General features: G+C 43.4%; 3 protein-coding genes across 16 annotated transcripts; 1 reads left to right on the top strand and 2 right to left on the bottom strand.

Moving 5' to 3' along the window:
* Positions 1–15,342: 15,342 nt before the first annotated feature.
* LOC104149273 (astacin-like metalloendopeptidase) lies at positions 15,343–28,236 on the bottom strand. Of its 5 annotated transcripts, none has more exons than XM_009682837.2 (13): positions 28,071–28,174; positions 27,807–27,831; positions 24,374–24,390; positions 23,627–23,651; positions 22,639–22,713; positions 21,525–21,665; positions 20,755–20,872; positions 19,827–20,005; positions 19,621–19,705; positions 18,454–18,581; positions 17,307–17,422; positions 16,660–16,885; positions 15,352–15,628 (listed from the first exon to the last, which is right to left on the bottom strand). In XM_009682837.2, the coding sequence occupies exons 1-13, from the start codon at positions 28,137–28,139 to the stop codon at positions 15,594–15,596; spliced, it is 1,239 nt and encodes a 412-aa protein (XP_009681132.2). In that variant the 5' UTR covers positions 28,140–28,174; the 3' UTR covers positions 15,352–15,593. The 5 variants fall into 5 exon arrangements, 3 of the variants coding, with proteins under 3 accessions (XP_068801700.1, XP_009681132.2, XP_068801701.1); XR_011141449.1 differs by lacking the exon at positions 24,374–24,390 and adding an exon at positions 17,002–17,167 and having other exon boundaries at positions 15,354–15,628; positions 23,627–23,665; positions 27,803–27,831; positions 28,071–28,200; XR_011141450.1 differs by lacking the exon at positions 24,374–24,390 and adding an exon at positions 17,002–17,167 and having other exon boundaries at positions 15,354–15,628; positions 28,071–28,180.
* A 20,071-nt stretch (positions 28,237–48,307) lies between these two features.
* SYT13 (synaptotagmin 13) lies at positions 48,308–68,403 on the top strand. Of its 3 annotated transcripts, none has more exons than XM_009682801.2 (7): positions 48,308–48,460; positions 48,660–48,851; positions 54,026–54,248; positions 56,155–56,295; positions 57,936–58,249; positions 62,230–62,359; positions 62,661–68,403. In XM_009682801.2, exons 2-7 carry the CDS (start codon positions 48,669–48,671, stop codon positions 62,963–62,965), a joined length of 1,296 nt encoding a protein of 431 aa, XP_009681096.1. In that variant the 5' UTR covers positions 48,308–48,460; positions 48,660–48,668; the 3' UTR covers positions 62,966–68,403. The 3 variants fall into 3 exon arrangements, with proteins under 3 accessions (XP_009681096.1, XP_009681095.1, XP_068801698.1); XM_009682800.2 differs by having other exon boundaries at positions 48,336–48,482; XM_068945597.1 differs by having other exon boundaries at positions 48,365–48,460; positions 56,161–56,295; positions 62,661–65,359.
* Positions 68,404–73,420: 5,017 nt separating this feature from the next.
* Positions 73,421–126,605, bottom strand: PRDM11 (PR/SET domain 11). Of its 8 annotated transcripts, none has more exons than XM_068945591.1 (8): positions 126,375–126,605; positions 107,237–107,355; positions 106,581–106,684; positions 105,205–105,467; positions 104,179–104,246; positions 87,639–87,826; positions 83,908–84,558; positions 73,421–83,096 (listed from the first exon to the last, which is right to left on the bottom strand). In XM_068945591.1, the coding sequence occupies exons 2-8, from the start codon at positions 107,350–107,352 to the stop codon at positions 80,932–80,934; spliced, it is 3,555 nt and encodes a 1,184-aa protein (XP_068801692.1). In that variant the 5' UTR covers positions 107,353–107,355; positions 126,375–126,605; the 3' UTR covers positions 73,421–80,931. The 8 variants fall into 8 exon arrangements, with proteins under 8 accessions (XP_068801692.1, XP_068801694.1, XP_009681098.1 ...); XM_068945593.1 differs by lacking the exon at positions 126,375–126,605 and adding an exon at positions 125,685–125,781; XM_009682803.2 differs by lacking the exon at positions 126,375–126,605 and adding an exon at positions 125,241–125,654.
* Between the last annotated feature and the right edge of the window lie 17,096 nt (positions 126,606–143,701).

Genomic DNA, 143,701 nt, shown 5'->3' with positions numbered 1-143,701 from the left:
TACATAACAGATCATCTGGAACAGTTATCCGACACCACAGCCCTCCAGTATTTGGTCCAGTACAACCACATGGAGATGAAGAGGCAAGGTCTGCGAATCCTGGGGTTAAAGAGTCTGGGGAAGCCCATTCGGAAGTTTGATGTCCAGGAGTACTGCTGGCATATCTGTTGGTGTCTAGAGCACTGAATACATCTGAAATCTGACAGCTGGGAAATTCAAAAAGACTCAGTGTTTCCATTGGGTTGTAACAAAAAGCTTTGCTTCCCTTAATATAACTGTAAGTCATCAGGAACTTGTGAAGTGGGAAAGACCTTTGTACTAGGTTCTCTGGCAATTAACATCAGCAACAACCTTTCTCTGTCACTTGGGCTGGCCTCTACAGTCTACATACTCAACAGAGATTCATGAATGTACAATATAGAACCATCTGAATCCGTAGATGACCATGCAAAAATAAAACTGATTTCTATAATATTCTTTCTCTTGGCAAGGTTCATAAAATAGACTTCCCATTAATATTGCTAGAGCAGATTTGCACTGAAATCACGCCCTGTTTCTGCCAATCTGCTAATTTAAGCTGCTGCTGCTACTGCTGAGTCGTCACTGACTTTCCCCTAACCTCGGGAAAACAACTGCCAGCTGGAAGGCAGCAAGCTTATCCACCACTATCTCATTATAGGTTTTCTTTAATCCTTGGCAGCCCCACATAGTTGCTTGCTGCTTTTAATGAATTGCTCCCAAGCATACTGTTAAAAGGAGTTGGAAGGAACTGAAAGGTCTCATTGCTTCAGCTGATATTATGGCGGAGGAATATTTTCAGTAGTTTACCACAATTAACAATGTCTAGAACATATACCATTTTTCAGATATTTTTGAGGCCAGACTTAAAGTAGAAACACTGTAAACATAGATCCTGATTCCAAATTTCAGTCACAGAATCACAGAATCGTTTAGGTTGGAAGGGACCTCTGGAGATCATCTAGTCCAACCTCCCTGCTCAAGCAGGGTCACCTAGAGCAGATTGCCCAGGATCACGTCCAGACGGGTTTTGAATATCTCCAGGGAAGGAGACTCCATCCACTACCTCTCTGGGCAACCTGTTCCAATGCTCTGTCACCCTCACAGTGAAGAAGTTTTTCCTCAGGTTTAGGTGGAACTTCCTGTGGTTCAGTTTCTGCCCATTGCCTCTTGTCCTGTTGCTGGGCACCATGGAGAAGAGGCTGGCCTCATCCTCTTGACACTCCCCCTTCAGATACTTATACACGTTTATGAGATCACCTCTCAATCTTCTCTTCTCCAGGCTCAACAGGCCCAGCTCTTGCAGCCTTTCCTCATAGGAGAGGTGCTCCAGCCCTCTAATCATCTTTGTAGCCCTAATTAGGGCTTAGTTAGTAATTCTTTCACTAGCAATTATCTTCTAGACCACAGTGTAAAGCAGTGCCTCCATCAGAGGATTTTCATCATAAATATATTTCATGCAAAATATAATTTTTACAAATTTTAAGGTTCTAAATATCTTTTTTTCAGTTTTCCTCAGGTCTAATCATCCTGGAGCAAAAGATTTCTGTTTAACAAACATTTTCTTCAGATCGGTAGCACAGTTGCAGCCAAACTCCCTCCTTCTGTCAACTTCTGTTTCTCTGTCTAAGGTGAGAACTGTCCAATGTGAGAACTGTCCAGTGTGAGAATTAACTTTTACTGAGTACTGATGATATATGGACTAATATAGTACTATACATTTCTAAACTATGTTTTAATGGTATTGCAACTCCACTGGGTCGTATCCATGCAGCTTTTTAAATAAATGGATTTTGTTTGTATTCTTTTCAGAAAGCCTAGATAGATAACAAACACATTTATTATTCTTTTAGCATACTTATACCATATCTGAGATACTGGTTCTGGAGATATCAGTCAGTCAAGACTGGCCTCTTCCAAGAACTAGAATATAGAAAGTTGCATTAAGTCCATGTTACTACTACTTATTTTGGTTTTAAAATAAAATATATTTTACTGTTGGTGAAAACTGAAACTAAGTAGACAGAAAGGAATATTTTAAGCTGTCTTGTACTTCTGCTTTCTAATAAACAGCTCTTTTAGTTGTGAATGTTTAAAAAGATTATATTTAAAAGCTTAAATGTAAACTGTAGCATCCATTCTTTCCCACTGTGGGACATTCCATATTGTCCTTTCTGTTAATGAATCTTAAAACAAACTTGAAGTAACTTCCACTCTTCCAATCCTAAGCTCCTGAAGCCCCTTGCAACTGTGCTACTACTTCAGTACTCTTCCTTGTGTATATCTGCCACAGTGCTTGAGTCCTCAACTGTTGCCCTTCTGCTAGCAAAGTTCTGATCTCTCCTTTCTTGCTTGCCAGTGCTCTTCTGTTTCCTCTATCCCTATTTATTGCAAAATAGTTATTTCAGTCATATTACAGAATCTAATAACATATCTGAATCCTAACTTGTAAAACCTTACGTTATTCAAGTCTGGGGGTCCCATGCAGCTTTGCTAATTCATGTAAACAGCTTTTTCCTTTTACTCCTGCTACATAATACAATCCTCAGTTTCCAGTCAAAATACAGTGTTGAATTGGAGTTTCTACAGATCAAGTCTATCACTTATCCCCAACTTAACACTTTCACTCCATGGGCCTATGTCCTCATTAGTTTTTACCTTAAGTCGCAATTTGCAGCCATGCTAAATGTACATCTACGTATGTTAGGAAGTCTAATTACCAACATATATACATTTCACTGGTGGATCTATTCAAGCTAGTCAAGTATTATACAAGGCAATGAAGAACTCATTTTGTCAAATTTGGAAGATTTGAAGGGTTTGAAGCAGTTTTGCACTATTGTCTGCTAGAAAATTATTTATGAATTTCCATAATAAGATGTTAACGCATCTTCCTAAAATGCATAAGATTCATAGCTGCTTTTGGCTAAACCCATGATATAAACTTCTGCAAAACTGCTGCACACAAGAACAATTAAGTATATTGCAAATGGAAACTTAAAAGTCAACAGAAAATAATTACAAACATGAATCTCCCTGCATGCATTTTCTCTCCCTGATGGCAACCTAAAAGACTGTGTACAGGTGAATATGTCTGGATTCAATCATTAAAAAGCCATACCACTATGGTATACAGCAATAATCCAAGCTGCAATGTAATACAGGTCATATGAAATAGCTACAGATTAAGAACAGCAGGACAGACTAAACTCTGGAAGACAGCTGTATAATAGAAGGAGACAGCATGCACAGACAGATCAAGACAAAGGACTAGAAAGAAAAGCAAAAGCTTCTGCCATCAACTGGCTGGACATAGGAGAGTCAAAAGAAGTAAGGCTGATAGCACAAACTGCTAGCAGGAGAAGAAGACAGCAAAACCACAGAAGCAAATCCCCAATTAACAGCAACTATACAAATGGGAGATTGGTTCCAAAAAATCAGCATATCCAAAGAAGTGCTTCAAGAGTGATGTATGTATTAGTAACTTCTCAATCCAACACAGAAAAGATTTGCAGAAAGGACACAAAAAATATGGAATGATGTCACAGTTTACATTAAATGTAGAGTGGGAAGTATGGGTTGCAAGAAGAGATGGTCTGGAGCAGAAGCCACAAAGCATGTGTGAAGATGGGTCAAATGCAGCTGCGTCATCCTTGCAAATAATTTTTTTTTAATAAAGCACCTATTTGGTTTTAGGAAGAGGGAACATTACTGAATGAAATACTCATGCTACACTGCCTCTCCAAGACCCTCATGTCTTCAGCAAAGTCAGAAGGTTTAAACTGACATACACACACCTATTACTGAAGTGAGAAAGAGCCGTTATACTGCCCTTTTATTGAAGGAATACAGTAAGATGAAAAGAAAAGAAAAGAAAAGAAAAGAAAAGAAAAGAAAAGAAAAGAAAAGAAAAGAGAAGAAAAGAAAAGAAAAGAAAAGAAAAGAAAAGAAAAGAAAAGAAAAGAAAAGAAAAGAGAAAAGAAAAGAGAAAAGAAAAGAGAAAAGAAAAGAAAAGAAAAGAGAAAAGAAAAGAAAGAAAAAGCATCATGAGAAAATCAAGAGATATTGCTAAAAGAGCTTTCTGGTTAATGACTGTAATTCTAAGAAAGGAAAAGAGGATTTATAGTATGGAAAGGAATATGAGAGCAATCACAAAGCAGAAACAACTGCTTGCAGCATAACCCTCCCTGCTGTCAGACACCCTTACATTTGCTTAGATAGCACACAGAACATTAGCCCAATCTAATCCCAATGTTGAATCTGCAACAGCAATAATTGATTTTTAATTTAAGATTTTTAGTTGTGTTTTGCTTCGAGGAGAGAAAGAAAGAGGAAGAAAAACGAGGAAGAAATAGAACAGGTTATAGAAAAAGACATGTAAAAATAACAGAGAAAAATCTATGGGGAAGGGCGGGGAAACTGTTGTGAACATGTTCAGCGGCCACCTCTACCTCTATACAAGAGGCTACCTTTAAGGCAAACCACGCACCAGGTTCTTTACATCCACTCTATTAGCTGCTGAGAAGAACGACTATGAACAGAGAGTGCAGGAGCTGTATGACAAAAGATTGTTCCTCATAGTTTGTGTTCCCTCTGACACAGACTACTAACTCCTTATTGAGCTGAACTTAATCCTTTCATCACAGGCTGCTGAGATACATGTAGCTGTTGACTCTGCAACCACCATTTGCTGCTAGTGAGACTTTTTCTTCAGAGGTATTTGGAGGAAAGTACAGGACTGCCACTCCCTGGCTCTGAGCAGCTCAGGAGCCACTCCTCCATTCCCAGTGCTTTAGGGAACTGAAGCAGGCAGGGCATGGTGAAGCTCTCATGTTAACTCTCAAGACAGGGTACATGGTTTAGCAGTCTTAAAAATTAACTATCTCCTTTTCTGATTAAAACAAACGTTAAAGTGCTGGTCTGAGATTCACACTGAGGTTCAAGAGAAATGGAAAGAATTGTAATTATTCATACTGTTACTTAAGCATTCTCCTAAGTTTTAATAGGAGTCTCCTAAGTTGTCTGCAGATGAGTTAGCAGTTCCCTACTAGTGACTCTCTGTGATACTTGTTGCCTGGTTACCTTGGGACACAGTTGCAGGGCCATCCTAAGCCACCCTACAACCCAAGGGGCACCAGCATCCCCAGGACCATTCATTCCCTGTTATCAGGCTCTTGAGGCTTTAGTTAAACTGATCAGTGTCACCTGGGGCCTACACCCAAGCCCTCTGCTGACAGGCCCAGAAGCCCTATTTAAGCTCAGGCCTGGGCCTTCACTCCCTGTTTAGCTACATGGTAGGTATATTTGTTTCTAGTACTGTTATAGCTTGCCTGTGCTTTGCTATGACCCTGTTTATCCTGGCCTGTGGGTTGAGTTCCTGGCTTGACCTAGGATTTGCCTCATTACTGTGGACTTGCCTGGTGATTGCTGGACTGTCTTTGACCATGGTTATGGCCAGTTTACCTGTCTTAGTTTTCTGATTTGCATTCCCGGCTTGATCTTAGACCTCCCTCATGACTGTGATGATCATTATGCCTTATGATCTGGGCTTTCTATTGAGCCTGACTATCCCCAGGTCTGCTCTGTTCACCTTGCTCAGGTACTAAGGGGCTGGGCCCTGAGTGGTGAGGCCGTTATCCTACCAGCTTTGATATCGCTGCTGGCTCCCTGTCCTTTAGGAAGCAGCCAATCCTTGTTGCTCCCTGACACCCATCTCTTCCATTCAGCAGCACAGCACTGTGCCCTGCTGCCTCCACAGCAGCTGCCTCAGAGAGCACTCTCTGCTGCCTCAGAGAGCTGATCCATTGTAAACATTTCTCTTCTCTATGCAGACAGAGGCTCAGGACCTTAAGTAATCTATGAGTTATTTAGTAACAAAAACAATTGGAGGGAAAAGGAGCCTTAAGCGACATCTCAGATACTATAGCCTCAAGTAAACGCATTTAGTAGTTAAATATGAAAGTCTAGGGTTAAAGTTTATTGGTATATATTCCTTCTTGTGCTATCTTCATAGCGTATAAACTTGAGTAAGACAAAGCACCAGAAGAGAATTTTCCAGTAGAGGAGCTGGGCATTTTCTGCAAGGCAGAGGAACGTTGTTTCTATGGCACTGACCAGGATATATGTTTTTAGCTAGGATTTAGAGAGCAGCTTTAAAAGTTCTCACTTGAAGGTGCCTTTTCTAACTATTTGAGCATGAAAGCGCTGCTATGTGCGGTGCTGATGTACTGGAGAGAGGAATCAGCCAAAACAGCTGGCTCCAGTTACAGCTATCAAGGCACTATACATTTGTATTTCAAAGGCTGAATTCTGTAAACGGTGGCAAAAGTTTTTAAGAAGTGGGAGTAGCAGTTTGAAGATGAGGTTTCTTTGAAGCGTGGCCCTTCACTTGAAGACCTGAAGTTTCCTGAAGACCTTAAGTCTTCAAGTGAAAGGAAAGACCTAAGGAAACTAGGAAACGGACCTAAGGGAGGTTTAACAGCTGGACAGGAACTTGGCTGTAAAACTGAAGCTCTCGCTGAAATTCCCAGCTCGTTTTACCTTGAAACTTTTGGTCCACGAACTTGGAAGAGCTGCTCTCCCTCTCCCCCTCCCTCCTGCTGCCGGGGGGCTTGCCCTGTGCCCCTCCTGACAACATGGTGCCGGCAGAGGGGGAGACTTTAACAGCCCGCGGCCACCGACCGCGCGTGGCAGGGCCCTCGCGGGTAACGGTCGGCGAGGGGGGCGGGGCAGGGGGCGGCCGCGCTGTCAGGCGGCTCCCACATCGCAAAGGGCGGCAGGAAGCTGCGGTTGCCCCAACTGCCGCCTCCCGCGCGTGGCTCGGCCGCCGCGGTTTGGGCGTTTGAGCGGGGCCAGGTGGCAGCCGGCGGCCTCGCAGCGTGCCGGTGTGAGAGAAAACGGAGGTGGGACAACGGCTGCAGGTCCGTCCTGAAACGCAGCTGAGTGGGCCCCCCCCACTCTTCGATCTAACTGGCGGGCACCTGTGGGAAGGAGGGCTGATATGAGGAAGGCCGGCGGCGCGGTGGGAGTGAGAGATACAAGGAGAGAAGGAAAAAGGAGGAGAGAGTAAACGAGAGCGTGAAAGGGACTGGAATAATTTTGTTATAGGGTTGCTGGGGGAAGAGTGAAGTGAGGGCAGCAAGTGAAGGTGGGTGCAGCGAGGCCCGGCGCTTCCTCAGCGGCAGAGCAAGAGTGACGCGGGGCTGCGGTGCAGGAGTTGTCAGCAGCCTTTTGAGGTGGTATTATCCTTCTGGAAAAAGGATTTAAATCTGCTTACGACATATCAGGTCATCGCTGATATTTTTATAAAGTTCTGTAACTCCCGAAATGACTCATTTAGACAGAAGGTTAAAATTGTTTGCTTGTACAGTTAACATTATAGCAGATATGAGTGAGAAGCTCAGTCAGAATTGAAATTACATTGATCTCAAGATAGATTTTACCTTGTAAGTGTAACATGTGGAGGGAAGAAGGAGCTACCTTCTACCTAAGTGCAGGGATGTCAATTTGAAAAGTCATGCTGTTACGGAGGAAAGTATATCATTTGTAGAGGACAGAAATCTGGGAGGGAGATCCAGTGTGTCATCAGTCTCATTAGGTCTATCCTAAAATCCAGCAGAATGTGTTTTGTTTTCTTCAGTTTTACATGCAGAGGAGTCCATCAGTCTGGAAATCTCATTCAGTTATTGATTTGTATGTCTATAGCCAATTAATTTTTATTTGGCTCTTTTAAAGCAAATATATGTGTATATAAGTGACACTTTATTAAACCTTATATTTTGAAGATGACATCTTTAATGTATGCATTACTCCATATTCCATCTATTATCATCTCCACAGAAAAAGAATTTCACATTTTATCCACTGGTGTGTTAATATCCAGACAGTCAAACTTTCAAGTTTGAAAAAAAAAAAGTTCTTCAAAATAATGTATTCTATATAGAAAGGCTCCTTCTTATATACAGCTTTTTTTTTTTTTTTGAGAACTCTTGAAGGAAGTAAGAATTATTACTATTGTCATTGTTTTTCACTGGAATTGCCATTTGAGTATTGGGCCGCAGTAAGCCACAGTAGCAGTCAAGATATGCTATAATTACCGTATATAGTAAATATAATATATGCTAAAATATAATGATAATTAAAGTAGGTCAGTTACTTGAAAAAGTTTTTTTTTTCCCCCCATGCTTGTTCCAGGAGGTTATAAATTAATATGAAGTTTACCCTAGTGTAATACATTTCAACTGTGATCTGTGGATTGTTTGTGGATTAGTGCACTTGCTAGTCACATAGTACTAGTTGTTGTTTCTAGATGCTAAATGGCCTTAATAGGCAGGAAAAAATACAGAAAATACTTACTCTATGCCTAATCAGGAACAGTAGTCACTGAAAAATTGTGACTACAGTTAATAGAAGAACTTCCCATGGTGACCAAGTCTGATAAAAGCTAAAATTCTTTCAGATATATCACCAACACATGCACCAGTATGTAAAAACAGGAAGAATTCAAGGGGAAGAACACAGAGAAAGTGGAGTATAACCTCAAAAGAATATATAATCTATATATTAAGAATTGACTTTCATTTTTGCTATGAAATCCATATTGTTCGCGTTCTATTTGTGTTTAGCACCCCTGCTAGAGTTGTTTACATAACTCTGTTATCCCTTGGGCAATTAGATTGTTGGTGCTTGTTCTCTTTTAGTTCACTTAACATTTCAGTAAACCTTTTAAAGTTTGATCTACAATACAAAACTTCATTTTTTCCCCCATAAAAATAGTCTGTTTTCATGCGTACTGATTGCATAGCATATTGATGTTGAAGTATAGAGCGTTGCATGCACTTCATTTGCACAGTCATATTAATTTTTCTCAGTCTCCCCCTTGAAGCATAGTGTCATAACCCAAGTGGCAGCTGGTTAAGAATCATTGGTTTTCAGTATAGTAACTCTTTCCACAGAAGCTAGTTGTCTGAAAGCAAAACTTCTTCTTCAGTGAAGACATCGGCTTACAGAACTAAATTGAAATCAAAGTTGCAAGTAAAACTTGTGCTGATATACTCCAGCTGTCATTTTAGAGAGATTGCCCCCCCCTGCTTTTTGCAGGGGGCATCTGGTTGTGGCTGGTGCCTATCTGCTTTGGAGAGTCCTGCCTGTGATCAAGGCCTGATCTGAATGCAGCTCTGGGGCCTTTGGCCACCTGAGCTCAAGGGAGCTTTTGCTGTTCCTATCAGCCCTGGCACTTTTGCCAGCCTGGTCTTGACCAGCTCCACCTATGTCTCTCCCCTCACTTGGGGCGCTAGCTCCCCTGCCTGAATGTGCATGGGGGCTGTGCTTGCTGCACACAGCGCAAGGGAGCCAGGAGCTATCTGCTTGCATCCCCCTCACTCCATGGAGACCCCACTCTGAGCTCAGCAGGGGCACAGGGGTCTGGGTCAGGGTGTGAGATGGGCAAAGAGCTGCTGGACAGAAAGGAACAGAGGACACAGGTATGGGATCCCATGCTCCCTGGGTGATCACTGCTGGCAGGATGCTGCATAGCCAAGGCAGTGTGCATGTGTCCCAGGATGCTGAACACAAAGACCCCAAAGGGAGGGTCTGGGGTTCAAGGGTGGCGGTATAATTATCCCATGCCTGCACAGTGCCTAGGGAAAAAGAGTTCAGACCAGCATGGGAAACCACCATTGAAACAAGCGTGGGAGGTACAGCCCTGTGCCTCTCCATAGAAGAGTCCCTAGTGTTCAAAGAGGTCTGTTTGTCATTGCTTGTTGGAAGGCTATGTCTGCTTTCCTGTTGGGGTAACCCAAGTGGTATGCTGTGAACTTGCTGGCATGAGAGTGCAGAATCTTCCACTGATGAGTGGAGTGATGAGTCATCTGTGCTGTGGCCTGAGCAGAGTGCAGGCCCTGTGGTCATGCCATAAACGGTGCAATCTTCCAAGTTCGTCCTAGGTGCAGTGTCATGGGAATGGTGTCCTTTGTTATCAGTACAGGCTGTTCTTGTTCTGCTGCTTCTTCCAGGCCTCTCACACATGCGCACATTTCCATTCCTACTACATTCCTACCAATCTTTGTATTTCTGTTAAGAATCTCTCCACAAGGACTGGCCAAGCCGGATTGCTACGGATGTAGTTTGGGAAGGAGCTGGTATCCGAAAGGAGCTGCCCTGCCCCATCCCTGGTATGCTTTGTGTATGTGAAAAAGTAGCTTTGATCCAAGACCACTACCAGAAGCAGAAGCCCCAGTTTCATCCTGCAAGGCAGGACCCCTGAAATAGAGACTTCCAGGGGAGCCCACAGCCTCTCTGCTGCTCTATCCTGCTGAGATGGCCTCTAGGCTGGGGCTGCTCAAGGGAGACACCTTGCGGCTGGCTGTCCCAGGGTAGAATGTGCACGTAGAAGGTGTTCCCAGGCAGACAGACAAGCTGCCCAATTGTGCTGTCCCTGTACCCACCAACCTATGGCTTGCAACCCATACCAGCTGGAACCAGTGGCTGTCCTGGGTGTTCACAACAGCCGAAGCAGCTGTGCTGCTGCGATCTCCAGAGAGTTACCCTGTGGGAAGCAAGCATCTCCGTGTTCAGGTTGAATCTTGACTGAGTCTTTGGGAACAGCTTTCCCCCTGCCTTGTGCAACAGGACTCAGACTAACCCCCCAGGGACCTGGACTCTGCTGGCTGCCCCTTGACAAGGAAGTGAGAAGAGAACGAGTGAGTTTCATCCTATGAAATGAGAAGGGGGAACCCCAGGGTCTTAAAGTCCACTAGCTTTTGCTTCCACTAACGGTATTCACTTTAATTTCCCTAAAAGCCTTAATTATATTGTTTTATCAGTTCAAAGATGCTCACAGGGAATTATTAAATTCTCAGTCACTGCCGATAGTATTTCAGAGCTTTCTTTCCCCCAGAACTGGTCGAAATCACTATTCCTCCTTGCTTCAAATGTTTGAACCTAAATCACATGAAACTGCCATTTCATCACCCCATGGACACATCTAAGTCAACTTCAGCGTACAGGAGCAAACAGGTTATTCCCACACTTGAGTCCAGGCAGTTACTATGTGATTAATGCTCTGGTGGTTGTCCCAAGCAAATTAGAGTTTGAGTCCCAAGTGGAGCTAGGTAGTTGCTGATTGACAGAGAGCTTGCATTCAGCCAGCTCACGGTGGACAGCTCAAGTTTACACCTGTATAAACAGCATAGATGTACCCTGTATGAGTGACGAAGACATGCACCTTCAATGTCTTGTTTCATACCAGCCATATCTCTACAGTATTCACAGGGAGAAGCTGCATCTCCTTGATTTGCTGCATATAATACCACAATCCCACCAGAAATTCCTCTCAAAAGCAAGAACTGGGATGTCTTCTCAGAGAATCATTTTCCTTATGGCAGCTTTTAGGGCAATTCAGTTACTATTTTGCAGACTTAGGTCACAAGCTCAGAGTTACACAAATTATTTTCCTTTCTTCATCAGGCGTTCAGCTCCAGGCAAAGGATGTCGGGTTTTTTTTTTAATTTGGAGATTAGCATCACCCTTCTTGAAAAGTATCTGGATTTAGCTTAGGAAACCATTGTTAAGATTGCTGTAATAGATTCCCAAGAATAGACTGGAATGGATTGCAGCTATTGGGTACTGGGTGGCAGATATCGAAGAGCATGCCACTTTTGCCAGAGGACGACTTACCATTCCCCAAAACAATTCCCAGGAGATTCTCAATTTGCAGTGGACCGCCTGAAGACACTGCACCACGCAGCATCTCAAGTGTTGCAAGTTCAAACAACAGCTAGTTGCTGCCTTTTAAGGTGGGGAGGGGGGGAGACGTTTGTTGCCAGCCTTGAGAAAATTACAAACACTGTGTAGTTTGATTATCACTCTTATGAAGGCAAAACTATTGAGCTGATCTCCTGGGGCACCCTTTCTCTAATTTTATGAGAATTTAATATCACATTCTCAGAGGATAAGATTGAATATAGGAATTCCACTAGGTTTAGCCTGGTGAAATACAACGTGCTTTAGGGGCTCTTCACAAATCCATTAATATAGGCTAGGTAAGCTACCAACCCTTCAGGTTGTGCAATTCAGCAGAACAGACTGAAATCCTATGAAGTTCTGAGAAAAGCTGTTTCTAGCAGCTTTATATGCAAGTGGTTTTTCTGAGAATAGTCTGAAGCATCTGTGCTTCTAGTGATTAGTGTATTGTTACACTAGGAGGAGGAAATGCATGCTGGTTTCCTCTTTAAAGCCAAGAAAAACTCCCATTCAGATCTCAGAGCTGTGCATTGTGAATGTCCTCCATCAATGTAGTTATGATACTGTGGTGAGATATTAATTTCTTTATAAAGACCGTGGCTGGTAACTGCATTTCACTCCGCATTGCTACACATACCCAAGATTATGGCAGGGTGTATCAGTTATGATTCCTTACATGCTTATTACTTCTTCGAGTCAAAGTCTGTCCAGTCAAAGGCTGGATTTCTGGACTCTGGAGGAGATGTGAAAAAGCCTAAATTGTCCGTTGGCCTCACCTGTGAAATGCACAGTTTTCAATTTCAGTGAATACTGCATGAGCTAGCATCAAGTGTCTCCAAGCAGAAGACTGGAGGGGGTATCCAGCGTGAGCTTCTTGAGAGCGCCAAGTATTATTCTCGCTCAGTACAAATTTTTCCATCTCTGGGGTCAATGCAATAAATACATGGTATTTGCAAATGAACAACTTGGAACCTGAAGATGCTGATATCTATTATTGCAGTGATGCATGTGCACAAATGTGAACCCAAGTTAAGGAAAGAAACCCTTGGTTTTCATCATAAAAATCAAACTGTTGATTTTAGGTTCCTGAAGAAAGGCAAATAGGCTTTTGGCCAGATTTTCAAAGAAATCTGGTTGCCTACTATAGCTCTGAATTCTTAACATACCAGTAATGAATTCTTAATGAATTCTTAATGAATTCTTAATACTACTAGTATTTTCCAGTGGGAAGACAAACAACAAGTGAACAGTTATTTACTTGTGAACCTCTTCAACAAATGTCAACTTGGAAAGTTTTTAATTTGTCAAACAAGTGAGAATATTTGGGGAGCGTTTCCTTGTGCTCTGGATCTTCAGTGTAGGCCGCATGAACATATCTTTGCCTCCTTGTGAACACCTCCGTTAGCAAGCCAGATCTCTTTATGTGCCATTGAAATTCTGCCACCCTAAAATCTTGAGGGGTAAGTAACATACTACCTGCTTTAAAGTCACAGATGCCTATGCTAGGCAAAGTCTGAGGTTATTCCTGACTCCAGAGAGAGAAATATTTGCTCCATGAAGCCTGCACAAAAGCTGACGAGCCAATGAACAGGCATGTTTCATTGGAAACTCTCCAAATTCCTTCATATATATATATATTTTTTTAAGCAGTTGTTGTTTTTTCTGGCATCCATTTCTCAGAAGTTTGGTGCCAGACTCTGTTCAAGCCACAGAGGATTTCTGTAAAGTCATTTGTAAAGGTATCTGTGGGGATATCGCTGGGGAAAAAAGCATTATGGAAGCCTCTGCAAAACCTCCTGGAGAGAAACTCAGAACCGAAAAGGCATCTAGGTCAAGTCTAAAAAACATTTTGATAGAGAAATAAGAGACTTTAATTTTTAAACTGTTTTAAAATGCTGTCCTCCTAATGGAAATAAATAAAAATTGCCTATCTTGAGAGCTTCATACAAATCAAAGATTTTTTCCATTTTGTATTTCCATAAGGAGTTTTCTAAGCTCTTCAGGGAGAGAGTCCTCATCAGTTAGATGATAAGAAGTTAGATAATAAGAAATTAGCCCTTCCCAACCCACCAGTAGATTCTGGGTTCGTAGTATTATCTCCTCCGTTCTGTTTTGGAGGGGCTCAGGAACCTCAGTTGTTAAATATGTGTCTCTAGAACTACATTTTTAACACTATTTCAGAAAGACAACTCTTCATATGATGTGTGGATAGCAACACCTGAGTAATACTTAGAGTATCTGAAGAACTGAAGAAATGTCAGTTATAAAGCAGACTCAAAATTGCTTTCTTCAGAAGCATTTGGACAGCTGTTTATCACTGTGTATGAAGAAGTAATCTACAATGGAATTAAAGTTTCTCTAATTGCATTGAAGAATAGGCAGATACCTATTCTCCCAATTGCCTTGGGAAAAGGCAGTTTTAAGTGTGTATTTGTTTAAGAAAAATCTCATCTGGAAGATGTGATTAGAAATAAGCATAGGAGTCTGTTGGTATTTATACTTATATATTTATATATATATATACACATTAGCTGTGTAATAGTAGTAGTTTACCCCAGGAGCGTACTTGGATGTAGAGATAGCTTTGAGCAAATGCTTGCAAGTTGAGTCTTACTTTTTGGTGCCTCCTTCAACAAAAGGAAGGAGGCTAATAATTCGTTCTTTACTATATCAATTTTACTCTGGGTTTAAATTCATTTCCCACAGCTCTCTTTTTGAAATGTATTTCTATGAGAAAGGTTCCGAGGTTCCTAGTATTACAAAGCAAAACCAGGGAAAGCATTTCCATTTTTCTGATCTAAACGTACAAGTATTAAATACTAGTGTTAGTAGTACTAACTGTAGTTAGTATGGTTAACTGTTGACTTATGCTAACAAGGATAAAGTATCAGCCTATTTGGCTCTCCAATCTATTAGAAAAAATAGACTTGTGACCAGAAGGGTGCTATTTTAAAAGTGTAATTACATGCAAAGGCTATGAAATGAACTTCCTAGGAGCTCAGCCGCTCTCCCAACTTTGTCTCACTCATCAGATTAGAAGAGGAGTGTTTAGCTTCTGGCCTGGCAAAAGATTTCTTCCCTGGAGAGCTGATGATGAACATGAACTCTGGCAGCAGTCTCTAGTCCACCTCGTGTGCTGTGATAGATTTAACCATACCTGTGGACTAAAAAATGGCTTGTGGATAAAAAAGCACCCTTAGCTGGCCCTTGCCTACCAGAACTGTACATGGAAAACTAAAGTAGGAAGTACCAGTCCTTTATGGCAATATTTTTGTCATGTCCCTCTTTCTTGTGATTTAATGATATAATAGGTTCATTAAGGGAGATGTCATCTCTGAAAGCTTAAAAGTTAGGCTGGGAAGGGAGTATGTATCTAAGACCTCCTTTTCATTCTTAGGACTGTGAAGAACGTAAAATGAGTTTGTGAAGTTTGGAGCTGGTCTCTTCAGACAACTAACTAAACCCGTGACAAGATACATGATATGCTTAAGAGATACCCTTATGGCTGCCTGAAGGGGGCTAAAAAGTAAGGTGACATAATGTGTATGGCTGGAAGGGACTATCGGAAAAGAGAAATGGAAACACTCTTTTTATGAAGCTTTTATTAAATTGTTAAATAGAAAGAGGTAATAACTTAATTGTGCAGGTGAAAGGGGGGCACACAGGTTGTACAGAATTCATATATTTATATGGCTTGGGGAATAAACTTTCTCTGGAAGTTGAAGATTTTGATTCAAAATAGAATTGATTTTCATACCGATCCAAGCCAGGAAAGGAACAAAGTAGGAAAAGCATAATTTCAATATTCACAGAATAGGCTCTTCTCCATTAAGTCAGTTGTGGGTACTAGGTTTTCTTTGGGCCCTTACTGTAAGAAAAATGAGAGAATATTTAGCTTGCAGTGCTCTTTGAACAGTGTCATCTCTGAAGTATGCAAACATTAAATCACACATTAACTGACAACCAGGATCTTTTTACAGTAGATGACCAATTAGTGCCATGGGGAGTTTTCTTATTTTTCTTTCCTTCATAGCTCCATTTACAGAAATAGGTATTACGTTGACACAGTGCAATATTGCTGTTACGGTTTGTTTCTACCATTAAGTTACTGCATTTCAATAGATCTGCGCAAATTCTCCATGTGCATGTTTTTAGCCCATGGCAAATACAAGGTAATATGACTTAGCTGAGCTTTTCCATACTAACTGAGCCAAGCACACTTCCTTTAGGCTTCAGATATGCACACAGTCATTGTTGTAGTTCAGCTGATACATACTAACTTGGCAGCCTGCAGTAACTTAATTGCATGGTTTTGGCCTTAGTTATTAATTAATGGAATTTATCCACCTAAAACACATTTTCGTCAATCTCAAGGATCCTGACCATGAAAATACTGCCTCTTCTCTTGTCATGTGGCTGTGTGATCTGCTTGCAGAGTGACCCTTGTCCTCTGAACTGTCTGATTTAAAAACTGCATCTTTTACAGAAGAGTAATATATTTAAATGTTACATTATGATTTATTCTCTTTCATAATACAAAAATGTCTAATCTACTGTGCTACTAACACTAGCAATAATATTAAATTGATCGCACCCTTGATTGCACGTATTTTGGAATGGCATGCATCTGAGAAGCAAGGCAAACTGTGGAATCTGGGCAATCACCTGGCTGATACTATTTGCGGTGAGCATGGCCCCATCTTCTGGAAGGTATAAATGGTGTCAATGCAAGACTGACCCGTTATATCAAAAGCAAAGCAGAAAGTGATGTCTCTTCTTCTAGAAGTCACCTCCTCAAACAGTTTTTTTTTCCCAAATCACATGCAAAGAGGAAGGTAGAACACATTTTGATTTGATATAGTTTTATTTCTCTGACATTCTCCCTTTTCTCAGACCTACCGGAAGTAAAGGTGGCTTGGAAACCAGAAGCTGTATCAACTCCATCTGTGACAAACTCTATGAGCATAAGATTGCTAGAAGCAACTATGTCATTGGGTATCTTTGATCCACAGGTTCTGTCCATTAGAACTGGAGAAGATTTGCTGCCTCCATCATAAACTTTAACATAATCACTCTGGCAGCCTCTGGTTGTCTGCAGCTCAAAGGCCTGAAAGTGCAGGGAAATCTGGAAGGGAAGAGGAAACCAGCCTTCAAAATACACATATATGACTTCTTTCATGGAGCGTCCTTTAAAACAGACAGAGTCTAAGCTTTAACTAAGTCAGAATTGGAACTGCTTACCCAGCCTTGCCTCTCATCCCCTGAATTTGCAGGGTTCAGATATAATGGGCCTGTGACTGAATGCTCCCATGCTCACACTGCTTTGTGTTGATTTTGCAAACCTGAAGCTCAATGTATGGAGGTTTTTCAAAATCGCAACTGTGCAGTTGTCTTTGCCCATACCTGGCTTAAGGACATGAAGAAGAAATAGAGACTAGTCTAAAATCTCTCTCATGAAAAAGATCTTATAAGGTAACTGGTGTGCAGATATAGTGCAAATCGCTTAGCACAGAAAGACATCAGTTCAGCCGTAGTCCTGTGATTACCTTTCTGGATCGGGTTCGGATGAGCCAGACACAGTTGGTGTTATCTGAGTAATTTCTAGGGTGGTTGGCAGATTTCAGTGACCCAGATGCTGCATCAAGAATAGTGCTGCAACGACCTGAGAGAGAAACAATGTTTGCCTCAGCACCAAACTTAAAAGAAACTTCTACTCATCTACAATTACACTCTCCTCAGAACGTAATGGTCATGATTTTCTGATTTGCCAGCATTCATTTCAGGGTACTTGTACATCCTGGTTAAAATGAAGAAGGATATTATCCTAATTTTCACATAGTCATAAGCATCTGGATCAAAATGGAAAGTAAAGTAGCACATGGAAAAAGCATTAGTTTTTTATTGCACAGTGCAGCTAAGGATTTCAGGATGAAATACCCTTCCTACACCTCTAAAAAGTGTGTGAGAGTTTTCACTTTGGAAAACCATATGCTAACTGACCAGTGGCAGCATTGGGATAGAGGAATCAAGTTATGCTAGAGGAGTCAAACAAAAATATGATATCTCTGCAATATTTAAATTCTGCGCTTAGGAAAAGGACTTGGCCTCTCCTCTGTGCAAGGGAAAATAATTTCTCATGTTTTTTCCCTGTGACTGAACAAATCTCTTTGTTTATACGGGAGAATTTCTTCTAGCAGAAGTTAAAATTAAGGAGTGGAAAATGTATACACATTTAGAACGACAGCTTAAACATTTGAAAACTATTAGGCTAGCACTGGACAAGGCATCTTGAAACTGTTCCCGTTCGGAGGAACCTGTAGCTATTTTGGTTTAGCTCTGTCCTTAAACACAAACTGCAATGAGGGACCAAGATGTCTGAAGCTTTGTAGGTTTTATAGCTGTCTCTTAAGCTCTAAGAAACCCAATGACTCCAGGGAAGCATACACAGTAACCAGTTAGGCCAGTGGAATTGCACCCAGTTACACCAACAGTGAATGTTGGATTTAACTCGGACATAGGAAGCATTTTCTCACTAATCACAGTTTACACCAGCTTCACCTCTGCATTACCTCCCAGAGTGACCCTAATGAGTACCATAGACTTAGAAGAGTAGTCTCACAATCTTTAGAGCTGCCTAAACACCTCCATGTAAGATCTAAATACAAGACGAAGGGATAGCTTTGAAGCACTTACTGCAATTGTAGAGCTTGTTGATTTTGGCCACATCCAAGTTACTCAGTCCTTGCCTCTGTCCAATAGGTACTGATTCATCAGGAATTGGAACAATAGTTGCTTTCCCAGTGGTATTAGTGAATGTGTGACTGCAAAAACATGGAAAATTTATGTCCTTTAAGGAAAATGACTTTTTCCAAGATTTAACTGCATAATTTACCTGCCTTACAGTGAGAAGAGCAATTGTTTAAGTTGTTTAGATTCTGTCTGACAGCTGTGTTGTTCTTCTGGCCAATTCTTAATGTATATTCCAGCAAACTGTCTGCTTGCTACCCCATGATACAAACCATGCTGTTTGGAGTGCTAAGTTTAAAACCCAGCTCTTCAGTCATGTTTGCTGTTGTTCTTGAGAATTTGTTAAAGACAGAACCAAAACTCAATCTTAAAGAAAAGCCAAGCAACCCCCCAAGCCCTACACAAGCCCAAAGGTGGCTGGGTAGTAATAGCCCTGTTGTCACAGAAGTTATGGAGATGTGTTTAAGGTGATGAAGTCCTGGAAAGGTCTGCAGAAATTACTGGAGGGGTAGGTCAGTTTTGTAGAACACTTTTAATAGAAAAGCCTTTGACCACCTGTAAATCAATTTATTTCTTTTTGTGCATGGATTCACCTGCTCTTAGACTGACAATACTAAATGCATAAAGCTAATTATTATGCTGGAGACACAATATGTAGTGTTAATTCTACGTTGGAAAACTAGTTCTAGCCCAGGGCCCCATTATATTAGGTGACAGAGAAACAGAAGAAAAAAAAGACAGCTCTCCCTCACACAACTATCTATGGTTGAAAATTGTCTTGGTTTAGGAGTTCCTTGGGAGGAACTCTACTTTGAAGCTGCTTCCTTGGGATTTTGGTTGTTGGCCTGACATAACAGTGCTGTTTAAATAGGTTTGATCAAGATGTCCAGTAGACATACTCCTTCCCCTCTCCCTGCTCTACTGGGAATGACCCCTTAATGGAAAGCTAAAGAATAATGAAGTAATCTTGGGGAATGCCTTGTCTGAACTGACTCACAGTGTTTTTCTCAGAGAGGGAAACGGGGAAGCTGATGGTTAGAAGAGATTTATTATGGAAGCTAACTCTAATACAATATTTGAGTTACACAGAGGCAGTGCCATGCTGCTACTTACGGGCCATAGTGCATTACTGAGGAATAGTCATATGGAAGACCCAGGTTGTTGGAGTTTTCAAATTTCCTGAAGTCTGCTCTGTCAGCTGTAATATATGATACCATATTTAAAGCATGTTTCTTATCCACTTCCTCTCAAAGAAGGAATTGCTGGGAAGAGTAGAACATATTTACTGTAGTGTCTACATTGAGTTCAAAGGTACTTACCCAGGCTAATGTACTCCCACATGATCTTTACATATTTATCCCTGTCACTTCGAGAATGTTCATGCAAAAACCCCAGGGCATGGTCCAGTTCATGCTGAATTATTCCTTTCCACATGCAGCCTCCTTTCATCACAGAGACAGTCTGTCCACCTCCTACTTTTCCATAGTTGGACCAGCAGCTGGGAAAGGCATTGAACATCGACAAGAAAAGACACATGAATTTTTCTTGTCAGGCAGGTATGGGGAGAGTATAGAGAACCTTACTGCAAACATCTATTTTTTAGGAATGGAAGATTCCTTACAGTCTGTTGTGATCAGAGTCCACAGAAGGGCAAAACTGAACATGGTGCAGAAAATCAGCAAACAGCATGGGCATCACTAATGCCTCCTAGAAGCCCTTCAATAGCATGGAGGCTCCTGCATGCTAGCCTTCTGTACACAGTGATGTTAACTCCTTAGAATTAACCATTTTTCTCAAATGAGTGAATCCTGTATCAGAGAGAGAGCTAACCTGAATGGCACTTTTAAGCTAAGGGATTTTGATTCTGTCGAAGGCTCTAATTCTGACCTTGACAGGCAGTGCTATGTCTGTTTCTTTCCTAAGTTGGAATTGATGTCTCCTGAGCAAATTAAAGCTGCAATAGCCTGTTATATGTTGTGCTAAGTGTGTATTATACCATGCAGCAAACATGAGCTAAGGATATTCCTTCTGCCTTACTGCTGGTTTCTCATGATCTGTGAGTCACTTCAGTGTCTTTGGCGAGTCCCTGATGTAACTGCTGGATGTTCAGCAGAATACCTCACACCCTGATAAAGCATAAAGTTACTTCTTTAAATCCACTTCTCTCCTCTCTAGGGTCACACAAGATGAGAGTAGTGAAGGCATGAAAAGCAATATAGAAAAAACATATTCACTTATTCGACTCACCCATCGGCAGATTTAATGCTGAGATAGTCACGTTCTGTCTTGCGCTTCACAAAATTAATGCAAGTCAGTGTTTCGAATTCTGCCATGGCATCATGAATCCCCTTTATGTGATTCTCCTCTGCAGAAGAAAGAGGGTTAGTTTGAGGGTCACATAAGAGCAATGACTTGTGCCATTAAAATCTCACGTATGCTCAAAAACAGTGTAAGTGAGGAACAGAAACATTAGCCTAGTCTCTTTATGGCTCTTTGCTAAGTAATGAATTTCATCTGAGATATGAATAGCCTGGCACAAGGCTCTCTTTATCCAAGACTTTGTCCAGGACAGATTCAGATGGGAGTCAGTTTTCTGAACTACTTGTCTTAAATTATAGCAATGACTGTTGATATATCTGCAGATTGTCTAGTTGGTGACAGCTATGGGAAGCTCTTTTACTAATGAATATTAGCCCATTCAAACCATATGCAATAGGCATGAACTTCATAAAGGCAGGTATTCTAGCAGATACCATTAGAGGGAGTGATCATTGCTGTCTCCCAAAAAACAGACCCAAAGTATTATGGATCCAAACCTCTCAAGGAAATTTAATCTTTTTTTTTTTTCCCCTCTTCCGACCTTTGTAATTTACAGTTCATCGGTGCTTGCACAATACAAATAAATCCTTAGAACAGATTTCATCAACTGTTTGTACAGCCACTGGAAGTAGGTTTCTATGTAAAGTTTATTGGAAAAATCCATGACAAAAAAAAAAAAAAACAAAATATACACCTACCATAAGTAGGATCCAAAACATAGGGAACACGGACAATCCCATCACTGGACTGGGGCCAGTTGCAGTGGCGATTTCGACAGTTGATGGCACTGCGGCTCCTTTGTGGAACTATGTCACCTTCCTGCAAGAGCTGAGAGCTGTCTATGTGAGAAAGAAAGGGCAGAAATCTATAAGCCATGGATTGTTGGAGGCTGCTAGGCACACTTGGAAAAGTGTCACCCTCTACTTGTCCTGCTTTTATATTTTTCCCTAAGCATCTGCTGCTGGCCAGAGTCAGAAACAGTCTGTTGGGTTAAATGGACATCAACTGCTCCCCTACCTTCTTCGCTGCTGCGTCCTTATCTAAGAGAAGAGTTAGGAAGCTCCACCTCTATTGGTAGGGTTTAGGCAAGACAAGGAAGGTTGAGTTGCTTTACTCATCATGCAGCACTGAGTAAATGCCATTGAATATTTGCTCGGAAAGGGTATTGGGCAAAGTGGGAAATGCCAGTGAGGAAAATCAGGAGGCAAGAGTGCAGAGGGCCAGAAGTAAAAGGGGGTTCAGTGCTATCTATAGGAAAGAGTAGGAATGTTCGGTATCTGTTTCTACAGACAGGAGTAAGGCTTCTGTGACTGCTGAAAGGGAAAAGGTGACAAAGACAAGTTGGCAGGGGATATATGGAAGAATCAAGGAGAGGTCTGAAACAGGAAGCATGGTACTAACCATAGCTTATCTAAGGGTCCATATCACAAAGCCATATGATGACTGCTGCAGTGATACTTGCATTCAAGAAAAAGGTGAATAATAAAATATTCAAATATCTCAAGGTCTCTTTTTGCGTCCAAAGAAGGAAAAAGACCCCTAAAGTTAATGCTGAAGAAGCTGCCTGCATAGTTCAGTTGCCTCCACAACCAGTATCATCTTTAGTATTAACACAATTGATCTGAGATGGCATGGGGTTTCAGTAGAAAAGCTAGACAAAGTAGTTCCTGTGGCCTGTCTCTAAGTGGGTCTTATGTGTAGATGCATGACAGATAGGAAAAATATTTTCATAGATTGTGGTAAGACATTGGTCCTCCCCCCAAGAAGGCACAAAAGATAGGCCCAATATAAGTAGGGCTTTGATGATGTTACCTTTGTTAACTTTCAGAATTCTGTTAAAAATAACTTCCTCCTCGGAGTCTGTAGTCTCTGTAGGCGGATGTGATTCTACACAGAGATGCAAGAATGTCACCTTCTCATTCCAAAGAAAATACGAATCCTGATTTTTTAACCCCAATGAGCTTGCAGCAGCCCCCTTAAATCCGGTTTTGATTACGGTGGTGCACGTGAAAATTGCAAAGCATATTTATGGATTGGCATGGCATTAAGTCATATATATGTTTGCTCAGGGACACAGTCTTGTGAACCTCCCAACAGCTGTGATTATTTTAGCATTAATCGAATCCCAAGAGCCTTTCTCTTCTTCACCCTCTCTCTTTTTTTATCATTACATTTTAAAGACTGGACCTTTGGCTCTTGTAGGACTGGTTTGTCTGGCTCAAGTGGCCAGCTGGCAATTCCTCTTGTCTACAGGGCTCCCCCTGTGCCCTCAGATAGCATGGAATCCTTTCTCCGTGCACATTTCACACTTGAACCCCCAACATAAGACACCTGGAACAAAAACAGATGGATAGTTGTCCTGGTGCTTACTGCTGGACACCCTTGAAACCAAGGAAATCAGAGCTGCAGTCTTATTCCATGGGCCAGACTGGTCCCCAGCTAATCCCAGCATCCGCGACTCCTGGGCCCTACACTACGTAGAACTCAGCTGAATCCGAGCATCATGCCATGAGTTTTGACATCAAAAAATGCGCTTGGCCTTTGCACTTACTGTAACCTTCAGAGGTGACTTAAATAAGGCCATTATCTAAGTGGATCTATTTTTAGCAAAAATAGCAGCTGAGATTTTTAGCAAGATCAATACTCTACTTTTCATGAAATGTTAGAGTGGGTGTATTTATTTAAAATTCCTTCTCTGAGATTAATTTATGTTAAGCATATGTTATTTTCTGGAATAACTGGGCAGATAAAAGTTGCTATATCTTATCAAATACTTAAATTTAGTTGGAATAATACATACCATAGATATCCTCTTGTATAGTAACCTGCAAGAAGGATGCTTTATTTTAATCTAGTGATTTATGTTATAACATAAATATCAAATAATACAACATGCAAAGGGTGTATCATAGGATCATAAGTGTGCAGGCTGCCATAGTAAATATCTTTAACCATTGCAGTCCTGAGCTCTTGTTTACTGTACCATGTGTAAAAAAGTACCATGGTGTGGTGGATACTTTCCTTTGAAAACTGCTGGCAAATAGGGATATTATAAAGGCAGTTAGAAGACCCAGGAAATGCAATTTGAAGCATACTCTAGGTTTCAATCTTCCAGCTGTATTTATATGCTGCTAGTATGAATGCAAGGTTGCTGAAATAGCTAAGGAAATCCTCCCAGTATCACCTCACAATACAGCTGTGAAAGTCTGTGGCATGTATTGCCATATAGGGAATAGGGGGCTAGGGGGATACCCATTTATGGGGGTCATGTCTGTAACAAAACAAGATGCTGCTCTTGCCTTTCATCAAGCAAAGGCAGTTTAAAGTTTCTGTATGACTCCGAAGAAGGCAAAATTTTCCCAAGGCGTTGATTGAACAACGTGGGGTGATAAATGGAATAAGAATGGAAACCACACACTCTGTTACACCTTTGGTCTGAGAAAACTTTCCTCCATAGATGGAGCTAAGGGTGGAGTAGAAGGCCCTGACCTCACTTTTCACAATGCTGAACCCCAAAGTGAAAAGAGCTGACTTGAGTTGTCCTTACCTGAGTAGGTTCTGTTGCTGCAAAAAGCAAGGAAGAAAAAGACAAGCAAGAAGGGCAAATTAGATTCTGAAATGCAGCTTCACAGTGTTCAACAATGCAGGCCTCCTCAACTATGGGGATGCCTTTGGCAGGTTCCCTTGCTTGGAGGTGGAGCAGGGTGCACTAACTGATGCCTAGGTGCAGAGGTTGAATTCACAATTGACAAACAGCTATAAGAATTCCTGGTAGTTTGAGTTCAGGGACAGAATCCCGGTTGTTTACTGTCTAATAATCAGCAAAGCATTTTATCAGCTTCAGTATGGAAAGTATCAAAGGAAGCTAGGGATAAAAATATTTTTTTTTCCTGGATTTCACTGGCACACATGCAGGCTAACCAGCTCAACAATCCTCTCTGGTTTCACAGTGCCAAAGAGTAAAGTTAAAAATGGGATGAAGGCTATAATTCAGCGTAAGACAAAAAAATCTCAAGTTCAATCTACCCTGCACTACCTTTGAACAATTCCAAATCCTAAGATGTCTTTCTAGTGTGGCATCTTCTGATTTCTGGCAAATGTCAGTTCTGGGTTACTTACATAGAAGTGAAAATCTAATCTGATATATACATTTCCAAGCAGAAATCTAATAATATAGAAGTTCCATTTTTTAATGAACTGAATGTTTTGTGAAAGGTATCGGAACATTTGGAGGAAGAAGGCATTTGCTCGCAGGACACATTGGTGCATATTTAAAGATTTTGTGAATATTTTCATGTTTTGGTTCCTAACTTCACTATTATAGCATCATAAAAGTATAGGCTTGGAAAAGGCCTCAGGCGGTCATCTAATTTGTCTCCTTTCCCTAAGGCAGAAACAGTTTTATCTGTGTTATTCCTGATCACAGTGTGTTTAACCTGTTCTTAAGTATGATGGAGATGCCGCAAGCCTTTCTGGCAGTCTCTTCCAGTTTATCAATAAGTACAATCTTTCAGGTTAAAATTTAAACCCTTTATTTCTTTTTCTATCCAATACAGAGAACGCTTATGCAAAATAGTTCTGATATTTCTAAGACTATCCAGGTTCCTCATCTTTTGTTTCATATGTTTTCAATAGATGGAGGCTGCCAACCACTGTCACAGCTTGTAGTACCTTTCCCTTTTTACAGCTTCCACAGACCCAAGTGGTTTTTGCCTAAACGTACTGAGGGGACTTCCTCATATTCAGAAAGTATCAAGGACCTGCAATAAAACTGCTTTTACTGAGCCAAAGAGGCTTCAGGTCTACCTTTCCAGACTATTACTTCAGTTACATGGTAATGAAACTCCATTGTAAGGACAGTTTATTATAGCAAAGTTAAGTCAATTCCCAGCAGCTGCATCAGAGAGGCCCATGCTATCTGAAAAATTCTTCAGGGAAGCACGTTTTTGAGATGGCTTGACTGAATTCAGAATTATGTATGTACGAGGCTCTGGATTAATTGATTGGTCAAATCCGTGAAAATCAGACTCCAGAAACATAAAGCCCCCTGACACCTTTTTAAAGCTCACGTGAGACATCACAGAAAGCATCTGCCATGTGCCTGATTATGTGAGTGTCCGGCATGGTACGTCTTTCAAAATAATACAGATCAAGTTTTCCTTGCACTGTAAATACTGAAAGATGTCTCAAAAGGCATAAAAAATGGTTAAAAAGGTAAATTAAAGCTCACTATATGTGTTTATCTCAGTAACCCCGTAAATTTGAGTTCTAGCAACCACAACTCTGAGCTCAAGAAAGCATGTATCTCTGCTTTCTTTAAATGTGCCAAGCAGTAATTTTCTCCCTTTGCTTCCGTGTCATAAAGGGCAGCACTAAAGAACTAGTCAGTTTTCACTAGCCCCTTGCTTGTTCTGAAAATGTCAACCAAATCCTTCTAATGCCTCATCCTTTCACAATATCTTACCCCTGACCTGACAGTTTCTTGCTGCAGTTAAGGTCTGCCTACAGATTTATTTCCGTTGACGTTCTCTAGAGGTCTCCGATGACCTCCTTCTGTTTTGTGATTTGACAAAGCTGTTCTGTTACTGTTTCTGCCTGTACTATTAGTTTTCTATCTCAGCACATTACAAAGCTTTCTCTGATACCAGATATCCCTTTCAGGTACTGCTGTATCAAGGTGAGACAAGGGAGCAAATGAGTAGCAAAGTATTTTGGTAACATCCACAGTTTAGTGGAAGGGTGTCAAAATGTCATAATAAAATCTGATTTTTAAGCCTGTGCAAGCACATCTAAGTCTTACGAACCATGGCCAAAAAGTACGAAGCACATCTACACTCAGCCCAACAACAGTTAGGAAACATGGCCTCCTTCAAAAGGCCTGAGAGTCAGTGTCTTCACATGCTCTAAAGCCCAGTCACTCACACTTTAACATCATGGTCTATGTTTACCATCCATTGATGAAATTCAATTCTGTATATCTTCATCACCTTCTGACAACTCTTCCATTTTTCTATCTATCGTGACAGAGTGAGATCAAAGCATCTTTTTGACATTCTACATCCCAGTGCTACAGAAGGATGCATCCTTAAATACATAGCTCTTAGTCTTCTGTGACTCAGATCTCTCATCTGTCTCTACCATCCCAAAAATTCGCCTGTCAAAAATTTTGTCTATCACAAAGCATATACCGCTGATTACATGCAACTGCTTTTATTGCTGGAGCTCTGCTTTCAGTCGTCTTTCCTGTCGTCTCTTTACCAGCCCCATTATCAGTTATGCAGCTCACAGCGGTACAATTATGTGTGACCACATGATGAATGTCACACCATGCACCACCTCTTCATTAATTTCAGGAACTGCTATACGGCACTCTTTGCAGAACATGGGAATCTCTCCATAGTAGATACATCACCTCTATTTCTCTGCTCCTTATTACGTATAAATAACAGACAGCTTATTTCTTAATTTCTTTTATTCTGCTGCTGCTATTCGCAGTATATTCTCTCAGACAGTCCCTTCCTTCTGGGCACCACTACTAGGATCCTTTCAGTCCTGGCAACCCAAAGTTTTTCTGTCCTCAGCTGAAAACGGAAGCACTGCTTTGAGCACCTCTTAATTTCTCCTTCTTTCAGATGATAACGTGTTTGTTCACCCAGTAAAGACTTTGGGAAATTAAGCACTTAATAAAACTCTAGAAAATAAATGCCTCGGTAAGTAGCTGGTGCATTAGAAATGCAAGCAGAAATCCTAATTTCACTAAACCCCCCATATGTGCAATTTTATGGCATATTTATTCCTGGTAATCAATTGTCTATAGTTGCACTTTCAGTTGTTAAGAAACATATTGTTGAAAACATCACTGGAGTTACAGTACTTGCCTCAGATAATCACCAGGCTCCAAGATTCTTGCTACATAATTAATTTGATACACAGTCAACAACTATCAGTTCTTTTTAAAATTTAGTATTAATGTTACTTACTTGTTGTGCTATTCCCATAGTTTTCCTGCAAAATCAATAAGCATAAGGTGTTATTTTTCCATAGCTCTTAAATGCAGAAGCAATAACAGCAAAATTAGGCCAAAAGGAGGCACTAAATTGTTAGATAGGCATTATAGCATGCAGCATTACTTTGCTAATATTTGTCTTGCAGGAAATTCATATTAAAATGGGGCCCCACAGCTGCGCTCCAGGAAGGATAGGTTAACTAGAGGAAGGAGCATAGTTACATGGAACTGCTCTCACCTGAATAGGGAAGCCCAGGGTAGTGTGTAGCAGAAATGCAGTGAAGACTAGGAATGTCTTCAGATCCATTCTCCAGTTCCAACAGAGGATCAGTGCTTGTCGTTGTCTTTGCTAGTCCAGGAGCAGTGTCGCTAAATATACCAGCAGAGCCTGCTCTGCTAGGGTTGAAAAACTTGACCAGCCAATGGGAATCCAAGCAAGAAGCAAACTTTTTTTTGTAGCCTGAACCGTCACTTTAGCCTCTGGGCATCCCCCAGTGCTGTGCTGTGGCTGTCACTGTGATCTATAGCATCTCTTGCCTTCTTACTGCCATTCATGCTGCTCCCCATACCTGGATTAGCCTCACATTTCTGCTGCCATGCACTTTCTCTTTTTCTTAGCAGATCTTTCATTAAGTGTTCAGTGTTCAGCTGATGCCAGCTGGGATGCCCTTGTGCCTGGGTAGCTTTCCAGAGTACTGTATTGGTGGGATTTCAGATGGTAGGGTATCTCTTTCCTTTACGTCACAGAGAGCACAGAAAGCTATGACTGTATTGTTTCATTCTGGAACATATAGTAGATCATATGTATAGATCATAGCTTGGCGAGGCCATGTCTGTATTTCCCCTTCTTAGCCTAGAGAAGAAATCCTTCATCATCTCTGCTTATGGATCTAAAAGCAGAATTTTTGTTTCTTCCTTTGTGTTTGTTGATGTTATTGGAACCCAATAGCTTCTGGCAGGCCAACCTTTGTGGATGCCCTGACAGGCTTAGTGACCAGAAGGCAGAGAGGAGAAGAAGGATATAGCAACCTAAGTAGCACTTACTCATTTTGGAAACGATTAACAGGTCCACTGCTCAATGAACTCACCGCTCCAAGAAGTGGACATAGGAAGCGGTGTGCAGACATAGCAAAAAATGCTTGTAGGTAATAAACTGGCAGCCACTGAATCTTAGCCTCTCAGTAAAGCAACGCACTGCCTGGTGAACCATTTGCTGAATGTGCTGTAGCTGGGGAGCTGCCTGATCTCTGATAAATACTTGTTTTGTGCTAGAGTCAATTTTCCATTCATGGAGAAGGAAACTGAATTGCAAAAGATATAGATTCTACCTCTAGACCATGCAAGTGCTCAGATACCCTCAGAGAAAATTTAAAATCTGCACAATAATAACTCACACTTTTACTATGTCTTTCTGTAGCAAATAAGATGTTTTACAATGATCTGGCATTAGAAGTTACACATCGTAGTTGGTGAATGATTCAAGGATCAGTAGAGGGGTGGAAAGCTTTCCATCTGTTTGTCACCAAGTGAAGCCCAGTCGAGGGCAGGAGCTACATGGAAATGTAATCTGAATTGCATTGGTGGGGATTACTCTTAATTTTAGTGGATGGAAGTTCAGAACCACACGCTATTTTAGGCTATTGAGTTTGGACTGGCAGAGACCAGGGACTAACTTTAATTACCCCTGCAGGGGGCAGCATAGGTGAATCTTACTTTCTCCTTTTCTGTCCCTGCATTTTGTGGCTGAAGTGCCCTGAACAGCAGATAATAAAAAGAAAGGTAGCGCATGAAAGAACACTATGCGCACTATGAAAGAACAAAGATCGGGTGGGCACTGACAGTATGCTGATCTTGCTGCAGAGGCTGTGTCCTCTGTGCATGCAAATTTTTACACTAAGCAATGCTAGGCACCTTTCTTCGTTTTCGAGTTTCATAAGGATGAAAATCTACCTTATGCTAAAGCAAAGTTGTGCAGCTCTGATCTGTGGTCCTATGACGGATCCCCAAGCTCCTCATTCAACGCAAGGGCAAAATGGATGTCTGATTCCAGATGCCTTTGTATGCCAAAACACACCAAAAAGACACCACTGAATGGAACCTGTGTGCAATGTACTTGCATTAGAGTTAAGGGGAAGAAAGGAAAGGTCAGATAATTGTCTTGGACAAAGCACAAGACCATGTCAGGTTTATATATGGAATTACGAGCAAAACTACCCAAAGGGTAAGACAGTCCAGGAGCAAAAGGAGGGATCAGAGATAGTTAGGGAGTCAAACAAGGAGTTAAACAGCAAGTTAGGAAGGTGGATATCCTTAGCATCTTTGTAGCAGCTTGTTGGGAAGATACTACAGCCTCCTGAGTGACCAATTAACTCCTGTGCTCACTAAAGAGTAAGGCAACTGGGCTTGCAAAAAGGATGGTGCTCATTTTATGCTGGACATATTCAGTGGTTCACGAGTGAGATTGGTGCATGCTGCCTTCTCCATATACTAACACTAGTGATGACAGAGGAGCTTGCTGTTCTGATCAGGAACATACTGTAAATGTTACAGCTGGCAAACTAGGTGCAGCAGAGCAAGGGTGTGTGTGTGCACATACATCAGTGCTACTGCCAGTCCTGAAATTCAGCACTAACTTTGTTTTGTGACTGATTTAGATTCAACATCTGTTTGTTTTCCTAAGTGTGGTATTCAGTGGGGGAGGGATTGTCAGTACTCCTGTTCTCATTAATGAAAAATGTACCTAATTTTCCCAGATATTGCAAGAATAGGACATGGATAATACAGCTGGTACCTCTAGCAGAAAAAGTGCCACAGAAATTGTCTTTGAATCTGTGTGAACCAAGCTAGAGCTTAGCAATGAGGAGATGCCTTAACGTGTGTAGAAAAAAAGCATATGGGGAATTTTGTCAAGACTCAAGTTATCCTATCCATATCCCAGTTTCTGGAGGACAGTAGGGACCCACATACTTTGCAAAAGTGAGAAAAGATTGACGAGTGGCCAAAACCAACAATAAAATGTCAAGGAATGCTTGGATAGTGTCTTAATTGCAGGAAGTCTGTCAGCAAAAAGAGCATTACTCCTAAAAGACCGTTACAAAACTTGGAGTTGTGCATGAGATCATATGTTGATTTGGAGAAACCTGTGTGCATAACCAAGAAAAGACCTTATAGACATAACAATAAAAGAGAGCATTTTATATTCTGTTGCATATGGGAATTTATTGTAAAGTATCTGTACCCAAAATCAAAACAGCAGATATATAGAAGTTGCAACACTGCTATAGCCATCTTTCAGATTTTGCTCGATAGTATATAATTTAGGCATATGTTATATAATTATTATGAAATAAATGTGTTCTTGTTGGAGTGTTTAGTTGTAAACAGCTCCCAGAAATATAATGTATATTATCAAGACTTAGTTACAAAAAAGAAATATGGTGTTTATACCAAGTCACTACTAATTTCTGTTTAGTAAACATAGGGGAAAAATAACTCCAAAAAATAAGAAAATAGTCACATTATGTTTGCTAAAAATATATACATTCATACAGCTTATGGAAGCTATGTACCCATTTCATGGTAAATAATTAAAAAGTCTTAAAGTGTTAAAATCATCTGCTTTTATCAGAACCAGCCAGTTGAATCAATGGTATATCCACAACACATAACTGAAATTGCTTTGGTTTGACATTATGTAAATAAGCAACGTGCAATTACATTTACAATTTGGGGTTAAAGACAACATGTCTGAACCAAGAATATATTGTTTTAAACAGAACTGTTCAATATCATTTCTCAGGAATGTCTATTTTGTGGGGCATTTTAGTATTTTAGCTCACTTTTATTTGGAACAGGAATTCTGGTTTCAGTTCAGCCATGTGGTTGATTTATTCCGAACCTAAGTCTTCTGGCCAGGAAGTCTGCTCCTCTACAGTGCTTCTGTTTTGATGCTTTTTAGTTTCCTTCTCACTAGTTCAGCTGCTGTAAAAAGCTATTGCACACAATTAACTTTCTTTTCTTTGGTGTCTTTATTGATCTGATAGATAGTTTTCAGATATAAATCAGTCCTCCCAGAGGTTTTTTTCTAGGCTAGCTTAAAGGATTTTCAGACCTTTAGTCTTTCTTATAATTCACCTCTTCTAGTTCTACAATCACATTCGATGGTCTTTGAATTCCTTCCAAATTGCCCATACCTCTCTTTGGTAATGGAGTGATTGGGAGTGAATAAATTGAGCTGAATTAGTGTCAGTCTTTACTGCATTTTGCTAGTAAACGCTATTGTTGGAGCCCTGGCAGCTTCTGAGGGTGTCCTAGGTAGCTAGCGTAGATTTCAAGTCGTTGTGTAGAAGACTGAAATGTGTTATGAAGGACAAAGTTTAGATAAGGCAAAGTGCCATTAAAAGCAGTTTTCACACACCCAAGAACATATGCGATGAATCAAAAGATTTAGCTGTTCTTTCATGTCCCACTCTGCACTCCTTTGGATTCTATCTCCCAGAAAAGACCTGGAATTCCTCAACCTAATTCCGATTGTTTCCTGTCTTTATTTACAATTTTTGAAGGGCTTCTGAAGTATTTCCATATCCTTGTTAACACCATCTGCAGCGATTCCCAATGCCTGCAGATTTCGTAGCAAGGCACTTACTCATCATCCATAATAATAACGACTAGCTCCAACAGTAGTCCTAGCGCTGCTTTTGTGAGAGAACGTCAGCCTAAATGATAAATCTTTGCTTGTCATTGGTTAGATGCTTTTCTATTCAGTGACAATGGCAGTGAACCAAACCTAGAAACTTAGATCTTCAGTCTGTCATCAAAACTGAACAACAATGAAAAAAAGGATATTTTTGGTGATGAATTATTCTTTACAAAAAAATAAGTGTTAGCTGAACAACTAGAAAAGAAACAAATTGAAAAAGTCAAAGCATAACTTTTAAAGTGAATGTCTAAATAAGATAAATTTTCATTTCAAAACCAGATTTCAAGGCCGAATTTAGTTGAACATAATTTAGCAATTAAACTAGCACTTCAAATGACTTACTGTATGATCCAAAGATTATTTAGTGGTGGGGGGGAGGGAATGGAGGTGCTCAAATTGGGACTTTAATTTGGACAACTCTAGTAATGAACTTCTGATCATCTTGAAAGAAACAAAAAATTCCTGTCTGCTATCAGGAGAAGCCATCTGATTTGTCTGTTGCCCTTAGGTGGAGAAAGGACTGATCAAAGGTTTTACATGATGTTTTCAGCCTACAGAACAATGTTAGGCTGATTGCAAAGGAATCCATGTGATGGGTTAAGGTGAGAGCTGTTAGAGTGGTGCCTGAGGTTATCTTTGGTCTCTCTGCCCTCTGAAGGGAGACATGCCATCACACAGTGTTACCCGAGCTGCACACGTATAACACTGGGGAAGTCTTCTGTCTGGTCTCCTTGCGACAGATTGTGCAATGTCAGCCAGCTCCCCTGCTTGTTTTCATTTTCTGGGAAAAGTTTCTTACAAACTGGTAGCTTTTGGTCACATTAACTGTGCCACCAAAGTTGCCTCTGTGAATACTTCTTTGATTTTTTAACTATGGGAGTTGAAACATGGTCTCATGTTTGCTTCTCAGATGAATGCATGGGAGCTGACCATGTGTGCCATCAGTGAAAAGCGCCTATCTCTGACTTTACTATACACAGATCTGCCAGATAGAGGCCGTTGTTACTCCTGATGATTGTGTCTTGCCCTTGGACAAGTATCCTCCTATACGCTATCATCAGCATCAGCTGGTCACGCTTTACCCATTTTTTCTTTGTGCCTCAGCAGAAAGACTGTCTAATACTGTCTAATACTTTTGCTTTTGCCTCACTGGCTTCCTGAATGTTCTTTGCTTTTGCCTCACTTACTGGCTTCCTGAATGTTCTCTCTCCAAAATTTTTCTTTTTCAATGGGAATCTTAAGATGAGAAGGTGGTTTCAGTCTTACTGTGTTTTTCTCAATGCAGATTCCCTTAGCAATGTGAGCCTCAGTGTGTTACACCCATTTATGAGGTTAGCGTATTGCATTGCTTCCTCTTTGGGAGGATAATCTGTAGTTCCTTCATGCCTCCTGGGTAGGTGAGTTTGGACACCTTACCCTACTACTTCTGACTTCGTTTGGATCCACAGAGAAGTACCTGGCTTTCCCCGCAGCAGGGCTTCACATCCTAGCGGTGTCCTCCCCAGTCTTGCAGGCAGGCAGGAAGATGAGCTCAGATATGAAAGTAGCAGGAGCTCTGGTAAAGTGCACGGAATCTAGATGAAACATGGAGTCAAACACACAATATTTGAGGAAAGTTAAAATCTAGCTTTCACAGTCCCTATCTCATGAGAGGGCTGCTATCCAGACAGATAATAGTGACTAAATACCTACATTTGAAAGACTGGCTGATAATAAATGTTAAACTATTAAATGCCATAGAATCTGCTTATTGCTCCCTGAGTCTTTAGCCAAAGAGAATATTCGCCCAAAGACAAGAAATAGTAGGTCTTTGACAGCTTTTGATGGCTTTGACCATCATAACTAATGTAGAGTGGATTCCTGGAAATGGCAGGACAGCCAGGAAATCTGTTTTGCTCATTGTCTATCATAGACACTTTAGTAAAAACAAGTGGGTCTTAGATAGCTGGACCAGGGGGCCACTGGTCAGGCCTGAGGGCCTGGGGGGCCCAGACAGGAACAACAGGGCCTGCCAGCCCCTAGGACGGAGGTGCCACAGCAGAGCTGGCGAGAACAGGACAAGTAACTGGAATAGCAGGTTTGCTGCAAATGAGGATGGAGGTGCATGGACAAAGCTGTAGCACGTAGGGGAAAAAAGGTGGGAATCCAAAGGCTTTCACTGCCCAGTGCTGGCAGAGAAGCCCTGAGGTGGTTTGCACAGCTCTGCCTCAGTCTGGACTAATCATTGTTATTACCTCTCATTACTGAAGTTTTGCTTTTACAAGAAAATAATGCATATTTTAAAACCTACAATTAAAAACTCGATATTCAACCATGTCATTTGTCACAGGAAAATCCCTTCCTCCTATTTCAATTACTGATGGCTGTCCATTCCACAAGGAGTGAAAGATTGCCTCCCTCTATTGTTCAGTGCTAAGGCTCCTACATTATCATGTTCAAATGCTCCATAAACCTTTATGGATCTATCCTTACAGCACTCCTAACTGGCAAAGAAATAAGATTTTTTTTTGTCATTTCACAGGAGAAGGAGCTGAATGTGCATACACACGTGCTTGCATCCCTCTCTCCCCCAACTAATGGTTTGCTCAAGGTCATCCAAGAATTACAGGTTTTTTCCACCGTGGAGCCTGTAACAATCCCAAAACAGGTGAATGCCAATCCACTGTGTTCATTGTTCCCTCAAGGAAGACGGGACTTAGTCAGGGGCAGAGGATGACTGTTACCTGAACTGTGATCAAAAATATATTTGTGATGCTTCCTAGGGAAATTGTAACCTTAGCTTATATCTGTGATTACACTAAAAAAAGGCTTCCAGTATGGCCTCTCTTTTCTACTCATGTGCAGTGATTCTGTCATTAGTTCCTGAACACATTAAAGGGACATTGCCAAATTACCTGAGATTACCATTTTTCAAGCACTTACCAACTCTGCCATTGATATGTTGATAAACATGTCAAGAAGGTGCTTGCCTTAAAAAAGCTGCAGTTGAATTAGAGATGCTGCCATGAGATCTTGAGCTAGAGGGAAAAGCCTATGTATGTTTTTTATGTGTAGTCTATTTTAGATTTATGTAATTAGCTGATAGAGGTCTGTGTGGCCAAACTTTAATTTTAAGGCTTTCAAATCTACCTTTTGGCTTCAAATTCACCTTTCCTGTACTTTCCGTTCCCCTTGGTGGACTAAGCTTTGGCTCTCAGTTCACAGGCTTTCTTGCAGGAAAATCATCTGTTTGTACTGGAAGATTTGAACTGCAAATCTGGTTTCTTATGCAGATGGATGTGTTGCAGATCTTTAAATGGTATGGCGTGAGTTCAGCAAGAAATCAAGGTCAAGGCATTCTAAGAAAGCTTCTACTTAGAAGTCCCATTATTTACATATGTATCTGTCCTCTATCTCTGATAAGGACTGCCATAAACAGAGTCTGTGAGGATATTTGTATTCCTCCTTTAAATAAGTAAATTCTTTTTGTAGGAAACTGAAGAAGTGGGTGATGTGGAATATTCAAAGTGGTTGGTTTCTGGCTAAAGAGAGAGGAGTGGAGTATTTATCACTTTCTTTATCATGATAAACTTTCTTTTCTGTGCTGAAAGAGAGAGTGGCCCTGTGTTACTCATTTTGAACCATCATAAAAAGCAGAAAAGAATGCTAGACTTGATCTCTCCAATAATTTATTAAGGCCATAGAGTTTGTCTGTGTGGTCTGCCATTAAATGGATTGTGGCTTACCCTGGGACCTTTGCAGTTCTGATATCTAAGGTCTGAATTAAAAATGCCATGCTGCTAGGGTGCTATCATAGCTAAAACATGTCATAACTAAAAATTTAATAAATAAAGTCGAATGCAAATAGAATCCTCCCAATGTGTATCAAATGATCAAGTCAGCCTAGCTACCCACTTAACTAAATTATCCAGAGATCCAAGAGTTTTTTTTGTTGTTTTTTGCCTAATGATGCCACTAAAGTGTGCAGCAGTCTTCATGACCTACCAGTCCCCTCAGGAGAATGACTGGATGCATCTCTGCTAATGGGTGTCCTTGACTGAATTACCCACAGGCTGAAACTAATGGGGTTATTCTCTGCTGTCAGTGAAGGCAGCTAGACCAAATTATGAGCGGCTGTGGGACAATGATATCTTTTCCACACTCCAGCGTAGGGTTACTGTGGCAGATGGTTTGACTGCTAGCCTAGGGTGATTTAGAGAAGCCTTTCATTAAGCACTATTTTCACTTACATTCCCTACACACTGCTGCTTACACGTATATGTTTGCTACCAGCCATTTGCTAAGGGCAAAAGAACAAGTCTAGGAATACGGAAGCACTGATATTTCTCCAGAATGACAGATAGGCTGCTGCTTTGTGGGCATTTACCTTAGGAACCCATCAGAATGGCCTCCTTCTCCCTCAGGCAGCTCTCTTGCCTCAACCTGGACTCCTGTTGGTGTTCAAGGGGCTCCCATGCCTCCCTCAACGGCTTCCCCTGCCCCATGCTGGTGAAGATGCCAAGGACTTGGTTGCACTTCTTGGCTGCAAGAATTGCAGCAGAGAATGAAGGTTTGAACACATCTGGAGCCCATACAATGGTTCTATGTCCTTCCGCTAGGTAAAATGGTGGTGGTGGGGAAATAGCAAGTTGTTCCTTATATTGGATGACTATCTGGGTTAGCAGCCCTCAACTCATGTCTAAATATGCTCACCTGACTGGGTCTGGAGAAAAGTTGGGGAGAAAGTGGCCCAGTGCCATCTCTTTACCTTCAGCTTGTGAGTACTGCTGCTCCTCTTCTCCTTTCCAGTGCCTCTCACCTTTCCTTGTGTTGCAGGGCATGGGAAAGGAAGCCCACTTACTTACCGAGGTCTGGGCTATGCATCCTGTCCTACCCATCACTAGTGCTACCAGACAGAGGCAGTGGACATAGGATCCCATGTGTTGGTGATGCAGCCTGAGAAAGGGCTGGCAATATCCATTGCCTGGTTGGTGTAACCTCATTTGGTCTCCTGCTCATCCTAGTAGCTGAATTTCTGATTGTGCCAGAGACAAAGCTCATTGCCAGGTTTGGAAGAGATCCTGTTCTCTGGCAACACAGGCAAAAGGTTTATCTCCTTTCTCATAACATGCAGGGGATCTGGTTTAGGAGCTCAAGCTACAAATTTTGCAGATTCAGGTGAACAAAGTTCATCCTACCTAGTAGACCAGTTGGGCATTGCTCCAGAAAACAGCCTCGTAAGGTGGGTGCACCACATTTTGCAGAGATCGAGGTCTCCTTGCCATGAATTTTCTCTGCCTGTGGCATGAGAAGAAAGGGATTTGGGAGCTTGCTCGCAGGGTCCGTCAGTATGGCACAGAAGGCACTGTCTGTTCCACTGTGGCCTGGAACAATCCTACTAAGATTTTGGGGACTGTTGTTTTAAATAAAGTAGTAGCCTCTGAATCTAGTCGTAGCATGATTTCTATGCCCCATCATTTTTGTGTCCTGATCTGTACAGAGCTAGTCAAACTGGGAAGGGAAGTTGTAGGCAGCAGTCTCTATCCACCTTGCCATGCAACTGTTTAAGATTACACAACTGTTCCTGTTCTACAGACAAGAACTGACCTTTCCCTCTTGCTGTCTGGTACCAACTGTGTCTCAACTTTGAACAGAAATTTTGACACAGAATTCATGTATTTTGACACAGTTTAGGTGAAAGGGAAAATGTAAAACTTTGTTGTAACCAAAAGTCTTTCTCTCCTAAATCATAGCTTTGGAGTGATTTCAACTTACTCACAAATTTTAGTCTGATAATCTCATGAAATATCTTCAGTGGAGTTGGCACTTCAGAGGAGTCAGGCTGTATGTGCAGCAAGAAAAGCCTGGCACTGGCCAAGGAAGAAGCAAATTGTTATTGGTATGACAGGCATTGCTAGGGGAATCAAAGATGTATGGACTTGAGTGACAAGAGTTATTGGTATATAAGTGTGACAGAAGATGTGGGATGGTGAAGGCAACTTGGATGGGAAAATTAGGAGTTTTAGTATGGCTATGTTAAATTTAAACTCACATGAAGCCTTCTGGGAGAAGACATCAGTGTTAACCTGAGATTTTGCTTTGTAAGAAGGCAGATTAATCAGAAGTTGGCATGGGATCTGTAAACTATGAAATATGACAGTGGGAATGGATCAGGAAAAGATCAGGTAGAGAGAGGGTATAGAAGAAAAAGACTTCTGTCTTCATAGATAGTGGATTCTCATATGGTGAGGGCAAAAGGATAAGAGATACAAAATGAATAGAAGAAGTAAGAGAAGAAAGAGGAGGGAGCTTTCATAAAAGCAGAGGGAGAACACACATGAAAGGGAGGATATAACTGAGTGTCAAAAGTCACAAATGTGTTCAGGAGAAAAAGATAAGAGTAGGCTGGCCAGTAAAAGCAAAGCAATGGAGTAGAGACTATGGAAACCAGAGTGGAAAAGATCTGTGATGAAGTCAAGTAAGGGAATTTGCAATAACGGTTTTACTCTTTGCCAGGACTGTGTCAGATTTCCTCCTCTGTTACCCAGGGAAGAGCCGCTGACCCACTATGGAGTTTTGGAGCTGGAAGACAATTTACTCAGAAATTTTATGAGGGACTAGAGAGCAGCTGAGGACACAAGGCTGCAGGTTGGGGAACTCACTGAGGAAAGAACTGCCCTCTCTCTGTGAAGTAAAATCTGGGCAATTGTCAATATATGAAGAATGCTCAAAATCATTGGCAAGAACTCACATCACAGGCCTTGTTTCAAATCTGAATGGAACTTTTTTGGTCTTGTGTTAGAGGAAGGCTCTGCCATGACTTTTTTGGAGATTGAAAGTCATATACAAAACAAATACAGCCCTCTGGAACAATCACAGGCAATGCCCCCATGCTTTCCACCACAGAAGTGCCTACATCCTAAAGCTGGTGGCTGTGTCAAGACCCTTCAGATTAGGCCTGTCTGCAAAGGCTGTCAATAATGGTGCTGGCTGGAGTGTTTAATGTTCTGAGATGTGGACAGCAAAGATCTATTGCCCTATTTCACACTAGACGACAGTGATTTGAGTAGCAATTACCTGTCAAACTTGACCGGGACAAGGTCAGATCTGCACTTATGATCTCAAACTGAAAGGCTAAAAATAGCATATATTTCTGCAAAAGCAATTCGCAGTCTCAGCTGTTTCAGAGGAAGACACAGGGGTCAGGTGGTTCATAGTAGTGGAGCAGCAAGGATGTCATGAGCAATGAACCTATGCCACTCTGCACTTAATTCATTGTCAATGAACTCAATAGGAGGCGTCTATCCTGATAGCTGGAGGCTGGCTTCTGAAAAGGCTGTTTTTGTAGAGAGCGTTTATAACGTCTGTTTGTTCCTTGACTGGAATGTCTGAGTGCATTATTGTGTGCATCAGCTCTTTTTATCAGACTATTGACTGAAATGTGTACAATCTCAGTGTTATAGAAAATGTTCAAAAAATTGAAGAATTCTTGTAGGTCACATGCAATTACTAGAGGTGAACATGCATAGAAACATCATTTCTGAACTCCAGAACTAGAAACTGTGAGCCTCTCTTACCTGTAATAATTTCCTTTGCTCTTTATCTCTGTATCAAGCAACAGGATCAAGCAATTTTGTCTTAGGGAAAACAGTTCCTGTGGAGTTCCTGATATTAATAATAGTACACAAATCACTGCAAAGTGATTAGCCATTTGGCACAGACCTAGGAAATACCACTGCTGAGGTACTTGCAACTTCTGCTGATGGGAGTACCTAGCGAAAGCCCCTAATAAACACATTGAGCAACCGGACGGAGCAGTCTGGCTTGCAATCTGTTCAGTGCAATTTCCTATCAGTGCTGCTCTGACAGGGGAAAGCATGATATACATGATAATTCTGACCATGAGTCAAAGGAAAGGTGGAAAGAAAGAATAAGAGGCTAACATTGCTGCCAAACTGGCACTTGGCATGTGTCAGTGACTCAGCATAACATTTTGAGAAAATAAGCTGACTTTTTTCAGGGTTTTACCTAAAAGATGTAGGAAACAAAATTTATACAGCATGTGGCATCTGTCAGAACAGCCATCCAGGATCAGACCACAAACCCTCCAACAGAGGCCAAAAGTGGCTGCCTAGAAAAGTTTATAAGAACAGAGTGAACATATATGATACTTCCTTCTTGTTTGTTTTGAACCCAGCTCCTACTTTAATCTTCCTCTTTGTTCTTTTACTGGAATTGGAAAGCTAATCCCTAGCCACTTTCCCCAGGATACTCAGTAGTTCAGAGACCTCTCTTCTCCCTTTTCCAGGCTGCAAAGTGCTAGCTTGTTTGTTCATTCCTTACTCAGAAGCTGTTCCATAGCTTTGATCATCCTTTTTCATCCCTCTGTGATTTTTTTTTCAGTTTGATCAGAGTTGTTTTGCGATCGGACGGCCAAAAACTGCACATAACATGTAAGGTAAAGGCAACCTAAGCTCCCCAGACAGAACCAGCTCACGTAACAGCAGATGCTGCATTGGCCACTATGCTTTTTGAACTGCAGTGAAAAACATAGTAGCCTTTTTCTTAAGTTTTCCAGCTTTCCATGAAAGATTCTTATGCAGTGACAGTGGTATCTGTCGTCTGGGAGGCAGTGGGATGAAGAACCCAGTAAGGTGGAAGACACACCCTCCAAGCCCTGCTCTGAACACAGGAGGACTGGTTGCCTCCCTGGGCTTTGCCCAGTCCTCCTGTACTGAACTTTTGCAGACATCACTTTAGTTATTTTCCAAACAACTCTGAGATCAGTTAATATAATTATGCCTCTTTCATGGGGACCTGAGTTGTGAAGCAATTAGGCAGTAAAATCTGCCTGCTCAATTTAGGGTCTCAGGGTCTTCCCAAAAACCTGTTGCTGGTTGATTTTTTTTTTTCAGAATGTGTGGCTTAATGACACACGATGCTGTACATGCTGGGGCACAGCTCCCATGGACTGCTGCTGCAGGTGGGAGCGCTTGGCTCATATGTAAATTACAGCACAAGGAATCAGGTTGCATGTACAGAAAACAAGAAAGAAACACTTAATAGCTGTGTGTATTTTCAGCTGCTTAAACCATAAGGTCAGCCTGCAATCTGGAATCTTATTTTTCTAAATCTACTTCTTTACTGAGAAGGAGGGGGGTATAGAAAACAACTGCTTTCACTACATAACTCTCATTTCCAGAAAGGGGGCATCTCAGCAGGAAATTATCAAGAGATCTTTTGGAAATAAAATAGTATGTGATCCTGTACTTACACGTTTAAAGACGATGCTAATTCAGAAGTGGATAGAACTAAGGTTTTATAGGCAACCTTCATTCTTTAATTTGCTGACTTTGTAACCCTAACATAGATATGGATGTAATTTTAGCTATGAGATCCCCACGCTTTTCTCTGCAAAATATCCTGTACAGCAATGGCAGTGTAGAAAGTGATCATATTCACTCTTAGAAGAAACTGTAAGAAAAACATTGTAACCTCTAGGAGGCAGCATTTTATTGCAAAAGCACTTAATGTGTAAATTACAGTGTCTGATATTTCAGTGTCTTTTCAGGCTTTTCAAATCTCCTGTAATTTAAAAAAATGTAGTAGAAAAGAAAAAAACATTTACACTTGCAGTGGAGCTATCTGTGGAAAAATGAGCTCTGCTTCTCCAACCAGTAAAAGGCAGTTCTCAAATGAAATGGAGATAGTCAGGCATAAAATGTATTCCCTATTCCAAGATTTTCAATAGCAAGTTATCAGAGTTTGATGGAAAAGCAGAATACCTGGGTCGTTCATCTGCTGTCCGTGAGACACCCTCCACTTAGGAAAATATTCCTTTGCTTAACTTCACCTCCTAATTGGAACTGTGCTTTGGCTTGCACTTGCTGCTTTCCTAAATCAGACTGTCAGCTGCATTCGCAGCTATGTATTTTCCTTACTTTCATTCAGCTCTCTCCTGAGCTGGAGGTGACATTTTCTTTTTGGGTCACTGTTATTGAGTTGCTATGACTTCATCCTAAAGCAGTTCACCTGGTGAAGCAAAGATGTTATTTTTCTGCTGGACTTTGTGGTGTGATGTGGCTTTCTAAAGCACAGCTGCCTTCCCATCTGCAAATACAGAAGGCCCTTGGCCTCATAGGAGTTGAGATTTTTGAAAAACTACCTCACACATTAATACTTTTATAACATCCCAAGGAGGACCTATATAAACATGAAACAACTGAGGACACCACGGCTTGAAGCTTTGGCAGACCTCAGAAACACTAAGCTGTTCTCATGCCAGTAAGGTCCCCACAAGCTCTACTTCAGTGCTACCTGTGCTTGACATACAAAGCTTTTAATTCCTAATTTATCCTCTGATCAACTCAGCAACATGAATTGCTCTAACTTCATAGGTTAGTAACCTGGGGAAAAAGAAGATCCTGTCAAGTACTTTAGTCAGTTTTCAAGGGAATTATTACAACAACCAGCTAGAGTCTTTTTAAATGTAGGAATTAGATGGCTGAGGTGGGAATTGGAAGATCCTTAGTGGAGGTAGTAGGAAGCAGATGGATAAATGCATAAGCTAAAAGTGCAGGAGGGCTCACTGTGATCCTCTAGTCTGACACCCTCTCCCCCCCCACCCCCACCATATCACACAGGCCATTGATCTTCTTCAGTTGCTTAATTCTTGATTGAATGAAAATAGTTCCCTTAACAACAGGTTACACAAAACCAGTTTTGATTTAAAAACTGCCCATGATGGAGAACATTCCACAATCTCTGGAATATTGCTCCCAGGAAAGTTATGCTCATTATTATTAGGAATTTGGAGCATGTTTCTAGCCTGAGTTTGTCTGGCATCAGTTTTTGGCCATTAGCTCTTACTAACGCTTTGTCCACTACACAGAAGAGGATCTCTGTTATCAAAGGTTTATTCCCCAGATGGGTACCTATGGATTCTGATTGAGTCACCCCTTAGACTTTTTACTGATAAATAGTTTGACACCTTGAGTCATACTCTGATCCAGTGCCTTCCAGTCCTTTATGTCTTTATGTGGCTTTTTCCTGAACTCCCTCTAATTTGTCCAGTGAGTTGGAGGTCTGCCCAGCAGAGTGGGGTGCAGCATTGTTCCACAGCGGTCAAACCAGTACCAAATGCAGATGTTACAGGCCCTTCCTATTTCTACCCAATGTTTTTCTTCTCATCCTTTTATGGATCACACTGCCCTTTCTGACCACTCTCAGTATTCATTGTCTCCTTGAATCCAGGTTTTTCTGAGTCCCTGCTTCCTAGCTTCGTGAGTCCCACCTGTGAGCATAGCTTGTATTTTTTGTTCCACGATGTCTGACTTTACATTTGGCCACCAGATAGTCACTGCTCTTTGCTTCTGTACAAATGACTCCTTTGTGTCATCCCATCTCACCCCCACGCCTGCAATCTTGGTGTCACTCACAGGACTTATCAATGATTTAGACTTCCTCCCAATCTGCCAGTAAGGATATATACAAGAGGGGCAGACTCCTTGATGGTGTTTAGTATTACAATTGTGTTTGTAAACCTGCTGACTCATCAGCCTTGAATCCACAGAGCATATGCCAGGCTATTCTGGTATCGTCTAGTTTCATAATCAAAACAGAGAGAAGTATGAAAATCTGCTTCCGAAGTATTCATCCTGCGTTGCCTTGAGGGATGCAAAAGTTGCACTGCAGCCAGACTTACAGTGGATTCTAGTGATATGAGCCTCATGGTTGCCTCCTGAAATAGGTGTGCAACCAGATTTTTTTCAGAGATCTCCTGAATCCCACAGATTTTGGTGTCAGGACAGTATAGTGACACACTAAAGGATCATTTACAATGAGCTCTAAACTGTATGCTTACAACCAACTCTGTCCTTTTGCATGCCAAATTCTTATCATCATCCTAAGGAAATTAAGGTTTCAGGAGTTTTACATCCCTTTACGTCAGCTGAGGAGCCGTCCTGAAGGACATGCCTGCTGAAGGACCACAGCTTGAAGCTGCCTTTTGAGACTGATTATTGTGTATCTCTGTAAAAAATGATTCTTTGTTCTCTTCTAAATTGTTTCATGTACTTGATTTACATATAGGGGTCTGTTTCACTGTACAGAAGGAGCTTGACAGTAATGGAGGGGCCAAATTCCCCTTGCAAATCTTCTTTTTTGCATATAAAAAATGTAGATTCAGCTGTTCTGTCTTAATAGCACCGCAAAGGAGTCTTTCAGTGTTCTGTAATAATTCATCATCTAGTCAGGGTGGAAGACAAAATTCCTTTCCTAAAGCCTGAGACATCAGTGTACAAAAGCAGGAGGAGGTTCATATAGTCATTGTAAACATAGGACTTTTACCTTCATTTTCGTTTTTGCTATGCTTTGTTTTCTAATAAAGAAATGCATGACAGCCACATGTTGTCCTCTATCATTAACTGACTATTTCAGTGCCTAAGCTGGGTGATGTAAACACTCTGCCGTGATCTAGCAAGCTATTTTAGACCATCATCCTGTTCCAACTGTATGATTTCTGGAGCATAGAATATTGTAACAAGTCAGTACAAGCAGAAACCTGAGCTTATGCCTTCAAGATGAATCTGAGTGGTACAAGGATTTCCATGCACTCTTCCCCATTTCTTTCTGTTCAGCTCCTGCTTCTGCCCAGCAAAATGTCTCAGTGTCTCAGTAAGAATCAGGCAGAAAGGAAATACAGTCCGCAACCATCTTTCATTCAGATTTATGTGGTCTTTTCTTTGTGATAGTGAGGGATATTGGAGGTTTAATTTGTGTCTACTAATGCCAGAATAAAAGTTGCTAGTCCCTGACCTGCTTATTCTAGTTGTTGGCAATTGCATTAGGGGGCTTTTTCAGTAGAGCACAAACTGCAGCCTTGCAAAACAAAAGCTCTTCTAATTCTCTGTGTGATGTGTTCTTCATTCAGACAAAGCTTCTTCTGTACAGCCAATGGACCGAAAGCTTCAACATTTCAGTGGGAAAGCTCAAAGCAGGGACAAAGAATCTGTAAGCACCAAAGGCTGGCCAGTGCCTTATATTTTCTCATCACACAATGTTCATATGTCTGAAGTAACAGGAGCTGAAAACCATGCTAAGGAAATAATTTACAGTTGGAATGTACTGCTTATTCTCAACTTCATTCTTGCTCTGTTGTTAGTATTAATATGAACCTGCTAGATTAACCCAGAGGAAATCAATTGTATTTTCTTCTAATCCTAATTTTAGCACAGGAATATCCTTGGATTTATATGTACACAGTATTACATGTGGACTTTTGAGCAAGTTTGCAATACTGTTGTTGTCCTCAGGCAATTTGCCTCTCACTTGGCCCTGGAGGTTAGCTGAAGTCATAAAAAGCAACAACAAAACTATCAGTCTTACAGCACAGTCCCAGAACTGACAGGACTCGGGGAGTGAATTAACTGCCAGGGAATTAGAGTAGGAGCATTGCTATAGTACAGGAATGGAAGGTGGGAACCTTCATTTAGTGAATTCCTGCTGGAGATGGAAGGGGTTGATTCTATTTTAAAGAAAGTCACATCTTTGTTTGCTTTATCAAGAAAAATGCAGACTGTTTCCCAAGGCCTGTGCTCATTTTTCTTTTCTTACATTTCTTTGCCAGGGCAAATGTTTACTTTAGAAATGTATGATAAGCAGGGTCTATCAATGAACTTACAATCATATATAGGATCTTGTCATTCTTATACATGTCTTCGATCAGAATTTGGGAAAAAAATGTGGTTAGAGTGACCGCACAGTGTGTTTTCAGGCCTGAACCTGCCCATAAAACAGACTTTCAGCTCTCCATAGTTTAACTTGGCCTTAGCAAAACTCTTTCCAAAGGCAGACAAGATAAATAAAAGCAATGTGATTGTGGAAAATAGTAATGGGAATGGCCAGTGAGAAATGTCGTTAGCCTGACCCCATTTTAGCTTACTATTTCCTTAAAGAAAAAGAAACAATTGTATTATTTGATATGAAAACAAGCAGCAGTGACACAGCTACAGTTAAATTATGTATTTGCACCAGTTACATGTATCAGTGCACACATAAAATTCTGCAGTTTTGGCCCGTTGCTTGTAAAAACTCACATACTGCTCGTATTCATTGTTTAGTAAGAGTTATGTTGTTTTTCTAGCATTAACAGCAAAAGATTGCTGCATGACTATTAATATTAAAATATCATATCTTCTGAGATATCCCAGTCTGAGAAGAGGGAAGTGCAAGGACACTATTCAAGGCTTAGGAAGCTCCCGAGCCATGAAAAGCAGGAGGTTTAGAGAGCACTCAGTGTAACTGGCACCGTCCTCTATATGTGATGTTCTTCCCACTACTGAGCACAGCCAGAGATGGGCCGGTGGGCTGAGTTGGTGTGGCGACTTCTATGCTCTTGTACAGACAGAAGACAAAGCTCAAGGTTTTCCTTCTGCAGGCTGAGCTGAAAGGGCCACTTCTCATGGGCTCAGAGGTGTAACGAGGGATTGTCTCTGTTTAATGAGTCTATTGAGATTCTGTTCTTCATGGGGAGCTGGGAGGATTGGGAGTGGGGGACAAAATGCGTATCAGACAAACCTGAGGAAGGAGCAGAAGGCGAGATGACTCAATATGTGGCATAGTCATAAGGATGTTGCAGTGTTAAAAAGGAATTGACTGAGTGAGAGGTGGATGAATGAGGGAAGGTTTGTGATAGAGAGGTAAACATGTTGCCATTTATAATTAAGGAAGAGCACTCGGAAGAAAAGGCTGAATGAGTGGTCATAAGTAAGGTGTGATATATTCAAAAAAGTGAGGAACAGTCCATGGCTACAGAAAGATGCAAAAGAGGCAGAAGAGCTGAATTTCTAAACATTTCTATATAGATAATTCACTTTCTCCTGATCCACAGCCAGCAACTATATTCCAAAATAGAAAGACTCCCGGTAAAACTGGATTTTTCTTCTACAGCTGTATAAGGAATGTTTGGCTTCTTGTTCATTAGTTCCACCCTGGCCCAGGTACGTAGTGACCAAAAATTATAATAGTCTTCTGGCTACTAGGTGGTCCTTGTGAAGTGACTCAGAAAATGGTTGTACATGTCACAAGAAACACACTGAGAGATGGCATTCATTCTCCTCTCTCCCCTCTTTGGGCAGTCTGAGAAAGAAGGTAAAAATGAATGAGTCAGAGAAAGTCAATTGCTCCATCACCTCAGGAGAAAACTGGCTAGGAGGGAAGCCCTTCAAGCTTATTCAGATAGGTTCCTACACTGTACTCATCAGCCCACTGCCTGACACTGGTGTAGTAAGCAGTATGACTAATACCTAATGTGGGCTGTTTGCTCTTTCATCCTCTCTCCAGAGGAAGCAGCATGCATGCCAGTGTGTCTTGTCTGATAGGATTTTCTGTTTTCTTTTTTAATAGAAATGCTGCTTTGCATTGATGTTAGAGAATGCAGCTCCAAGAGGTGCAGACCCTGTGCTCTGAGGGGAAGATGGTGAAATGTGGAACAGTGCTTAGTTCTTGTGGGTGTTTGTTCTCCAGCCTCAGAACAGTCCTCCTGAGCAAATTTTCTCCGATACCCATGCAGGCTTTGCCCTGACTGTAGACAAAGCTACCATGCAATGCTTTCATAAGCAGGGCTCTCAGGCCAGCACTTTCTGGCAATTATTGTCTTTCACTTAAGACAGAAAAATTCAACCTCTTGAGCAAAAGTAAACTAGCCCTCAGAAAGATTGCTAGAGAGCTGATCCAACATTTGGATGCACTTTCTGTGAGTTAGCTAGCAAGGCCCAGCCCCTTCTGCTGACGTCTTTCCTCTCTATCACACATCAGACTTTTCCCAGTGGAGCTGGAAAATAGGCTTCAATGAAAACTGCCTGTTTGCAGCTAGAAGGAGATTGCAGGCACCACAATCACTGTTTCCTCTGCCTGACCTGGAGCAGAAACTACATCAGCAGGATGGAAAGGTAGTCTTATTGCCTAGCAAAGGTGGGATGATTTATCTCTGTCTCTAGATTGGTCCCTTTTCTTTGCTGTACAAGAGAATTGTTATCAGACTTCCAAAGAGAATGAAGCCAGGCTAGAATTCAGAGTGGATGCGTGAAAGCTGCTCTCCCAGGGAGGAAAAGGAATCACAGGCTTTCTGTGCTTTTTGTTCTTGTGCAGCTCAGAACAATGGTTTTATCTGCCCCAGTTATTGCCCTGGGGGCTACCTTAGGGACTGCAACTAGCATCCTTGCCCTCTGTGGTCTCACCTGCTTCTGCAAATGCAAGCAACCTGGGAAAGGACTCTCAGAAAAAGACCAAGATGAGGATATGGAAAATGCTAAACCCAGTGTGCTTCAGCCAGTCCAGCAAGTAAGACATAGTCTTTAATTTACTTTGTGATTTTTCTTTAAATGCAGAGGGTGGGAATGTGTCTTCTCTGTTAGGCTACCCAGAATGTGATTTATGCTGCTTATTCTATCTGCTTATCGGGTTTGGGATGTAACAACATGTTAATGGGAGGAAGATTAAGGGTAAGCACAGAGAAGGGAGCTGGGTAACCCACAGAATTACCAGAGCAGGAGACAGCTGTCACGTTGCCAGACAGAAAGCTGCTATCAGCAAAAATAAGGGAGAAGGACTGGAAATGCTGCTCAGTTGTCAAGCTAGATCACAAGGGAAATCATTTGCTGAGGAGAGAAGACTGGACTTTACCAGGCAGCACACAGCATTGTAAAGGAGAGATTACAGAGTATCACTCCTGCTGGGATCTCCTATACAAGCTATTCTCTAACTCTGTCCACGTTCTCCTATGGCTCCAGCAGGATAGTTCCCTGACAACAGCTGATTTCTTCTGCAAACTGTCTCTCCTTCTCCCTCTGCCCCTCTGTGTGAGGGGTTTAAGTGTGGGTGAAATTAAAACAAGGCATTGAAATGATTATAAAAATACAAGTGGGTATCTGGAGCGTGGTAACTGGACAATCTCATCACACTGTGTATTGGTTTTTCACTTGCTATAAAAGCAATGTGAAGTGCTGATAATGTCAGGCATCCCTTTGTGGTCTTTCTTACTTTTTAGGATCCAACAAAAATTGATTTACTCCTGAGCCCAATACAAGAGGGAGCAAGAGGAATTATAGGATGCCTCTAGAATACTTATTGATGGGAAGCTTTCCTTCTGTGGGAAATGTTTGACTGATTTCTTTGGCTGACTATGGTCTTTAGCATGAGCTATAACAATGGTCAGTCTCTGAAAGTATTACCTATTGGCTGTAGTTCTTGATCTTTGTATGTGAATAAGTCCTTTTCATTTTCACCCAAACAATATGCTATAGCAGCCAATTCCAAGAGCCAGTGATCCATTGTATAACGTTGCCTTTGTTTGCCTTTTAATTATCTGAAGTGCCTGTTATTTTTGTATTATTAAAGAGTTTAGCAAGAGTCCTAATAGGACTTCTCTGTAATGTTTATAACTAGATATTCAGTTTCTCTCTGGCTGCAGAGTCTTAGGCTCTCTATAGAGAAGAGCCCTAGAAGGTTCATGCTCCTGTTGCAGTTTTTTCTGAGGGGAGATGACCAAATCTAATAATTGTATTGAAACTTTTGATGCAGGATGGGGGAAGGCAGGGCTCCACTATGGCCAAACATCACTGACTTTAGGATTTCTCAAGAGGTTGCTGCTAATTCTGCACCCATCCATGGGTTTGGTGAATACCTCCTCATACCAGTTTGCCTTTTTCCAGGATGAATTTCCACTGCTGTCCTGTTTACTAGTTTTGTCGTACACATTCCAGGCTCCTTTTTCATCTTGGCTAACTCATATAGGGGATTTGCCAACTCCTGTATATAAAGATGTGTGATAAGGCTGAGATTTTCCAAGTTTACCGTTAAAATGAATGATGAGTACGTAACTTTGACAGTCACATCACTTTGCATAGCATTTTTTCTAGTTGCTAGTGTCTAGAACAATGCTACCCACAGATCACTGCACCATCAGTCTCTTTCTACAAGAGACTTTTGTATGTTGTTATTTTCTAGCTCAAGGCCTTCTTGAATCTTTGCCTTAACTCCCTTCTTGGATTGGAATTTTTTCTTTCATACAGCTTCTTGGAAAATATCTTGGGAAAGTGTTAATCCATCCTGGAGCTTCTCCTTCAGGGTGCCATCCTGCCTTCGTGTCTGAGATAACCACTAAACTGCCATGAAGTCTAATTAAGTGCTCAATACCCAGCAAGTCATAGGTTATGGTCCTCACAAAATGTCTACATTCCTTCATCAAGTTTTGCAGTAATTTAATATAGTATTTGACCAATATGAGATCAAATTATTCACCTCACTCTCAGTGGATTACTCTTACGAGAGCGATTGCATTCTTTCAGCATTATAGAGTTCCTAATTAGAAGTATTACTATCTTTTTCTTAAAAAAAAAAATTGGACACACTGTATCTGCTGAATGAACATTCTCTCACAGAAAGTGCAAAGTGTTCTTAGTTTGCATATTCTGTATGTTTACCAATTCTTTTCAATTAAAATAATTTTACTGCCAGGAACATATATTCTCTATGCTGTCACTGATTCATAATTAGTCTACATTCCTTAAAGGAATGAATCTCAAATTGAGTTCTGAGTCTGTGAAGTTTTATCCTCTGTTTCTATGTTTATAAACTGTCCTGTTGGGATTTTTTTCCATTGATGGAGAACTACATTTGTGCACTGTATGTCCTAGTCAGTGCTTGGCATACTTAATATTTGAAGCATGTTAGGGCCACTGGTTCTGGGAAACAGAGATGGCAAAATAAAGATGAAATAAGACTATATTGTATCCACTTGAAATGTCTCCCATTATGCTGATGCTTATTTTTACTATAGATATAAGCTCCCAACGGTCATGCCCTGCATTCATGAGGGGGAATAGTTCAAGCAGAAAGATGCAGCTACAGAACAATTAAAACCTGATGTAAATTTGCAAATTCTCAGCAAAGGGTGCAGAATAAGCATCCCTAAACACATCCAGCAATGACAGCAACCTACTGCATTGTCTGAGTGATACTGGGAAGGGACCCAGAAGGGTTGGTTGCAGGTTCCTAGCTAATTTTGATTTCTTGTTTTCACACATTTTATGCAGACCTATCTGAACTCTTCTGCTCATCTCTTTATTTAAGATATTGCTGCTGATTTGCAAAGGGAACTTCTATAGGGCTCTGCTATGCAACAAGACTAGCAGACGGCACTTGGGCACAGAGCTGGCAGCAAAAATAATAAACAGAGGCAGATGCAGTTGGAAAAGGGGGTGGACTGGTCCCACTGTGCTTACATATGTCTCTCATCTCTAATTCTGCAGAGCAGACAGAGTAGAGGAATATTTAGATCCAGTGAAACTCTTAGTTGCTGTGTGCTGATGGATTTCTTGAGTAAATGTCTGGCTTTTAGAAAGTGGAGGAAAAGACTGTAATAACAATACCTCACATTTGTGTAGTGTTTTTTGTCCCAAAGGACCCAAAATTGCTTTGTGTGCTAACAGCATACAGCACCGCAGACATACCTCTCTGGTGTGAAGGTCAGTGAATAGTAGGACAGTAGCCTTATACAGTTGGTTTAGAAGAGACAGAACAGCAGACACTGGCCGCTGCAGCAGATACTTTATGTATGTTAGGAGTATTGTCTTTGCAGAACACAAATGACCTTGTTTTTCATGCTACTGTCTAGTGGTTCCTCACATGTTTTGTTCGGTTGTTTTGTTTTAATTTTAGAAGAATGAACAGCTGAACCATATAAGATTTGGATGAGTAACTTCAAACCTTCTAAGGGGTTTTAGGACTGCTAATGCTCACATCTGTAAAAGAGGGATCTCACTTTCTTCTTTTACAGACCGGTACCATAATGGCTTATACAATATCTAAGCTCCACTGAATGCTAGGTGGAGGGTCTCCACAGAGTGCTGAGTTTCTTTCTCAACTCACTCCTATTCCAAAGTCCCTAAAACTAAATAAGAGAAAATGCTATGTTACAGAGTGGAATTTCCTAAACACCAATGCACGGGTTGCCTCGAGAAGATGAAGTCACTGACCCAATTAGATCTTTACCACCGCCAAGTGCTTAGTAGTGCTGTGATCTCTATAGATGACTAGAGAGCCAAAGTCCAGGACTGCTTTCTTTCTTTAACTCTGTTTCTTGAGGAATAGGCATGTTCCCTGAGGACGCATGATTTGGGACCACAGGGTCCCAATAACAGACAAGTGCCTCAGGGTGTCGTCTGCATTCATTATTAATGTGAAGCAGTGAGATTAGTGAAAACTTTAATTACAATTAAAAATGCTTTCTGACTCACTCTCACTCTAAACACTGAATAGATTGGCAGGGAGAGGGGTTGGAGAGAATCCCGTTGCACAGTAATAACCAAAATGGCAGTTTTACTTTTGCTTTTTGTCTTTCATGCTTTGGAAACATTAATAAAAACTGATGAGAGGATCAGGGTCATTTATTAGTCAGCTTTTGTTCCTTCCCATTGATGAATCCAAATATATATGAATCAGGAACGACTTCAGTTGTGAGTAGCCAGGATTCATTTTTTGGGACATAAATAAAAGAGGACTGCTCTATTTCACTAAAAGATTTTTCATGAGTCCTGTTTTAGGAGAACAGTAATGCCTTTGTGCCAACCTTGCCCAGTCTTCCTAGGCTTTACACCATCTTTCAGGTCCTTCTGTTGATCCAGTGTCAGTGAGCCAGCAGGGAATTGAAATGCTAAGAACAATGCAGACATAAATCAAAATGTCAGTCTTCATATAATAAGGGGGAAATGTTGCTTTTCTAATGAGGATAACAAGCACTTCTTTAAGTGTTCATGTGCCTGCTTCTGTGTTCAAAAGAAGGGATGTGTTTGAGGGTGAGGTGGAGCTCTGGTCCACAGAGCTAAGAGAGAATCCGAGAGGCTGAGAAGACCACTGAATCAGCTGTTCTTGATATACCGTTGCAGGGCCGGTACGTTCAACCGGTTCTCCTTTGCCTTATTACACCACAGTTGTACTTGCTCCCACTAACTGTGTGATTGGCAACTTTGCCTTCCTAATACTTCCTATACTCTCACATAAAATGTTCTATAAATCTATGGGTGATGTTAACCTCTTAATCTTGGGTTTGACTTCAAACAGCAGGGTAATAAAATATCATGTCTCAGTCACAGCAAACTGAACTTCTTTCGTGCCCCTTACTCTGCTAAGAGAAAGCACAGACTTATAAAGGAAAGATTAACTGCTGCAGGAAAGGAGGAGTAATCCAACAATAAAAATGTGTCTTTTTCTTGTTGCAACCAAACATCTGTAGAGGAGTGAATCTGAAAGGACATATACCAAGAAGAAAGGTAACGGATCTGGCAAAAAAATCTCTTGACATAGAGACAGTGGTTTCTCTAAACCAAGAAGCAATGACATTAAGAACGACCGGATGCACCATCTTTTCCCTCTTAGTCTCCGCTAAGTTAACCTTGGGAGAATCAGAAGAATTAGTCTAATTAGTGCAGAGTAATAAACAAGATTTTAATTTTCAGTTCAGCGTTAAGAAGACTGCCGAACCAGTCCAGCCTCGAGCACTCCTGAAGTTTCCCAACATCTATGGCCCAAAACCAGTAGTAACTTCACCTGAAATTGTTAACTACACACAGTACTCCTTGAAGACAACAGAAGAACCAGCTGCTGGAAAACATACTGGTTTGGATGAGAACAGGATGAAGATACAAGTCAATGAAGAGCTGTTTGTTCTCCCTCAAAACGGTAGGAGTGTTTGGTCTTCAGACTAATGATTGCTTTTCTGTGTGTAGATTATGCTTGTGTGCATAATACAATCATGGTTAGAGAAATAAATGTGAAAATGAATATATGCGGTATTTTTTGCCCTTTTATCATGAGCATTTTAAGTGAGTTCTTTTTTGAAAGTGTGTTTAGTAGGAAGTAGTTATGGAACCCATCATGAGATTCAGTTAATGAAGCTATAATTACAGCTAACTGGAAATTTTTTTACCCAAACACGTTTTGTGTTGAAGAATGCTGACTTATTGGAAGCAAACATTTTGTAGAAAAATATGTACTTAGGGTAAAGTTTTACTGGGAGCAGTTGCCACAGTATAGGTGGAATATCTGGCCAAAACTAGGCAGAGCTGCTCCCCAGGACAAATGCATTGTCCTTGTCAGCGATATCAGCAGCCTGGGTTCACACTTCTGCTTTACTTTCTCTGCTTTTTTTTTTCACCAGTTCTATGAGATGCTCTTGGCATGTCATAATGTGCAGTGAAACCAAAGGCTGACACCTCAGACATTTTTACCAAACAGAATTCTTGTTTTCCAGCCAACCCAAATAGTAACATGCCAACACCTGGAACATAAGATTCCTGAAGCCTTAGAGAAAATGTAGTGTTAATTATATACATCTGGCAGCGTGTCTGGGTTATTTCCATACTGATTTTTACCTTCACAGCTGCCTTTTTAACAGCATAATAATTGAGTCTTATGGTTATCATATTAATAAAGCCTTTCTGAAGGTTTGCTAGGGAAACAATGATGATTTTTTTCCCCCCAGGGAGCTCCTTTTAGTTTTTTTAAATCACTTGACATTATATTTTTGTCTTTCTGGGAGGAGGATCACCACATGCCTCCTTTCCACCCTGAGATTTGTGAGTATAGGAAAGAAAGGAGTACTGTGGCAAGTGGCTGCATTAGAGGAAGAGCCCATGTGAGCCACATCCTCAGGTGTTTATACATCTTCAAAAGATTATAGGTGAGGAGGCTGAAAGAAGGTGGTTGCATGTAGATAAAACTTTATATAAATGAGTTGGTGTGATAACCTCTCTGCACTGCTAGCAGCACAAGGACATTTGCCTCTTCCTGTGCCTGATTTCATAGCACAAGTGTTGCTGAAATAAAGCAAGAATTGTTGCCTTCTCCTTTTGGTGCCACATTGAGCCAATTTGGACTACGACTGATATTTGTAGGAGGAAATGTGCTGATCCAACCAATGTTTTCTGTCTGAATCAGAACCCACCTAGCTGATAACAGTTTTTGATGACAAAAAGCACTGGCTTGCCTTTTAGTCTTGCCTCTTGCTTTATTTCAGTATACTCACTTTCAAAGTTGCACATAGAAGAACTGCCTCACAGCTTCCCAAGCTTACCATCTTCAACCTGGTCAAGTGCTGTGGCAATAGATGTAATACTGGCCTTCTGTGTGATAAAGACTTTGTTGTTAAAAAAAAAAAAAAGGTTAAAAAGAGGTCTGAATTAATGCAGAGGTGTATGGCAACTCAGGAACAGACTCAAGTTCTTATTCCAAATAACAGAAGATTTAATTCATCAATGTGTGTAGAAAACAGTATAGTAACAAGACTGTAGTTTAGATATGTTGTCCCTCAGTACAAGATGAAAGAGCAAATGTGAAAACCACCTTAGAGCACAAGGTTGCAAAGAGAGCAGGAAGCTTGACCAAGTGTTGTAGAAAGAGCTGAGAGTGAGAGAAGACAGAGGGAAGAGGAAATAGAATGAGAGAGGGTGAAGCAACATAAGTGATATTCCTGCATACAAGGTGCAGGAATAGCAGGACAGGGATGAATTAGAAGACTTGAGTTAAAACAATGTGTATTGGCACTCTGTGTAAGGTAAAGAGCTGCTTGCTAAAAGGGTTACTTCAGTTCCAGGTGTTGTAAAGGATGTGTGTGTCACTGAGCACTTGAATCCTGAAAAGGCAGCCAGCTGTAACCAAGTCCCTGAACTGCGCTACTCCCTTGCATATGATCGACAAAAAGCTGAGCTGCGTGTGGCTCTTCTTGAAGGTAAGAGGCAGAGATTTTGTACTTTTGATTCTCCATGTGGAAGGTACAAGACACCTGCTGATTTTATAAAGAGTTCCCCTCTCACATTAAAATTAACAAGTTTCCCCAGAACCAGTGGATGTTTCATTGGCAGTTAGGCTTGCAAAGTAGAAATAACTAGAAATGTCACTGCTTGAAGCGAACGTGCAGGGCATGGCTTGGGAACAATGACTTGCACAGCTCAAAAAGAGAAGTCAGAAATCAGGACAGGCTCCTCCTATCCCAGCCATGGTACAAATACAGAGCAACCTCTTTTTATTGTTTTTTACTTTAGTGGGAGGAAGGTTGCCATCTCCTTTCTCTCTCCCACTTTCATTCTTCAACGTAACACATGATCCACTTATTTCCCTACTGCCTCTTGCTCAGGCCAGGTCAGAAGCTGAGGTGGAGATATCACATTTCTTTTTTAGAACACTGAGGAAGGAGCTTCTGGCTGCACCTGGCCAGGTGGCTGGGCTCTGTGGTACTCTCTGAAGCAGAGACTGACAACTCTAAGAGCTTCTCTGCTCAGGGCTGGATCATCATCAATTCCTCTGGGAAAGTAAAATAAGCTGACTGAATAATTCATGAACAGTGCAGATCTCTGTGGAAACCTAATCAAATCACACTCTCTGCAATGAGGATTTAAAGGGTGCTAAACTGCACTCACCATTGTGGGCCGCTTGCCAGCATCAGGCCCACATCATGAGCTTCCCTCCAGGATGGATGTACATGTCTGCAAGCTGCAGCCTGGCTCTCCTGCATGTGCGCTTCTCCCTGGGTGCTCTGCCACCCACCCAGGCTGCCTCCATGGGTCTGCTCCCCCAAGAAATCAGGAGACTTTTGAGAGTCTTGGCGCCTGACAGCTCAGGAGCATTCTTCCTTGAACTGACTTTGGCAAGGACTTCATTTTTCCCCACAAAGCCTTGCTGTTTCATGACCCTTCTGAGGAAGCAGTGCTCCTGTAGCTGCAGAAAAGGTGGTGTAATTCTTTTGGCATTAACAGGAGTGTAAAATGCCATTTCCATTCTAGACTTTCAGCCATAAAAGTGAAGTAAAATTAGGGCTGAATGCCTCTTGACATAAATCATATGGGCAGTAAGTTGGCTTCTGAAGGAGCCATTTACCAGAGAATGGAAAAGCAGAATGTAATAAACCTTAGAGCTATCACACACTGGCCTACAGGTGTGGGTATATGCCAGGTAGGAGGTTTCTCCTAGCTCCAGTGTCTGTGAGCGATCATCCTGCCTTTAAAGCCTTTGTAAGAAGTTTTCTTGGTGTAGCAACGTAAATCAGAGCTGCCCATTCCTTTGCTATGTTGTGTCTCATCTCATTGCTGTGCCATGTCTTTCAACTGAGCATTTTCCCTGAACTCAGTGGGTGCTCTCCCAAACACTAACAACATCCTTCTGCACTGGCAGAAGGAAAAGGATGCTGTGCAGCGTGAGGAAAACACCGCAGCATGGGGTTCACAGCTTAGTCTGCCCAGTACAAGCAGGAGCAGGGGTGAACGTCTATGCAGCTCTTTTATTCTATGACTGTTGTGAGATAAGCAACTTAGCCATAGATTATTCATGGCTGTCTTTTGTGAGAAGCCCTTACAGTCAGCCTTTCCTTTGCAGCTATGCATGGAGGGATGAGTGGGGACCAAGACACTGGATGCCATTGCTACATACTGGGTACACTGATGAGCAAGTCTGGTATTACTGAGGCCCAGACAGAGTTGAAGAAGAAGGTGCTTCACACCCTCTGGGAGGAGGTCCTGCTCTTCCCATTAATTGAGGAGGAGGTGTCAGAAGCAACACTGACTCTCACCCTGAGGAACTGCGACAAGTTCTCCAGACACAGCATTGTTGGGGAACTCAAACTGAGCCTTGCTAACATGGAGGACTCCTTTGGGATGGCCCAGTGGGAAAGACTAAAGACTCCAGAGAAGGTATGGACTCAGTCTGTGTTGGTAGTCTAGAAACCCGAACGACCCGATCCTAGTTTTGAGAGATGACGAGTGCCTGCAGAGGTTGCTCAGCGCTTCTCTGTCAGGGCCTGTAACTAACCATTTCAGAAAGTAATCAAAGGCCATCAGCCCAGCCCCTCCATCTACAGCTCCAAGCATTTCGGATGTGTCAAAACCTCCTTTCCTCCTCCCCACACTATGTGATAATCTGGCACTGATAGCTGTAATTCAAAGCCTATGTCTAGAAGAAGTTACGTGAGTTTCTGTGGATTAATGATGTGGGGACTGTGATAATAAGAGCCGAATTACCAGAGTGCCTACAGAGCCGGACAGAGGGACTCTTTAGAGCTGGATGTGGGGCATGCTGTGGCACCCCAGAGAGCCCTAAGATAGGAATGAAATGCATTGATGGGACTGTAAAGTTGAACTGAAGACTGTCACCCCTAACCGGGATGATTCCAAGCAGTACTACTCATTCTGGGAGATATCAAAACATTGCTCATTGTGCTGTTGTTTTTTTAAACATAACCCCCTTTTTCCCTCCCTATCCACATCTTCCCAACATGACAGACAGGGAAAATGGAGGAAAGGATACCAACAGCACTCAAAGTGGGTACAGGAGAGGCTCACTTGCATGAACTTCTTATGAGCAAATTTCCCCAGGAACCTTTCTTCTGCCATAAGCTGGGTTATTCTTCTGGTAGTAGCAATACACTTAACAAAGCAGCAGGGCACTGCTGTTACTGCTACTGGTATATTGCTGCCTGGCCCCATCAGGTGTGAGGGCTCTCCGCTGAACTGACCTGAGTCACAGAGTATAGAGTTAGCATTTCTGATTTCAAATAATGCTAATTTATCTGGTCACTACTTGAATACTGATAGGGCTGGCTACTCTGAAAAACCCTTGGCAGAGAGATGGGTAGCAGGAACAAATGGACAGTCTGGGTCAGTTTAATAAACTTAAAGCTCAAGGCTAAATACTTGCCTTATAGCCCTAAGCTGAACTGAGTTCCCAGTCTGCTACTGCAAAAAGAGATGTGCAAAAGAAATTATTCCAGTATAAGCCATACTGATTTAAATTCCTAAATGAAGCTAGACTACCCTCCCCCACACCCCAAATCTACTGTAGTAGCTGCTTTATAAGTGATACCCCAGGAACAGCCTGTTCACAGTGATGGCCAGTTTTTGCTCAAGCACACCTGATAAGAGTCCTCACATACTGGGTACTCTGCCTTGGTTCAACTTCACGACTGTACACAGAAACAGAGCAGCTGTTATTTCTTCTCCAGAGTAACAGTACAAGGTTAACACTAACTGTACTGCTGAACAGTGCCCCAGTTTGAGCTGAGGATGTGCAGTGAAGGCTGAATTTGCGTCATCCGGGACGGAAGAGAGCCAACCATTACACAGATAGCTTATATACAGATCCTGAATCATTCATTGAGAACCAAAGCATGAGGGAGCGAGAAAGAGCTGATCAGAAAAGAGGAGCTATTTTTGTCAGCATCTATCCAGGAATAAAGTTACCGGGCTTTGTTTAAAGTCTGGTGTTTCCTTGAAAAGCCACAAGCTGCAGATATTTCATTCCTACCCTCCCAGTAACTCTCCCACACAAGGGAAAGAACTCAGAGGGCAGCTTACAGCTAACCAGGTAACTAATTAGCACTGAGGAATGCATGATGTGCTGTGAGCAATGCAAAGCAAAGATGTTGCAGACTGATATCCTTATCTTGTCTTCCTTCCCTCCCACTGCTTTGCTAATGACAGTGATGATAGTGACTCCTTGCATAGCACCTTCCCTTTTGTGAGTGCACAGTGCTCTGCACACTTAATACATTGATGACCCCTGATGCTTATTACCCTCACTGCACAGAAAGGAAGATCTGTGGTGGTTGTGTAAATTTGCCAGATTGTAACACAAGGTGCTGGTTATGGATTTACTAGATAAAAAATGAACACAGAAGAAGGCAGAAGGAAAAGCATCTCTAGCTTGGTCTCTTCATGCAAAGTTCCAGCAAAGAAAAACCACTGTAGGTTTTAGTTTCATGTGGATACAGGCTGGAGAAGACTCGACCAGAATTTTAGGGGCAAGAAAGCCATAAGCACAACATGACGTGCATGTACAATGTGTGAATGTGTGCACATTTACAGAACATAAGCGTGCAGGCAAAAGGGCTGCAGTACTCTCCTTCCTCCCTGCCCCACCATCTTCCTAAGTATATCTATCTGTGCTAGGAACCAAAGTCTAGCCAAGAGCTATAGAGTGGGACCTGCTGAGACACAGATATGAAAACACAAGCAGCTTATTACTTGCCTAAACAGTGATTTTTGTATTGGGTTAACCCCCTCCATGTCTGGACACAGACCTATTCTTTTGCAGTGGACATAGAGCCATTGGAATCTGCCTCTGTTGTTGTTTTTTTTTTAGTTTTTTTTTTAGTTTTTAGTTTAGTTTTTTTTAGGTTTTTTTAGTTTTTTGTTTTTTTTGTTTTTTTGTTTTTTTCCTGTCCTGAATTTAGGACAGGATATATGTAAATGAAATGCCTGCATGCCCTTTGTTGTTACCTGAGCGCATGAAGAAAGATACACTTGGGCTGATTTTGGATCGAGTTTCAGGCTTCCTTGCTAATGGCCTCTCACCTGATTTGTGCACAACAAATAAGTCACTCAAACCAGACAGCGATTACAGCCATATTTTCTAGAGAGTCAGTCAGCTCACAGGGAACATACAGGGGGAATGTCCTTGCATGCTGGCAAGTAACTGGGTGAAAATTTAGTTTGAAATATTTACGGCTCACTTAGAACTGAGAGTACAGAGCACAGAAATGGCCTGGAGAAGTGCTGTCTATCCTATAGCTTGGAGATCATGCTGAGAAGTCCAAAGGGAGTCTATTGAGTTGACACTGGCTTTCAGTGACTCTTCTGGGTCATTTACCTCACACTAAAACAGATTTCTGTCACAAGCTGGTACTCACTGAAAGAATAGCTACTTCCTTTTTGCCCCTTGCCATACATTTTAGCTCTTTCTCTCCTTCTCCACCAACTCCCTACAGGGAAACAGCACTGCTTTCAAAGGAAAGATCAATTGTTGGTGTGATTATTTCCCTCTTGTTTTGCCTTCAGGGAGACTTGTCCAGAGCAAGTGAGAAAGAAGGCAAAAAAGGTCAGGAGGCTAAGAGGCCAGTCACTACTGGGAAGAAGGGAATACAAGTCAAAAAAAGCATGACCCCCTGAAGGGAAAGCTTGATTGTTCAGAGTGTTTACCCTAGAGGAAATCCAGCATGGGCAGGAGGGAGAACTGTCCACAGGCTTGAGAGAAGGCAGGAAGGAAAAGTAAAGTATTGTGTTGAGCTTATGGAGGTTCTTAGGTTAGTTGGTGTTTTTGATTCCAAACAAGGGTACTAGAGAAGGTTCAACACCAGCTTCAGTGTCTGGCTACGTGATACAACCCAGAGTATCATCTACTCTTTCCCAGAGAGCCTGACATTCTCGCTATGCAATGGGGACCGGAGTCCAAGTCTAGCTGAGTCTATGCCACAAAAATAGCAGCTGAAATGATGAAAAGCAGTAATGAAAGTAGGAGATATAAATAAGCAGAAAGAGCTTATTGGATGATCTCTCAAAAAAGGAGTAGACACACTTTCACATAGTACCTACGATAACCCTAAATCCTCTTCTTCTGACTAAATATTCCACTAAAAATGGCTGTTAAGAAGCAACTACTTTCCAGCAGCAAAAGAAAGAGCTAACCCATAAAATCAGGGTCAAATGAGTAAAGGAGTCTTCTCAGACACCTTTGCCTGGTTTGCTCTCATCCGGTTTACCTGCAAAAATCTTCTCTACTAGGGCAGAGGGATGATTTGGTAGATCTATGACATCACCTTGCATTGTTCAGTTTTCCTAATGTTATGACCAAAACTGTATCAAAAGGTAACCCTTCCTTCCTGTGTATCTGTTTCCAGGAGCCATCTACAGGCCATGGGGAGGTTCTGCTTTCTATCAGCTACCTGCCAGCAGCCAACCGCCTGCTTGTGGTGATTATTAAGGCTAAAAATCTGCATTCCAAGCAGCTAAAAGATCTGCTTGGAAATGGTGAGTGGAATAGCAAGAAAATTGAAGTTCAAGAAAATTGAATTGAATTTCTGCTTTTATGTAAATCTGGAAAGACAGAGGGGAAGGGGGAGGCTGGGTGAAAGGAAGTTTGGCTTAGAGAGCCAAAAAGATTTGAATAATTTTTAACAAGTAAAAAAAAAACAAACAAAAAGAGCCACAGACCTCAAGATCAGCATTTCTCATGTTCTCTCAGTCAGCCTGTTGTCATCAGTTCAGATTCTCTTGTATCCATTTTGTTCCATGCTCATTACTATGGTGTCTCTCTCCACCTCCTATACAGATGTTTCTGTCAAGGTAACACTGAGGCATCAGTCCCTGAAGTTGAAGAAGAAGCAGACAAAACGTGCAAAACACAAGATCAACCCTGTCTGGAATGAGATGATCATGTTTGAGGTGCCTCACGAGCTTCTGCGTGCCTCCAGTGTGGAGTTAGAGATGCTGAGCCAGGATGGTGCCGGTGAGAGCCACATACTTGGCAAATGCAGCCTTGGCCTGCATGTTGTGGGTGCAGAGCGGAACCATTGGGAAGAAATGCTGAGAAACCCCAGGAGGCAGATAGCCATGTGGCACCAGCTCCACATGTAGGCACATCATGGTTACCGCCAACTAGATTTCTGCCAAGCCCCTGAGCCTAAGGAAATAAGCTATATTTCACCTTCCACCTTCCCATCCACACAATGACCAGGCACAGCATTCTTTCTATGCCGCCCTGCTTGGCTTCCTGCCAAAAGAATGCCTCATGCTAGTCCAGGAAATAGTCTGGAAAGTTCATTTAAAGGACAATCCCCCACCTCATCAAGTGGTTCTCTCAAACAAGGGATTTGACTGTGTGGATGATTTGAATTAATTTTATCAGCCTGCATACTGTTGTTTCCATGTGGTTTCTAAAGAGTATAGATATGTTTCTGTGAAATGACTAAACCAACCCAAGGAAGGGGAGCAGAGGGATCCCTTCCTTGGGTAGAAAAGGTTACTGACTCCTTGACATCTGGTATGATCGCTCAAGTCCCTTGGCGAGGGCTGGCTCCATAATCACAAACACGCTGCAGCCATTTTGCCACTTGCTGTTTTTCATAATGCTTTACAAGACTGTGAGAAATTAATTGTAAAACTAGTTCTGACTGCTGACCCAAAGTAGCACTATGAAAGAGAGAGTAAAACCAAGTGGAAGCATAGATGGATACCCAGAAATAGAGAAAGAACTGAGAGAAAGAATAGTGGGAAAAGATAAAGTGAGACAAAGTCAACTGCATAGCCTTGGAAACAAACGCTGCCAAACACTAAGTCAAATACCTTCCTACAATTTTGTTTCCTGAAGTATTGGACACCTTGGATTTAGGGTTGCTGAAAGCCACTGAAAACATGAAAATTTCAGAATCCTTTAACAGAATACCCATATCTTCTATCTTGCTTTCTACAATATCACCCAGAAAGATCCTCAACACAGATAAATAGTTTTTATTGATGTTACCTCCAAAAACTTGGACCAAATTCTTCTGCTTAGTGCCATCTTTCCTATCTAGGAATTTCTGAGCTGGACAAGTTTCAGATGCTCACAGTCTATTTCAGGCAGCATCCAAGACTAGACAAAAGAAGTGGGATCATTTCATACCTCAGCACTTAAGTGATGGTTTTGATTTGATGTTTAGTGATCGCACGCTCAAACCCTCATACAAGGACTACTAGAAGACAACCCTTAAGAACTGCCATGTGTGTCATCACCTCCAAACAAAAGGAATTCACTGAACAGACAGATTCTCCATGGCTTGTTTGTTGTGTGCACTTTCAAGATTTGATGTGGTTTAAATGTTACTGTTTAATCTCCTTGTGGTGTTTAAATGGACTGAAAGCTGCCATTGGCAGTGGTGATGTTACGACCCTATGAGCACACTGCTTATCCTGCCACTTTATATCAAGTGGTAGACACAGCTTTAAGGGACTTGCATGAGGACAAGGCATGTGAAAGTCTGAAAACAGGACCATATTGTTTTTAGCACTGAAGAACTCAGAGAATAGCAAAATTGCATTGCTTCCCACTTAATTTTTGCAGTGTCAGCTTGATCCTCTATTTAATTCCTGGGCTGCACTCAGAAGAGGGTTCCCAGCAGGCTGAGGGAAGTGATCCTTCCTCGCTTCTCAGCACTGGTGAGACCACATCTGGAGTGCTGGGTTCAGTTCTGGGCCCTCCACAGCAAGAAAGATGTGGACATACTGGAGTGAGTGCAATGAAGGGCCACAAAGATGATTAAGGGACTGGAGCATCTGACATACAGGGAGAGACTGAGAGAGCTGGGATTGTTCAGTCTACAGAAGAGATGGCTGGGGGGGGTCTAATCAACGTATGTATATATCTGAGGAGGGGGTGTAAAGAAATGGAGCTGTACTTTTCTCAGTGGTGCCCAGTGAACAGACAAGAAGCAATGGGCGCAAATTGAAATACAGGAAATGTCTTTTAAACGTAAGAAAAAGCTGTTTTTACTGTGAGGGTGGTCACAGACTGGAATGGGTAGTCCAGAGAGGTTGTGAAGTCTCAGTCCTTGGAGACACTCAAAATCTGACTGGACATGGTCCTGAGCAACCTTGGTCTAGATGACCCTGCTTTGAGCAGGGGAGCTGGACTAGATGATCTGCAGAGGTCCTTGCCAACTGCAACTGTTCTGTGATTCTGTGAAAAGAAAAAACCAAATAAGGCTGATGGACAACTGAAAATTGAGTTGTTATCTTTACTCTGCCATTCCCATTATAGGTACATTGTGGTGTAACTAGATAGTTTTGAAGAAAGTGATAAAAACATCTCTGACAAAAAAAAAAAAGAGAAGTGCCAGTGAATCCTATACTCAACTTTTAATCTCTGATACTGCCCCAGTGGCTAGTGGGGATTTAAATGAAGAGAAAATTGACTTCTTGTTTTGCTCTATGGGTTGTTTTTTTTAATGAAAAACTGCAGGATACTGTGAATAAACTAGACACAATAGAGTTACTTTTATTTGACAGTGAATTCTTATTAGTTGCTGCATTCATGGTTTGTCTGTAGACGTTTCTATAGATTTGGAATCATTATCTCCATTTAAATGCAAAAATCCATTGTAATATTGGCCTAGTCTTCATATAGGATCCTATGAGTGCTGTAATTCTTCCTTCTTTTTAGGATAATGATAAGAGTCATAACTTCATAGTGTGATGGTATTTGGCTGGCACTGGAAAGCCTGAAGGGCCAAATATTTGTATTGCTGCCAAGAGATTTCTCTAATTCTGCCTCCTGCTTATTTTAATGAGCCTTTTATAACATCTTGGTGGCTGATTGTAAACAGCGTTATCTGCCTCTGCCCTTGGTGATTCTGGCACACCCTGTAATTAGATAGCAATCCTATAGTGTCTAAGAAATAGCCCCTCACAATCTGATTTTGCTGTGAAAAAATAATCTAATCTTTTACAGTAGAAATATATATATGTTTTATAAAAAATTATAAAGGGCCAAATGATTCCGCCGATGTTAAAGAATGGTATTGTTCTCCCCTTTGCTGCAACAAAATTGAAAGGAGGAAGAGAAGAATTGTAAACTGTATGCATCTTTCCTAGCTTGCTCATTTTTGTTGTCTGGCATTTTAGCCTGGAAAGAATGTTTCTTGCATTCAATGCGGTCTTAACTAGCTGTCACGTGTTTTGTTTAATGAGGCAGTCATTTGTGCATGGACTGAAAGCAAATGTAGTTAAGGGTACTGGCTTTCACAAACCTAAGGAATGTTGCGTACGTGTGGTACTGGAGGGGCAGGGACTCTCAGCCCAAGCCCTTTTGAAGTCTGTTAAAAGGAGCTGTTTGCCGTCACATTCCTGTGCTGTCCAGGGCCCTGCCCTTATCCCACTTAACCTCCTATAACATGTGTTTAGCAATGCTTGTACAGAACAGAGCCCTCAGCATCTAAAGGGCTTTAGGAGCTAAACTGGCCCAAACAGATGAACTTTGGAGATTCACTGTGGCAGTTGACAACATCATAAATATAAACATAAAGTATTTGGAAATGCTCAGTGTCATCCTATCAGGTGGCTTCAGCACCTTGAGCAGTAAATATCGCTTAAGAGCAATATGGCTACAGAACTGAGCCAGACAGCCACATGGTTTTCAGCTCCTGAGGTTAAAAATACAGGAATATCAGCGAGCACTACTAACTTTTTTTTTTTTTAAATTAAGAGGTGGCACTTAAAAACTATCTCATGAGGCTGAGAAGAGGAAAAAACAGTTATGACAATTAATGTTCTTAATCTACGTATGTGACCAAAAAAATTCCCATTGGTGATTTAGTGGTTCACTGATAATTCTGCCTGCTATCACTCACATAACATGAGGAAGCGAGTAAGGCTGGAACTGAAGAGGCAGCAGGGAGAAGAGAAGGAATCTACCTGGTAAGAATGAACAATCTTTTTCGTGAAGGACCAGAAAGTTGTGGGTTTGAGGGCAGAGATTCACAGTCCCTCATCCAGTGGCAGAAACCAAACACTACTACTCTAAAACAGAATGAGAAATGCAACTCCCATACTACACCCAGCACTCCCCAAATCATGTAGTCTCCTGTGGACACTTCTCAGAGGAGGTACTGAGAGGCCAGAGCAACTGACTTGTAATGTGATTAAAATATAGTCTATAACCGTATGTTGCTTTTGCCTTGACCTCCCCTCAGAGCTAGAACTGCCCAAACAAATGATCTAGTTTGATTTTAGGGAATTTGTGCTAAAGAAGGTGAGATATAGATAGCTGATAGTCACTAAAACATCTCCGGGATGTTTTGGAGTCAGTGCTATCTTTGTCCCTCTTCCCTGGTACTGAGGGGGAGTGTTTGCATCTGGCCTCCCATAAGTATAGCTTTTTCAGTGGACACAGTTTTTCCCTCTCTTCTTGTCCTAAATGTCTTTGCAAGGTGATGGCAACCATATTTGCTATGTGAAGAGGTAATAATTCAGAAAGCACTGGAAAATTCCCTTCAACAGGATTGGGTTAAGCCTGGGAAAACCTTCGGGGTCAACTATTCTCCCAGCCATTACTGTGTTCTCTAAACCCTGAAAGAAAGATACTAACAAAGTGCAAAATGCTATCATCATTATTATCTGTGAGCAGTGTCCAGAGACACCCATTTCTTCCAGAATGAAGGAGGCGTAATCCGGGCTCTAGAAATAGAGACCAAGATTTATCCAAATTTTCTTTATGTCTGTCTGTTGTTTGAAGCTAACGCTCTGAATTTGAGCCCCATTAAATGACATACAGAAAACTGAATGCTACTGTGACAATTAACATTAATTCCTATTATTATTATTATTATTATTTTGTACTTGATTCCTATGACACCCATCTGAAAAGGCAAGTTGTACTCTGGTTGCCCATGTAAATATCTCCATCTTTTCAGTGTAAAGACATGAGAGCTGTAAATTGCATACTGCATATTAAAGCTTAACTGTTCTTCATCATTGGTGAGAACATGATTCACAAGTGATTCAGAAATGTGGTGGAAAATAGGGTAGAAACTATTTCAATAGCAGGGGCCTGAGTTCAGCATGATAACATTTACCAAATGTTGGGAGCTAAGGTGGCTTGGACCGTGCTTAGAGGCCCGTGTTAAGTTCAGTTAGATCAAAGGGCAGAGGTTTGGCAGCACCTTTTACATGTTTCAGAATTTAACTCAGTCTCACAATGAATTTGGTTCATTTGCTGAAGGATAAGCATGGTTAGTAAATAATAATACTTGGCATTTTATATTGTTTCTTCTATTGATAAATATCAAACTAAAGAAGAACAGTAACAAAGTAAAATTGTGATTTTTGGCCTTCCAGCATGAGAAGGCTTTTCTGGTTACTCAGTCCTTTAGTGTCCTGATGTCTTTATTGTACAGAGCCAGGTATTGTTTGTTGAGACTCTATATTGTACACACAATCCAAAGCACAAAAAGAGAGCATGAGACTTGGCAATTGTGTCTAATGTTACAGCACAAAATGTATATCACCACCAATAAGTAAATGACTCCAAATTGTATCAACATGGTGTCTGTTTTGCTTATGGTAGGATGAGCCCCCTATGCCTGCAGCTCACAATTCACAGATATAAAATATTGGGGTGAGTCAATGGAAGATCCTCCGAACAATATCCTCCAGGGATGGGCATACAATGAGAAAGGGGAGAGGTCAGCAATGGAACCCTATCCTTGCCAAACATAGAGAATGTATTGGCTTTTTCAGCAAGGTGGTATATAAACAAAATTGGAAATGCTTTTCTGCAGCTGTGAAGAGATTAGGAAATAGGATCTGGAAATCAGAGTCCTCCCAGATACTGGCTCCATCTCTAAAACAGAACTGAAAAAAGTGAATCTTAGATTTAATCTTTTTTGTTCATCCCAGTATTTTCAAGGCAGCGCTGATGATAGTCTATAAATCAAAGAATGAATACCTGCTTAAGTGACCTGATACCATCACTGGAATTAGCTGATTCCTAACAGCACCTAGAGATCAAAAGCTGTACATAAAAGTAACAGAAAACAGATTTTTGGGGCAGGGATGGGAAGTATCTATCTCACTGACAGTTTGGGGGCACTCTGTCACCCTTCACAGTCAGCATTAAAGCACAGTGAGAAATAACAAAGTGAGTCTGTCGGAGCCCCCAGGCTGTTGCTAGCTTCACAAACAACGTTGCCACAAGCCTGTCGACAGCATAACGAGCCTGATGCTACTGAGACATTTGCTGTAGAGGTGGAGAGAAAAGAGCAGTATTTCTGCTGCATTTGGAGTTGAACACGGGCCGTGCATTTGCCATGGACAGTCCTTCCCGCCTAGAGAACTAGCACTGGGTTGTTCAGTAGTTCTCAAGCCCAGCATATTCAGAAACAGCAATAGGTGACACAGAACCATTCTTTTCTTAAGCCTGTTGTTCATTGTCACATCAGATTCATTAGAAGCTTTTTTCTACAGCATTTAAAAATTGAAATGGAACTGGCCCATAATCTTCTGTCTGCCATGAGAGAGTAACACCTAATCCTGCAGCTTTGTCACAGCTATTAAGAGAAGTAGGCCTAGATGTTTGTAGCCAGTTCCTGCTTCCCTAAACTCTCAGTCACCATTGATCATTAAATAAACTGAGCAAGGAAGGAGCTTTGAGATGTCCTTGAGAAGGCTGCTCAGACCTGAAACCCACCTGTTACCCAGTCCTGGGTTTTTCAGTACCACTTTCCCAATCGCCAGGAGGTGTCCCTTGTTGCTGCAGGCCAGGAGTGCTCCCAGCAGCTCTGCTAGCGCTTCCCAACCTCCAGCATGGCACCGTTGTCCCACACCTCCTTCCTCGGCAGCCCCACACCCTGCCTCTGTGGGGGGCTCTCCATCCTGGCCCTGGCACCTCAGCACCGTGAGCTGTGCAGCCGGTGTACTGCTCTTCTTCCAGCCTTCACACGCTCTCCTGCGGGACCACTGGTCTCCTCAGAAATGGGGCAGCTGAGAGCAGCACAGACAACAAACTTGTTTTTCCCCTTGGATCAAAACAACTTCAAACACAGGACTTCAGAGAGCTGATGAGACTAGTTAGTGCATACGCTGTTCTGCAGGAGCCTTTGATATGTTCTGCAGGAGCCTTCAGATATTTTTAGAGCCCCTTCTAATGAGCTGTGGCTCCATTTGTGGGGCAACAACTCTCTGCAAGAAGCAGCATCTGCTAACTTGTGCCTGTTCTCAGTATCGGCACAGCCCGTGATGGCTGCCACGAGCCTCTGATTTAAGCACCTCGAGGAGGCATCTCTTTAACCCGCTGGCTCTAGGGCAGCCTGTACAGTGTGCCTTAGACTTGGTGCGTATGGCCTTACGGCCATGCTTCAAGCTTTAGCCGCTGTCTGAGCAAGTACCTGAGCAGGGGGAAGGGAAGACGGAGATGGGTAGGAGAGCAAGGCGTCACCATAGAAACCAGCCTGCAACACTACTGGGAAAGTCATAGCCCTTTCTCCCAGCCTTGCTTGCTAATAACTCATCTGAAACAGAGAATGCACAGCAGATTCAGTGCCCTCATCCTTAACGTGTATCCTGAGACGCCCTGCCAAGTTTAAGAAAATTCAGAAAGCTATCATCACATGAGGAGAGAATTAATTCAGGAGCTAACCAGGGGAACTCAGGGTTGTTACAGGAAAGGAAGCTGAGAAAAGCATTAACCCATCGACTCTCCCTCCCTCCTCCTCTCATGCATTGCTTCCCACATTTTACGTTCAGCCTTAAGAGAGGCAGCTACCAAAGACAGACCCCCAAGAAGTGCTGCACAACCCCTTGATTATGCTTAAAAGCCCTCAGCATCGGAGGCCCCATAGAATTCCAGGAAGGAACAAGATATTTGCTTTTTGCTAAATCAAGTTTTAAGTGCCAGCTGCTAACAACAGCCATCACAGAGGAGCATGCCCAGGACACCAACAGAGCTAGGGTAGAGCATGCCAGGCTTTAATGCTATGACAACCATCAGAGAGGAATTTTGTGATTTCCTTTTCAGTGGTCTCGCATACTCTTATTGGCATGAAACTCAGCAGTTCTAGAAACTACAGGCATCTTCAGCCATAGATCAGATAAATGACAGTAAGCTTTCCTTTTGACTCAGATCGTGCACTTCACTTGAAGGGATCTTGCTTTAAAGTCCTTTTGGTTTGAAGCTATCAGCAAGGAGGCTGATTACTGCCAGCAGCAGTGGTGGTTTTGTGCAGTGGACACTTGACTTCTGAGAATTAATTACAAGTCAGCAATGCACTTAACTCTTCACACACAGTTAATCTGCTGAAAGTCCAGCATCTCCCTGCCTTACATGCTACTAATTCACTAACAAGGTCATAATCCCAAAGACTGGGTTTCCATGACTGGCTACTGAGTGCCCAGCGAACCCTGGGCCCTTTAAGTGGGAGACAACCCCTTGTCACTACAAGAATTTTGCTGGGCCTACATACTGCTCAAAAATAAACCATTTCAAATCAGTGAAAGCTGCCAAGAAATGGCAAACTGTGATACTGGATTACTCAATGACTTCAAGGAAGTCACCAAGAACAACTTTTTCTAATGCAATCACTAATTATTGGCTATTTTCACCTCTGAGTCTGGAAATTAACAAACTTTCACCTCTTGTTTCCAGCCCCTACAGCAGTTGTTGTCTTCAGCTGAAATTGAGGAGCTCTCAGTTCTGAAAACGAAGCTTCTGTACAGTGCACCATGCTAAGCTCCCAAAGATTTATTATTCCAAATGTGTTCCCCCCCCACCCAGGCCTAGCTCCCATCAGCTACAGACTGTGACCCCTCAAACCCCAAACCTGACTCAGCACCAGAATTTCCATTCAAGTTTCCTTTTATTGACGAGGTCTAGTAAGCTGCAGAGCACCAGCATATTTCTACCCAACCAACCACCAGTGGGACACAGCTAGCCACCAGTTTATAATCCAAAGCCTGTGAGCTTTTGCTCCCCTTTTTTAACCATACCCATCCCATTGCATTAAACATTTGCTGCTTGGCTAAATAGCTTATCATTCATGCAACACTAGCTTAGGTATCTGTTCCCAGGATCAACTAGAAAACTGCAAATCCATCCTGGCCTCATTAAATTAAACTCTTGATTTTGAGAGTTCTCACCTCTAAACAGTCTCACCTCAAGCCCAGCAATATTACCAGTCTCAGCACTCTCACTATGTAGTTCCTCATTCAGGATCTAGGCAATCAGCTGCACAGTTCTCAGCTGTATTTTCTGGTTCTCCCACACTGACACATAGATGTGTTTACCACTGAGCAAATGCTTTTGAAAATGCCACCTCTCTTTCTCTCCTCATCCTCTTTTTTTTTTCTTTTGCCAAACCCTTAACAAGACAAGGCACACTAGTAGAGAGAAGCTACTTCCTTGTGATTCTCCCCACCACGACAACTGGGTGAAGCTTGCTCTGGAAGGGGTAAAGTTCTTTTCTGCCTGCCTTTCCATGGCCTAAACCTGTGCAGAAGTCCTCCTTGTTTGCACTGGAAGTGTAAATCTGAACAGATAGGAAGAATGGGCCGACATCCCCTGCTGCGGTCTCTGCTGGGGAGGCTCAGTCTCTGAGGACAAGTGGGCAGAGTCTGCCAGGAGAGAGGAGTTACTATTTTGAGCTTCGATAGTTGTTTGCTCAGAAAATGGAACTCACAGCCCAGTATTAATCCATGGTTGTTCATATTGGTTTCAAAGTTTGGCTCTCTGGCTCAAACTGATTTAACAGACATAAGAACGTCCATACACAAAATTGTTTGGGTTTGACTGAACAGGTTTAAAAATCACACCTTTAGTTAATCCAGTGTAGACCCAACCTCAGCCAAAACTTTCACACCCCCCCCCAAAAAAATCAAACTTAAAATATAGCTCTTTCTTTAAAGGGTAGAAAAAGTTCAGCTTTCCCTGCCTCAGGGCATGTAGAGCTCAAGAAAAGACTTTCAAGCCTTAAGACCAAACCAAACACACACGAGGCTTTGTGGGTGTGCTTGAACAAGTGAGGTGGAGCATTGCAAGCACATACCACTGCAATGAAGCTGAAGATGCCACAGTTTAGGCCACTAAAACAGAAAGACCAGAGGGAAAACAGAGGTTACAGACATACCCACACAGCGCTCCCAACTGGCTGCCGCACACCCCGACACACCTGCACTAGGTTTCATCCAGGGCAGCTGCTGCTGACGCCAAGCCTGTGCTGCTACAGCCCCCCTCGGGGCGCAGCTCAGACACAGCGAGCCCCCGCTGAAACGACGCCGGTTGTAAGGAGGCATCAAGGGCCTGCTGGCCCAATAGCTGGCAAAAGCATGCTGAGGGGCTGCAAAAACGCGCCAGAGGTACCCGGGTGAGGCAGCCAGCAGGGAGAGCTACCATTACCACAGCTGGCTGCAGCTTCCTCCTCTGGATAGACATCACTGCACTCGCTCGTTGCACTCATCTGCCCAAGCAGGCTGGGGAGCAGGGAGCGTATCAGTTTAGATGCCCTTGCTCTGGGAAAATTACATTAACCTCCCACAATAATATAAAGAATTAGCAACCCAACTTGATAAATTTAAATGTTTTTTATTAACAATCATCTTACATTACAAGGATAATATGACAAAAGGAAGGTTCTCGTGTACATACTATGATATATCAACATAGCTCTATTCGTATCCAGTGTCCTAGGTCCTTTCACACAGGTACTATAAAGCATAGTCTGTAAAGTAATAACATTTTAATGTTCTCCAAAAGAGTGATATTAACATATTAATACATATGTAGTAATAGACTTCTAGATATTTTTCTCTCATTTTGTGTGTGTGTGTGTGTGTGGTGGGTGGGTGAGAGATAGCTTCGAACAGTTCAGCAGGGCTGTGCTTGGATGTGGATATGGAGAGGTTTAAGACAAAACCTTCTGTTTTCTAGAAGTAAAAATGAGAAATGCATTTTGCAAACAGTTAGATGAGTCTATGAGGATGCCTGACTGGCAGAAAACTTTATAGCCCTCCTACAGCATTCATTACATTACAGCATATGAGACATGGTTCCCCCACTTAGCCCAGGGAGCTTATTCAACATGAGGTGCAGTGCATGAGAGTCCGATGCCAGGCAGGAATTCCCCTCTGGCAGCACATGGGCTGGCAGCAAGTTTGCTGAGTTTACACAAATGTCAGTGGCATGTGAGGGAGAAAGCTGGGAGTGGGGAAACCATCTCTGAGGTTCATGAAGAACAAGTGCTAGGGAGCTCTGCTCTCTGCTGTGGTGGTGAGGTGCTACTGAGTGCAGCATGCAGCCACAGTGGAGAGGAAAGCTCTCGGAGGGCAGGTTGCGACTGAGGTGGATTACCAGTTGTGTGGAGACAGGAGACCTGGGAGAGGGCACTGAGGTGTGTGACAGAGTTCAGGGGGAAGCTTGCACAGCATCTGCTCATGCAATACCAGTGTAACTAGTCATTCAACTGTCAGAATAAAAATTCACCCTCCTCCCAACAGGAATTAAAAATTAAAATGAAAAGCAAGAAGTGAAGTGGTTGCTAGGCCTGACAATAGAGCTGCAAAGCCAAACCTCCATCCCTCTCCTTTGACAATTCAATAGCTCCCTCTTGGGGGAGCAGCAGCAGTGAAACGCTACCATTTACTAGCTTGGAACAAGAAGCCTCACAGGTCTTCCTAGGTGCAAATCAACAACTTCACTATGTAGCTGGGTCAGTGTGATAAGAATGGCTCCAAAAGGTTTTTGTGTGACAAAATGGACGGAGGGATAAGGTGGCTGTCCATCCTGCGGACATCAGCAGACGCTCTGGAAAGGTTGATCCATGAAAGCAATTGCCCAGATCCACCCAAAGTCCCAGCACAGAAACACCAGTCATGTGAAAACAGCTTTGCAAGGGACAGGAGAGAGGGCTAAACCCTTAAGTGCTTCAGTTTGGCAACATCAGCCCTGTGTGTGTTGAGGCTTAATGGACCACATGTGTCACTCACTGACTGTGTCTTCCACTTAACCAAACCATTCCCTTCCCTCCAAAAAAGCCCTCTAGGCCAGGCAGGCTAGTTACCAGCCAAGAAGCAGCCACACGACCTGAGGAGGTGCAGCAAAACACCCTGCAGCCACACTCCTATGGGCTGCTTAAACAAAGCAGCTGCAAGCTCGATCTGACACAGCTACACATGAGACTCACAGTTTGGCTTGCATGCCCCAATCCTTACGGCTCCTAATTCACAGTTCCCTTTCATTTGTGCTGCTCCGTCCCGATACATCATTCCTTCTGTCTCCGACCATGTGACAGCGACTGTCCCTCGACTCCATAACGCTTTTACTCTCCCGCTTGCTTTATTGCAGCTCCGTCGCTGTATCACTGTCTGACAGCCATGCACGAAATAACACTGTACAAATGAATTCTCTTGCACTGTGCTGTACTAGCATCTACAGAATACGGGTTCTTCCCTGCAGTGTGTCAGTGTTTGCCAAGCAACGTCAGGTAGGTAAAGCATTTTCATGACACTAGTACCCTCAGTTCCCAAACACATCCATGCAGAGAGAGAAAAGTGCATATGAGGGTGGGATATGTATCTGCCCAAGTGTGAACACACAGGACCTTAGCCAAAGGCTTACTTAGAAGACAAGGACACTCAAGCATTTTCCCACACCAAGACATTCCCCTGTTACACAAACCTTATTTAGCACTTGATTAACACACCAGCAAGGAATCCCCTTGCCCTAACCACAGCAAAGCCCTTCACTGTAGAGTGCTATACATGTAAATGTAGGCCTCAGTGTATGGCTAAAACTCTCCCAAAGTCCAAAGTCTTCAGTGTTACATGCTTTGTGCCAGAACACAGGGCCAGCCTTACACAAGGATGGTTGATTCTATCTCTATATTATATCTTTATATCTATTGAAAACATAGAAATATATAAATATATAGGATTTTATTTATAGATATATAAGCATGTGATTTTATTTTTTGTACTGTGTGTATATGTACTGGGATGTGCGTATATACAATATATAGACTGTATGCATATGTACTGTATACATACACTAGCTTACATGCACACACATCATACATGTCCCCAAGGGAGACAGGAATTGCATAGGCATTACTGCATTGAATACAATGGCCGGGGGAGCAACGTACCATTTCTCTGCTTTTAAGACCTCTTTTGACAGGGCTGAGAGGGGAATCTGGCAAAAGCAGAGGATGTTGCTGCTTATTTGCAAGCCAGCTGCTTAGGCTGTTTTATCCATTAGTCGAACAAACAGCAATACTAATGAGATAAGAAAGAAGGGGGACCCCAAAGACCTCACGGGCCACCTGGTTGCGTTTGTGCTGTGAGAAAGAAACAGACTGAGCCTGAATCATGTCTGAGAATTCGTATCAGCAAAAGTGCAAACAGCGCAGAGGATAATGCCAAGGTCAGTCCAAGACCCAACGCAGACAGCACACCGGGACCTTGCTCCCTGCGTATCCTTGCAACTCCCCTGTGCCTCCCTTGCACTTTTGCTGGCACGGGAAGAGCTTTGGTCTCTCGTTCCATGAGGATTGTCCCTGTTGTGTTCAGTCTCGTGGCCAGGAGGTGTAGACTTCCTGCAGCCACTAGTGAGCCCTGTAGAAGGAAATATCTGCATGTGCTTAATGGATTTCTGCTTTACAGCAGGATAAAAGAGTCAAGGAGCCTGAGCGAAAAGTGGGCAGGAGAAATTGGCAATCAAAAAACCCACGGGCTAGAAATACAAATCCAAGGAGAACTGGAGAAGTGCATATTATTCACAGTCAGATGCCCTAGATAACAAGAGAGGGAAAGAAGCGGAGGAAGAGCTCATTTAAGAAAAATTAAACCATTCTATATTCGCCACTGAAGCAGTTCAGGATGCTGTGATACGTTCCAAACAATCTCCTCTTGGCTCAGAGCAGCAGGGAGGGAACTGATTAAACCTGAGCCGCAGCAATCTCCCACCTTGAAGGGCCTCCCTGTGCTCTGGCCCCAGGCGCCCCCCCAGGAGCTGGGCGAGCGCCCATGCCACGGCGGCCGTGCCCACGCTGCACCCACCAGCCTGTGCCGAGAGCCAGCCCCCACTGCCCTCTGGCCTTGCCGCAGCCTGGCCGGTCCCCTGTCCTCCTCAGAGACTGGCTACTTCGATTTGCAAAAAAGGACACTGAAATGCACCTGCTTTCAGAAAAGCCTCGCTAAGCAGGGTGCTAAAAAGCCAAGGGCGCTTTGCATTGTCATTCCTCCCTCCTGACAATCTCACTCATGCCTGTAGTCACGTTTCGATCCACAGGACTATCCGTGTGAGTAACAGCTACAGATCTGAGATAGGCGGGTAACCTAGAGGGAAAGCTTCCAAAGCACCTGCGTTTGTCTTGCACAAAGGCCTGATTTATTTTTTGATGTGAAGGCAATGAGGATTTCTTTGTGTTGCGCGACTCTGGCTGGGCTGGCTGTTACACTGAGTGCTCATTTCCGCTCATAACCAAGGACAAGGAATCTCTGCCCTTTCCAGTTCACAGGTATCAGCAACATCTAGTCAGAGGGAATCATTCTTCCTACTGACACTGTTTCACAGATGCATAGGAGGTTTTTGCAAGAGAAACAAACGCTTTCCCTTTTTTGCAGACTGCCTGGAGAAAAACCATGCTCTGCACGTTTCACTGCTGTTAGGAGTAAGAGCACTCAGGGAAAGATGGGCCTGACAATACGGGGATTTGCAAACAAACAAAAGGAAAAGGGGGACCCAATTACAGGAATCGTTACTGAACAAGTCTCTGGCAGCTTTCACGTTGCCAACAAGGGCAACCAGTGGCAAAAGTAAAGATCAGAACAGAAGCTGTAAACAGGCCTTTTAGGTGGCCTTAACACAAACACTAGGGAAACGCTTCTGTTTACAAAGGTATCTGGAAACTGTCCACAAGTGTCCCTTTCCAGCAAGAGGTCCAGGCAGTTGGATGGGCCTCTATGAAAAACAGCCATATACCGAGGAACTTTTATTGCTGCAAACTGAAGGGTAGATTTGTTTTTTTTTTCATGAAAGGCGTTACGGAGCTGAGCAAAGGAAAAAAAAAAAAGGGGGAGGAGGGGAACTGTCTTTACAGGTTCTTTGACACCCACAGTAGCTCACTTCAGATAACTTCTTTTGTTATTTTTGTTTCTGCTGCTGCAGTTTCCCAGACACCTGTGCATACCTAAAAAAGGAGACTCTCTACCATCTGCCCATTGCCCTCTGGTGGGTGGATTCATTTCTTGTCTCCAACATCAAAGTTTACCTAGGCCATCTCCAAATTAGAGCTTAATGGAACAGCAATACTTTTACAGGGACTATCTTTTTTTTTTCTTTATGTCTCCTCAAATTTTAATTAAGGAAGGGGCCTCCCAGCTCCCCTGAAGGAAACAGATCTGTGAGCTTTAGACAGCACCATGAACAAGGTTTACTCTCCAGGCCTGAGGGGCTACAGACACCTCATGTACAGACATTCCTCTTTTGTGGTCAAAGAAAGAACTGCCCAAGTCTGTGCAGTGGCAGAGGGTATCCAGTTTCATTCTTACGTCTCTGGATGAATGGGTCAATTTGCTCACATAATTTATTGGGAAAGAAAGGGAAAAAAAACACACATTTTTTGCTTGCTAGGTGTTACATACTGCGATGCCTGCGCAAACGTGCAGCAACGTCCTGACTTAATTCACAATGTTTCTATGAGGACGCCAGAGAGAACTGCTCGGGCACCTGGGTCTTCGCCCCGCAGCGCAGACGCACCCACACTGTCACCTAGCAGACCTGCTCTCTCAGGTCTGAACAAGCACACAGTCTGAATATACCATCTGAGGCGAGGCAGAGGGAAAAGGGATTAAGTGCTTTTGACTGTATCCCATCTGCCCAGCTAACGCTGCAACCTTTGGAGAGTCTTCTCTACCCCTTTCAAACTGCCCAGCGAAACAGCCCTGTTTTACAGCAAAAGGGGCAGAGTCAGGACAAAGAACACACAGATTCATCTTTACTAGTGCTTCAGACAGTCTCAATCTCTCCTCACCAGAGCAATAGAGGGGAAACATTTCCAAAACTCTGACATATACCAGTCTAGCCATTTCCACGGGTTTAAAAGCTGAAAAAGTATGTAGTGGCGTAGTTGCACATCTCTGCCTGATATTAACTGTACTGTTCTGCTTAGGCAAGCTGGTTAGTGGGAGGTGAGTGAGATTTAGGTAGAAGTGCGTGTTTTCTCGGGGAAGACAGTGCGTGAACCCTGGCAGTGAAAGTGACTCTGAGAGAGATCGGTTCCAAACATGCTACATCTCCATTGAAAACAAACAAAAAAGTTTAAAAAATAAAATAATATTATATATATATATATATATATATATTTATATAAATGAAAAGCTATCAACTAGCAGCAACGGTTCTAGAGATATCTTAGCACCAAGACCAAGGGCAGGGGGGGTAACAGGAGAAAGGAAAGGTTCAGTGTTGCTGATACCACCGTCATGTTTCCATACAACACAGCTTGGCACAAAGCTCATCCCTCTGGGAAGTGCGAACATGTCAGCTCAGACACCTTTTGGACAACAGGTTCTCACTCCCATGATGTTCTGGTCAGGTTGGTGCTGTCCATGCCACATCAGCAGGGCAAGGCACTAGCATCTGTGGAGTTTTTGCACCTTTTTTTTTTTTTTTTGCTTTTCTAACCTGAAGTGATATTGTGTGAATGCATGGAGCTCTTTTACTTTAAAAGAATAAATCAAAGAAGAACCCCAGGCCCTCAAAACAATCTCCTTTGTGATGGAAGGTGCAAGTCCCCCATTCACATTTCAGCTGGACTCTGCATTCCTTCAAGGAAGGAAGATACATTTCACAGGAAAAAGTACAGCACCCTTCTTCCTGTTGTCATCAGTCTGCTGTGCTGTGGAACATGTTACCTTGGTCACAAGAGAATACATGAACCTTTATAGGACATCATCACATGATTATAATCCAAGATAGATCTTGCATTGATAGCCCCTGCTACCAACTGCAGCAGGTTTTTCTTTCACTCATTCCAAAAACAAAACAAAACAAAACAAAAAACCCACAACAATCTAGGATTATAAAGACAGAGTATAAATAATGTAAATCAGAATATAATTTTTTAAGCCTTTGAATCTCTGCCCAGAGATGGCTATTGACTCATTGGCTGTCTAGCTTCCACAGCAGCCCTGGTTTTGAATGAATAGTTGTATATATATATTTTTTATCTCCTACAATACAAAAATATAAATGCAAAAATTTCCCCCTGCCTTCTCTATTTTGCTATTTTATAGTCTGCATATGACATCATGTTATAATATAGGTATGATAGACTGGTACTATGGTAATCATAAAAGGAGCTGAAAGCCAAGCATTACTCTACAGCCCAAAAGTAGGGAGAACTGAGAAAGGGGCATCACAGTTTAGTGGAGATATTTGTTTTTAAATCAGGAAAAACAAAATAACCTTCCCCAGTTTTTCCTCCTCCTCCCAATAATCTTTGTGAGCGAAGAAAACTTCTACTCTAACAAAGAGAATTACGGGGAGTTGGAGAGCTGGGGACAACACAAACACATGGGATGCTCTGTCGGAAATCAGAAATCTGACGGTGGCCAACAAATGGCTCAAATGGCTCAATAACTGGACTAAACAATGAAAAGAGAGGCAGAGATTACAACTGAGGAAAAAAAAAACCCAACACACAACCCAACAAAGCAACAACACACATACAAAGGAAACCGTTGGGAGGAGGAGGCTGACAAAGACCAGTCATCTAGCTTATAGATTGTTAGGGCTGAACATGTAGAGTATGGCCCCAGCACATAGCTTCTGAAGAATGAAATGTTGCCACCTACACTGCAGCTGCCATGGTTGGAGACACCAGTAAATTTTTAAACATTGTCTCAATCTTTAAAATTCTGCTTAGCTTCTATCAGACGCACATCGCCTTAACTTTTAAATTTTCAGTGTGGGTTTTTCCTTAATATATATATAATATATATATTTTTATAATATATCAAAGTTTAGAGTATAGATTAAAAAAATTATTCAACAGCTTTCTGATCTGAGGCATTCCTTCCTAAATATCGGGGTAAAATTCAGAGCCGTGGTCCATGCTCTGCAGCATCGGCTTCTGATCAAGAGACGACATCCTGCTCAGCATTTCAGCTGACAGTGCATAACTATTGCCCGACTTTTCTTCAAACCAACTATCTAGTGCCCTTTTGCAATCAAAGTTGGCAATGGGAGGCCCATTAACGGCAATTGTCAAAAGATCACTGAGCTGCTCCAGCGTGAGCCGAGAGCGGTTGTTTTTGCGCACTCTCTGCAAGGCATTGCGCCCCTTCTCACAGCAGGCCGATGAGGTGGGAAGGACTTTGAGGATCTGAACTATTTTATTTAAGAGGGGAAATCTCTGTTTGTATTTACAAATGTGACTGAGTAAGTCTTTAAAACCATTTTTGGTATAATAATCCACCTTGAGTTCTCGCCACTCCATCAGCAAACTCCCTCGGGTGTCCATCCCCTCTCTGCAAACCTCTCTGGAAAACGATGGGACTGTCTCCAAGTGTTCAAATATTTGTACCATATCCTCCTTCCCATAGCTCATGAGCTCATCAGTGCTTCTGGGCCAAGCTGCAAGGTCAAATACCTGACAGGCTTTCACAAATGTCCGGCTACGAGAATCAAACCTTTGGGCTAGGATCACCTGGGTCTTCTGGCAGATCTTTTCTCTGATCGACTGGAATTTGGCTTCAGCCACCCGTAGGTTTTTCACAGCAATGCCATTAAAGCTTTCACGGAAGTTTTCCTCAAATTCCTGCAAGTACTCCCCAGGCGAGTCTGCCAGTCGACTAATCTCCTGGATAGCCTCCTCTATTTTATCGTCCACTTGCGACACAAGAAGGTACTCCCCTTGGAAGACATAGGCAAGGCGTGAAAGCACAGCTATCACATCCAGCAAGAAGTAGATGAGTTTAATTGACTGGTAGTCCATCAAGAACTGCAGGAGGGCCAACGCAATTGCGGAAGCGTCTGCCCTTTGGGTTTGGCCACTGACATCTTTGAGATGGGCCACAACCTCAAGGTAATCCTTGATCAGAGCATTGAGCACATTCTGCTCCCCAATGATCCACTTCACTGCTCGAATGTCTCCCAAGAACTCGGTCTCTTCGCACAGAGTGGCAGCAGTGACCCTCAACTCACACATGAGTCGGGGAGAGTAACGATAGAAACTGAGCAATTGCTTCAAATTGTTTTCTAGCTCCTCCAGGCACGGAAGCTCTTTCCCGCTAATTGCATCCAAAATTTCCAAATGGGGCCTGTGTACCATAAAGGGCAAGCAGAGTAGCCACGGCAAAGTCTTTCTGATTGTCATGAACAAGTTAGCTCTCAGGCTGGCAGTAATGTTAGCACCATCAACTCCCAAGCCAATAGTTGGCTTCTCATCCTGCAATCGTATTCCCAGGCTGGAAAAAGCCCTGTCTAATGCTTGGAGGTAACTGTCTGTTGTAGAAAAGCCTAGTTCTTGAAGAGACAGGAATTCAGTTGCCGGAGGCCCATCACTGCTCGTGTACTGTACATAAACTGCAACTGTGTCTGCCAGCAAGTCATCGCTCTGCCCGTCCAGAATGATGCTGAGGAAGGGAGACTGTCGGATCCGTTCTACCAGGTCCTCTCGAAGAGCCCGGGCAATATGGTGAATTAAGATTTGGCAGTCTCCTTCGTTCATGTACTGATCGACCACCTTGAGCTCGCACTTTCTCAGTAGTTCTGCCAGTGGCCGAAAGTCATAGTAGGGCCTGCCTTCCAAAGCCAAGTGGTAGGCTGTATTGAAGAGCAGGGTCATATTTCGGCACATCTCTTCTGTCTTCTCTGGATGCATCCTGAGCTTGTAAAGCTGCAGGCACTTCTTGTGGAGGTTGCTCTGGCTGTGAAGCTTTATTGTGTGTATCTTGAACTGCTTTGAGCCAATGATGAAGGCTGAAGTCCGAGAGGATTGCACTGTGTACTGCCTGCAGACATGGCACCACATTTCATTCAACGTCGGGGAGTACCGCAGAAACCAAAACTTTTTAAGCCACTCTTGCTTGAAACGCCGTATCCTCCGACCAGTTGCAGAAGACATCTTGGAAGGCTCGTCTGTAGCAGCAATCATATCATTGGAAACTGATTCATCAGCAGAATCCACCTCTTGGTCATCGTCCTCCATGATAGTGGGAACAGAGATGATGCTTTCTGAAACTGCAGAAAGAAAACAGAAGAAGGAGGAAAAAATATGATATTTACAAAGTTGCTGAGCTTGAGAAGCACCCTACTGCTGACAGTAAAACACCGCCTGATCAACTGGCCATTCTCTGCTTTCTCCTTGGAGGAAAATAAATCAATGTTTCTGCTTCTGAACTTTGTCTCCAACATGACACGCTGTACAGCAAGAAATGGTATTACATCCTAGCTACTTTCACAATATATGGGGTGACCCAAATATTCCTTTGGTGGAGATTACTGACTGCTCGACAGCACATTCCTGGAAGAAATGAAATGTATCTTCAGAAACGGACACATGTTTGTGGGGAGGCAGTGGAGTAAATAGAGAGTGCTTTCCAACAAGGGTCACAGCAGGACATCATTTCATACAGAAAGAGTGCACATTTCATTGTTACCACAGAGTCATTCAGACTTTCAAGCAAAGCTTCTTGGTGGCATGTAAGGCACCATGGAGGGGTTTCCGCTGAAAGAGAATGCATCAAAAATACAGCAAACAAACTGTCTGCAATGGAATGTCTTTTTTATTGGCACTGCATTATTGATTACAATGGAAACAAATAGAGCAAGTTGTCATTACAGAGTCTTTCCCAGACAATGTCTTCCACCGTGCCAACAGCATCAGCTCCTGACCCACCCGTTCACAAAACCTCGCCATGAACCCTCCACAGAACCAAGTGTTCACCTGAATATTCAGAGCAAAACGTTTTAGATGGGCACACAGCACACAGGCATCTCACTACTTTCCTTAGGCAGGGTTTGGAGAATGTTCTTACTTGGCAAGGCTTACCTGTGGGGTCAGAGAACTCTTGGAGCTCGGGTACCTGAGGCGGTAGCACGGGTGGCTCAGGTAACTTCCCAGATCTCAGCATGTCTAACTCAGCCTGCAACTCCCGGATCTTCTTCTTCAGCCGGATGCAATTGGGGCAGAAGGAGGTGGTGGGGATTTCATGGGAGTTGCCTTGAGCAGAGGCCAGCAACAGCTCAGTCGGGCTGTCTGCTTTGAGTGACAGAGGCTCTTCTTCGTCATCTTCAAGAAGCCCCATCTCTTTGGCCGTGCTAAAAGAGGAACCGTGGGGGCCCTTCCATTCCCCCTCACTCCGGTCTCTGCTGAGGTTCAGGGAGCCATGTTGCATGGCACTGCCGCAGCTCTCAAAGATGTCTTCAGCCTGGTATTTAGATGCTTTTCTGATGGAAATGGGTGTACTTGTTGCTAACTGGTTCTCTTCCAACTTGGCAGATTCTAAGGAAGCCTCTAGGACATCTTTGAAGATGAGGTCAATTTTTTTTTTCTTTGTTTGGGGGTGGTATTCCCCCTCATCACAGCTGCGCTTGTAAGGGCTCTTCCCTTGCTTTAGTGTGGTGAGCTGGAGTGGCCCCCGCATGTCCTCTTGATTTTCCATGTTCTTTTCTGACTTCTCCCTCTGTAACTTTTTGTCCCCTAGAAAGGAAAATGAGGGGTGGGGATTATCACTGGGATCCAACCAACATTCCTCAATCTAAAACTCAAATGAAAAAAGAATAAAAAGGCAAGCTGAAGCCCTGCAGGTTTGTTCATTGCATTACAAACCAGGGAACTGACACAACTCAAGCCAAGGAAACCAAGGCTTGCGAGAGGAAGGGCCTCTGCAAAAACAGAGACAGTCCTAGGTAGCCACAGAGCAGTAGGACCCCCACACCTTAAAGAGAAGAGAAACTACAGGCAGCTTGTTTAACCTATGAGGTGTAACCAACCTGCGCTGAAAGGAGACTACAAGGTGAATGACTGATCACAGTGGAACCTAACACCCAGAGCCCAAATGCCGGTTTGGCTGGCTGGAAGACTCGTGCCTGTTTTGACTTGGTAAAAGGTATCAGGTGTACAGTAGGTGCAGTGAGAGATTCAGACTGTTTCATGAGAACCCCAGTGTCTGTGCACGCCACAGCACAATGTTTGCAAGCCCTTTCACTCCATTTCAGTTTGGAGGCTGCTCCAGAAATGCAGAGGCAAAGGAGTAAAAATAACTTGTACTCTTAAACCCCAAGGTATGCATTACCAACTGAGCTAGAACGGGTGAATGACCTTCAAGGATGGGACATCTAGATTGTCCTGGTGGAGTCTAAGAGCATGGCTGCTATTCAGTGATAAAAATAAATTAAAAAAAAGTAACTTCATACAAGTTATTAACTGCTTAAAATAAAGGGAATAGCCAGTTTTCCTTACCTGGAAATTCAAAAGACGAAAGGTTTGGCTCAATTTCCATCTTTCTTCTATCTTGTAAATAACTTCAAGCATTGATGGCTTCCCAAACAAGACGTTGCTTTATGCTGATTTTTTGGTTTTGTTTGCTTTTAAAGTGTATTCATGCTTTCATAAGAGTAACAGGGTAAAAGCTACCATTGCTCTCTCTAAGGAGAGCAATGCTAAGAATACAGAAAAGATGCAAGACTCAAAACAGTTAGAGTATGGCACCATAAAAAGGGCTGGCCTGGCTGGCAAGGGTTTTGTGGCAGGTTCTGATACTGGCTCTTAACTCCAATTACTTCTTGAATGAATCAGAAACAACAGACCTGGTTTTCAACACATTCTGTCAGAGTATCTCTAAAGGCAGAGCTTTGAGTTTCTGCCCTAAAGTTCTCCCTGTTATGAACTATTACAGCCATTGGCAGAGGAAGGGATTTATAGGATGGATCCTCCTTCTTTCTATGTGGTTTTTTTCCCCAACTGAATGGTTCAGACCTTTGAAAAAGGCAGAAATCACAAGAGGACCCCTCATATTATTGGTCTCAACTCCATTGATGAGGTGGGGCAGCAACTACTAATAGAAACAAGACCCAGGAACTATGTTCCTTTTTTATGACTTAAAAATGTGCCATTTCAGTTAAGAGATTTTTGCAGGGAATTGGAAATCTTTTAAACATAAAGTTCCTCAACAGGTTTTTATTATTTTCCCTGATCGCCTCCCAGTGCCATCCAGCTGATGCTGAGATGTCTGGGAAGTCAAACAATGTGCCTGCGCTCCTTTTGTGAATGTGTGAATGCAGCCCTGAGGCCAGTGCAGTGTGGGATGAGCTCAATGGCATGTGAGGGGGCTTCTAGGATGGTCTCCAGAGCCACCTGGGTTTCTACCTGACTGCGTGGAAGGGTATGCAGGGTCCTGAGGAGCCCAGAGGCAGATCTTCACAACACTCGTACCACAGAGCCGGCTGCAAGTTATTATTTCAGTTCACACAAACCATGACACTGAATACAAGTCTGTATGCCAGGGCAATTGCTCTCAGCCTTGGTACCTTTCCAGACCAACACTGGCACCGCACGTGCTCCGATGGCATACACTTTCTCCTGCAGTACTTTCTAAAAAGTACTAAGCTATCTGGACAACTAATTTGTATGTGGGATGCAGTAAAATCAGTGCAGCATGTATCTAATCATCCAATGATTAATAAAATCATTAATATAAAAACGCACATTCATACCAGTGTTAATTCAGAAGTGGGCATTGCCCAAGTATAGCCATCAAGATGTAACGCTCCAAGTGCATAAGAACTCCGAGGTGATGGAGAACGACCAACTCTTTCAGGACATTTTGTCCACCCCATGTTTAAAGAGGAGACACCTTTTACCAAGTCAAGGCAGCAACAGCAGCTGTGCAGTAATATACATGGGAATCTTAATTAGAAAGTTATATTTAGCGTGGCTGCCCCTCTGAGGCCTTGCCATTCTGTGGCTAGGCCTGAAAAGAAATGCCCTTAATTCCCTTCAGGTCTCAGCATTGTACAGATGAATAGATGCATTAAGATTTTTTGCCTTCCTCTAAAGCTTCCTGTATTGCTGACATTACACTGACCTAAAGGATCACTGGATTTGTTCCAGCATGACTATTGTTAAGATAAGATAACAATTTTTATCCAGGCAAGAATCAGTCTGACAAGTACAAAGCTTCCTGTATGTTGTACAAGCACTCTAAGGTTGTGAGACTAAGGAGTCTCTAGCTGATGTCGCGCTGATCCCAAATTATCTCTCTGAAGAAAGAGGAGATAAATTAAGCCAGGAAAATGGACATACAAACACACCAAGGAAATCTCACCTTCACACGCACACAAAACCAGCCAGACCTCCCTCAAACAGGCTGCTCACAGGAGCCAGAGGGAGCAGCACATTCAAAAGAAAAATCTAATGGCTGTCTGCAGGACCACCAACTCAGCAATCTTCAGACCAGAAAGTCTTGTGGCAGGGGATCTCTGAGATTCCTGGCCTTTTTCTCAGGCCCTAATAGCAAGCACACAGCACAATACAACACAACACAGATCTTTCGTGATCTTTATGATCGCGGTTATATTACTCTTCTTATACACCCAACCATCCAAGCCACACAGAGCTGAAGGCTTTCACCCTAATGGGCTTTGCTTCTAGAAGGGCAGGTCTCCTTGCACAGCCTGTACATTACCAATTTCACCCAATGCACTTGGTGCAAGAAGCATGGTAATCAGAAGGGATTAGGGGAGAGGGTGGAAAGGGATGAAGGAAACGGAGGGACTCACCTCTTGTGAGATTTCTGTTGATGGTCTCCTGGGACATACTATGCAACCGCTTCATGTAATCCTCACTGTACCAGACCCTCAGCTTCTCGCCAGGCCGGATGTCGCGACAGGCACGGAAGTAAATCCTCTCACTGTGCTGAAAGGCCATCAGGTTCTGCTCCCTCTCCTCTCGGGAGATGATCACATACCTGAGGGTGAGGTGACAAGGCAGGCGTGAAGCACAAACTTCTCTCCCGTGCACCCTTTGCGTCAGAACTACAACCACGATCAAGCCAGAATGACCTTCGAAAGGGCCACAGACACAGCAAGGTTGGATAGCATGGAATTACAAATAATGATATGCAAACTGCTAGAGATACAGGACGATGAACATGAACACCTAAAGAATAATAAACCGCTGGGTCCATTTCTGCTGTGGAAGGGAGGTACGTCTGATGGTTACCACTACAACAACATATATCCAACCTGAGGGAGCATCTCTGCCAGTAATGGTGACGCAGACTTTCACCAGAGATTTCTTTGCCTAACAATGGAAACAAGGAGTTCTGGATTCCTCACTATCATTTTACATCCTGGGGTCACCCTTGTTCCCAGAAACATCCTGAATATGACAGGGACCCTTTGCCAGCCTGTCTCCAAACACCATTTTCCTTCATAGTAGAAACAAGATTTCCTTGCTTCCTCTCCTCTTGGATAAGCAGAATAATAGATGTTCAAAGGAGAGAAACACAGGCAAGTAACATGCACAGGGGAATTAGGTGGTAGTCCAAAAGGAAACCAAGGATGTGCCAGTATTCACAGATTTTGCACTTGGACATCCAGTGGAGTCTGACAAAAAAATACAAACAGTCCTGCAAATCTAGGGAAACCTTAACTGCCTGAAAATCCAGCACTGCATAGTGGGAATCTCCTGGCAATTCTGACAGAAAGATCATTATCTGAGCATGGGATTTGTTTTTCTGCTACGAAACAGCTAAATTTCAGCTCAGCAGAAACATTAATTCACCACTTCCATCAACTGGCCCTCTGTGCGACTTGATAATATAGAGATCTGTGGGAAGGATCATATTATTTATCCTTAAACTCCTTGTTTTCTTGTTAGAAGAAATGAAAAAGGCATAATAATAATGGTTCTAGCTGCTGCCGTATGTGATCTTGTAACAACTGCCCAGGATTAGGAGACCCCACGCACGGCACGTACCTAGCTGAGAGCAGATCCGAACTGTTTACAGACAAAACTCTTTTCGTCTCTTACACCATTTGCCTATGTTATTTAGTGCTCCCTATCACAGTCACATTATCAAAGGTGAGCAACCTGTGCCTTCTTTGACATCTGTTGCTACTAGTCCAAATGTTCCTTGTAATTCAGCTATTTCTTTGGATTGATAAATCCATCATTTTTTTCTTTGAATGCTCTCTCCTTCTTTGGCCCATATGTGCACACAAAGACACAAGTCCACATGCACAGGATCACACAAACCCCCTCGTAAGGTCACAAACTCAGTCAAACTTTCCACAAAACACAGAAAACAAGTCTACAGCGTCTCAGATTGCCTGAGGCTCCAGCAATTCTGGTTTTAATGTAAAGCAGCTGTGCATTTACCTGTAATCAGCTGTGTTTTTCACGTGTGTTACCCAGGATACTATGGTCTTCAGTAATTATTTAAACAGTAGGCTCTGACGCTGATTGCCAAAATAAGCCAAATACTGTCTTTTGTTAACCTTTATTTTATGGTTTTTGGATCACAAAACAAAGGGACTTTTAAACCACCTGTTTGTATGTTTGAGGGGGAACACAGGCCCAGATCAATGCAGTGGGAAGGCGATCGTGGAACAGCACCATAGCTGGTGCAGCCAGGATGTCACTTCTCCGTGTTACTAATCACTCCACAAAAGGTGTGTGAGGCATTCAGCCAGCCATGCCACAGTACCCTTGAGATACACCCATTTGCTCTAGTCAGTTTGATGGTCTGCAGCACAGGTGATCCTAGAAGGTGCTCACCCCAGTACAAGCAAAATGCCAGGATGCTTTCTAATGACAATTAAGGAGGTCCTGTGGCTGCTCCGCATCTACCTGCCCAGACATCACATCAGTGAGAGCAGTGACAAGATCAGGCTGCCCCTGCAAATGAGCACGGTTACCTTCAGAGAGGCTATCAGCCTCAAGTCACTCACAGTTCTTTAGTAAAACACACCAGATACAAAGCCAGTAGCTTTGAAGAATTTATAGGGTAGTGGCTAGCAACACAGGACAATCTGATACAGCAACTGCATTTGACAATGAGATTTAGAAAATTCTGTCAAGCACTTTTGCACGGGGAGGCAGGAGACACCAGGATTCATTTTTATCCTTAAGTATTTTATTAAGTATTAACCTGCTTTGCCTGTTCATTCTCATCGTGCCTCTAAATCCCTCAAAGCTTCTGCCTATGAGACTGGAAACTTCTTGGTTTTGTCCTTCAGCTTTGCTGCCTCCAACTCCCACTGCCTTACGACACAGCAGTGAGCTAGAAGGAAAAGAGCAGGCTGGAGAAAGAACTGCAGTACTGCTGCATCCCTGCAGCACACCACTGATTTGTGTGGATCAATCTATTGTCCAACAGTGACGAGTGCTGGAAATTTCACCAGGAGGTATTAAGAAAGCCTTTAACAGACAGCTATGGCATAATCCAGTCATAAACACATTTCTTCACAGCTGCTGGCAGTTAGTAATTGGTTTACCTTCTGAAAGAGGAAGCTTTAGATCTGTGATATTCTCCCTAGGTAACCTAAATGTGGATGAGATCATCCACATGAATGAATTGCTTTCAAATCAATGCTGCCAAGCTCCTGGCTTTAGTGACCCCACAGGCACTAATTAGATGGGTTACGAAGGACAGCATAAAATCCAAATTTCACTTGTCAGTCTAAGACATTCACTGCCACTGAATATCACAGATTTGAGGTAGGAACTTTCCCTAAGACAGAGGGAGTCATTCCAAAAAACAGCAGCCTGCTCAGCTAGGAAGGGACACAAACTGCCTGGTGAGGAGAGGAGAGACTACACGATTCTGCCTTTACTGACACATCTTCCCAAGGCCAAAACTCTCATGTCCTGAAACACCCTTCCTGCTGACACTGGAAAGTGCCTAGCCTCCCTCCGGATGCAAAACACAAACTAACTTGATGCAAGAAGATTGTCTTGATTTAGACACCCTGAAGAGACATGGCTATACTGCCACAAGCACTGCACGGAGATGGGGCCTCACGCCCCACTTCCATAGCAAGTTTCCCAAGGGACTGACAATCCCCAGAGAAGGAGTGGGGGTGAGGAAGGCTATTCGGGCAGACCCAGCCACCTGGAATCGCTCTCATTCTCGGAGAGAGGTGCTGGCTGATCCCTGCCATGAACTACAAATAAGTCACTTCATTTCTCATTAGGGAGAGACCTGCCACCCACCTCATTTCCTGCAATGGGCCAGCCAAGGCACGGACTCAGGCAAGGCTCAAGACCAGCGCAGACTTTTCCCAGCGTATTCAGGACCAGCTAACATGACATTCCCAGCACCAAAGGAGAGTAATGAGCCCTGCTGCCATGCAGGATCCGTCCCTGGGCTGGCACCTTCTCCACAGCATTTCCAGCTAGCAGCTCCCACTGTCCTAGCCTCCCTTCTTTCTAAGCCACAGCTTGCCTGGGACACCAAATGGCCAAGTTTTGGGATAGTTTAGTGAGCATGCTCAGAAAACACCTAAGTATTTGTTGGCATCCGGGGCCCATTCTTCCCAAGCCTCAGCAGCAAGGGCAGCCAGAGGGAAACTGGGGCAGCCAGAAGAGACCATGGGAAGGAACAAGGGCAGCGAGAGGCTCAGTCCTCTGTTCCCTCTCCCCAGTATTTGCCCCACTCCGTTCACCTCCCAGCCAGCCCCCGCTTGCTCATCCCCTTCGGCCACCTCTGTCGGTGCCTCTGCCGACATCCAGCCAGTGCAGAGCGCCATGGGGAAATGGCCATTGGCCTTTCCAAAGTCACGGCCAGTTGCAAACCCAGGGCAGGAGATCCAGTGGAAGAGAGTTGCTACCAGCCTGGACATACGCACTGAGCGTGAAAATTTGCAAATATGCCACCTCAGCTCTTTAACCCTTAGCACTCTGGAGGAGACTGAGCATCTGTGACGGATACGATCTTGTTACAGGTTCAGGCAAAAAATTATGAGAGAAACAAATGACTCAACAGCAGCTGTGATAAAAGTGTTATATATTTATTGTAATCTTAACAAAAATATTTTTGAAGAGAGAATTTTTCAGCATATACAAGATACGGAAATCCTGGGGTTAAGCACAGCAGTTTGCTTTGACATGGGCCACTTACTTCAATAATCAGTTAACGTGATGTGTTCAGGACAATATATCCTTTGCGAGTCAGCAGAGAAAAGCCACTTCACCAAGGAATCTACAGAGGGCAGGAAATCTGGCCCCATATTTGGGCCAATCTGTTATATTCTACAGAGGAAAGCTGGGGAGACATCAGTCAGTTTATAATACATGGTCCTTTCTCCTAAGCACAATATTTGAGGAGTTTCTCTTTAAGGCTGCAGGCTGTTTTCCTGCTGCCAGGAAAACAGGGTTCAATCCCTAAGCGCATCTATGCACACAAACTGATGGCAGATATGATCCTAATACTCTTCCTAGCTCCCAGCAGTGCTTAGCATCTGCAGGAGTCTCCTGCTGTGCAGATCGGAGGGTTCCTGGAGGGAAGGATCCCCCACAGCAAAGGAGCTAATCTCATCAGAATATGAACGGGAGAACATCAGCATGGACCTAATACTATAAAAATGTAAAATACTACTTCTAATACATAGCAGCAGCACTTGTATTGACTCAGAAAGCCTTTAGAACATGTCACCATTTTTCAGTTCTCTGCAAATATTATTAGATCCACTTCTATCAGATTTCTCTATCTTCCCTTCAATTTAAAAGAGGATAGACTGTAACTTTTGCAGAATACAAATGCTACAAATAAAAGTAAAACCACATTCTCACAGAAAGGTAAGTGAATCCTGCTCTGGTCTGGCACTGGCACCATAAGAAAGTTCCTCTGTGTGAAACCAAAGCAGTCATTCTTCATAAGAAAGGAGTTTTTTTCCTCTTTACCAGACCTCTATTTCCTTGAGCAAGGGCCTTTCACCACATAATTAAGAATGAATTATTAGTATTAGGATTACAGAACAATTAAAAAGAAAAGAAAAGGAAAACCATGTCAGGAACGTCTGACACTGCAGTCATACAGCGAGCAGTCCAAAACAGAACCTAACACAATATGCATTTAAAGGAGAGGCCAAACAGATTAAAGAAGATCCTTTAAAAGCAAGTAAAGTGAGCCATCCTTCTGCTGTACTGTGCTGTCTATGTTCAATTCCTGATAAAATTTATACAACTTCTTGGCCAAGTCTGTTGCCCACATATGGCGTGAGGATCAGTTGAATGGTTTTCTGCAACCCAGCTCTACCTACAGCAAGACAGCCCAGAGAGCAATGGCATGCCGTGTGTGAGCAATGTCTTGGCCCTCTTCCCTGCTGAGACATGACAGAATAATGGTCCAGATTTCTCCAGAGACGGGGGCAGCATGGTAACTGCAGATGTGCAAATCAAGCAGAAAACAGACATACTGTAAAAAAGCTGCCATGTATGTTACTACCACATGAGGAGAAATTATTAAAGCCTACTTTCAAAATTGCGATCGCACATGGAACCCTCATGCAGCACTAAAACAATTAAAAGGTTACAACATAGTTCTTTCTTGCATCTGAACAGAAAAACAAAAGCAGTACTAAACCAACATGTTCCAAGATTTTAACCTATATAGCTGTGAATTTAGATCGTAAGCTCTCCACAACAAGGGAACACAGTACAGATTCCACCCTAAACAACGCAACGTAAGTGCAAAGTAACTGTACTCAAGATGACAGAGTTACAGTGATATAAAACGGAAGTATTCTTGAGGTCAGAAGCAGGCCCTGTATCTTCCCATGCTTCTGCACAGTCTCTCACGTTTTCAAGAGGCAGAGGTTGTTCAAAACTGAGAATTGTAACATGCAAGAAAATAATACATTACAACTCTGTTCGAGTTCTGCCATATTATGAATAACTATATTTTAACTGCAATTGTGAAGGGTAAGTTGGGTTTCAGATAGAATGGAGAAGACAAAAATTAAACTCTTCAATGTAAGTGCATGTGGTACTGCAGGGATCCAGACATGTGCCACAGCAGCCCTTTTCAGCAGACTAATGTCACACAGTGCTCATATCTTTTCCCCTGTCATTTTGCTGGCAGAAGGTTCTCTCAGCAATGTGCTTTCTCCCCTTCCCTGCATACACTCTGCTTTTCTATCCCTTTCCCTGAACGTGTGTGCAACAGTCACAGTAAGCCCTGAACTATTGCTGAACCCAAGATAAAAATAACAAGCCATTAGACTTCTTAGAACTGTAAGGATGCTGCTAGTTAAGACTCTGCACAGTGCATACACTAATTTGCAGGATGACGGGAAAGCAGCAGTAAGGGTTGATTGTAAAGGGAATTCTGCAATATACTGTCTCAGTCAATAATGTTTCACAGGCATGAAAAAGAGATCAAGATAATGACTCCTATTGCATCTCTTAGCCTCTAGAGCATTTAAAGCATGGGGTAACTAGTGATAATTCCTAATCTCTAGGAACAGAAGGATGCCCTGTATCCCAAGCTCTATAATGTCTGAGATTCTTCTTTGTCATTGCAGAGGGCCAGCCCTACTATTCAGCTCCCATAATTCATACTGCTTTATTAGATAGCAGGGGGGTGGATGGGGTGGGGGTGGCTGTTTACCTTCCCCACATAATACTGATCCACATGTAGATGTGAGCATGCAGCAGCTCAAAATGGTGCACCTTTCTTTGCTTTATATGAGGCAGACTAAAAATGGTGTTTCCTCTTTCGTGACCTGGTAGTCCGTGCAGGAGGAGTCTGCTTTGGGGGGTTTGGGTTAGACTCTGCACAGGGCTCAGGGGCGGGTTTTGAGCAAGCTACTTGCAGGAGAGACTCCTGCATGGCACTAGGATCCTGTATCTTATGGAAAGCCTGGACCCCATCACGGATTTCTGAGAGGGTCTGGCACATCTGGCCAACTTGGCTGGTGAGGTCAGCCATCCTCTGACTGATCACATGCATGCTCTCTGCCATGTCTCTGTGAATAGCCACCAGCTCCTGGCAGAACTGCCTGAACAGGTCTGTTTGCTGTGTGTGGGAATGAAGAAGCTGGCGATCGAAGCTGGAGAGAGGCGGGCTCCTTGTTCGTGGGTGCAGGGGTCTGCAGGACGATGGGGTGCGTGGGGACGGACGGTGCACTTCCTGCCTTTGGCTGGCAGCTTCCGAGTGCTCTGATGATGAAGAGGTGCGGAAGAAGGAGGGCTCGGAGAGCTGGCTGACTTCTGCACTGGCCCTCTGCCGTGATGAGAAGCGGTGTTCCCGAGAAGTGCCTGGCATCTCTTCATCTTCGTCAGCTTCAACAGAAGAGGAAGCATGAATTATTAATGTGAAGCCCCTCACAGCTCTGACTTCTGTTTCAAGGTGTCTCAAAGCATGTGGAAAAAGGGTTTTCCCTTTCACCCAGTCTGCCAATTGGGACAAGCCTGCAGCTCCTGATGCATAACTCAACATGCATGTTATGCAGCATTAGCATCTGTGTGACAAGCTTAGCCACAAGAGGCCTGAAGAGTGAGGGAACTCAGTCAGCCGAGGAGGAATCCAAGCTGCCACAGCATCCTGTACATAGTGCTATTCATTACCAGAAGACAGGTAATTCTCATACAGTAGCAATGACTCACCTTCTCCAAAATCACAGCTATCTAGAACACTCAAATATTTTGGGGGGACACAGGCTGCTGCCCTTTGGTCCAGTCCCAGGACACCCCCAACACATGTTGGTTCCTCATGCCAAACCCCTGGTCCCATGTTACCTCTTACATCCTCCTCACAGAGAAAGGTGCACACAGCACTTGCTACTTGCAAAGTCTGGACTGTATGGCCACTATTTGCTTTGGCATCACTGAGTAAGGTAACTGGGTATTCAAGCAGCAGGACCTCATATTAACCGAGCAAGTAAACATGATGCAAAACCAAAACCAAAGTAAAAACTCCAAAGGAAAGTTCTCAATATTTTGATAAATATCTAGTGATATACTAGTTCATGGGTACAGGCGCATCAAGTGTAAGGAGAAATGATACTGCATTTGTTGCAACTGCCCATGTCTCCTTGCACACAGTGTATTCATTTTGCCTCTGAAGTAGTGCAACTGGCCTCTAAGATAGATGCCAAGAGTCACCAAGTCCCACTTTGCCGCTACTTGAAGAATTCTGTCTTTGCTTTCCCACTAACAGTGTTACTTCAGGTAAGAAACATAACATGATGGGACAGTCACCTGTGAAGTATTAGTTAGCTCACTTCTCAAGAGAAGAAAACCCTTTTTCTCTTCATTGTATCCCTAAAAGCTCACAGACAAAGAAGTTCCACCTCCGTACAAGAAAACTGTACGTGGGCAGCTAGGGAAAGACCTGCAAAAAGCAGTTTGTGGTTCAGTACTGGAAGGTGTTTGAGAGTTACGATATAAGTAGGTTAACTTAGAAAGTAGGGCCAGTATTTTCTTAACAAAGAGTGGAGGGGGATTATCATCTACCATTTTCATAGCACTTGTACTAAGACTTCAGACCGCTACTGAGAAGTCACTGGTGGGCCTGTCATCAGAGCACAAATACCATTGATCATTTAAAACCCGCCCCTGGCCTCCTCAGCAGCCTTCTTAGAAGACGATTACCATGCAGTGATCCATTAGTGACAGCCACATGGTTCACAGCTTGACAGCACTACCCTTTTATTGGGGTGCATGCAAGATGAAAGTTCCTAATCTTTTACAAATAATTTTCCACCGACTGGAGGTAGTTGCACTTCACCTATAGATGTCCTCTCACTCGTAGGATCAGTTCAGACTTAAATCTCTTTAAGAAAGTGGAACCCGAACAACATCTACCCTTAGAAGATAGCAGGAAAAAAGGCTACAGAAGCAGATACAGAAGATGACTTTAACTTGGAAAAAGCTTTCCCGCAATCCACCTCATCATCCTACAATCACCAGAGCAGGTTGCCTTGAAACCAAGCATCACAGTGGGTCCAGGCTTGACAGGCAGCCCAACATCTCACAAAACACACAGCACTCTTCTGGTGTCAGACTAAGATATGCAAGTGCAAGACAAAGAGGTGTTAAGGCAATGATACTTACAGCTTGTTGACGGGCTGTCAACCACGTCCAGATCCGCTCTCCGGAAGCCGTGCATCTGGTGTGACGAATGCAGCGTCGACTCGATGGCTCTCTCGTGGGCGGTCAGGACAATGGCCGAGGGCCGCCCCGTGCTGCCGGGGCTGGAGAGGGACCTCTGCATGAATGCCAGTTTGTCCTTGGTCCTTCTCTTCATGTCGTCCCATCTGTGTTTAATGTCTTTTACAGACCTGGGGACCTGGCTGACTGATGTGATCTGCCTGGCTATGCCTTCCCAGATCTTGTCCCTGTCAGCATGGGATAGACGCATTGTCTCCCTCCCAAACAGCATGGCTTCATTTCGGGTCACCTCAGTGACCAGAATGTCCAGTTCTTCCTTGGAAAACTTGGGCTTCCTCTTTCGTTCAGCCATGTTCCTTGGGTTGAACATCCCACAAAGCACAATTGGGTAAAAGGAAATCAGTGCAAAGCATCCCCCTGCATCCAACCACTTGGCCAGTGCTGCACTGGGGCAGAGGAGTTCGGTGGGATCCAGCTCCCCCCACCCGCAATAACCTTTCAGTTTTCCTCAATGGCACCAGGAAAAGGCAGCCGTTTTAAGAGGCAATTTTCAAGCTTAAAAAAACCCAAGCAAGACTAGTGCGAAGCAGCCTTTTCAGTTTTACAGCTAACATGAAGTTTCACACTTCGTACAGTCCCCTGACTTACGTATGATAATTTCAGTACAGCCTCAAATCAAATGCGGCACTTTGCAAACAGAAAAAAAGTGTGAGAACTCACAATCAAACTATGAATTAGCCTTAAGGTGACACTGCTCCAAAATGGCTTCTTGAGGAAATTTAGAGACCTGAAACATCGTATTGTTCTGCCTGGCAGAACATGCAATGGAAACTTTTACACCACCCTTTCTGTTAAAACTCACGGAAATCTCATGCAGAGGCTAAACTAAACTGGATTTTTTTCAGGGAAGGGGATTTCACGCAGATTCACAGGCAATTTGTGCATCCTGCTTTTCCTAAAAAAAATTTATCTTCTTCAGCATGAGGGGTATTGCACTTCGAACGTTTGTCTGCTTCATAGCAAGCTTCTGTTTTTTCCAGAAATAGTTGCCAGTTTCTATTGTTCTCAAAGGGAATGAGGCCACCCACTTGCTTCTTCTGGCTAGGCTTTGCTCTCACTGCTCCTGACAGGAGCCTGTGACTGTTTCTGATGCTTCAAAAGAACAACTTGCAGCCTCAGCCCATCAAGAAGAAGAGGCAGAGATTCTGAGAACAAGCAGTTTTTTTCATGTGATGCCTCTGGGGGTGTGTGTGCGTGTTAATTTTTCCAGCCACAGTCAAAGGAAACTTTAAACAAAAGATTGGTCCTAAATATGGGTTTTTACTTAAAAAAACGCAGATCTACTCAATAGGGAGGGAGAAAATAGACTGTGTGGATATCCATTTCTGCCTATACGCAAGGCGGGAGCATGGACAGAGGAATAATCCAAATCCTGAGCAATGGAAACCTGTGTCTAAGCATGCAACAGAGCACTGAAAAGATGAGAAGGCCACAGAGGAGCAGAGCTGTTGGGAAGATTAGTGTATGCCTTGATTTGAATTGTAGCAGAGTGAAGTAAAGTGCCAAAATGAAATGGTTATTCCATGCTATGATCTAGAAAGGACTGGTTTTACATATCTTCAAATAATTAAAAGCAGGTATGTCAGGATTCTTTCGGAAGAGGTAGACGTTTTTGGTGTTTATGTAGTATAGTTTCTCCTGATATTTTAAAAGGAAGTTGTCAGATAGAAATCTATGTCAACATGGGATTACAGTTGAGAGTACAACATTCATTTAAGGTAGAAGGCATTAGTGTTAGTATGAATCACCCCAAAATCCAGTTACTACAAATCTAGAAAATTAACATTTAAAAAGGATATCAAAAGGTGTAACACGCAAGAAATAAAATATCTAAATAGTTAGGACATCTAACAAACTTAACTCTGCTCTGAAGTGACACCTTGGGAAGAAAAATTCAGTAGCACCTAGTGACTTCCCAATGTGTTAGCATTCCTTCTGTTTATGGTCCCAAATTAAATGAAACTGAAGATTATGCTGTTGTTACCACACCGCACAACCAGGGAAACAAATTCTGGCTAGGATATCTCAGACCCTCCTCTTCCAAGAAGTTAAATTGTACCCTAAAATCTTGGCTGCGTGTCCTATCTATCCCACTAAAACTTCAGCTACCCCAAAAATACTTCCTGAAGAGTTGGTAAGGCCCAAAGGCTGCAGCAGTTTTCCTACCTGCCCATTTTTATGCTGGCCCCTCTGGCATCTGGCTGGCACCTCCTCAGAGGTGGCTGCCTTTTAGCACTGCTCTAGCCTAGCACAAGAGGAGGGTGTTTGGGCTGCACTGAGAGGGAGGATGCTAGTTGGAGAAAAACCTACAGAAAGGTAAAGGGTCTCTTGTCAGATAGAAAGGTAAAGGGTCTCTTGTCAGATGTCATCCTAGTTTCTCTTTGGTGCCGTTACACTGCTCATTAATGAATCTCACCGACACGACTGGTTATGAGACTGCCCTCCATCAGTGTAAGCGTCAGAAGCTGCCAAATTCCCACTGAAAAACCAGTTGGAAATGCTGCTCAAATCCAAGCCACATACAGTGAGAGCTGGGAGATGAGCTAACCGCACAGAAGCATTTCACTGGGACAAATGTAAACGTATCTGTGAGATATTGTTTTGGTGAAGCTGCTTTTATGGAAGGGTAGAAGGAGCATTTGAGGAAGACAGTAATGAAACCATGGACAGCCAGCAAAGTGCTTGGTACATTAACCTCAAGAAAAAACACTTAAAAGAAAAAAGGAGTGCTCCCAGCTAAACAATGGCAGGAGAAAAAAAAAGGTTACATGGAATACTGAACGAGGGAATGTTTATGGTTTGATTTTTATTGCATTCAGCAAAACAGGCCTTCATGTACGTGCTTTGCGAGTAGCCACAATTGTGCAATATCATCAATGCCTCCACGCGCTGGAAACAAACCTCCACACTGACAAATTGCTCTCGTGAAAAGGAGTAATGGCATTTTACAATCTGTCCATCAGCAGAGTTGTGCTTGCAGAACAGAAATTTCTCCAGAGTTGCTCACAGCCTCTGATGGGGTTAGGAAACCTGTGTCTTCTCCACTCTGCTGGATCCATGGCTGCTGCCACCAGCAAAGCAACACCACTGGGGAAGACATATTCCCTTTTTGCTCACCCCAGATGGGTGCATTTAGCACAACTTGTGGCAGACATGGCTGGTCTCCTCATCAGCTCCCACAGGACACGGGTCAAAACAATTCAAGATAATCCAAGTATTGCAACAGCAAACTCACCACACAAAGAGTAATAAATTCTGGCCAGTTTTAATCATGAATTCAATTAGTATTAGGTTCCCAGCAGGCACATTAACCATCTCCTTCTATAAATGCAGACAGTGTTACTGGTTTTGTTGGAGATATTTTTTTTCCCTTCATGCATTTTCCCTAGCATGCAGGATATCACTGGGAGCAGTCAGTTTTGGAAGTACCTCTTTCGGGATGCTGTGTGGGTTTTAAGCTCCATAGGAGCCCCAGCTGTGGGGCTACAAATTCCCACCTCAGCCTAGGTGAATTTGAAAGTGCAAGACGGCAGAGCTATTTCTTTGCAACTTAAAGTGAATTTGCAGACTACAAGAACAGTGAGCATTTAACGTTCACCCCACACAGGTATCAACCAACTCCACTTCTCTCTGCCTAAGAAGCAAGCATACAATCACTTCAGAGCCTTGGGAAAAAATTTTACAAGTATTACAGCTCTGTAGTACTTCAGGATCCATTTGCTCTGAATAACTTTCAGTCTATAACCCATAAGAATATTTGTTTAACTTGCTAAAAGAGAAGAGAGACAAGTACATGCAGCTTAACAGAATGACTTGTGCATAGGTTTATGGCTTTCAGTCCCCCTGCACACATGGTAGGCAGCCACAGTCACCTCCCTCTTTTTTTTTTTTTTTTTTAAAAAGGTTCCAATAAGTCAAAACAGCAGCTCTGTGAAGATTACTGATATAAGCTGGTCCTGCTTTGAGCAGGCCATTGGAGTGGATGACATCCAGAGGTCCCTTCTAACCTGCATTATTTTATGCAAAGCAAATCGTAGACATCTCCATTATCAGGAGATAAAGGAAGACATACAAAACTTTCTTGCTCCCCATGATGTCTGTCACTGTTTTCAGAGTGGAAGGGGGGCAGAGAAGAAGGCAAAGGGAAAAGAGGTAAAGAAGTCTTGCACTAACCTCTTCACAGGGGCTGAGGGAAAGCATGAATTTGAACCATGCCAAAAATTCAACAATTCAAAATTACAAGTGAATTCAAGATTCACTTGTAAGAAGGGATAGAGTCTATACATGCCAGAATTAATATGGAAAAACCACACATGAAGCACTACGCTCTGACAACTCATTTAGGCACTGGTTTGCAGGTGCTTCCTATCCTGCACCTCAGTCTGAGGAGAGCAATACACACATAGAGGGATATCCCCTGTACCTTCTGAATTACTTCCATTTTTTGGTCAGATTTTTTTTGTTGTTTTTGTTTTTCCAAGTAAGGTCTCCAACAACTGAATAAAAGACTTCCTCACAAGTAACTAGGAACAACGGCTGGTTTTGTGCAAGCCTTCAGAAGAACTCTGATCAGTGGCAGTTTATGGTTTGTGTTTGAGAAAGCACTGATTTTGTTTGAGGTTTGCTATGCTTTGTGGTACTAATTCACACTGAGCCTCCCCCATCCCCCTCGTAAACATAGAAACAGAGGAAAAGGTTGACACACATCTCTGTAGCCAAACTCATGGAGTTTTATATAGTATTAGAAACAACAGTGCTTTACGCTAGACAGAGACTAAGAGTGCATTATTCTTGTTCTAGTAGCCAACTTGAGAAGACGCCCCTGAGCATCAGGAGTTTGTTTTGACTGACTGAAGAGGGAAAGGCAAAGAGGATGTTGGACAGCTCATCTGCCTGTTGCTCTGCCATCTGCTATGCTTTGTACTCATTCATCCCTGTAATCCACTGCCCTGGGTAAACAGGGACTTTTAAGTCAAACAGCAAATGCTGCAGTGTACAAATTGTCCTCACTGGGAACATGAAAATGGACTCAGATGTGGTAGTCAAACAACAAAAACAATAGCCAGATCTGCAAGAAGAGAGAGGAGTCAGCCCAAGCTGCCCTCCCCATGCCATACCCACCTACCCAGAAGGTGAGTAGATCTGCTTTGCAAAGCACTCCATCTGTGAGTGATGGCAAAGAGCACCATCTGAAAAACAAAAAGAGCGCTGTCTACAGCGTTCCTGGAAGTACGTTTCTGTGGGTAATCTCCATGACAGGTAACGTCTTAGTGTAGGATACTGTGAGTATCTCTGTTTGAAAGCTGCTAACAAACAAAAACAATGCTTTTTGAGAACCACCGTCTCCAATTGAACTGTCAGTCAGACTCCATATACGGCTGGTATTTGAGGCATTAGCAAGAGTAAAAACAGAAAGATCAGGAAGACTGGTATAGCCTGTCAAGGTCCTCTGATACACCCTTCCCCAGAAGAGTTGCACGCATCCCCTTAACTGTCCCTACCCTTTTCACAAAGCTGTAATCTGCTTGCCTGTCAAGGCTGTACAGAATGGTTCAGATCACATTCATCCCAAGACATAAACATGGCAAATACAGGTTTAAGTGGAGGCTTAAAAAAGAACATTCTGTTCTTGTGGTGGTAGAACCAAGAGTAGTGCCCATATAAATCCAGACACGAAGCTAGTGTTGGTAGTAGTAGTAGGAAGAGTTCATTACAGAATTTTCACTTTCCAAGAATATGTTTTCCCTCAATTATATTGTCATACAGATCACGTTAGGAGATGATATAATCTGAGCAGCAAAATTTCACTCCGATTTTTGACCTTCTCATTCTTTGCTTCAAGATCTATGTCCTCCTACCTATTTGTCCACTGCACCATTGCTTCTTTTTGGAGTGACAACTCCAGCCTTGCCACAGGACTAGAGGCTTCTCTCATCAGGTAGCAAACAATTGTAATGGCTGGAATTCTTACAAAAAAATTAAGTCCTCTGCTGAACTCCATGAATATAAGTGTCAGAACAGCTGCTGTCCATGTTAGGAGTCAAATCGAGCAAGAAGTGGTGCAGTCAGTGTTGTCTGGCTATTTTTATATTGCATCTACCTGTACTTTGTGCTTTCTTTCCCTTAGTGAAGGGCAACTGAAAATCCTAGCCATTCGGACCAATAAAACAGTTAACTCGCATCCTGCTTTACTCTTGTATGAAATGCCTTCTTGATATTATTTCCAAAATTCACTCCTGAAGCCAGGACTAGTCAGAACATGGGATAGGCAGCAGTACACTGCCATATCCCATTCCAGCTACTCCAGTGACTCACCATATGCACAAGGCACTTCAGTGTTTTGCCTCTGCTTCAAGAGGCTACAAGTGACCTATATTTTGCAGATATATGCAGGTATTTGCAGCACTGCATCACTGTTAAACATTTTCTCTTACTACTGCAATTAACAAAATAGAGCCAGCCACGCTCCTGGTTCAGTAGTAGCTGGTTTTTGGATTCTGCTATTGTTGAGTCCCTAAGCCGGTAGAGGGAGCACAAGCACACTAATAATTTCTGTGTTCAGAGCTGCAGCAACTCACTCCATGTTTCTAATAACAAAGTAAAGCTAAGACCACAAATGAGAGTGCGCCATGCACAACTGCCTCTAGTAAAGCCCAGAAGGACAGAAACCACTTCTCTCAATGTCTGTCAAATGGGAAAGAATAAAAACCCAGAAACCACTTCTCTCAACGTCTGTCAAATGGGAAAGAATAAAAACCCAGAAGAGACTCAGATGTTACCTAGGGGATTACACAAAGCTTTTTGCAAATATTTGAAAATAAAGTAAAAAAAGAAAAAAAAAAATGGCAGTGAGACCTAGCAGTGTTTTTAAGAGTGGATAAATAGGTCTGTCTTTATTATTTGTCCTCATCCCAGAGAACAGTCATCCTCTGTACACACTTCCTTGTTTTAGCTCCTACCATTCAGCCTGACTCCAAAGGATTCTCATCACAGCAGGTATCAAAAAAGCACAAGCAAATCCTTTAAGGAAGGGGTTGTGGCATTTTGGTTTGTTTTTCTGTCATGCAAAACAATGAGGAGTGCTTGATGGCCTCTCTCAGGAACATAAAGCCCCAAAAGGGAAGGCAGAACTGGACTCACCTCATCCAGTTTGCTTTGGTTTCATCTGTCCCATCTATGGATTTGTAGCGGTTGTTCTTATCAACGATCTGCAGAACAGAATAGATGCAGCAAGTGAGTGAGCTGGTGCAGACAGAAGTAAGACTTTGACTTTCAAACCACTGCTTCAGTTCCAGCCTCAAGTCAGGACATGAAACTCTATGCCACAGACTCAAATCCTCATAGGTACTCTAGATTGCCACCCTGATCACCAGCCTGTTTGGAGGGTACTCTGAACTAAGCAAAAGGCATTTTCCCATGTACAAATCTCCACAACGCAGAACTATGAATGTAGCTGGCAAAATTGTTAACAGTCCCGAGATATAAAGGACTAACCTTCCTTTCAAGGCAGGGTTGAGGCACACATTTATTTTATAGGCTGAACAACTGTGAGCAGAATTTAATACCAGCAACTCTCCATTTTTTTCCAGCTAGAATTCAAGTCCTGCATCTGATTTCTCAGAGTATTTAGTATGTATCAACCTAGTGATAGCTCTGTCTCACATGCTGACAAAGGCCTATAGGACTGGGGTAAAAACTCATTTTTGGGGCTGGAGATTGCATGCAAATTGGCTTCTGATGAAATGGGAGAGGCTGGATTTCCTCTTTCCTGGCTCTTCCACAGTGGCCACCTGCTTTGCAGAGCCTAGAAATGATGTTTCCTCTATCTTCAAAATGCGACACAGGATGATTAGAGAAGGGAAAGGTACTGGAAGGGCCTTTAAGATGGTGTGGGGATGGAAGAACATGGCAAGAGAGAAAGGAGAAGGAAGCTCTGCTTTCTAGATCTGTGAATTGAACTTAGGTTCAATTCCCGATTCCTTTTAACGTATCTGTACCTTTAAACTACTAATAATTACGGCAGGTCCACATTCACCTATTGCCCACATAGGTCAGCAGAGGAGCTTCAGAGAAGGGAAAAAGATGGCTAAGTTCTGGCTCCACTGCCCCATGAGTCCCAGCTCTGAGCTGTGTGGTTGGAAATCATTTTGTTAGGGAGGTACTTACCAGCCAAGAGAAGAATCCTGCAGACTTGTCCTGGCTAGAGATCTGCCCCTCGTATGGCCCAAAGATGTGACCTTTGGGGATCACCTCGTTCATACAGCGCACGTCGTTCTCCCCACTGGGTTCTTTCACCACCTCCATACCAGGCGGGATGGTCAGCGCTGCCCGGTCAGGGATCCCAACAGGCACTGGGGTGTCGGACACAAACACCGGGGGACCATGGTTCGGACACTCATCGACAAAGTACTCCTGGCAGGACTCGCAAACTGTGGGTGTGAGGGGAGCGGATGGCAGGAATTATGCAGGGCAGATACGACATCCATTTAAGCTCACAACAACTCATACAACACACAGCAGCGAGGCCAGCATGCCATTTCTCAATCTTCCAGAGAAAGACTTCTGTAATCTAGAGTGAAGACCTGAACCTAGCAGTTCCCCTTTCCCACAACAGAAAGCATATTCTCCTCCCACCTCAGCCTAGGTCACGACAACAGAACAGGATGGCCCTCTTCCCCAGATGCTGCAGGCCTGGCTTCCACGCTCATAAGCGCTTCACAGCCTTTTCACTTTGTTTTTCCTCCCATGTCTCTCAACAACTGCTCTGCCCCAGGTCATCCTATCTGACCAAAATCCATGCCTAGATGCTTTGATAAGTAACCTTTTCTCCCAGCTCCTCAGGTGAGCACTAGTGGCGTATACAGATTTGCCATTGATGGCTACACACGCATAGAAAACTCTCTTTCACAGTTGGCAGAGTCAGAGTTTAGAGACTCCTTGCAGATCAACAGTTAGCAGTAACTTCCCCTCTATCTAGCTAAAAGGTTTGATTCCCCACATACCAGAGAGTAGCAAAAACCACACACCCTGAAAACAAACACCCTTGTCCTACAGCCTTTTTCCCGTCCTGCAGAAAGACATATAACATCCCCAGGTACTTGTCTTGTGGCTGAACTCATGGTCTCCTTTAAGGCCTACAGTATTCAGGTATGCAAACATAACTGATATCACTTTTATTTTGCAGAATATGGAGAAAGGTAGAGAGTTGTCATCCATGCAATGCTCCCTGCATGGTTCCAGAACTGAAATTTTTCGACTTTGCAGACTCCTGGGTTTTTTCATGTCACTCAAACTGTGCATTTTAACGTCTCTAGCACGCTTTCCACCTATCTCCTACCACTATGTAGCTCTATGATTGACAAGCTTCTTTTGTGCAACAGCTTCCCTATCAAATATGCCAATCTTCTTAGGAGAGCATGTGAATTCATCCCACATGTTTCTCCTCTCCCTTTTCTAACCCAAACACCCAGGGTGTAGATTAGAAGAGACTGAACTCTATACAAGAGGTGGCATTGTTTTTTCTCTGCTAATAAGACACTTACACCAGAAATCCACTTGCTGAAAGCTCTTGGTCATGATCAAATCTCGTTTCCCTCTCAGTTTCTTGGGTTCCACATCCATGGACTGTGGATCAGGCCTTCCAGAGCTAGGGAGAAAACAACAGAAAGAGGACTTTAACCTACCAATATTTTGCACCGCAAAGAGAGAGGAACAGAGGCAATGAGATAATGGAGTCTAAACAACCCTCTTAGTCCCCATGCCTGTAGCAGAGATATGATTCACCTTGCCATCCAACCTGTTGGTTTACACTACCTGCCAAAAGCTGGTACTTGACACCCTTTAAGCCTAAAGCTTACAGTAGTTACCGGGGCTTCAGTTAGAGCACTACCACACATGATACAAGCCTGGCACATCTCACCCCCTCAACAGGAGACTAGCAGAGTGAATGCCCACCATTTTGCTACACCAGGAAAACCTGCTGATCGGAAGGCTTGCAGTGCCTCAGACACTGGCACTGCAAGCCCTCATACAAACTAGTATACACAGACACGTGTCTAGCGCATGAGCAGATGACCATCCCTGTCATAAACCAAAAGGCAGAGTCTCACAAGCGAAGGTTTTAATATCTTTCAGAGCTTCAAGTATACATCTCTAACCTAGAAGGGAGAATACACAGGACACACACCGAGCCACGTACCAAGGTTGTCCATACTCCTGATCCCGACGCGGAGAGCAAGCCTCTGTTTTTATCGTCACCATCTCCCCTAAGGAAGTCTGGGTCTGGATCAAACAGTCCTTCAAGTTTTCACTCATGTTCTGAAAAAGAATGAAGGAAGGTAAGAGAAAAAATGAATGGCCAGGAAATCACAACCTTTCTTCCCAAAGCAAGGACCCAGACAACAGGTTCCCCTCCCCTGCTCTAAGAACAGTCATGACATCTATGCAGGTGCTGGATCACCTACGTATTCATATAGGTGAAAATCCTTTCCTACATCAGGATGGGAGGAAACAGCAATTCAGCTATAAGTCAGGTGCAGACTATTAGGCACAACGGAGCAACCTCAAGCACAGGAAATTTAAATTTTGCTCCACAGCATTCACAAAAAATGTTGTGCATGTAATTTAAGACTGACAGATAGGATGTGTTACTGAAATGCAGCAGATCTTATTTCAGAGCAGATCTTTGGGGACAGAATATTGAGAAAGAGAGGAATACAGGTGGGTGCACAAACCAAGGCCCATCTATAAATATGGCCTATGCCAGTCCCCTTCAGGGAACAGTGAGGTATATCACACCTTTGAAGATGGAGCTTTCTGTGTGCTTTGGACACTTTGCAAACAGTGACACGTCCACAATGCCCTGCAGGATTCCAGCAGAATTGCACAAGTCATGATCTCTCATCTTCCTGTCCCTTGAGATGAATGGAGCTGAGCTATCATTACCCTTCTGGAATGCAGGCTGCTTTAATGAAAATGCTTCTCCCCTAGCTCACAAGAGCCAGAAACCATTTAATGTTGTTTACAGATAGCAAGCTCAAAGCCAATAAATCCCCTCCCTCTCCACCCCACTTCCCCTTTGCCAGAGGATGCTGCTGAGGAGGAAAAAATTGGTATGGCTAGTAATGATAATTCAGAATTAGTTTTATTAATACTAACATTTTTGGAATGACCACTAAGCTCCAGAGCATCAGGGGTTGATACAAAGGGTAAAGCAGGGAACCTCTCATCTCTTCACTGTGTTGGTCTTGGGATTTCCTCTAAGGCACATAAACTGGCTACTCCCAGGCAGCGTACTAGATTGGACAGACCTGAGGGTGGCTCCCCACAAAGTCTCTTTGTGCCCTCACTTTCCATATCTGCTGCCTAACACTGTGCTCAGAGACAAGGCATACTTGCGACACCCATCTGAGGGGACTCAGTTGCTGATCAGACCCCTTCTCTCAGGAGAGCCAGCGTAAGAGCCAGTCTGCATCACCACTTGGCTCCGACATCCTGAAATTCACGTACTCAGGCCACACACTCCTGAAGACAAGAATTTTCTTACTCCACATATGTTTTTATGGAACTCAGCACCAAGGAAATCTGGTCGGCATTTATGGCACAGTTTCAATAAGAAGGAACACTATTTCTAGCCATCATAGATTTTCTTGGCACTGGGAACAAATGATAATTTTTTCCACAGCCCAACTTCTCACGTGCCAATATGTAACTTGGAAGAATCTTATCAAATCTGTATCAAGGAAGCACTGGTTGATATTCATACATTGCTTTGAAAGGGAACCCTCAACATTAAGTACAACTAGATACAGGCAAACACACTCACTTTTAAGCCTTTACAAGATGCACAAAACTAGATACATTTTATTTCAAAATGACCATAGCCCATCAGAAGAAAGAGATGATTTTAAGGGCAAGGGAGCGGGGCTGATTACTTCAGCAGGCTGACAGCCCAGGCTGCAACTCTCTACAGTGAGAGGAAAGCTTTCCAGTCCTGTTCTCATGCATCAGAGTGGTGTTGAAGGTAAAGGCTACCTGCCTTCCCTAGAGGAGAAGGAAGCGTCTTCCCCAAAAAGTCCACAGTAAAGCAGCTCAGGAAGGAAAAAGCAGCAGCTTATGGAGGAAGAGGTTTATAAACAGAGTGAGATGGGCACTGACCCAGAGTTGGTTAGCTGTGGAGACCAGGCACTTAAGCAGGGCAGGTTGAAGCTGGCAATGGGGCAGGTGATTTACAGTGAACACGGTCAGAAAATGGCACGCTCAGGAAGCTTGGAGAACAGGACACCTACAGTTTAAGTGTTCACAACCCCCATAGCCTTTAGTAGGAAGAGCTCCAGACATATGCCTCTGTGAACAGACAATAGCTTTTCCTTTCCCACTCTTCCTTTGTAGAGATTCTTAGATTATGAAGCAAGAGAGACCAGTACGACTGTGCAGCCTGACCTCCTGCATAACGCAGGCCATAGGACTTCCTTGAGTTAATTCCTGGTTAAACTAGAGAAATATCTCCAAGAAGAAGGAAAAAAGACATCTAGTGCTGATTTTAGAAATGGAGCTCCTCATTTTACTGCATGGCATATTTTCCTATCCTTTATTCTCATGGGTTTCTCTGAACTCTCTCCAACTTATCAGCAACATTCTCGAACAACACTGACAGCAATATTCCTGCGCAGACTGAATCAGTACCTTGTAGTGAGATAACACCCTCCCTACTTCTGCTGAGGATTTTCATGTTTGTGTCCAAGTACTGCATTTACTTTCTGGACATCATTTCCAGATGGGATTTTGTGTTCAGCAAACCACTATGTCCACTTTAAGTGTCCCAGCTCCTGAAAAGGCTTCCACACCACCACAGGTTCCCTTCTGCCAGCCCACCTACCTTTTCTGTTCCTAGTGTCTGATTTCACATTTGGCAGTCACAAAACACGTTATTTTCTCATCCAACATTCACGTGATCACATCTCTACCAGTAACTCGTCTCCTTTCACCACCTGTGACCCTCCCAGACTTTGGGCTCTCCATAAACATCATCAAAATTTACTTTGTGTTGTCTTCCAGGACATGGATAAACTTGTTGAATAGCATCAAGTGAAAACCTGATTCCCAGCTGACACTACTAGAAATACATTTGATCACCAACAGTTCCCCTTTCATTATCACACTGACCCTTTCATTTACTCAGGTTTTCATGTATTCAGTGTATGACACATTGACTCATTCTAGCTGCTTATTCACATAACCTGTGGTACAAGTTAAGTGCATTACAGAAGCGTGACATACCAACACTTTTACCTTTATCAACCAACTTTGTAGCAACACTGTGTTAGGTAAGACCTACTTTCCAAAAATCTGTAGAGATGAGTTATTAAAATCAATGCCTTCTTTAATTATGATGGATCAAATTCCTATCAGCTATTTTACTGGAAGCCAACATCAGGCTGCAGGTAGCCTAATGTCCTAGTTTGCGTAGGTTAGACTTGATATTAGCTTACCTATCAATGATTTCAAATACTAGCACACAACATTTTCTCAGTCTAAACACATTATGAATACATTACAAAAAAAATGAGCACTTATGTCCCTGAGAGAGGTGCTCACCCAGCCTTTTTAAAATTCCTGGATTCAAGCTGAGCAGAACAGCAAATTAAAAGATGTACTGTTCAGTAGTTTTCTGAGCTGCTGTTACAATAGACAGCATTATGGTGCTGTAGCAGGTAGCACCATCTAGCTTTTCCTCCAGTTACAGAAAAGACATATTCACTATTTCTCCTTCATTGTTAATAGACTTACCAGTTCCAGGACTCAGCAGATCAGCGTGCTTTTAGGATTCCTTTGGCTCCTAATTTACTTAAAGCTGCTTTAAATATTTCTTAATTTTACCTCCCACTGGTTTCACTTTTTTGCCCTTTCTCCTCCGCCTTTAGCCTTCCTCAGTTACCAGATTCTGGTTCATATACTACACTTTTCACTTCTTCCCTCCACTTCATTTTTGGGGAGCAACTCATAATTGCCTTTGTTTTTACACATAAATGCAAAGTTCCTCCAAAGGTTTAGAATAACAGACAGAAGCAACCTGTAAGCAGGGTAGGCTGCTCTTATTAACTGTTGAAAGGATTCCAGAAAGGGCATCTGCCTCCAATGTGCAGGTCTGTATGGCTATAAAGATGCTCATTCTTCTTCCGATGTCATGTGTACATGACCTAGTGCAAAAAGCCTAGCAGCACATTAGGAAAGATGACCCCTAGGTCAGAGGGATGCTGTGAAGATTCAGTTGTTGTTTGGACACAATAACAAGTCCCTTTGAAGGCAAAGGCAGCAGTGGCATGAGGCACAACGCCCCTTGGCAGACCTAGGGTACCAATGCTGCTGCTGCAGATCCCAAGATAAATCCCTCGGCACACAGATAGTGCCACATAATCTCTCCCTTTTTCATTACAAAATAGGTAAGAACCTGTCACATTTCTGCATGATACACGTTAAGGTCTCCAGCAGTTTAGCATGTTGCTCACAACGAAGGAAACAAAAACCCAAGAACATCTGAGCTGTTATTCTCAAACACGGATAAAATGTCCAAATGGGGTTAAACATGAACGAACCTGTGAATTCCTGCCCTCAAGTATGCCCCCTTTATCACTGCCACTCTTGTAGTTATTAGTTAACAGTCACAGACTCTTATCTGTGTGTATCAGCCTCCAAAACAGAGCTTTAATTTTACATTTTACTGGCACGTTTCCCAGATTTGGACATTCTTGCATGTGAAACAGTCATATAGGAATCCATCCCCTCCTCAGTACACAGCTCTTTCACTTAGTTCTCACTGCTGGCCTTTTAGAGGTCATCGCCTCTTCTTCTAAGAAAGATCTTGGATAGCTCGTATCACATTTTAGTTATAAAGTGCTAACCCATGGTTAATGATGGACTTTTAATTTGTAGGCTTTTTCTTCAGTTGCACACCATTACCAGAAATAGTAATTCAAAACATTCAGCCACTGACAAGCTGAGAAAGTGAAATAAAGCACAGCATTCAAGGCTCTGAGCTTCCCTCAAACAGCTACGAAAGTCTTTTCCCCGAGGTAAATTCATTTACCAAGATCCTCAGCTATGCCAACCATTTCAAGTCACTTCATGAAGCATCTCTTCAGGCTACACAGCTCACAATCGCAGCCAGTGCAAACATCAAAAGATCCCACTAAAAAAGAGTTAGAATCGATCTGTTCAGAGGATGACCACTGCCCATAGACAGAGACTAACCCCACGCTCTGGTAGCAAAACCGCTTCCATGCTGAGAGCTGCCACAGTATTGGCTGAACTTCCCCCTCCAAAACAGGACCTTCCTCTTGGTGAAGCTGTCCTCCACCCAACGGTACAGCAAAGCAGCATCCCAACAGGTGGAAAGGCTGACGGCAGGGCAAAACCTGGTGAACTGTCTTCTAGCTTGATGCACAGCTAGTTAGCAAGCTCAGAGGTCCTGCCAGACAACTACAGAGTAGGGTTGAATGTAACTGGCACAGCTGGAGAGAAAAGCTGGCACGGTCACAAATTGGAAATTGATCACCAAAAACTACAGGGCCTGGGTGATGTAGGATTTGAGCAGCACAGACAACAACTAGGGCTTATTTTAGTCACTGCCTACTAGTCCTTTACAGACAACAGTCATAAATTCATGAAGAGAGAAGTGTGAAACAATTTCCATGACTTTTAAACTCATGAAATACTGAAGAAAATCAGGACTACAAAAGATACCTGGAAATACCACCAGTTCTGCTGTGGCTTTTTTGGGAACAAGCCTCAAAACCAGGAGACTTAAACCTATTTTACAGCAGGGAACATGACAGTTCTGAGCAGACTTCTTCAAGATCAGTGACTTATGTGACAAACAGCATTCAGGTGCCATGACACCAAATTCCTGATGTCATCCCACTGCAAATGGGCTGCAGATAGGGAAATTCCAGTCTGTCAACCTGGAACGCCTCCTGTTGTTTCAAAGGGATGCAAGACTCGTTCTCACTGTCACTCTTTCACTGCTCATTGGCAAAGCATGTCATTAAAACCCACCATGTTCTGCTGCAGGATGGACACATTTCAGAGGGGGAAGAAGGAAGAGAGCCTCTGAAACTGAATTAATTTTAAGTGTGTCTTAATGAACCCATGGTGGCTTCTAGTCAAGGTGGAGAATGCTGCTGACTTTACAGGATTTGATACAAAAATCCTGTAGTATGGTCAATTCACAGCATTTGCCCTTTGTTGATCCAAAAATAGGAAGCAGCTGTCATGGGTCAACACAAGCCTCTGCAGACAGTTTACTATGTGGTGCAACTTCTCTGTGCTAAGTGTTGAGTAAGGACTGACTTACGGACACAGAGGGATGCTGACAAAGGAAAGCTCCCATGGAGCCAAGCCTCTGAAACAGTCCTGTACGCAGCAGAGCAAAGGCAGATACTTACTGCTCAGAAAGAATTTGCAAGTGACTTGAGTTTTTAAAATACATTAAATTCCCCTAAACTGGAAATTTCTCATTTTTGGTGTAGTCAGGCTTCTGCATTGATCTCACAGATTCACAGTTTAAGGGTAGGAAGGGAGAATTAGGTCGACCCGCTGATTCCCTGTAAATCACATGTCCTCACCTTTAACCTACAAATAGGACCAAATCTCTGTCTGAGGTGAGCAAGGGGAAGAGAAGCCAACACTTCATTAGAAGTTTATTTCACTTGTCAGCCACCATCACTGTCAAGTTATATTTGAATCTGTCTAATTTTTGACCCCAGGCAGCAGTTCTTTTAAAGGGTCCTGTAACCTCAAAGAAAAAGGCCGAAACAGCCAGCACATTGGGGCGCTGCTTTGGGAAAATGTAAAGAATTGCTTCCAAAGTTAAGGACTGTAACAAACCTCACCATCTTTGGTCAAAGTGAGAGTTGCACTTCTTTGCCTTTGGCTTCCTCAACATAAACATATCTACGTGTATTAAGGTAAAACAGACATGAAGACCCGGTACTAACACAAGATGACATTCCACCAATATTTTTCTGCCCAAGGACAGAATGAGAGTACAGTTAAGGGACAGAGGCTAGCCTTGTTCCTTAAGGAACTACTGGAAGGTGTTTGGATAACAATAGCAATAAGAGCTGAATAAAAGCATATACAGAACAAGAGCCCCGATTATGTCCCCATACAGTATCTTCTCAACGTTCCAGCAACTCTTGTGGTCCCTCTGGGAAACTGCTCCAATTTTCTCAACAATATTTTAAGATGCTGGAACCAGAAAGCCACATGCTGTAAGACTGACAAAGTACCTATAAGGGCTACTGACATAACATTACCTCCTTACCCCTGTCTACTATTTCTCTGATTATATTTCCAAAATTACAGTAGCCTTTTTTTAGGCTAAAAAAGTAGCCTTTTAGTAGCTAAAAGCAACACACAGAAAGCTCCCTTTAAGTTGACTGCCCATTCTGACCCCTAAATTCTTACAAGATGCTGCTCCTCAGGACTCAGCCTCTCATTTTGCAGAGCGTGTGCAGGCCGCTCCTTTCCAAGTTTATAACCCTCCACTTATCCATATTAAAGATGATTTTATTTCCATGGTCCATTTACCAAACAACCGAGATTACTTTGTGTAGCCATCCTGTCCTTATCAATAGCTACAATTCACCACACTTGTTTCTTGTACACATTTCACCAGTGGTCAGTCATGCTTTCTTCTGCATCATGAGTAAGTGCCAAACAAAACCTGCATCTCTCTTCCCCTCATTTGAAGGAAAGCATCATCACGCCTATTTCTTTGAAAACACTGTCTCCACATATCATGTTGCAGAGAGTCTTCTGTAAAATGATCAAGCTCTAGCTTAAAATAACTGGATTATTTGCTCCCTTCATCTAAGGCAACAATGCCAGAGCCTTGATCTTTTGATGGTTAAAAAAACATTATCTATGTTCATCTTAAAAGTTAATCCACAAACAGTTGTTTTATTTTTGTGCTAATACTGTGCTTTATCTTAGAGTATCTTTTTTCCTCCTTACTTATACTGCCACTTCAATTTATTTATTTGACAATGACTCCCTATCAATCACTATTTTCAGTTCCTAATCTACTTGCATTTTATTGATATTCTTTGGCATTAGTTAGTAATTGGCTTCTCAGGCACTAACTTAACTGCTTCTTACAATGTCTAAGAACATTATATCTGCACAGCTTTATTTAAATCAACTGCAAGCTTCTCAGAGAACAAAATTAGACCTGTTTGAGAAGTACAAGACACTTTCCGTACCATCATGTTTCAAGCATTAATTTTGTACTTCATATTTACCCAAATCTTGTGGCACGCAATCCAGCCTATCGTTTCCTGGGCCGTTCGCATGGCCTTTTACAGAACTGTCCCAACACGATTGTTCTTACAGTCACCTGGATTTTCTGTGATACACCAAGATATTAAAAATTAAAAACAGCAAGCCAGAGATCTCCTCTCATCAATCTATTGTTCAATTTGTTTTGAAGGAATATGCTTTTTCCTAAGCCCAGGTGCCAGCAAAACTTTGCCTATGCATAGGATCTATGCTATGCTATTCCAGCAGATGCTTTATCCATAAGCATCAAGTTTTGAATGATCAACTTATCTTTCACTTGCTGCTGAAACAGATGGCTGCCTTGCTGGCAAACATGCACAACTAGACAAAGGGAAGTTATGTTTGGGTCAGCAAAAGGCAAGTTTTCGATCATGCAGATGCTTTTATACAAAACAGAGAAGACGTGAAGTTACTGCTCGAATGGCCTTCTATTCTCACCCATGGAAAGACAAAAAGGCTGGAGCCAGGAAGCGCCTGGTACGCACATTCAGCTGAAACACTGCAGCTCTCCTCCTCCGGTGTTGCGTTGGGAGAGGGGAAGATACTGGAGCGCTTTTAATGTTTTATAAGGCACGCGCAAGAAATTCAAGAAGCCCCATCAGGTTTTGCCAGCCCTGCTGCAGAGCTGGGACCCTGCCACATAGCACTCATCACACTAACCAGCAGCATCCAACGGCTGCCCCGCTCCTCAGGGCGAACATCTCCAGGTCGCTTCAAACACAAGCCCATGCAGATCCTGAGGAGTCCTGCACTTGGGCAAGCTGGCCAATCTAAAAATTTCCGTGGGTAAGTGAGACCAGTGATTCATGTATTTTAAAATTTACTAAGGTAAAAAGGGAAAGGAAAGGGAAGGCGTGGGGGTGGGCAGGAAGCAAACCCCAGACACAGCGTTCTAAATAGCAGATGTGGCTATTCTGGCTAGTAAACTTCCACTTTAATTTCTAACCCGCAGAGATGGGAAATGATTCATGAAAAATCAACAGGATAAAATTAGCTGGAAAGCAGAGAGATAATTCACGCAACCCAACCGTCATGGGCTGAAGTGCCAGCACTACCAGCACTGCCTGGCATTTCAGCCTCCAGTGCCCTTCAGTGAATGGCATCCCGCCAGCGATCGGCCTCACGTATATTTTCTTAGTGTCTAAATTAGCCCCTCTGGAGAGCACATCCATCTTATAACAAGACAGCCTTTCACTCAACACTTCTCTAAAAGTTCCAGCCATTTTTTTAAATGCTACCTGCAATATTCTCTTTTTTTCCTTCCACAGGTGAATGTTTAGTGGTGCTGGAAGGTATGGAATGACAGGATGCAAAGACTCACACACACATCTGTAAAGCATGGCCAAACTACACGCAAAATTCAAACTGCCCGGATGTTCAAAAGTTAAGTGTGATTCGCCTGAGCACCCGTATCTTTTCCCGTATCAGATCCTGCATAAAGCTGACAACACAACAGCAACGAGTGCAGCAGAATGTTATGTGACCACTGGTCTGCTCTTATACACACTGGTGATTTTTGTAAAACTGCTCTTAAATCCTGTTACTTAAAAACCACAAAACCCAGTTCCATCCTTGATGCAACCACGTGACATCAAGCTTCTTTAGCAGATGGTATTATTTACAAATCGCAACCCTAAGCTGTTTATCCTAAAGGCAGGTGAGAACCTGCCCTCCAAGAAACCTCCTGACTTTCAGGAGGCATTTGGTTATTGAGCAATGCCATTTCCCACCATTCAAATCAAAAACTTTAGGAAGCGATCCTCAAATTGTAAAACCTTTGCAGCAGAGAACACTGCTACTTCAAAGCAGACAGTCTCAGCTGCAGGAGGAGCCCCATGTAATTGGGACCTATGGGTACAAATATAACATCAGTACAAAACCCCTGCTTTGGTTTCATTTGCCCAATCAGCACCTTTTCATTTCTGCTGAAGGACGTTACATGACAGCTCCTCTACATTTAGTATAGTGGCTTCTCTCTATTTGGGCTTCAGGACACAGAAAGCGGCTGCTTTCTTTTTACCGATTTGGCTCTCCTCCTGCTCCCACCTCCTTCAAGCGAAAAGGGAAAGAATATTTGAGGGAAAACAAGATGGTAGGGGTAAATCAGAGTTTCAGAAACACTTGAAAATATAATCAACTCAGCCCTTTAAAAGCATTAAAGACCACACCAGGCAGAATAAGAATAAATCAACTGCTCTACAAACTGCAGAGGAAGCAAAAGCAAGAGCCATATTTACTTCTTCTCATTTGTACCCTTTTGCAGGCCATTAGAGAGATAAGATCTCACAGTACAACAGACATTATTCAGGGCTGGTAAATCTGTCTGCAGGTTAGAGGCTCATATTACACAGCTTGGATGAGTACTGGCTGAGCATGGGTCACACCGACCCCCTTTTCCTTCGTGTAGGCAGCAGTCCAGATACTCCCAGCGTCAGATCTGCCAAGAAATCAGATATCCGTGTGCTGAATACACCACCACTACCATTTGATCTGCACATTCCCTTCCACATAGGGAGAGGGATGTTTAAACCCTGTACATCCTAATACAGCTAACCGCAAAAAAATTTCCAGCAGGGGCCGGGCACTTCTAGTCTGTTCCTTCAACCCTTGGTCCTCAAGTATGTCTTATACATAAAGGTATTGGGTTGCACAGAAATATCTAATCCTTTACACCGTGTGTGTACGTTTTTGAAATGCTCATTAGCACAAACATGGAACAATTCCAAGAACTCTTTCAATTCCCAGCCAAAAATTAAATAAATAAATAAAGGAACGCGTCACAGTGACTTCACATATGCAAATTACAGAGAGGCTACAAAAACTCACCAACTACCGCAAAGGAACTCAGAGGAACACCTGACTACAGAACTAGACCTAGTAAAAAAACCCAAACCGCCAGTCAAGTCCATGTTACCATCTGATTTAGTTGGTGCTAGCTCTCAACACCTCTAGGAGGCACAGTAAGCAGAGCCACCTTTCTGAAGGTCCTGTGTTTCCAACGCCAACGCAGTGCTCGCTGGCGAGATTCTGCACTGAGATTCAGGTACTGCTGCACCTGCCAAGCAGGCTTTCGCTACAGGATTTAGAAGGCAACTAACACACATGCTGTACATAAGAGCACCTAAATATATACAGGGGTGAGGCTCTGGAGCAGTAAAAAAATTGGGACTGGAAAAATTAATTATGATGTTTGCTCTAGTCTCAGGACTACTAGCCAAGTCCAAAATGCATGCCTACAAACACAGGCGTGCTTATACACACACACACTTGTATCGATATTCTGACTCCCCTTGCAGAGTTAGCAACAGAAGCATGGAAGATGTCAAGAAAGTTCAAACACCACTTAATATATTCACTTGTTCTTCACACTTGGAAAGTCTTCTTCGCAATCATAAAGGGAACAGAAATTCAGTAATTAAAAAGCTTCACTTCTTCAAAAGCTGATTGACTTCATCTGAGCTCAAAAAATATCTGCATGCCTAGGCAAGTACACATGACAACTCTATAACATATTTTATTGTTCACAGAAGTATGTTCTCAACATGTGTCATCAGTATTGATTTTTCCTGCAGTCTGTTTCCAAGTGTTTTCATTAAGTTCCTCTGAAGAGATGAAAAGACTGGACTCTGCAAACTGTGGCATATTTAACATTTGCAATAGCCTCTCCAAGCAAAATGTCTCCTATTTAAAGAAAGTAGCAGAGCGCATGGAAGTACTCCAGGGGCTTTGGAAAGGAAAAGAAAAAAAAAAGTGATATACACAGACACCAGCAAGTCAAGGATTGTCGAAGTGAAAGGTGTAAAGAGGAATGTGCTAACAGTGAAAAGATAATCCCAGTCAAACTTAATGACTTCTTTCAAGGATGATGCTATGTCTGCCTCGTCTGCTCAGCTATTTGAGCCTACAGTTGTAGCACTGTATTTAGCTCCACTCAGCATATTACGATACAGTTTATATGGTACATTTTCAAAATAAAGCTTCAGTGTACTGAACGGGAATGCACTGGACAGTATTTCAAGAAGATTATCAGCCTGGAAACAGTTGATGTCCCTGACCAATACTAGCTCCAGTTCCTAGCCTTCAACATGTTACACTTTGAAACTGTGTTCACTGGGAACCAGTAAAAGCTGCATGTCTGCAACTCTTTAACCCACATTCAGAAGTGTGGAACCAGCGTTCCCAAACATGTATTTATGACCTGCCTCAGTGACCTGGAAGGCAATGAAAATGGATAGGCTCCCTGGCTGCACGGTAGTGCTAAATGCAGAAGCTCCGCTGGCTCTCAGGAGAAGTCAATTAAAGTAATTCTAAAGCCATCCTCCAGGATAACCTTCCATGCCACCTCCCACACACTTTCACCATTGTACGCTCATACATCACCCCCAATACCCATGTTCAAGCTTTCACTGGCAACACAAAGCCCCTAACTACCAGCAACATAGCTTGCTAAGTTGCTCAAAGCACCTGCTCAGCATGGATGTGCAGAACCACAGATGCTCGGCTTCTCCACTGACACTGATTTCTGAACCATGGTGCCTCCTCCTCTGCCAGCCGTAGGCTCCCTTCCCACAGAGCTACAGACTCGCTGTGCCCGAGCCCCGCACTTTGCCCCAGGTGCTGTGCCTGCTGCCCGGGGAGGTGCAGCAGCCACCCCGCACCTACCAGGCCAGGACACGGGCCCTCTCCCACAGGACCTGCAACCTATTTGCAGCACATCTGTCTGGCACCTAAAGAGGGGGAAAGCAGAGGAGATAAGGTATCCATGGCAAAGGTGCCCAGTTTTGGAAATCTGTCCTCTCCCTTAGGCTGACAGTCTCAGTCCAAGGCATCTATGTCTTTTACAAGGCTTTTAAAGGGAAGACATTCATTCTTCACACTAACCACTGCACCAGCATCAGCTTAAATTTATTTTCCAATATGTTCTTATTAAGTGCACAAACGCCTAAAGCGTATTTGCCAGGGACACCACAGAAATGGAAATTACAAATAAGTATTGTGTGGGACATGCTGTGGTTTGTTTATTAACAGAACCTAAAGATTTGCTGGGCAAATCAATCAAAGTTAAACTATCTCATCCAAAAGCATAAGGAAGAGAGAAGAAATGGGACAAAAACTAATCCATTTGTTAAGCGCATGTTCAAACTAGATGACTTCACTTAAGATACCCTTCTGGCGGGCCCCTTATTAACGGCTGTTTGTGACCAAAGGATTGCACTGAAATAGTGTTCTGCAGTATGCATTACGGATCTCCCTCTGGAGGCTGCCAGTTTCTGCAGATTTCAACTTAAAACTTAAATTGTATGTATAATGTTTTTACCTTCTGACTGCAAAGAAACTGTTGCAAAGAAACTGTTGCAAAGAAACTGTTGCAAAGAAACTGTTGCAAAGAAACTGTTGCAAAGAAACTGTTGCAAAGAAACTGTTGCAAAGAAACTGTTGCAAAGAAACTGTTGCAAAGAAACTGTTGCAAAGAAACTGTTGCAAAGAAACTGTTGCAAAGAAACTGTTGCAAAGAAACTGTTGCAAAGAAACTGTTGCAAAGAAACTGTTGCAAAGAAACTGTTGCAAAGAAACTGTTGCAAAGAAACTGTTGCAAAGAAACTGTTGCAAAGAAACCCTGGACTGTTGCCTCCCCATGTTGTGCACAGAGGAGGCCTTTGAACAACAGCTCTCGGGGATGTGAACTATCCCGTTCATACAAATGAAGCATTGACCAGGAAGCATAATGGCAAAGGTTTTAGTGTCAATATTTTGAATTGCTTTACTGTCTCAGCAGAAACATGTAGGCTCTTGCAATTATGTGCAGAGTTTGGGATGGAGGGAGGAAAAACGACAGGGTTAGCATCGCCTCCATTGACTCGGGCTGAAGTCAGGAGCCTACATGGTGACGCAGCGACTAGACCTCTACAAATCCACATGGTAAAGGTCGTTTCAGATGGTAAGTCAAAAATTTATGCAGGCCCCCCTGCATCACTGCCTTCTTCTTCCCAGTCCTCTCATCTTCCCAATGTTTTCTATTATTAATGTAGTGCCTATCCCACAACAAGCACTTTAAAGAAAAACTTCTGTAACGTGGGATGCTTCTGTTCCCCTCCTCCCCCAGTTGCTCCTCCATCCACCTTGCTGTTCTCACCCTCCAATGAAGATGAACTGTTTTGTTTTCCCCAGTTCTTTTTCTGGCCTTACTCCCTTCCTCAAGCACCTTTCCTTCACCCTCTTTCTGAAGATGCCATTTAGGGTGATGCAAACCTGTTTCTCATGTTGCCCTCTCTGTTTTTAATTCAGGCAGTGTGTTCTACTACTGGAATTCATTTTCATGGCCAAGTTTAACCAGCAGAGGATTCTTGAAAAGCAGCATTTCACTATCTAGTTTTAAAAGGACCATCGCTCTACAGGCTTTATTCTTCCCCCATTTAAAAAGCCTTCAGTAGCAGAAAGGAGGTCACAGGAAGAATGCAGGAGTCAAAGCTAGCGAAATGAAAGCCTTCTTCATGCTACTACTGTAGAGAAGGTCAGTGCAAAAGGAGACATCAGAACTGTCTGCAGCTGCACAAGAGTTCTTGGCCCAAAAAACTTCACTCTGAATGACAGTGCTTCAGGCAAAAAGCGTGGTACAAAAGTGCTTGTGATGACAAGCATATAAACACAATGACAGAGAACCACATGCAGGAAAGTAGTGTCCCAAACCAAGGCAGTCAGGGCACTCTGAGACTAAGAAGATCAGGATTTTACTCCTAGCTCTTGCTTACATCCTCTTAGACAATTACTCACCCTTTTCATTCTTCCATTTTCCCTTTCACCAGATTGGAAGCACTGAGATGTACGCTATCTCTTGCTAGGAGTCTGTTAAGCATAGTGATGGCACCAGAATAGTAAATATCCAGCCTTCAGTGTTCAGGTATTCTGTGATTTGCCCAGTGACAGTGTTCGTTGAATGTGCTGACTGCCTCTTTAACGGATATATCTGTGCCTTAAGAAGCTCTCAGCCCTAGAGTCAGAAGAACCTGTGATCAGGTGAGAACTGAGATAAGAGAACTTAACACATTCGAAAATATGTCAAGTCTACCTAGAAGAGCATCATAAAGAATCCAACTGACTACCGATTTCTCAAGATGCCAGAAAGCTGCAATCCAATCTCAGGAATAAAAGCATTCTTTTGCTTGCTTTGGCTTTCTTAGGAAAACCAATTGCTCATAGGTCTTGGATACACACATTCCCAATACTAAGTGGGCATCGCAAGTTCCCCTCTGTGCTCAAGCCACTGGGAGTGCTACATCTTACAGTTAGCTGGCCTTGCATCTTCAGATCAACTTTTAGCAGTTTATTTTTTAATTCAGGAGGTTCCTCAGTTTAATCTACAGTACGTCAGCCAAAAGCAAATGATTTTGTCTTTGGGACAGTATTTAGCTTCTCCATAAAAATCTTCACACACATGCCAACAACACCAGATCAGCACTAAGTTTTAAACGTGCTACTCCAAAATCTCATGAATATTAGGCATCTTGTGGTGGTCAGGGCAGTATTTTAAGAGCTCTGGAAACAGTTAGTAGCACGTATTGCCAAACCAGCAAGAGAGACGCCCTGCTACTAGCAAAGTTAAGAATAAAGAAATACATAAAAGCACTGGCTTCTCTTGCATAAATGGAGGCGGAAAAACTTCAAAAACTCAATTCTACTTGTGAATTAACCATCATGAGACAGGTATTACAAAAGGAAAAGAAAAAAAAATTCAGAAGGATTAAAGTGCTTACGGTACTCTTTCAGTAGGGCAGAGATCTTTCTCGTCAAAGTGTGGGATTTTTTTTCCTCCATACAGATACTTTATGCTGATTCCTGACTCAGGATTGCAACTTCCACTTACAGCAATGCTTGCAGCCCCCCAATCACAAAGCCAGCCTGCCGCACCAGGGGAGCTCTCCTGCTTCAGCCCCTCTTTCAATGCTTGCATGCAGGGCCACATCCGTCTCCCCTCAGCTAATCATTTTGAGCAGGTCCATTGCTTTCTTGCAGGCAATACAAACAACCAACCACCCTTCTTGATAAGACCAACCTTGCTTTAGCACATTAAGTAATAAGCACAAAAGAAATGATTTGTCGGAAATGAATGTACATTTAAAACCAGATATGATCCTCACTATAATGCTTCCCCTTATATTGTCAATAAAAGTAAGAGACTGCTGTTAGCAAACAGTAAGGCTCACAATGAGAAAGACCCCCCTACAAAATGGCCCAGAAAGCACTGTGCTTCATGCCAAGCATTCATTCTTCCACAAAGATGATAAAAGAGCAATCAGGGCCAGCTATCCCAAACCCAGCAAGCCCTATCCCAAAACCAGCCCGCAGCCGAGAGCCACAGGACCTCCCTCAAACTCCCTGCCAGTCAGCAGGAGCAGCAGCTTCTGAAGTGATTTGCAGATAGCAGGGAACATTGGCTTCCCTTGGCCTTGCTACTCCAAGGCAGTGGTGCTGTGGGATTGCACAATTCAGCATCTAGCCAAGACTCGGGGCAATCTTCAGCATCTCCTGCCACTACCTCAAAACCTCCCTGAGGAGCGATTCCAGATAACCAGTGTTTGCTTTGCTAACACAGCCCTTCTGCTGATCACATGCATAGCCCCGACACGGAAGCCACACTTGAACTCTGTCTACTGCACGCGACCCAAGAGCCCTACCTTGTTCAGCCCTGCGCTAAATGTTAGGCTTGGAGTAGGAGGTACCTCTGGTGGAAACATCCCTTCTCAGAAGTAAATGTGCATCATCCAGATACTGTTGTTTCCGATTATAATCTGTACTTGAAAGCAGAAATGTGGTCTCCTGGTCAGGGATGCATTTCTATCCCGGGGTTTATACACAATGTATTAGAAAGTTTAAAGAGTCATTTCCCTTTCCACTTTCATTGCTTGTAATGTTTGTCACCACACGAAAGGGAAATTTGGGGCATACAAAGCCCAACCCAAGCAGTAACCTCATGTCCCACTAGTCAAAACTAAATAGCAGGAACAGATCCACGGGACTGCTGGAAATGTGTGGCTGGGATTCCTTTGCTGTTTAATACGCAGCAGCTAGAATAAAACACTGTGCACACTCGCAGCGCTAAAGAATAATCCTTTCTTACGATCAGGTTGGCATTTAAGCTAGTTCTTTATCTTCTCCAGTTAATGGGAGACATTCAGGAAAAAGAGGAAGTAACATTGAGCCAACAAACAGTTTTGCCCATAGGCAGAATTAAAGCTTTCTGAATTCAGCGAGCCCAGGATCTGCAGCAGGACAGATGCAGTTGGACTACTCCAAGAGGTAAAGGAATTGGTTTCCTCACAACCTGAAAAATCATGCTCTTCTGGAGTGTTTGCGAAGAAAGTCAGGCAGATTCAGTAACTAAAAATAGAGGGAACAATGCCAAAAATACGCATTCGGCTCAGACCCGGTAAGTTTTTCACATGAGTAAATACACTATTTCAGCTAAGCAATGCAACAACAACTTTTCCATTTCACCGTGCAAAGGAACGAGGGAAGGGAAGAAGAGATCTTTCAGTATTAACTTCAAGCCCAGGGAAGATGGGTAATACTAACATTAGTGCTGGACAGCCAAAGACGCAGAACACAGCTCTGCCAGGGAAGCGCAGACCTCCCTCTTTTTATGTAACAGGATCCCTAGAGAGCCCAAGTTTCACTTCCTCCCAAGGAAATTTACTGAGCATGGACTCAGCTCTCAGCAAACCTCCATTCAGCGTACACCTCTGGGACAAGTGGACTGTTTGTTAACATCTTACACCCGACGCTCACGTCCCCTTGGACTACTGTTAAAATGAACGCACAGAACGACGTTACATCAAACCTACGTTGTTGTCCCCTCTCACACACACCTGCTTCAAAATGAGGGCTGGAAAGCACCCTAACCTTTCCAGATATGACTTCGGTCCACCCTTCTTTTCCCTCTGCTCTGAGTACAGAGTCAACAAACTCGAGGTGTGAAAAAGTTATTGCAGCCCATCATCACAGTTTGAACTGCCACGCAGTAGATTAGCCGGGACCAAAGCATGAGAGACTGTTTCCAACGAAGGGAAGGCCTAAACTGCACCCCGGCGCTGATCTTCTGCGAAGCCTTGGGCAGGCTGCTCTTCCTCTGAACCCGCCTGAACCCCATCCCAAGGGGCGACACTGCTGTTTCCTTGGCAGAGTGCTACGAACAGGCGGCAGCGACCGTAGCAATAGGTGCCGCGAAACACCACGCAGCCAGACCCCGCTGAATTTATTCACCCGGGGGGTGCACAGCGACACGGCAGATTTTACACCTCCCTGGGCTTCACCTCGCTCGTTCCCGCAGCTCCGGCAGCAGAGCCGCCAGACGGCTCCCGCCAGCGTCGCTGCTCCCACACGTTACACAGCGCTGCTCCAGCTCCTTCGGCGCTGCGCAGCGGTGCAGGTGGGCGGCGAAGGGGCTGGCGGCACCGCGCCCCGCCGGCCGCCCCGCACCGCACCGCCCCGCACCGCCCCGCACCGGGGCGCGGGGGGACCCGCGGCGGCGGCGGCGGGGACGGGGGGGGGGGGGGGGAAGGGGCCGAGCCCGACCCCTGCCCGCGGCGCAGCCCCCTGCGCCGCCCCGCCCCCCGCGTTCCAATGTGGCGCGCGGGCCGCCCGCCGCGGCCGCCCATTGGCCCGCTGCCGCGTCACTCACGGGCACCCGCTCCCAACCGCGGGAGGAAGGGCGGGCGGAGCGGCCGCGGCCGGGAGCGGAACGGAGCGCACTGGAAGGGGCCGAGCCCGCCGCGGCCGCCCACCCGCGAGGAGGGGGCGAGTCTACCTGCTCGCCGGGTCGCCGCCCGCCGCCGGCACCCCCTCGCCCGCCCGCCTGCCGCCACCGCCGCCGCCCCAGCTCGGTCGCGGGGCTGGCGCGCGCTCCGCCGCCCCCGGGCGGGCCCCGCGCCGCTCCCCTCCCCTCCCCCCGCGCGCCGCAGCCATTTTCGTGGCCACCTTGGCTACCAAAGGGGCTGACTCACCTCGGCGCTGCGGGCGCGGGGGGCCCGCCTCGGCGTCGGGGGGCCGGCTCCGCCCGGGGGCCCCGGCTGGCTGCGCCCTCCCTCCCCGCCGGCCCGGCCAGCCCGGCTCGCTAGTCCCAGGCGAGGACGGGTGCCGGGGCCGGGCCGGGCTCGGCGCAGGCGGCGGCGGCGGCTCCCTCCCTCCCGGCCGTGACCACCATCTTATTAGCACAGGAAATGACATGGAGAACGGAAGAGAGGGGCGTTCGGGGGCCGAGCCCGGGGACCCCCCGAACCGGCGGAGGGAGGCGCCGCCGCCGGCCCGGCCCGGCCCGGCCCGGGGCGCCAGGGCTCTCGGCGCGCCGCCGCGCTCCCGCCTTCCCTCCAAATGTCCGCCCAGCCCCTGGCTCCCGAGTTGAAAAAAAAAAAAACGAAGGCGGCGGTGGCGGCGAGGAGGGGGAGAGCGACGCAGAAATTAAAATAAATAAATAAATAAATAAACAGAGGAAACCTAAACAGCAGCCGAGCCCAAGCCGCCCGCAATCCCCACCTCCTGCTCCGGCGCCCGCGAGCTCGGCGCGGACCCAGCGGCCACCCGCACCCCCGGCCGGGCCGGGGCTCGGCGGCCCCGCAGCCGCCTGCGGTGGGCCAGTGGGGCGGGCTGCCGGCTCGGCCAAACGCTTCCCGGGGCGGCCGGGCGGCCCCCGGGGCTGCCCCGGCCCAGGGCGCCCCGCGACCGGCTGCCCCGGCCCCCCGCGGGGGGCTGCGGGGAGAGGCGGCACCGGGCGGCGGCGGCGGCGGCGGCAGGGAGCCGCGGCGAGGCCCGAGGGCGAGCGGCGAGAGGCCGCGGCCGAGCCCCGGCGCGGGCCCCGCTCGCCGGCGGCGCCCGCCGGAGTTGCCCCCTGCGCAGGGGGTGGGCGGGAGCGAGGCAGCGCTGTGCCCCGGCTCCCGCTACCCCGCCCCAAAAACTAGGGGAGACCTCTCTCTTCCTCTTCCCTCCCGCCCCCCGCCCCCCCCCATGGCCAGCCTTGCCGCCGCGCTCCATCATGGGCATCGTGATGAATGGGAAAAAGTCGGCATAATCTAATAAACAGAAGAAGCATGTCTCACCAATAAAACAAATTCTGAATAAAACCATCTGCAGGCATTAAGCTTGAAACAATGCAAACTGTTTAGCTGCTTTGCCAAAAGAGGCGCAGTGGGGGGTCAAGAGAGGGATAGATAAATAGCCATAATTTTCCAGTTCCTTTGGGTGACAATGGGCTTGTGTGTGAACAGGGCTGTGGTGACATTATACATGCCTGAACACTTGGAACAACTTCCCCTTTTTGCAGTCCCGAGAAGTTAAATTCTTGCCTAATTTTCCCTATCCTGTGGCGCCTGCTGAAAAGGATGGGATGAGGTGTGGAAGAGAGAGAAATACGGGAAGATGTGCCATGAAAAAGGAGGTAGTCTGAGCAAAACAAAGGCCTACTTCTGCAGTCCTCGAGCTGCCTGGATTTCCACTCGCGTCGCTGAGAACTTTGGGGATGGCAGGACTTTGGGATCAGGTCTTGATATATGACTTAAATACACAAAAGACAATCTATCTGGCAAAACAATCGGAAAGGTGAACGACTCCAAAATGAGCTCCCTTAGAAAGGCAGCCTGTGTGGCACAGACAATTATGCTGAAGTTCAAATGAGTATCATTCATTAGGTCTCCAACCGTGGTACACTTTTTGTTCCCCCATTTCTAACCTCTCGGGAGACCATTCCTGCTTAGAGGATAAGCTTGCTGTGTGATTTTACCACTTTTCAGTAATTGCAGATAGATGGACTTTGAGGTGCTTGCACTTGCCTGGGAAAGGCATACCGTAAGCTGTCAGCACCGTCAGACTCCTCAGAAATATTAGAGATCTTAATAGAGCTGCCCTAGCCTGCAGTTTCTGTGTATGTATGTGCCGAAATGTGTGAGAATACTATACCAGCAGCAAATACAATAATGGGCTTGTAAACACGATTGATGAATGAACTGAGAGAAAAAATAATAATTAGAAAAACAATAAAAATCACGGAAGTAGTGCAAATACATGCTGAATGCCATGTTATGTTAATTTGAAGTAATTGTTTTGTTGTAGCTGTTGTAGTAAGAGCAGGCTCGAAGGGAGGCGTAGAGCTTTTATTTATAAAGAAAATTGAATATATAAGTGCAATATAAATAAAAGATACTACAACTCCTTGCAAACAAGGGCATGCTAATTTGTTGAGGCAGGAGTTTCCTTGTCTTACTGCGTGCCTGTTGTTTCTGTATGTTCAACAGTTGGGTGATAAAATCTGTGTGCCAAAGATTTTGCGTCTTTTCTCTTTAGAAACTAGTTACAGAAGGAACAAAGCGCAAACTGGTACTGTCTTTGCAAAAAAGCTTTCTTTCTGGGCTTGGAAAGCAAACTCCTTATTCGTCAAACTCCTCCCCCTCTCTTATTAGCAAGACATAGGATTAATTTTTTTTATGAACTCTTCAGCACCTTTTCCTTGACAAAGTTTCCAGTATTCTGACCCCACTGCACTACCACTAGCAGTTCTACTGGGTCTGCTGCGCTCTCAGAAAAAACTTCAGGAATGGCAACATCAGTATAGGAATGAGGTAATTAGGTGCAGATTTTCCAGTATTAGATGTCAGATCTGCTGCTCCATGAAATATTGGATAGTCTCCCAGAGAGACAAAAGGGTTCTTTTACTGACACTGAGCTTTTGGCCAATGGCATAAAAAATAGTTTGCACAAAAGTGAATAAAACAGAATCCAGCTTGTCAACGGCTATGTTTAGATGGTCTTTAGAGTTTAAGAAATTAAGAGTTGGCAGGTACCTCTATCAGCTGGACAGTCTGACCCTTGGAGCGCAATCAACTGGACCACATTTGGCGCAATGAGCTTGTGATTCACTACGAATACTCGGTGGCTCAAGCACAGGACTGCAAAGATGCAGAAGTTAGGACATGCACTAGCCGTCAGGCTGGTTAGTGGTGCCTCCTGTTTGATTCCTGGTACCAAGTGGCTGCATCAGTGTCTTCCACAGGAGCACCAAGGGACAGGCAGAAAAGCAGCAGAGTTCTTCTCTATGTGAATGTGCACAGCAGCATTATGTGCTCGTTTAAGACGGCTGCGGACAAAACAGTCAGCCTCATGCTTACTTCAACTGCCTGTCTTTTGCTCGCAATATTTCCACTGAAATCCACAGTTGTGTGTGTATGAGCATCTGTTTCACACGGGTGATTTTCCACATGATTCAGTGGCCAGTTTCATTCAAAATCCTACATCACCACAGGGCACAGCACTGGCACTGAGAGGCTTGTGTCAGCGTCCCAGGCTCAGCGTTACAGGCCACCGTGGAGTGCTGCTTTCCTGCTCTAACCTCTTGGAAAGTGCTGCTGTGCCCTATCCAAAAGCTAGAGCATCCCATCTTCCAGGTGCCAGCACCATGGCAGCTTGACCTACTGTTCCCCAAATCAGCAGGAAAGGTCCTGCAGGCTGAAATGAGGAAGGATCCAGAGATAAGGTGAATCGTTGACGCCAGGGTGGCATTGCCAGCACCTGAGTGATAAGGATGTTCTTCCTCTGTTGAACATCAGCTGGCAGAATGAAAATAGTTTAAGGTGAGGTCGTGACAAAGAGATTTTTCATTGCTTGTTTACCAGTTCAGATCCCTCTAGCTTAACAGTTACTGAAAGTTGTAACCGTCCTGGTTACAACTTGGTTACATGACAGGAGCGAAGGTGGAGAATGTTAGCCGTGTTCAAAACCTCCTAGTGCCCCTTTCGGCACTTCATCCACAAACACCTCTAAGGCAGCATTCCTAGGGGCTGGACTGCCCTCCTCCTCCGGGAAAGGTCACTAGGTTGCAAGCCGAAAGGAAAATTATACTGCCATTACCCAGACAACACCTTTCCTGCATATGGAAAGGATTAAAATCTGCAGGACCATCATGCTGATACTCTTGAAATTAGCTAGCTGTGAAATTTGTTAACCAGCTTTTACTGTTAGAAGCCCCAGTAAGAAGCCATGCCACAAGTACAGGCCTTCCTCTTCCACGCTGAGGGGTTGTTGGATGATGAATCAGAATATAGAATTTTCCCTTTGAAAATATGGAGATGGCCCACAAAAGCAAAGAAAAAGGAAATTACATGACTGAGAAGGAAACTCAGCCAGAAACTCATAGCTACAAATGACTGTAGCAGGGTGGGACAGGCCCAGAAAGACGCACTGGGGAAAAGTTCTTTGAAGAGAGCATAACTGTGGAGAACGGCAACATCTGTTTACTCCTGCTGCACAATAGAAGTGGTGATGACCTTTACCCAGCAAAGCTATGTGTTTTTCCTGTTTTTGTTATATGAGTCTTTTGCTGTTAGTGGTAGAAGAATACAAAGGCTTCAGCAACTCAATGCTCTCAAAGAACTTTATGGATGCCATCGAATTGAGCCTGATGAACCAGCCCGCAGTGTGGTAGGTGAATATTGCTCAGTTCAATAGAAAAGCAAGAAACCCAAGGGTGAGGTCTCAGGCAGCCGTCTGCCCCTCAGTGGGCTCATCTCCCTCTTTCTCTCCATCAGGCCCTGGCGGTCGTGCCACCATCTACTGAGCCCGTTTCAGGGACTAATTGGAGCCTGCTCATCACATGGTGGCAGAAGCTCTGGTGCTAATGTAAGGGAGGAGGGAAAAGGCTATCAGGGACAGCCAGCGACAAGCTGCTAGATCAGCCTCAGCATCCACGTCTCGGGGCAGGACTGGCTTTAGGGTTTCCTGCACGGTGGTGGCTTGCTCCTGCTGTAGCCGGCCACCCCCAGTTGTGCTGACAAGGCTGTTTGTGAGGCATGAACTGGAGCAGAGACCTGAACCAGGTTAAAAATAATCCACCACAAAAAGAAAAAGACTGCTTAGTTATCATAGTGTTGGTGCATGTGTGTGGATTGCCTTTTACCTGGGTCAGTTCCCTGGTCTGGTCTCAGCGCAATCCCACAACTGCCTGCCGGGGGCGGCCGGGGCAGTGGCAAGAGCAAGCACTCAAATCCTTGCCTGAAACACTGAGGTCTGATGATCTGCCCAAGGCCAGACCTAATATATTTTGAACTAGATGAGGCACACAAACATCAGGTCTTTTAAAACACAGGCTTTTGAGAATTTGAGCTGGTGTATTGTTAATGTATAATCTAAATGGCTTTTCAGTATGAAATGGTCTTTGTGTCTAGCCTCATAGACTGGAGAGTGAGGGATGTCTATGCTCCCAAGCACTTAAAAACTCAGTGATTTATCTCTAATCACCTCATTTACCAGTCCATTGGCATGTGGATTTCTACGTATCCCAAGCAGTTACCCTGTCTTGAGCCAAATATCTTACATTTAACTAAAACATTATCTATAAGAAAGACACTGAGTTCTGATCTGAAGAAATTAAGAGATAAAGAATTTCTCTTTCCTGTTGTGTTCACTTTCCCTGTTATGAGCATGGGCTTTCACTTTCAGTATGAGTTTGTCTGGATTGACACTCTAGCCATTGGTTCTTTTTTTGCTTTTCTTTTTTTTTAATGTAGTCTCGATATTTTATTGTTGGGAAGATGCATCTACATTGTAATCGAGTCAACTCAAAATATTTCTTTCCGGATAAATTAAAAAATTAATCTCTCTAAACTTCTCATTGCAAGGCATTTTCTCCAGCCCTTACATTGCTTTTCCAGTTTTGCTGTGAACCCTGTTCACTTTTTCAACATCCCATTTAAAATATGGATGCCTGAACTGCACCTGACAGTCTAGGGCCAGCCTAACCAAAAATACTTACATATATATGTATACAAATTTTTTTCTTTACTCCTGTGTTTTCAGGATCATCATAGCATTTTGTCATGTCATTACACTGGAGGTTCTCAGTGAACTGTTTTTCCTTTTATACTTTTCAGAGTCACTGTTACCCAGGAGATGTTTCATTATTCTCTGGGAATGTTACATGCAGGTATCATCACGCATTTCACTGCCGCAAAAACCGCTTTCTGTGTATGGCCCAGTTTAACAAGCAGTCTTAGATCAAATAGGGTAATACCTCCTTTTCCCTGTTTACTAGTTTGTTAATCTTTGTGTCAGCTGTGAATTTTATCAGTAGTGATTTTGTATTTAACTTCCCGGTCACTGATAAAAATACTAGAAACGGGTAGATGTAGGCACCCCTTCTTAAAAACCCTGCCATGGCACCATCTGTGTTTCCTGGGGAGTCTCTGCCAGCAATTCAGTTTTAGTTCTGAGATCTGAAAGGAACCAATTCTTAATCTAGTTAGCATGTGCATTATTAATATAAACCATACTATTCTGAAGTAATTGAAATGTCAACAGTATTAAGTTACCAGGTTTCTGTAATGCTGATAACATACAGTTTCTTCTCACCCCAGAGGATTTCTTGCTACAGGCTCCTTGTATTGGCTTCTAAACCAGAGAGAAAATAAATCCTCCCTTATATGCTGCTAAGTGGGTTCGGTTTGCTCATGATACGCTGAATTTGAGCATGTACCCAGCTGCCTCTGAAGCCAGCTCTTTCTGTGTGCAGCCGCCTTCGTGACACTCTGGCTGACCCACCCAGCCACCGGCTGCCAGGACTCAGCCCCTCTGCGTGACGTGCCAGTCCTGCTCGTGTGCTGGACGCGGTTCAGTCGTCTGCTGAACCCACGTTTGCTTCGTTCCAGCTGCGCGCCAAATCGCATGACCCCCGTACTGGAGGCTCCTCTGTCCCGCTGGACAAGCATGTTTCCAAGAAGAGGACTGGGAATGCTTTCAGCTTCATCCCAAGATCCGCGAAGTTGTCTGTGGTATGGGGGTACCTCCATCTGATGCTACGTCATTTGCCCTGATGTGTATCATCTCCTGGGGATGTTTATCTGTTCATTATTGGTTGTTTGTCTATTGCAATACCTTTGGGGGTAGCGCTGAGCTCTGGACCACGGGATATTATTTGCCAGATGTCGTCACCACTCCAGCCTAAATCTCACCATATGTCTTGTAGTTCTGTTCCACGTTGACCTTTGTTGACTTCTCTATCCGCTCTTCTCACTGGGAACTCACAGCCCCTGTCCGACTGCTGCTTTTGGTGAGGCTGGGGGACCTGATGAGGATGTCTGATCAGGCAGATCTCTTAGAGTTTTCTTTCCCTAGGACTTAAATCATGGTATGTATCTGATAGCAGTTTGAAATGTGCAGCTGGACTGAATGCCTCCTGCACAGGTCCTTCCTTAATATTTCATTTTCTTTTGGCGGGGGGAACGTTGCACTTCCAGAACTGTTAACACTGTATGCCACAGACAGTGCATGCTATAGTTACCTATTAGCGGTATGTTAGCCTGAACAGGCTGTTTTATTAAAAGGAGTTAATTCAGCTGCATGAACAGAGTGAAGAGCTCTAAAGCAAATAGTTCCAGCAGATTTTCACAGGCAGAACTTCCACCTTTCACTGCTGTACCAGAGATATTATGTTACAAGCAGCACATCATGAGAACATGATCTGTAAATCTCAGGATTCTCCCTTCCAAATTAGAGACATGTAGATCAAATATAGCTCTAAATTAAAGTTTTATTTAAAGTAAACAAATTAATCTACATCAAATAATACTTCCACATAGTTTTGCAGTTCCAGTGAAAAAAGATTTTTGCAGCAAGTTACTTCTCTCCTCCTTTTTTTTTTTTTTTTTTTTTTTTTTGCAGTCCAAATCGTTTCATGCTATTCTAATGCATTGGTCTGAAAATGACTGTAACTGAAAACTAATTACAAACACAAAGGAAAAAGACCATTCAGATATTATTGTCTGTAGTGAGAAGAAAATTGAATATAATTATAAGCCTTTGATTTTTACTAATCTTGGCTGTTGATAATAGCATAATTGAAGATAATCAAATTTCTTTTTAAAAGAATATTCACTTAAAGGGTACCACATTGCACTTAACAACTGTAGTACTGAAGAGTATAGAGAAAGCAGCTTTTAATTTTGCATTAAAAACAGAGTCTGAACAAAAACAGTGGTACAGAACTGCAGTGTTGCCAAATCCCATGACACTTGGTATTTTCCTTAAAGCTTCTGATTACATGGGTTTCTCAGCTTTCGTTTTAAAAATAGTACTTTCTTGTCCTCTGGTCAAGAGGTTACAGAAAGCCTGAGCTTATGCACCAAAATATGTAAAGATTTTTAAGCCAGAAGTAAATAAAACCACTGTTATTTCTTCAAATGCCACAATTTAGAAGCTAGTTCTGGCTGTTAGTGGCTGGCTCATTTTTTTCTGAACTCTCAAGACTGCTAGTACTCTTGCCTGATGATAGCGTGTTTGGGGCAAAGAACCACCTGTCTGTGTTTTTTGTTGGCATAGCACCTAGATCTTCTCACAGTTTATATATCCTGCATTAATCCAAGTAATAATAATGATGCCAGGAATTTTTACAGCAAAGCAAACTACTTTATCAAAAGCGTGAACTCTTGAAGTACAGATCCTATTCAAAGTGAAGCACTTTTTCAGAAAAGTCCCACTAAGCTGAGAAAAGTATTTGCGTGGATAAGAGCTGCACTAAAAGTTGTTTCCAAATATAACTGAAGATTCTTTTCTCATTTTCTTTATCTTTCCTTTTTAAGTACACGAGCTGCATTTTGGGGGGCATGCTTAAGGTCATATTGGGAAGAGGAGAATGTCAGCTTGCTTGATTTTTTACGAAGAAAAATTTTTGGCTAAAGCATGTTTTTGCAAAGTGAAAGCTTTAATTTTTTTTCACCCAAAGTTAAATGCTATTTTCTTTTAGCCAGTAACATTGTTAAGCACTTATTTTACAAAGAAAAAGGTGGTTGGCTAATGGAAAGTGTCAAACATGTTTTTAATAACTATTGCAGTATAAACAGGGAAATAGTGAAGATGAAATCACTAAAAGTTTTGATTTTTTTGACTATTTCAGGATTAAAACAGCTTCAACACTTTCAAATTTTTTGCCAGCATGGATTCCCATATCTTGATCAGTCCTAAGAACATGTGGGCAAGGAAATTGCCATAAAGGTATGGGGTAAATTCAGTGGACTTTCCTACTTAAAGGTCTTCTATTTTATTTTAAAAGGACTCCATCAGTTTTGTCCAGATTTGTCTGAAAATTGTTTGTCCTCTGTTTTTCAAACTAGCCCATGTAGTGGGAGTTAAAAATAGGGGTTTTTTTCCAGTTTACTTTGTGAACAGGATAGTACATTGTGTATATTCCCTTGCATTGTTTCCCCCGGTACGGTCATTCAGGCAATTTCCCTCATTTGTGTGGGTCTTTCAAACTGCAAAAAGATTTGAGAAAATGTCAAAACAAGCCCACAAACACTTGCAGATGTAAGACTTTGTTGGCTTCAAGTCATTTTTAAAAACTGGTGGGTGCCACGGTTTCTGGACACCCTTCCTCAAACACGCGAGCTCCTCCACAGGGCAGGCTCCCTGATGGCGCTGAAGCCGGGACTGCCCACCCGAGGCAGAAATCAGCCTCCATCGCGCGCCGTGGAGCTGGATCCCCCCAAAGATCCCCATTGCATCCCTTGGGTTTGGCAGAGGGAGGGCCGTGCCCCTCGCCGTTCCCCACGCGTCTGCCTGCCGCGGCCCTCTCCCGTGCCTGGGCAGGGCGAGCGGCTCGCAGAGCCGGGCAGCCTGGCTTTGCCCGCCTGCTTATTTCTTGTTGCGGGACTAGGGTGAGCAAGGCTCAATGCCAAGCGTTGCAGGGAGAGGCGAGATTGTTCCCTCTGGTGGGTATTTTTGTACTTACAGCCTGTACTGGTGGCCCGGGGAGGGAGCGCACATGCAAACGTGGAGAGGAGTGGGAAGTGAAGGGAGCAGCTGAGAGCGCTACTGAGAGGAAGAAAAGCTAAAACTGCAGAAAAGTGGTATTTGGACGAGTATCCACACTTAAAGTCTTGCTGACGGAGCTTTTTTCACACTCTGGTACCTGGGAGTTTTTAAGGAACAGTAATTCTCACTGTCGCTGGCATGTACGTTCCTGTCACATTGGTGCATTACTGTACCTCAGTGCATTACCTTACTTCCAGCTTTTTGGGAAACATGCTGTCTTGGTTGGCAGCAGGAAGGTGGGACCATCTGTGATGCACTCTGTGAAGAGGTGCGTACTCCTGCTTGCATGCAGAGGATAAGCATTAACCTTGTAGGCACCCGGTGCTCACAAACCATTAACACTTAGAGATGCCACTGGAACCACTCATGATCGGAAACACCCGGCACGCTCTGCTGGTCCAAAGGAGGACAGTACAGAAGACTCAGCTGGCTTGGCAATGCTGCAATGTAAGTAAAAATTTGCATTAGTTTTACTTTTATTTTACAAAAGGTAGATGTAATTTCTGATAAATTCATTTGCTACTTATCTAGAATAGGAGATGGTGAAAGACCTAGATTCTGTAGCTGCAATTTTAGGCATGTAGCTCTTCAGTTGTACCCCTGAGGAGGCTTTTTTTTCTCTAACATAATGTGCTGTGCTATAGTGTGTTTTCCTGGCAAGTGATTGGCACACTTGAAGGACAGTGAAGGGCAAAGCATCTCTCTCTCTCTGGATCAACATGTGCTGATTTAAAATAACTTATACAAGAGACATCTCTGGCAGTTTCTAAGCATTGCCTTCTTGTTTTTTCTTTGTTTTTGGCTGGTTTTATATGCCATTTTAAAACATATTTTCCCCTTTCCACTTTCTTATCTGACATTCATATTTCAGACATAGTTTTTGATTATTTAAGCTTTTATTAAAGCTAGAAAATTTGCTAAATTCTCATGGAATGCAGACATTTCTTTTGATCTTAAAAATCTTTTTCCTCCTTTGCAGATGTCAAAAATGTGTGGCTGCTATTGCTTTTCACATTGGAAAATTAAGAATTAAAAAAAAAGACCTCAGAAAATTAGTCATTTGTTTATGCAGAACCTAAATTAAAAACAATTTTGTTTTGGGCTGCTACAAAAATTTCATTACCAACTCCTTCTGGGCCACTCTGTTGCCATCAGAACCAAGAGATAAAGTATAAAGGATTAAGTGCAATGTTGAAAGACAAGTCCACTCACTTATGCTCCATTAAGAACACATTAAATAACAAACAACCATGATCATGTTTGCCAAATGAAAAAAGGATATCTTGAAGGAGACCGGACTTTATTCAAGCTTCCAAAAGACTATGCAGGCAGAATTGCAATCTTAGACTGGCATTTTGCAAAGTGTTCTTTGGAGTACCTCATTCACCTAAGCACAGCAAGTAAAGCACAGTATTCCTCCCACAAAGAATGGCATCGTTTTTCTTACCATTATTTAATCAGCAGGTGCAAATTAATTTGGGAACAAAGTTGTGACTCCAGTCATGGGGTTTTCCCTATTTTTCTAAATCAGGGTAAACTTCAAGGAAGAGATCTCCCTGAGGATGGAAAACAAGCCACAGAGGGAAGGAGTTGTCAGAAAGGTATTTTAGGATTAGGACAGCCTGTACCAGAAAGAGAACAAAGCGCAGCAGTGGAGAGCAAAAAAAAAAAAAAAAAAGCACTGGAGAGAGACAGAGAGACAGCGAGAGGAGTGCGAAAATACAAGTATCACATCACATGGTAATGCTGAAACCTGCAAAGCCTCTTTCCACCAAGCACCACTGATTCCTCGACCAACGGAAAGGCGCAGGCGCCTCCTGGGATGGCAGCCGCAGAGCTGGAACTGCCCACGTGGGTGAGCGGCTCATATTTGTGTAGCACAGACATTTTCCAGGTAGCTGCGGCAAATCAGAATCACTTCTCTTTTTAAGTTATCTACCCTTCTTCTGTCATTAATTATTCAGCTCTGCACAAGAGCTGCTCAGAAAATGTGTCTCTGTACATGCCACAGCCCCACTTGGGGGGGGGGAGGCAGAGCAGAGATTTCTCAGCTGGCTCCAGGAATGGAAATAGCCTGCGGCAGTGCAGGGGCCAGCACGGGCCAATAAGATACCTGAGAGCTAAAGAGCTGTCAGGACACCAGCTAGTTATTTTGAAACTAATTTGGGCGCCTTCATACCACAATACAATCATTTCTGTGCCCTCTTCTTCATGAGCATTTAATATGAATTCCCGCATATCACAGGCTCTGAAGCGCTCTTTTTGGCTTTAAAAGCATGAGAATATCCACTGCATTTCATTAAACACATACAGCCAAGATGCAGTAGGCCTGTCTTATTTCGTATTTTAAGTTGTACTGTTTTGTTTGTTCGTTTGTTTGTTTGTTTTACTACTGTAAATCAGTTTTGGGCAACCCTTTTATCCCCTGGGATACTGATCCATGATATACTTGGTTTTTCTTTACCTTTTGCATTTCTCTTTATCTTCTCTGTCCTGAACCAAACTTTGTGTGGTGAAGAGCTACTGTTATTGCACTGTTTCTCCAGCAAGGGGCATTGGAGATCTGTAGCTGAAGCCTGAGGCCACTTCACCACTTTCTCAGCTCGCCGGGTTCTTTGCAAGGCTATTTATTGATACTCAGATATTGCACAACTCTGCGTCCCTCTGAACAACTTAGAAGAACTGCATCAAATGAATATTCAAAATATTTTGGCAAGCTGCTCTCTGATGCTACCCCCCATACTATTTTTTGCACCAGTTTGCATCAGGAATGCATTCAAAGACTGGTGGATTTGGGGTAAATAAGAAAATAATACATTCCTTTTTCATTACTGTTTATGTACTTATAGGCTTTCTGGTTACTTGCAGTGGCATAACACATCACATTATGTAAGGGTGTATCTTAACAGTACAAATTCACAAACACTTGTACTGAGCTATTATATCATTCCTCTCACTTTCCAAACAGCAATCTGACCTCTGTAGCCTCCGAGCAGCCATAATCCCTCTCAAAGAGGTGTCAGTGAATCCTGTGAAAGCCTTGAGCATTCTCTCTCTGAGTGACATATAACGGGAGGATTGTTTCAGTTTTCCCTTTCTTTGTGTTCTTCCAGCTCCCTAATAATACACCTGCCCTGAGAAAACTTCATCATCAAAACAGAAGATGCAGGCACATGTTACCTGCTTGCTGCTTGCTTTCACATGCACCATGACTATATTATATATATATAGTTCAGACTTGGATGCAGCTGCAGGGGCAATGGGGGAATTGCAGCATGGCCAAGCATCTCTCCAGTGCACAAAGCAGATAAGCCAGTCAGGGTGCAGGAGAAGATACAGCCTCAGCCACCTGTGATAAGCCCACTGGTGTGGGGCATGCCCCGCTAATGAGTCCTTGCTCAGGATTCACAAAGTAAACCCAGACCAGACCGCTTCCTGTCTGCATTTCTGCTGCTAGCTGTGGTAGCCATGATACGGTGCAATAACCCAAATCCTACTCCAAGGTATGCTATAAGAGCCTGCCATGGAAAGCAGAAGGATTAGGCCAATAGCAGAGCTGGGAGCAGAGCGCAGATCCCAGGACAGTGGTGCAGGCCCCATTCAGGACTGGTGCTGCCACTTTACATTCCTGGGGTGAGTCACATCAGCCCTTTCCCAAGACAGACGGAGGTTTCCTCATATGATGCCACCTGTCACTGAACAGAGTGACAGAACCTGATCCTGCCCTTTGCAATGACTCGAACCTCTGTGAGTTTCTACTTGTCTTCTCCATCCTATCCCAACCCTATGATGAGCTAACGTGACATCCAGGAGCTGACTGTCCAGCCATGAGTCAAAGTGTTGGGACATCTCTGATAAACTGGCTGCTCATCTGTAGCCCCATGGGCAATTTTCTGGAGCAATTGCTGAGAGATGAGAGACTGTAAACAGCAGAATAAGGAGCATTGTGCCTGACCGAGCTGCAGCTCCCCAGAGGTCACACTGATTGCCACAGTTAAGTGGGACACATTTCTCACTCTACTGGCGCTTCTGAAACTGGAGGATTTGTGCTTTTACTGAGAATCACGTGCTGGGTACCAATGCTGCCTAAGGTTCAGTAACTGCTTGCATTTAATCTTTCCATCAAAAGCTGACAAAGCTTTTTCCCTAGGCCTGTGTTTATATCCCTGCATGGAGAAGCTGATGTAATGGATAGATAAGTCAGCCCTCATACCCAGGAGGGAGCAGGAAGACTGCATTCAGAAGAAAAAAGCTGTTTGGAGCTTGGCAAGAGCAAGTATCAAAAGAAATACAAACCTATTCAAACACACAAAAGAGAACAACATATCTTCTCTTGCAGTGCCTAAGCACAGACAGACACACAAACACGCACTGCTGTTTTCCTTACACCCCTCCCAGCACCTAAGAAACCTGAGATTTTCTCCTTTCTGTGCAAGCGCATTAGCATACCCCTTCATGCAGCCTTTTCAAGCGTCCAGATCCTCCTCCTTTAACAAGAGCTACTCCTAGCGTTACAGACAAATAAAGGGAGGACTGTCTTCTTTCTTATGACTTAGTGCATGACCTCAGTAGCCTCCTTCTGTGGTAGAATCCATGACAGTCAATGTTGCCTAAGAAAACCCAAGCAAAGAGGGTGAGGATGATTGCTATGGATTTACCCCAAATGGTGGGGTAGAGGAAGGGTTAATCTCACCTATTTGGTATTTCAGGCTAGACAGTGAGACCATGGATAAGCTCTGTTTACCTGAATTTATCTTTGATTTATCCAGTGGGCCCAGGTCCAGGTATTCCAGTTTATGAGGGCTGGCATAAGGGAGCGTGCGAGGTCATATATCCGTGAGAAAGCGAGACCGCAGTTAGTGGCCAGAAGAAAAAAATGGTCAAGTGGAAAAGCAGAGACCCCCTGGGTGTCTCGAGAACTAGACAGTATCAAAAAACAGAGGAAGTTTCAATACTGAGCGAAGATATGACACCTAATTTCTGGCGGTTCCCAGAGGTGCTAGGATACAAGTTCTGTCGCAGCCTCTCTGCAGCCAGCAGAGACCGCGCACCTTGGTGTGTGCTGCTTAGGCTTTGCTGGATGCCATAGGACCAAAATGCCAACTTGTCACCGTGCCTGTGTCCTTCCTAGGACACAGACTGCTTCTCCTGATGGCTCAGATCTTGCAGTGCTTGAAAGATTTGCCTTATTCCAATTCAGCACCTCAGGAATTTTCTTGAAATAAGGAGAGCTTTTTTGAAGAGCTGCTCTTGCAGAAAAATTTCTGGCTTTTCAGCTGTCCACATTTCCCAGTAGTTGTGGGTCTGGCCAGTGTCTTTCACAGACATATGCAGATTATCCAGTGAGGGCACCTGCTTGGCAGGCTCATCAAGGGCTGCATTTCCTCTGTGGTCCTAGCAGCTCCCTGGCAGCCCCTACTCATTGCGCTGTCTGTGTTCATGCTCTCACAGTGCTGTTCAGAACATCATTTTCCACGTTGCACTTTGCTTTCTGTCAGCGTGACCAAAACTTACCTCTGTAAATATCCAGGCTTCCTCACTATTGTCAGCCTACCAAACAGTGTCAATTGAGGACTCTGCTGGCAATTATTTTAGTTTTCCTTCCAGATCACTGCTAGAGTGTGAATCAGCAACAGGTCAGGAATATTCCTTTGTGAATTCTCATTAGAGAGTGAGTATCATGTTGATGATTCCTGGCTGGTGAAAACCCTGGCTTGGTTTATCTGTTAGGCAGGTTGCAATAGATGAAATATCAGCCTCAATGATCTGGTATAATTTAGTTAGCTGAGTGATAGCTATTCCAGGATAGCTGAGTGATAGCTATTTAGTTAGCTGAGTGGTGCTATTCCAGGACCCCAGTGCGTTTGTGATTCTCCTTGCTCCCAGTATCAAATGACTCCAGAAACAACCACAGCATCGTAGTATATGTAATATCTCCTCTATATCCTGTTCTGTGCAATAATAGCCCAGCCCCACATGCCACTGCCTCCTCCTCACATCCTTCTCCCTAGCGCTGCGTAGTGGCACAAGGGACGGGCTGAGGGCTTCCCTCTTCCTTCTCGCCCCACGGTCAGCATCATTTCCCTCGCTGTCCATTAAAATGTCAGAGCAGAGCAAAACAGCTGCGTGTATAGGGACAGTGCAGGACAGTAGGGGTCCTGGAAAGCAGGGGAAGTTTGTGGGAAAGGTAGTGCTGGGGTAACTGGTCTCCCACCTGGGAGAGGTGGATGAGAGAGAGAGGAGAAAACACAGGGCCCCCACTGCCACCTCGTACTCCAGGCCCTGCTGCAACAGGAAGCCTCTGAGGACAGTCTGACCCTTTCCAGCAACCCCTGACCCACTGTCCACCACCCTGACAGCTGGCTGAGCACCTCGCAGTACTTACTCATGATGATGCTCATTTTGGTATCAATGTTAGACTGCCTTGTACATCAGTCCCGCTGCTCTGTTTTGCATTCACCACATCTGCATCACATCTTTCATTATTTTGCTCGGGATTTGTTTCAGGTTAGCAAGCTTATACTTACCCCTGTTGTCCTGCTATTACTTTAAAAGTGCTAATGATAGAATGATGCCTTCCTTACAGCCTGCAGGTCAATTCCCAGTCTTCCAAAATTACGTTAAAAATTGACATTAACTATTTGGAGAAGTCTTCAGAGAGCTTTTAGAAGCCTTAGAAATATTTAACTCCTGAAAATGGTATTCAACAGCCTTTGCTGTTAACGCAGAAAAGAACAGAAAGTAATTCATCATTCTCGTAGGATACTAATATGTCACTAAGTTTCTTTCAGAACACAGAAGATAAATATTTATTAGCTACTGCTGTTTTTTTTCTTCATTTTCTTCAGCAATGTTGGATATATTATTATCTTCATCTGATAAAAGACCTATAACAATTTCAAGATTTCTTTTGTTCTCAAACCACTTTTTATCCAGATTATCCATCTTGATCCTGTTGAGTCATGGGTTTTCCACTGCTTCTTCCAGCTCCCTTTACAGCCTCCTTTTCTTCCCTTTGTTACATATTTGCATATGTACTCATAGACTTGCTATATATATATATATTACTCAAACTGTCTGTCTTCAGAGATCGTCTCAGTCGGGATATTTTAAAGGAGCAAATATTTATTAGTTACTGAAAAAGTATGGTAACTTTTGTAATACCTAGGGCACCTTTTTTAAACTGCCACTTTTCCTTTCGTGATTATTTTTGCTCGTGATTACTTTGGCCTCTAACCTTTCATTTCCTTGGTCAAATTCATCTGTGCTCCTCAGAACAAGGCATCCTGTTAAAGCACTCCTTTCTGGGCCCAGAGAAAGCACGTGCTGCTGAACGGCAGGCCGCGGCGCTCACCTCTGGCCATTTTGGTTTAAAGCCTGATCCATCAGAGAGGCAGCAATGGCAGAGCCTAACGGCTTAATGCGAGGTGTGAGCAGGGAAGAATCTATGAGGAAGTATTAACCACGCTTCCGTTCCCATTTCTCT

This window comes from Struthio camelus, chromosome 5 (genome assembly GCF_040807025.1).
Source record: "Struthio camelus isolate bStrCam1 chromosome 5, bStrCam1.hap1, whole genome shotgun sequence".
In the NCBI taxonomy this organism is placed as follows: domain Eukaryota; kingdom Metazoa; phylum Chordata; class Aves; order Struthioniformes; family Struthionidae; genus Struthio; species Struthio camelus.
Note: the sequence above shows the minus strand (reverse complement) of the source record. Positions and strands in the feature narration are given on the sequence as shown.

Bases quoted from the DNA above. Each gene is read 5' to 3' on its own strand.
- LOC104149273 (XM_009682837.2), bottom strand. From the start codon at position 28,139: ATGGATCTGAAGACATTCCTAGTCTTCACTGCATTTCTGCTACACACT. The intron at 21,666-22,638 runs GTAACATCATCA...TTTCTCACATAG, and splicing joins AATTCTGAAAGTTAACAAAG to ACAGCTCTCAGCTCTTGCAG. The intron at 20,006-20,754 runs GTGAGTCGAATA...TGCCTTTCCCAG, and splicing joins AGCATTAAATCTGCCGATGG to CTGCTGGTCCAACTATGGAA.
- SYT13 (XM_009682801.2), top strand. From the start codon at position 48,669: ATGGTTTTATCTGCCCCAGTTATTGCCCTGGGGGCTACCTTAGGGACT. The intron at 48,852-54,025 runs GTAAGACATAGT...TTTAATTTTCAG, and splicing joins TGCTTCAGCCAGTCCAGCAA to TTCAGCGTTAAGAAGACTGC. The intron at 56,296-57,935 runs GTAAGAGGCAGA...TTTCCTTTGCAG, and splicing joins GCGTGTGGCTCTTCTTGAAG to CTATGCATGGAGGGATGAGT.
- PRDM11 (XM_068945590.1), bottom strand. The intron at 87,827-104,178 runs GTGAGTCCAGTT...CCTCACCCTCAG, and splicing joins ACCAAAGCAAACTGGATGAG to GTATGTGATCATCTCCCGAG. The intron at 84,559-87,638 runs GTGAGTCCCTCC...TTTCCTTTCTAG, and splicing joins CAACAGAAATCTCACAAGAG to GGGACAAAAAGTTACAGAGG.